This window comes from Acanthochromis polyacanthus, chromosome 1, assembly GCF_021347895.1.
Source record: "Acanthochromis polyacanthus isolate Apoly-LR-REF ecotype Palm Island chromosome 1, KAUST_Apoly_ChrSc, whole genome shotgun sequence".
In the NCBI taxonomy this organism is placed as follows: Eukaryota; Metazoa; Chordata; class Actinopteri; family Pomacentridae; genus Acanthochromis; species Acanthochromis polyacanthus.
Genome location: NC_067113.1, coordinates 23,045,752 through 23,177,632, shown reverse-complemented (window position 1 = coordinate 23,177,632; position 131,881 = coordinate 23,045,752). Strand labels below are relative to the sequence as shown.

Genomic DNA, 131,881 nt, shown 5'->3' with positions numbered 1-131,881 from the left:
TTAGGATCATGAATTTTAGTGTAATTTAACATGGAAAGTTTGGTGGGAAATGGCTGCTGGTCCATTTTTCATAAAATGCTCCAAAAATAATCAGCTGTGTGTGAAGCACTGAACGTCCTACGAGCCTTTTTTTTAAAGTCTCCAATTAAAAGTTTCGTTTCTTACGATGTGGATACTGATTTAAATGCTCTGAGCCCAGCAAAGTTAATGATTTGTATGTTCACTGTGACAAACGTCGAGAATCTGTATTTTATAAATGGTTGCTTGTTCTTTTACAATATTTCAAAATGTTTAAAAAGCAAGATGGTAATACAATGCTCCAAATATAATCCCATATATGCGAATCACTCACTGAAGGTCCTCAGAGCCTCTTTTTAAACTTTCTGAAGCAAAATTCTGTTTATTTTATTGTGGATATTTATTTAAATGTGCTGAGAGCAGTAAAATGAATGATCTGTGTGTTAGCTAACCGAGAGAACGTCAAAGAGCTCTATTTTGTTAATGGTTATTTGTTCTTTTACAATGTTTGACTGTAAAATTAGACTTTTTCTTTAAAAAAAAAAAACTTTTGTAGTGTATATTGAGTGAGAAATTATAAATAATTTCTGTATAATTTGGCATCAAAAGTTTAAACAAAACAATACGGGGACGGGCCGTTTTTCATAAAATGCTCCAAATGTGTATCTTTGGTAACCATGGAGACGATGGAAGCATAAGCAGGAGGGTTATGACGTCAGAACGTGCAGGTGTAAAGGGAGCAGCTTGTCTTAAAAAAACTTAAACCTGGCTCCTCCTAATTGTTTTGTTTCTTTGAGTGTCAATTAATTGTCCACTTTATCTCCCCCTCTTATGTGATGTAAAGTAGTATATCCCTGGCATTTTCCTTTTTGTTTTATTTTTGTGTAAAATTGCAAAAAAAAAAAAAAGAGCTTGTCTTAAAAAACTGTAAATCATGTCGACATCAAAATATTTTTATTTTTACAAACAGTAATTATTATTATCGTTATTTTACAACAACTGACACTAAATGTATGCTATTTTCACTGTATTTAAACCAGCAAAATGTAGTTAATTTACAAATATTTGCTGTTATCTACAAGAAAAAAATACATGCACTGAGATTGAAATCAAATGGTAACTTATTTCAAAATGGTTATTTTACAGATTTCTCCTGTTTTCTTCAATTACAGAAAGCATCTAGTGAAATAATATTCATGTGACTTTAAAAGAAAAGAAAAAAACTAACTGATGCCTAAATCAATAGACTGTATTTTTCTTGTTATTTCAGTATTTGACTGTTTAGTTATTGTTAAAAATTGTGGAATATTGCATTGTTCAAGTAAAAATAACAGCAAATATCTGTTTTTCTATTTTTTAAACTTAATTAGAAATACAGTAATAATAATAATAATAATAATAGTAATAGCTGGAGCCATTATTTATGTTTATTTTGTTTCTTTATTTGTACTATGGACTGGCCATCTATTAAGTTTTGTATTGATCAGTAGGGGGAGCTAGGGTCCTGGGTTTTAAAAGCTCCAGGTAATTAGGCCAGGTGTGTCGGATGGAGAGCAAACAGTTTTTGACCGTGCCAGCGTGATAGATAATTGGTTTGTTTGTTCGTTTTACAAAGTTAAAGGAAATGGTTTACCTAATGGATAATGGTTAAACGAATAAACGGATTGACATCTCCAAAGAAGAATTGTGTAGAGGACATTTTTGTTGGATTTGTTTGTCCAGAGCACGTGTCCAGAAGTAATATCCCATCCGCTCCACAGCGGCCTTTAAACTGGGTTAAAGGCTGCCACAGTAATAATACCAATAACAATTATAATAACAACAACAATTGTTATTTGTTATCTAGTAGTAGTAGTATTACAGAAAATATAAACCATAGTACAGTAATAATTATTATGGCTATATTTTAATATTATTTTAATTTAAATATTTCAGATATGACCTGTTATTTCCACCATTTTTAACCTGTATTCACAGTGATTTACTGTATTATTATTATTGTTAAAAACAGCGGAATACTGTATTGTCCAAGTGAAAAATAACAGCAAATATCTGTATTTATGTTGTAAAAATAATTAGAAATATAATAATAATAATAATAACAATAACAATAATAACAATAATAATTGTTATTTGTGATCTAAGAAGAGTAGTTGTAGTTTTACAGAAAATATAAAACACAGAACAATAACTATTATTGTGGCTGTAATTTTGAAATGTTGTTTTTGTTTCTGTTTCCAGAGGACATCGGACTGCAGCTCCTCGTCGGACTGCATCAGGTACAGCACCTCCACACCTCCACCCTCCAAGCTTCCTCGCTGCTCCTCCCCCCTCTCGCCTCTCTCCTCTCCCACTCCCACTCGCTCTCCCTCCATGCTTTCCCCCCTTGCTGAACCCTTCTTTCCCTCCCTCTCCTCCTCCTTCTCCTCCTCTTCCTCTCCCCCCCTTGCTGAACCCTTCTTTCCCTCCCTCTCCTCCTCCTTCTCCTCCTCTCCTCCTCCTGTTTCTCCTCTTCCTCCATTCTCTCCTATCTCCTTATGCTCCTACTCCCCCTCTCACTCTCCTTTATCTCCCATTCCTCCCTCGCTCTTTCCTCTCTTCTCCCCCTCCTCTTCGCCCTCTCGCTCATCTTTTTCTCCCCTCCCTCCCCCTGTCTCTCCTCCTCCTGTTTCTCCTCTTCCTCCATTCTCTCCTATCTCCTTACGCTCCTACTCCCCCTCTCACTCTCCTTTATCTCCCATTCCTCCCTCGCTCTTTCCTCTTTTCTCCCCCTCCTCTTCGCCCTCTCGCTCATCTTTTTCTCCCCTCCCTCCCCCTGTCTCTCCTCCTCCTGTTTCTCCTCTTCCTCCATTCTCTCCTATCTCCTTACGCTCCTACTCCCCCTCTCACTCTCCTTTATCTCCCATTCCTCCCTCGCTCTTTCCTCTTTTCTCCCCCTCCTCTTCGCCCTCTCGCTCATCTTTTTCTCCCCTCCCTCCCCCTGTCTCTCCTCTTCCTCCTTCTCCTCCCCCCCACTGACAGGCCGCTGGAGTCTCCGGAATTCGGAGGACAACAAACTCGTCTTCATCCTTCGGAGGCTCCCTCCACTCTCTCCCTCCAACACTTTTTCTGTGGAGTGGGCTCCTGACCAACCGGCAGGAGCCGCTCCAGTGAATGTTAATAACCCCTCTGCCCTACCTCCCCAGGCCCAGCAGCCGGCTGCCAAGCCTCGTGCAAAGGTAGTGGGTCCGGTTCCAAAGTGGGTCAGGAACCTTCGGGCTCTCCTAAAGTTGAGGAACGGGCAACGCCGGGCCCCAAGGTAAGAGCCCTGCTGGAGCTTCTGCCAGATAAAACCCAGGTAGCCTCATTAACTTTCATTTTAGTTAAATTTAATACTAGTTTAATTTGAAACATTTTAGCAATGTGTGATTTCCTGGATGTGATCGATCAGATTTTATTGGAATGAGTCTGTTGTGATTATGTCTGATCAGATCTACTCCAGATTTATTTGAATTTAATGTGAAACATTTTAGCAATGTGTGATTTCCTGGATGTGATCGATCAGATTTTATTGGAATGAGTCTGTTGTGATTATGTCTGATCAGATCTACTCCAGATTTATTTGAATTAATTGTCTTAGACTGGGTTTTGTGTGATTCTTTGAGCTCGGTTCTTGTCGGTGGGACTCTGGTCAGGGTGCCTGTAGGAGGTGTGAGTGGATCTGGGGGGATGGTGTGAAACATCCAGCGGTCCCCCCCCTTACAGTGAAGCTCCACTGAAAGGTGAACAGGATGCAGACATCATGTCACGGAGGAGGAACATGTGTCTGTATCCCACCCTGGACCCTCACTGGAGTCCACAGCCACAATGTTAGGGCGGCTGGATGAACCCGAGCAGAGAGCACACAGGAAGACAGGAGTGAAGCTAAATTGAGAGTTTTAATGTGTCAAAGGGAGGAATCTGTTGACAGAGGAAACGGAGGGAAACTGGGAAGGGAGAGACGGAGACTGGAGACCAGCGGCTGAGCAGACAGGTGGAGTGGGGCGGTGAGGCGGCAGAGAGTGGGCAGAAGGGTTAGATCCTTTGGCGGGTGGGTTTGCCAATCGTTCCAGGGGGCCCGTGTACACACGGAGATCTCCACAGCAGAGGGGGTTCCACGAGGACCAAAAAGGAGGCAGAGCAGGAGAGATCTGGGCAGCAACAGCGTCAAACTAGGCACAGGAGAATATTGATTAGAATCAGTCCCAACAAATACAACAGTCACACTGGGATATAAGGGGTGGGGGGTTAAATGTGTTATTTAAAATCATTAAATGTAGCATGAGGGAGAAGGTCTCGCTTCCTGAGGGAAGTCTCCAGAAAAAAAGGTAAGAAGTCAGTCAGGATCCTGTGAATGCTGCTGCATGAGAAGGTGAGTTTGGGATTTGTATTTTTCATCCATGCATTTCATATTTTGATATCTTAACAATGACAACGCCTCGACGAGATTCTGCCGCGTTTTTCTTTTTGGTTTCTTTCAGGCGGACGACCCCGGGACCCAAGACAGTGACGAGGACGACCCCAAGAGACGACAAAAGACGAGACAGCGAAGACCAGTGAAGACGAGCGACCGAACCCCGACAGAGAAGAAGCCAGAGACGACGACCGGCCAGTGAGGAGAAGGAACAACGACTTTACTGAGACTTTACTGGATGCACTGGTAATTTCGATGTGCTTGAGAAAGAGTGACCCTACAGACACTGCATGTTTACACGGGGATTTAGCATGTAGCATGTCACAGTCTGACAAAGTGTAGTTATTTATGTCAGAATCAATTGAAACATGCATCTGTATATGTTGTTTTTTTAAATAGGTGCTTCAGAGATGATGGGAGGCAGATCCAGGACCAGTGCATGGCTCATGAGACCATTCGATTAACACAAGGTAAGCTCATGAAATAAAATGGCTAATTAGATACTTTATGTTAATATGAGCATATGCAGTTATTTAGCTCAAATGTAAATAAAGGTTTTCTCTCTTTTTGCTGTCTTTAGAGCTCTCTCTCCAAGACCACCAGACTAATAAAAGATCGAATCAAGACACAAGACCAGGACCAGCCCATGATGTGGAAGAGGGGATGATTATTATAGTGACACAGAAGGTGAGACAAAGACTAAATCTAATTTTATTGTGTTTTTATTTTTTGTGTAGTGAGTTTGGAATCACTGGTTAACCGTCCCTGTGTTTGGATTGCAGGAGGAAGTCAGAACACCCAGAGAAAAACCATGCAGTCCCAGAGAGATCGTGAACAGAAAGAATGAACTGAGCAGCAGGTTGGTACCGATGTAAATTCAATGTGCCTTGTGGTAGTGAATCGTTCCGTGCTACTGCTGAATGTGAACCTCACACACACGCCTGTGATTCTTTTCTTCCATCACTGTGACTTCAAAAGTGAAGAAGACCAAGAAACAGTTGGAGGAGCCCCAAGATGACGGATCAGCGACAGAAGAACCAGGACGGGAAGATGAAGAAGATAAAGACCAGTCCAAGCAAAGAAGAAGATGAACTCCTCCAGGTATCGCCAAAGGTAAACATCCAAATTCATTGCTTCTACAGATCCAGTCATTGAGGAGACGTTGTGTCATGTTGCAGTGAGGGCTCCAGATAATGTGTGTCAAGCTGCACAGATCTAATTTCAGGCAAACTCTATGATAAAATGACATTTTTCTTATTACTCCAAATGAAAAGGTGACTTTGAACACTAAAACGCACCATTTCTGAGTCTGTTGGTGCAGTTAACCTTTGTAGTGTCTAAGTTCTGTTAGTTGTTTGTCTCCCACCTGCCTCTTTCTCAGAGGTTCTGTCTGAATTTTCAGAGTTCTTCACTGATCTAGTCTCAGTACAGACAGAGTCATTATAACAGGAGACTTAAACATCCATGTAGATGCTGTGAATGACAGCTTCGACTGTATTTAGTTGATAGACCGTTGGAGGATTTCCCAAGATGCTCTGAGCACCTCTCCACACCTTTCTATGTCACTGACTCGGTTTTGTCTTCTGCAGGTTTCTCTGAATCTTGGAGCTCCATGTGTCTGATCTGGTGTTTTTGGCCTCAGCAACCTCCAAAGCCTTCAACTTCTCTCCCTCCTCTTTACCCTCAAACCAACCAGAGTTTTGCTTTTATTTTTCTTCCCAAAGGGAAGTTTTTTTTCCTTACCCCAACTGGAGGTTTTTTTCAACTTCCTGGCAACAGGAAGTTTTTTTCCTCCAGATGGGCTTGATTTGATCATACAAAAAGAGAGAGCCTCAAATAAAAAAAACAAAACAACACAACAGAACTGCATCTGTTTAAAAGTGTAACATGACGGACCCTTCCTTTGATATTTGTTTTTGGAGAACATATTTTATGGCTACAAAACAATGTTAGTCTGAATCAGAAAGCCTTTATTGCCAAGTGAGTACACACAGGGAATTTGAGCCGGTGCCTGGCAACAACAGACAGTAAAAGTCTGAAAAACGTGGTTTCAAGTCACTGGTTTCTCAAAAACGCTTGGACTCCATCTTAAAACTGCACAGCATTTGAACATACTGCTGGTTGTGTGATTACTTGGAGTTAATACACGAGGTAGTAAATTTGCTAAATGCTGCTTACAGTGGTATTAACAGATTGTCCTAATTTAAAACTACACTACAAATTCTGCAGGGTTTCTATTAGAGTACTTTTAAATATTTCTCACAATGTCCTTCACAACTTAAAACAAGTCTGAGGGATATTTATTCAGGTGAATTTTTTTGTCTGAAATAACAATAATTAATGAACAATAATTAGATAACCGTTTATGTGGCTGACATGTTGAAATTTTAATAGACTGGATTGACAGAATTGCTTATCCACCAGTTTGATTCTGTGCCTAATTTAAAGTCAGATTCATGCTTTAATTGATGGAAAACTAAATTTAAATTGAAGTAACTGACTGAAATTTTTTTGCTTCAAAGTTTTATTTAAAAAAAAAATCCCCCAAATTTGGCAAGAAACTTCTTGTAAATATTTTCAAAAGATGATTCAAAATCTGGGCTGCACAGTGACGTAGTGGTTTTCGCCTTGCAGCAAAAAGATCCCCGGTTCAAATCTCGGCCTGAGCCTGGGATCTTTCTGCATGGAGTTTGCATGTTCTCCCTGTGCATGCGTGGGTTTTCTCGGGGTACTCCAGCTTCCTCCCACAGTCCAGGCTCCAGCACCCCCCGCAACCCTAGTGAGGATAAAACGGTGTGTAGAGAATGGATGGATGGATTCAAAATCATGCTAAAAATATCTAAAGTGATTATATCAGTAAAATTTCTAATATTTTCTTCTTAAGAAACATTTTTAACACTTCTTTTTTTCCACCAAAAATGTTAGAAGATTTAACAAAAATGTTGAAAATGTGGACATCTGAAGTTTCACTGTGAAAATATATTTTTTCCCCCACATTTTCAAACTTTAAAACGGGTCAATTTAACCTGCAGGGCGACAGGAGGGTTAAACTGATTTTGAATTTTCTTGTAAAATTTAACTCAAAACAAGCTAATTTCAAGATTGTTTGACTTAACAACACATTTAAGATGCATTGTCTTAAAACAAGTCCCTCCATCTTGCTGAAATGTCACTTGTTCAGTGAATTTATCTTAAATCAAATGGGATGAGACATTTTAACTAAAAATAAGACTTATAAACTTGGTAAGATTTTGAGTTTTTGCAGTGCATGAACAGACACAGCATGTAATTCACTTATCCTCTTTGCTGATGTCAAAGCCAACACCAGAATCAGTTTTAGTGAAAGTGTTTTGTTTTTGTTTTTTTAAAAATCAGAGCAGTCTAAGGTCTCAAAAGAGTGCCTCTAATATGGTGGGCAAATCACACGAGGGAACCTAAGCTTTAAGAAGCAGGGCGGAGCCACTGGGTTCTCTTTATGAACCTCCTAATCAGGGAATGCTGACCAACAGGAGGCCTGACCAAGCCCACATGAGACGCCAAAATGGCCACCAAATACACCTTAATTGGGGAAAATGCTGTACCACGGTCTAGCAGATCCTTCAGGAAGAATATCTCAGAAGAAGCAGAACACTGACAGAAATTATGTTGATAGCGGCACACCATTATTCACATTACTGACCATCATAAAGACAGCGTGGGGTTTACACCCAAGGGCTGTGAATGGTGTCATTGATTGTGAAGGGCAGGGCAGCCTCGTTTAAACAGAGCCCTTCACATGCTAAAACCAGAAAGCTAACCACTTGGGGAGTGGGTGAGAAATCTGCTGGCGCTTCTGTGCAACGGCAGCGTCCAATACTGGAACAGACCTGCTAGCTCCACCATTCATAAGTGACCAGGTATGGACTCCAGAGCCTCGTGGCCTGGGATCCAATGTGGCCCTGAGCAGCATGACAGTCTGCTGTAGGACACGATGTAGGTTGGAAGGAACCACAGCAGCAGTCTCAGGGTAGATGTCCGAGTGACTGTATCTGCTAAAGCTAAAAAGTCATAAAAAAGATGAGACAAGAAACCCACAACTCCCTGTAAACTGGTGGCACTGACATCTCCTTGTGTCTCGGCATTCACTGGAGCATAAGCTTGTATTGCCTCCATGTGGTCTAGTTGGCGAGGTGCACTGCCATGCTGTTCCCATTCCTCATCAGCATAAAGGCTATACGGAGGCCTGAATGTGAGTGTGAATGGGGAGCTCTCTCTTGTGGTGAGCTGAAATGAGCTTCGGATTAAAATAGCATCCTGTGCTTTCATTGTGGATGCTATTTTATTTCCACACTGTTGAAATTCAACATAGGCAAAAATCTTGAGACTCTGGACAAAAAACCCCAGCAAAACAATGAAAAAAAAATGCCTTTAAGATGGTAGAGTAGCAGTTCCATCAAAGACTCAGATTTGTAAAATCTGTGTAACTGTTTATGGCCCCAAGAGGTACATTTTCACCTCAGATTTAAATGCACTATGGCATGTATTTGCTGTTGTTTACATTTCAGTGGGAATCTGTTGATCCTACGAAGTCTATCCACTGAGGGCCTAATATTGGAAATTCACCAAATAAAGCCTTGTTGGAAGTGCTAGAAGTGAGATCCAGTCCAGGGTAAAAAAAAAAAAAGAAGAAGAAAAAGAATAAGGAAAACATCTGCCCCTTTTGATTAATACATCATGCATATTTATTTTAAATGGCCAATTTATGGTAACACTGAAAATATTGCAAGATTTTCATGAGGATGTGCATTGTGTTTCAATAGTTATTCTCTCATAACAGCAAACAGCTTAATATGAAGTGCACAATGATTTATGTCTTACAGACATAAGGGGTAGTGATCGAGCTTTGATCCTTTTGGACCTGACAGCGTTAAGTGAACACTCAACAGATTCAGCATCACACTCCTTTAACATTGTCATCCTCATGATGGACAGTTTATTTAAGCATCAAAATGAATGCAGCAGAATTACACAACACAAGACTACAAAGGTATGGAAAGTTCACTCTTCTGAGTTTTGTTGTTTTTAGTATTTTAATTATGCAAACACTTGACAGTTGACACACATAAGTTGTTTCAGCAACACTGAAATGTGTTCACAAAATAAAAGTAAAGTGGCATGACAATTTATCCTGATCCTCTGACTTTGAATAGTCAGTGCTATGCACAAGCCACAGACTACATAAGCATTCAAATATCTGCACAGTCTCCAGTGTCGTCAATATAAAAAAGTATTTTGAGTTTGCTGGAGTTGCAATGTTGCACACAAAAGTAGGTAACATTACAAGGTTTTAAAATGGGATGACATTTGCTTTTGAACATTACAACCAGGTAACAATAAAGTGATGTCACAATGTATAAATACACAAGACAGAAAAAGAATTTAAAATATATATCTACAGACATGCACATGCATTCAGGCATGAAACATCCCAACACTGACTTGTATCGAGAGTGTAAATGATATTACATAGAGACACAAAGTCTGAGTCCATTTCTTTGGTGCATTACATCCATTACCTTACACTGTGTCCATTACTGCTGTGACGTAAAACGTGTGGTAATCGTATTTGATGTATGTATGATATCTAATGAAAAGAGACGTCATTTCCTTTCAGGATGACCACCCTTCATTTCAACCCATCTGTCAAAGTTTGACACAAAACACCAGTAAAATCTGGCTGTATTCAAACAAACTGTATGTCTCAGTCATCCTTATCTCTGATTTTTGTGTTGTCATTAAGGTTGCTGTTGTCAGGACTATGCTGTTTTATTGTACAAGATCTTGAAAGCATGCACACTGATTCACAAGAACACTATTACTGAAGTATCTTCAGTTTAAAGATGTCTCGAGAGGTTTGTGCTCGGCTGCATGAATAATTCCTTAACTTTTGTCTGGAAGGTTTTCCCTACAATGACATAGAGAATGGGGTTGAGAACACTGTTGGATATGGCTAAACTGTAGAAGATGTGTTGGCAGATATACAGATTATTGACCAGGTGGCATCCATTCAGAACGTTAACTCTGCTGAGCAGGTCTAGTATGCTAACCACATACACTGGCACCCAGCAGATGAGGAACGCCAAGAGGACCACCAGCACCAGAGTGGTGGCCTTCTGCTCCTTTTTCTGAGCATTTAACCTCTTCTTTAAGGTCCCACTCAGAGCATTAACAATTTTGAGGGTGCAGAAGGAAATAATAAAAGCAGGGATGAAGAAGATGAATACACTGAACGCTTCAAATGCCAGAAACATGGAAGGACTTGGAAAATTAAAATCACATGTGGTAAAATTTCCCTCAGGGTCATGTACAACTTCCCTGTAAATGAGCACAGGGACATTCAAGAGAAAGCATACACCCCACACCAGCACACATGCCACTTTGGCATGAAAAGGCGTCCGCGTTCTTCCATCGGTCAGTGGGTGAACCAGTGCCAAATATCTGTCAATGCTCACCAGAGCAAGGATGATGATGCTGCAGTAAACATTCATGCTGACGGAAAAGATGATCAGTTTACACATGATTTTACTATTGTGCAAATCATATTTTGTTCCTGCAATCACAGCAAGGATGAGAAAAGGAGACATCAGAAAGAGGTCAGCAGCAGCCAGGTTGCTCAGGTAGATCTCAGCCACGGTACAGGCCTTCTTATGGAGCCAGAAAACCACCAACACAAACACATTCAAGAGGATTCCCAGCACACTGATGATCAGGATGTACACTGGAATCACGGTGAAGATCCAATCATATGGATCATAGTGGCACCAAGTGTCATCTGTGCTGTTTTGATTTTCATCCACAGTTTCATGGCTGATGTTTCCAGGGATGCTGTAGAGAAATAAAGGAAGGAAAACCAGACAAAACATTATACTTAAAACTATTTGAAGCTTACATCATCAGTCATCTTACTGTTTTGTTCAAATAATGAAGAGGTGATGATGGTACTGAGAAATTCTGAATTCTGAGACACACTGAATACTGTGAAATAGAGAGTCTAGCTGAGTACAAACTGAACGCTGTCTTCTGTAAAATATTTAATTCTGTGAAACAAAGGAGCACATTGCAGAACATGACAGTTGTTTTTCCAGTTGATTCCTGAAGTGTTTCTTGACAACAATAAAAAAAAACTGCAGCAAACTTAACACTCAGTATGACTGAGCTTTACAAATACTTTGTCTTGGTAGCACATTGGTACGCTTTTGCTCCAATTTTCAACATTTTAGTGTATTATTTCACATTCTGATTTTTACATGATCACATACTGAATATTATGTGATTAAATATCGATGTTGGAAGACACTAATAATCACCATATGCCAATAAGTACATTTTGTAATTAAGCTACAAACAAAATAAAGAAATAAATTAAACATGAGTTAACAAAAACAGAGACATCTTCTTTTGCAAATCAACTCTAATCAGTTTTTAATAGCTTGTGCAAACAATAAAAATGTATAATCAAAGAGAGTGATGTTTCCACAAACCCCTTTATGGTGTAATAAAGAAAAGAATTATGTGTATGCAAGGAGCATAAATAAGCATTATTTGTTTGACAATGACTGATAACAGATAAAATTTATTTGGATGTAGTAATTGCCAACCGTTGTCATGCTGCATGTTATGTGAAGTCCCCATAATTAAACAGGCCAAGCAATTTCCAGTAATGACCATAAAATTAATTATAGGATTGTAATAAAGTAATAAATTTGTAAGTAATGTTTGCTGAACTTTTTATTAGTGGAGCAAGCTTGATTTTTTGCTATTTGCTTGATTGTTAACGTGAGTACAATTGCAAGCATTAAAGACTTTGAAAGACTAACTTTGTTAATGATTAATAATGTTTTCTTGCAGCTTTGTCATGTGTTTATATGTAACTTTTAAATCAATAATCTTTTCCTCATCAACATCTAACGCTTAACATGTGAGACAAATACAGTTATGGTCTAGAAGCTGACATGTTGACAACAAAAATACAAAACCTAACCTGAACCTAGCTGTTGTTTTTTGTGTACGCTTTCATAATACGTCTGCTTGTTCTTGTTCACAGCTAATGTAAAATGTAAAACACTTTTTCTGCTGAACACAAGTGAACACTGCTAAGTTGTTAATACTGTAAAGAGAGCAAATGAAGGTAAAATATTGACAATTCATGCATACCTTGACAGAAGTGTCATCCCTTCTAGTGAAAATAGAAAATGTTAAAACTCCCAGCAAAACTTCCAATTCCTTCTGCTGTTGAACTCCATCAGCTTCAGACTCACTGAATCAAAAAAGGAAACTGATAATAAAGTGATGTGGCCAATATCTTTTACTCATTCACTCAATTGCTACCTCCCCCCTTTTTTATGGTCCGAGCACCGACAGTGCCGAGGACAGGCGGTGCAAGGGCATCAACTGTCCAAGGCACCGCGGTGCCTAGGACCCGATTGAAATGCAAGAAATTATTCTTTCTTCTTACTATTATGCTTTCTTTGTTGGCCTGCAAAATTGCATTTTTGGTGGCCTTATCATACCCCAAAATGCATGAAAGTTGGCATGCACATTAGGATTGGGGAAAAATTTCATATTTTATGGGAGTTGCGCATGTGTGTGGCAAAATGCCTCCATGGCGCCCCCTCCAAAGTTGAAAAATGTGGTCATTAGGCTATCTTCAACTACATTTCATCTACAGCTACAATATTTGGTGGGCATGTGCAGCACATCAGGAAACACATAAAAGTCAATCATGACCACACTGTGAACTCAATAGGAAGTCGGCCATCTTGAATTTGCTGTAAATTTTTTGAGATTAATAACTCATCGAGGGTAAGTCCGAGAGACATCAAATTTGGCCAGTACATGCAACAGACATTCCTGATGAAAAGTTATCAAAACACTGCAAAAGTCTGAGGGCGTGGCCATCAAAAGTTTGATACTTTGCAATTAAACAGAAAGTGGTGTCTAACTCTTCTGAAAATGCTCCAATCTGCCTGAAATTTTACATGTATGGTCACAATCCCGCCTTGACGACATCCATGTGGTTAAATACATTCATAGCGCGATGATTTTATATATATATATATATATATATATATATATATATATATATGTATGTATATGTATATATGTATATATATATGTATATATATACATATATATGTATATATATGTATATAAATATATTATATTATATGATGAGAAGCACAGGAGAAACTCATGTATACCAGATGAAAGAGAATCATTTTTATTTTGCAAATGAGACCAAATTGTAATTCTTTTCATGTCATCTTTCAAAGTATATGTTGGATATCAGTCCCAATGTCAAAATCGAATTACAAGCAACTTGAAAAGCACTCAGAAAGTGCAGTACTCTGCCAAGGCTGTCCATTCCTCTTTATGGCATTGTCAGAAGTGCAGCATTTTATTTATTTATTTATTTTTTTAGAAATGCAGCATTTGTTTATTAGTTATTGATGATCAGAAATCACGGCCATTTACCATAGATGTATCCACAAAGACAATGACCTTGTGCTGAACGTGTGCGTGTTTTATACATGTGTATATTGTGTACGGATACTGAATCACATGACCGAAACGTGTAGCGTTTGGTGGGAATCGATGGGACGCGGAAACACCCCCACAATTTATTCAATTGTTCTTTGTATCGAGAGAAGTCTTGATAAGTTCGCACTGGTCTATTTGTAACAGGATCGCAATCATGGGATCTTCAGCAGGCAGCTGATGTAGTGATCACTTATTGTCACAGTTACAGTGACGCCGTGGGGCTGTCTTTCAGAAATCTTAAACAAATCTGAGGATCCAGCCTATGAGCCGCATCACTGGCGAATCTAATGATGTGGTCCTTGTGTCATTTCTGGCCTTCCCTGAAAATGTCATCCCAATCTGTTAGTCCGTTCTTGAGTAATGTTGCACACAGACAGACAGACAAATAGACAAATGTACGGCAATCGTCACATTATTCTGTCGCATTCCTTGGCAGAGTAATGCGACATAAAACTGTACACTGCCAGCATTGTTCATGTGCAAAATGAACATTTCAAAGTGTAACAAGTGCATTCAGTCGCATTAGTTAAAAAGCTATAAACTGTCTTATTGTTCAAATAAAAGCACAGAGCTGAGATGACAAACAAACTTCTAAATTGTAACTTCCTGAGTGGATTTTGTGCAGCAGCATTCAAAGTGTGCAGGACACAAATACAACCACAGTCACAGCACAGACAGAGAGCAAAGAGTACCAACCATCTCTGTCGCTGAAAGTGGGAAAGGAAAAGAGAGACATTGGGCTGTTAGTGATTAAAGAAAGGAAAGAGTTGAAAAGAAGTTCATCAGAGCAACACTGCCTCCTACTGGCAGCACTCTGACAAAGTTCAACAGTTAGTTGTTTTGCAAACACAATCAAAAATGTTGCAGCTGAATTTCAGTTCCATTCTTTTATAATCAAGCTGGAATGCCAAAACCTGGTATTTTATCCCAGTTTACACCACTGACTGCTTTGGACAGGCTGTTAAGTGTACTGCTGATAATGGTCTTGAACTCAGTCTGCAGGTTCTAAAATCTTTCCTTTTTCAACTCTAGCACATTCCTGAAATCGCTATGAAGCTTCTTTATTATTCATCCATTACCAATATTGAAACATTAGCGTACTGTAATAACGTTGTAAGAAATCAGTTGATATTTTTAAATACATTAAATGTGTCTGATTTATACATTTCAAGTATAATCATTTTTAAAGTGTCATTTTTAAAAGTATTTTTACTTTGGACCATTGCAGGACACAAAGTCTTGTGAGCTGAATAAATGTTGCACTGAGATCTAACTTAACTCATTGAGCTTTTAAAGAGATTGGCTCAAACTCTCCACAGATGTTGTATTACTGTGGTTTGACAGAAAATGAGTATTCTATACCCACTGGTCTTAAATAAGGAACTCCATTCTTCCTACGAGGAGTTTCTGCTATACAAATGAATCCTTGCATGACCAGAAGACAGAAAGCTAAACTAAACCTGAGAGCAACACAGGAGGATTTACCAAATTTACTTTATTTTACCTTTGACTGAAGCATATCATGTGTTTTTGCCAGTGTATCTAGGAGAGTAACCATGGAGCCTTGGCCAAAACAGGCTTTCCAGATCAAATGTAATGTAACAATAGAGGTGTGGGTTTGGGAAAACAAGTCTCTCCTACAAGTGGCCTCATAGATCCAGCTCTTGGCAGCAGAAGACAGAGGGGAGGCCAGCAGGCAGCGAGCACAGCCACATTACCAAGGAGCTGTGAGAGAGGAGAGTTGCCTGGGTTGTGGCTGTTCCCATGCTTCAAGGTTTGGTTAAATGTCACTAATGTTGAGGACTATGTGACCTGAAAGTAACCCAGGCTAAATATCATTTACTGGGCAGATTTAATGAAACTGTGGTCTAAACCAACTCTAAACCCTGAATAACAAATCAAGCTGTCAGTGCTTTTGAAAATGATCAAAGAAGCACTTTCTTGAGCATTTTCCTTAAGTTTAGCAATTAAGACTATTTAGGTGAGAGAAGCAGTGTCCTAATTAAAACAGAATCAGTGTTGACTGTTGGTAATATAAGTCTGGAATGCAAAACTTACAAAACACGAAAGACCGAACTGTAGTATGTCCACCATGAGTTGGTTTTATTGGGATGCAACGTTTAAATTACTCTGATCAATATGTTTATATCAAAAGTAGATGAAATTGGTATGTGTAATGAGAAAGGGTTGCTTGCTGCTTTGCAAGCTCTGAAGTAACTCATGATTAGCTATCTGCTAAGCACTGAGTGGCACTAAGTTTAAGTGGAACATTTAGCTGCAGAAAAGAGGTTGTAGTTTAGGAGCGGTTACATAACATGTCAGCCATATCAAATGAATAATGTGATAACATCATTATTGTGTGTACAGCCTGTAGCGAGTCACCACGTGGCAAAGGATCAGTTAGTGCAGGTTTAAAGCAAGGTTAAAGCTGTATTCATTTGATGTTTGTTCAATTGTGTTTTGAAGCAGCAAATAATTGCCTACGAACACATTTAGCAGATATTGATAAACATAAGCATTGACTTGACACTGTGTTTCTGGCCACCTGATAAATCCTAGTCTAATATTCACTGCATGTTGGTCTCCAACACTCCTACATCTTGCTGCTAAGCAGCTAAATGATTGACTACAATAACTAGCTAAGTGTGTGCCCTTGCACCGCCTGTCCTCGGCACTGTCGGTGCTCGGACCCTAATAATAACAATTCCTAGCATTCCAATAGGGTCCTAGGCACCGCAGTGCCTTGGACAGCCAGTGCCATTGCACCGCCTGTCCTCGGCACCGTGAGTGCTTGGACCCTAACAAGGAGAAGCTGGAGTCACAGCTGCAGCAGATTGACACCAGGGGACTATGGCAGGGACGAAGAACTATGATGGACAATAAAGCAACACCGATGACCATGATGAGTGCTGACATATCTCTGGTTGACGAGCTTTACAACTTTTATGAGCGGTTCAAGGCTCCCAGTCTATCCATCCTGCCCAGCAGAGAGGAAGAGACTTTCACTGTGACGGAGCATGATGTGAGACTGATGTTTCAACTTGTGAATACCAAGAAAGCTGCAGGACCAGACTGTATAAAAGGCCGTGTCCTCAAAGCCTGTGCCAACTGGCTTGTACCAGTGTTCACGGAAATATTCAGCCTCTGGCTCGACCAGTGCATCATCTCCAGGTGCTTTAAGTAATCTGTCATTGTTCCTGTCCTCAAGAAAGTAAAGCCCAGCTGTCGTAATGACTACTATTGCCCTCACCTCTCTGGTGATGAAATGTCTGGTCAAAAACTTCAGCACCTCCTCTCTACCTGCCTCCCTGGACATCCTACAGTTTGCATACCAGCCAAACAGATCTACAGATGACATCCATCACCTGCTACACACAGCCCTGGCCCACACGAACACTAGGAAGGGGAATTTTGTGTGAATGCTGTTCATGGATTTCAGTTCAGAATTCAACATCATAATCCCTGCCAGACTGGTCAATAAGCTGCAGGACCTTGGATTCACCCCCTCCATGTGAAGGTGGGTCTCCAGCTTTCTGACCAGCAGACCAAAGATGGTTCGAGTGGGAAAACACCGGTCTCCCTCATGCACCCTGAACATGGGTGCCCCCCAGGGCTTTGTGCTGAGCCCTCTGCTGGACTCACTCTTCATTAATGACTGTTTGTCCACATCAGACTCTAACACAATCAGTAAGTTTTCTGACGACACAGGAGTGGTGGGACTGATGTCCAACAACAACAAGGAAGAGGACTATTTGATGGAGATCTCCCACCTGGAGGACTGGTGCAGAGACAACAGCCGCCTGGTTAACTTCAGCAAGACCAAGGAGCTGTTTGTGGATTACAGGTTCAGTGGGGCAGAGCTGGAGAGATCTGAGAGCTTCCAGTACCTGTGTGTTAACATCACGCAGGACCTGACGTGGTCCTGCCACATCAACACTCTGGTGAAGAAAGCTTGACAGCGTCTCTACCACCTCAGAGGCCTGAGGGACTTTATGCTCCCTCTCAAGGTGCTCAGGAACTTCTACACCTGCACCATTGAGAGTGTTTTGGCTGGGAAGTATCACCACCTGGATGGGCAGCAGCACCCAGCAGGACTTCTTGACACCATCGCAACCACTCTCCCCAACCTGCAGGACATGTACAACAAACAATGCAGGTTAAAGGCCAAGAAGATTGTCAGTGAGCCCGCCCACCCCAGCCAGAATGTTCTGTCTGCAACCGGAAGTAAAATAACAGAGGATGAGGAGGGTCTTCTTCTCACTGGGTGTTTGCCTGCTGAACCTGGAAAAATAGACTGAATCGACAATGAACTTGCTAATTTATTTTCAATTCTTTATTTCTGTTCAGTATCCTGTTTACTTTTTGCCTTGTTCATATACATATACATTTATTGCACTATTTGACATTTTGATTTAATACATCAATTCCACTCTTCAGTGTTGACATGACATAAAAATATTTTAAGTTCACACAAACTGCAATGTCACATAAAAAGTGAATAATATTACAAAGTTTACAAACATGATAGGATTGTTTTGAATATCACAAGCAGGTAACAACAAAGTTATATCACAATAAATTGACACAGAAATGTCATAATACAGAAAAAGAGATTTAAATACATGGACATGCATCCAGGTGTGAAACATTCAAACACTGACTTCTTCGATAGACCAGAACGAGCAGGTTCTAACCGCAATATGTAATCAAATAAACATTTCAGTGTCTTGACTTCACCCTTCTGAGAAACAGCTTGGACATAAATACATCCTGAATGCTAAGATTGCTTAATCATAATGTGGGCAAAACTTTTTCTGACATTATGTCTATGTAAGTGATAATCAGTTTCATTGTACAAGATCTTGAAAACATGCACCCTCATTCAAAACATCATTATGATTGTGATCAGCTTGTAGCATCTTCAGACATCTTGACAGGTTTGTTTTCACCTGCATGAATAATTCCTTAACTTTTTTCTGGAAGGTTTTCCCTACAATGACATAGAGAATGGGGTTGAGAACACTGTTGGATAAGGCTAAACTGGTGAAGATGCGCTGGCAGATATACAAACTTTTGAAAAAGCGGCACCCATTCAGAACGTTAACTCTACTGAGCAGGTCTAGTATGCTAAGCACATGCATTGGTACCCAACAGATGAAGAACGCCAAGAGGATCCCCAGGACCAGAATGGTGGCCTTCTGCTCCCTTTTCTGAGCATTTAACTCCTTCTTCAATGTTCCACTCAGAGCGTTAACAATTTTGAGGGTGCAGAAGGAAACAATAAAAGCGGGAATGAAGAAGAGGAATGTATTGATCCCTTCAAACACCAGAAACATGAAAGGACTTGGGAAATTTAAATCACATGTGGTAAAATTTCTTTCAGGGTCATGTACAACTTCCCTGTAAATGACTGAGGGGACATTCAAGAGAAAGCACACACCCCACACCAGCACACATGCCACTTTGGCATAAAATGGCGTCCGCATTCTTCCGCTGGTCAGTGGATGGACGAGTGCTGAATATCTGTCAATGCTCACCAAGGCAAGGATGGTGATGCTGCAGTGGACATTCATGCTGATGGAGAAGGGGAGCAGCTTACACACAGTTTCACTAAGGTGCCAGTCATATTTTGTCCCTGAAATCACAGCAAGGACGGGAAAAGGAGACATCAGAAAGAGGTCGGCAGTGGCCAGGTTGCTCAGGTAGATCTCAGCCGCGGTACAGGCCTTCTTATGGAGCCAGAAAACCACCAACACAAACACACTTAACATGATTCCCAGCACACTGATGATCAGGAGATACACTGGAATCACGGTGAAGTTCCAATCGATTGGATTATAGTGGCACCAAGTGTCATCTGTGCTGTTTTGATTTTCATCCACAGTTTCATGGCTGATGTTTGCAGGGATGCTGTAGAGAAATAAAGGAAGGAAAACCAGACAAAACATTATACTTAAAACTATTTGAAGCTTACATAATCAATTATCTTACTGGAACATAGCTTAGTGTGATTTATTTGACAATGACTGACAACAGATAAAATTTATTTGGATGTAGTAATTACCAACCGTTGTCATGCTGCATGTTATGTGAAGTCCCCATAATTAAACAGGCCAAGCAATTTCCAGTAATGACCATAAAATTAATTATAGGATTGTAATAAAGTAATAAATTTGTAATTATTGTTTGCTATTTTTTTGTTAGTGGAGCAAGCTTGATTTTTTGCTATTTGCTTGATTGGTAAGATGAGTAGAATTGCAAGCATTAAAGACTTTGAATGACTAACTTTGTTAATGAGCAATGTTTTCTTGCAGCTTTGTCAGTGTTTATATGTAATTTTTAGATCAATAATCTTTTCCAGAATGTTTCTCAGTAGGTAATTTGGTGTGTTTAATCGTCATCAACATGTAACGCTTAACATGTGAGACAAACACAGTTATGGTCTAGAAGCTGACATGTTGACACAACAAAAATACAAAACCTAACCTGAACCTAGCTGTTGTTTTTTGTGTACGCTTTCATAATATATCTGCTTGTTCTTGTTCACAGCTAATGTAAAATGTAAAACTCTTTTTCTGCTGAACACAAGTGAACACTGCTAAGTTGTTAATACTGTAATGAGAGCAAATGAAGGTAAAATATTGACAATTCATGCATACCTTGACAGAAGTGTCATCCCTTCTAGTGAAAATAGAAAATGCTAAAATTCCCAGCAAAACTCTTCCAGTTCCTTCTGCTGTTGTGCTCCGTCAGTTTCAGACTCACTGAATTAAGGAAGTAAACTGATAATAAAGTGATGTGTATCAGTATCTTTTACTCATTCACTCAATTGCCACCTCCTCCCATTTTCAATTTACCCCTCCTGTTTCTTCCTATTTTTTTTTTTTTAGCAGAATTGTGAATCTCAGGTTGCAGTATTCAGAGATTGTGTTCACGCGATTAATGTTTTTTAATGGTATTTTCCTACAGATTGCTTTAAAATAAAGTTGACTCCTGATGAGGACATGTCAGCCCTGAGCAATTTATGACAATGTTCATTATTGTATTCATGTCACTAAATTCAGCAAAGTCACTTGAAAATATGTTGTAAAGTAGAAGATTTGTGGACAGAGTTGAAAAGGTGTACGTGCACAAGCCGGCCTACAAATCTGACTCACTTACACCAGTTCTGTCAAGAGGAATAGGTCAATAGGTTAAAATTCCAGCTGACTATTGTGAGAAACTTGTGGGCGGACACCCAAAACATTTGACCCAAGTACAGTTTAAAGGCAATGCTATCACACTATCAAATACTAAGGAAATGTATGTAAACTTCTGACTTTGAAGAAAATAATAAAAAATTCTAAAAAATTCTAAAAAAAAAAAAAAATCCTCTGCCTGTCATTATTCTTGCATTTCGCAAATAGAAATATTTTTTAAAAATCTGAACTGGCCTAAAATAGGAAAACTTTAGTCTGATTTAATGTTACAGTGAAAAAAAGCTTCGTGCCTGTTTATACGATGAATATAAACTTCTGGTTTCAATTGTATTTTGTTAGCATGATGTACTGGGGGTAACATTCCAGCAGAGTCTTGAAAATATCAAATTTATTTTTCGCAATTTTTATTTTACTGTAGGCATTAAAAGAAATACAATTTCACTTAAACTTTGATGCCACTCAACTCTGTCATACTGGCCACAAAAAGAGCCTTAAAGTAGTTTGAAACAGAGTCCTCTCTCTATGCAAAAAACAATTCTGAAATTTAACAAGCCTCGGCAAATAAACTCTGCTTGTGGAAGCAGAAAGACAGCTGAGAACTAAAACACTCATATACATGTAGACATGTATGAACTGTGGTAAGATTTGAGAAAAATGCACCTATGTCTTTTAATGTGATTTTTTTGTATTAGGTAGCTCTTAAACCCAGCCGGAAATAAACCATTTACACCACAGTCAACCGTTTTATTACAAAACAAACGGAGACAATTTGTCCAATAAACTGTCAGAAATACAAATAGAATGCAGTTTTTCAGAAACTCCCTTACAGTCGATTTCCAAAATTTGTTGAACATAGGACGTAGGACAACTCAATCAATCAATCAAAGTTTATTTATAGAGCACTTTACAACACTCATGGTGACCAAAGTGCTTTCCAGTTAAAACAAACATTAAAATAAGAAATAAAATCAGATCAAAAGAAAGCAACAACAGAGCATATCAGGAAAATAAAATCAGATAAAATCAGATAAAATCAGATAAAATAAGATAAAATATAATAAAATGAAATGTCACCACATTATTTTGTATTAAAAGCCAGTTTGAAAAGATATGTTTTTAGCCGCGATTTAAACAAGCCAAAGTCAGTGATGGTGCGAATGTCAGGGGGCAGTTTGTTCCAGAGTCTTGGCCCAGCAACTGAAAAGGCTCGATCCCCCCAGTGTTTATACCTGGCCCTTGGGACTTCCAGAAACAGCTGGTTAGAGGATCTCAACTCCCTGTTTGGGTTTCGGACAGAGAGAAGCTCCATTAAATAAATAGGCACCAGACCGTTCAGGACTTTAAAAACAAAAAGTAAAATTTTAAAATCAATCCTAAAAGGAACTGGACGCCAGTGGAGGGAGAAGAGAACTGGGGTGATGTGCTGATGCCTTGGAGTGTTTGTGAGGAAACGAGCTGCCGCATTTTGCACCAACTGGATGCGGCTCAGGGCAGACTGGAGACACCGACATAAAGGGCATTGCAATAATCAATACGTGAGCTAATAAAAGCATGAATAGTCCTTTCCAGGTCGGTGCGACTTAAAAAAGGCTTTACTTTAGATAAAAGACGTAGCTGATAAAAACTGTCTCTGACCATGTTGTCATTCTGTTTTGTGAAAGTAAAACTGTTGTCAAAAATGACACTGAGGTTCTTTACAGATTACAGGTTTTAACTTTGAAAACACACAGTCTGAAAAAGCGAGAACATTGTCTCCAAATAAAATGTAGTCAGTCTTGTTCTCATTTAAATGGAGGAAATTTTTTCCCAGCCATGACTTGATGTCATTGATACAGTTCGTGAGGGACTGAAGGGCACCACTTTTGTTTGGGAACACAGGTAAATACAGCTGTAAATCATCGGCATAACAGTGAAATGTTAAATTAGGCATGGCTATAACTGACCCTAGTGGCAACATATAAAGGGAAAAGAGTAAAGGGCCCAAGATGGAGCCCTGGAGAACTCCGCAAAACAAAGAGGCAACAGAGGAGGACAGGTTGCCAATCATAACAGAAAAAGTCCTGTTGGTCAGGTAAGACTCAAACCACTTGAGTGCAGTACCACGGATGCCAACAAAATTATTTAAGCGAGACAAGAGAATAGAATGGTCGACTGTATCAAATGCTGCCGTTAAGTCGAGCAGTACCAGGACAATAGGACGCTTGGCTTTAACAGACACAGCTATATCATTATGTACTTTAAGAAGCGCAGACTCTGTGCTATGCCGTGATCTGAAACCAGACTGAAATTTTTCCAAGATAAAATTGTTTTCTAAAAATGCCTGAAACTGTATAAAAACAATTTTCTCAAGGACTTTAGAGATAAAATGCAAGTTAGAAACAGGTCTAAAATTAGATAAAACATTAGCATCAAGATGTGTTTTTTTTAAGAAGTGGTCTCACAACAGGATGCTTAAAAGAAACCGGAACACATCCTGAGTTAAGACAAATGTTCATTAAAACCAGGAGGACAGGCCCAACAGTAGAAAACACCTCTTTAAGTAATTTAGCTGGGAAAACATCCAAAGGGCAATTTGTTGTTTTCATGTGTTTAACTACATCAGTAAGGGATGAGAGGGAGATGGTGTCATGGTCTCACTCCAGCTCCTGCCCGGTTTTTCCTTCCTGTCTCTCTCTCTCCCGGCCGCTTGCCCTCTTGCTGACAGCTAAGTGCTGCATGGGCTTCAGCTGGGAGTAATTAGCCAACTCTATTCACCTGCTTCCCTCCTCTTCCTTTAAAGCCCTCTGCTCCCCTCAGTTGGTGCTGGAGCATTGGTTTGGACCGACCCACATGCCGTTCCCACACACTTCCTCTGGATACTTCAGTTTTTGGACGCTACTGGTTTTCTCCTTTTGTAGATTCAGCCTTTTGGGACTCAGTTGTTTTTTGGTCTTGCCCGCAGCCTGTTTCTCCCTTTAAGGAGAAGTTTATCCCCGTTGTGCGAGTACATGTCCCTCATGTTATTGTCAGCTGTTTGGTTTTGGCTTCGTTGAATAAACTCCCTTCACCTTCACACCTGCTGTCTGTCTGTTGGTGTCTGCGCCTGGGTTCTCCACCACAAACCGTAACAGATGGGCTCAAAGTGGTCAAACACTGGAGAGAGCGGGGTTGTAGCAGATTGGTCAGGGCTTGTACCGGTGTTCACGGAAATATTCAGCCTCTGGCTTGACCAGTGCATCATCTCCAGGTGCTTTAAAGGGGAACTTCGTTTTTTTTCAACCTGGGGTCTGCTTTCATGTCATTTCATACATGTGAGTGATGGAGAAATTAATTTTCAACATAGCTCCAGTATTTAGCCAGGCAGGCAGCTTAGCAGCTCAGCTAGCTGCTCAGCTAGCGAAAAGTATGGGGCTACTGACCCCCCCCGCGTCAAAGTCCACCCTAACGTGCTTTTTTTCCCACACTGACCGGCTCGGAGAGTCTCAACGAGTGTCCTACAACATACTAGAGATGAGAAGTGAACGAAAACCTCCACATTACTTGGCGATCTCCATTTGTTGTGGTCTGTATCCAAATCTCGGGACGCTAGAAAACAAATCTCGTTCCGAAATCGCGCGATAACTCGCGCCAAAACACCGGTGGGGGAAACAGCTGTTTGCCTCAGGTGAAAAGAGACGAGTGGAGCACGTTAGGGCAGACTTTGATTGGGGGGGCCAGTTGCCCCATACTTTTTGCTAGCTGAGCTGCGAAGCTGCCTGCATGGCTAAATACTGGAGCTATGTCCAAAATTCATTTCTTCATCACTCACATGTATGAAATGACATATGAAAACAGACCCCAGGTTGGAAAAAAAATGAAGTTCCCCTTTAAGTAATCTGTCATTGTTCCTGTCCTCAAGAAAGTAAAGCCCAGCTGTCGTAATGACTACTATTGCCCTCACCTCTCTGGTGATGAAATGTCTGGTCAAAAACTTCAGCACCTCCTCTCGACCTGCCTCCCTGGACGTCCTACAGTTTGCATACCAGCCAAACAGATCTACAGATGACATCCATCACCTGCTACACACAGCCCGGGCCCACACGGACACTAGGAAGGGGAATTTTGTGTGAATGCTGTTCATGGATTTCAGTTCAGAATTCAACATCATAATCCCTGCCAGACTGGTCAATAAGCTCCATGTGAAGGTGGGTCTCCAGCTTTCTGACCAGCAGACCACAGATGATTCGAGTGGGAAAACACCGGTCTCCCTCATGCACCCTGAACATGGGTGCTCCCCAGGGCTTTGTGCTGAGCCCTCTGCTGGACTCACTCTTCATTAATGACTGTTTGTCCACATCAGACTCTAACACAATCAGTAAGTTTTCTGACGACACAGGAGTGGTGGGACTGATGTCCAACAACAACAAGGAAGAGGACTATTCGATGGAGATCTCCCACCTGGAGGACTGGTGCAGAGACAACAGCTGCCTCCTGAACGTCAGCAAGACCAAGGAGCTGTTTGTGGATTACAGGTTCAGTGGGGCAGAGCTGGAGAGATCTGAGAGCTTCCAGTACCTGTGTGTTAACATCACGCAGGACCTGACGTGGTCCTGCCACATCAACACCCTGGTGAAGAAAGCTCAACAGCGTCTCTACCACCTCAGAGGCCTGAGGGACTTTATGCTCCCTCTCAAGGTGCTCAGGAACTTCTACACCTGCACCATTGAGAGTGTTTTGGCTGGGAAGTATCACCACCTGGATGGGCAGCAGCACCCAGCAGGACTTCTTGACACCATCACAACCACTCTCCCCAACCTACAAGACATGTACAACAAACAATGCAGGTTAAAGGCCAAGAAGATTGTCAGTGAGCCCGCCCACCCCAGCCAGAATGTTCTGTCTGCAACCGGAAGTAAAATAACAGAGGATGAGGAGGGTCTTCTTCTCACTGGGTGTTTGCCTGCTGAACCTGGAAAAATAGACTGAATCGACAATGAACTTGCTAATTTATTTTCAATTCTTTATTTCTGTTCAGTATCCTGTTTACTTTTTGCCTTGTTCATATACATATACATTTATTGCACTATTTGACATTTTGATTTAATACATCAATTCCACTCTTCAGTGTTGACATGACATAAAAATATTTTAAGTTCACACAAACTGCAATGTCACATAAAAAGTGAATAATATTACAAAGTTTACAAACATGATAGGATTGTTTTGACTATCACAAGCAGGTAACAACAAAGTTATATCACAATAAATTGACACAGAAATGTCATAATACAGAAAAAGAGATTTAAATACATGGACATGAATCCAGGTGTGAAACATTCAAACACTGACTTCTTCGATAGACCAGAACGAGCAGGTTCTAACCGCAATATGTAATCAAATAAACATTTCAGTGTCTTGACTTCACCCTTCTGAGAAACAGCTTGGACATAAATACATCCTGAATGCTAAGATTGCTTAATCGTAATGTGGGCAAAACTTTTTCTGATATGTCTATGTAAGCAATAGTCAGTTTCATTGTACAAGATTTTGAAAACATGCACCCTCATTCAAAACATCATTATGATTGTGATCAGCTTGTAGCATCTTCAGACATCTTGACAGGTTTGTTTTCACCTGCATGAATAATTCCCTAGCTTTTTTCTGGAAGGTTTTCCCTACAATGACATAGAGAATGGGGTTGAGAACACTGTTGGATAAGGCTAAACTGGTGAAGATGCGCTGGCAGATATACAAACTTTTGAAAAAGAGGCACCCATTCAGAACGTTAACTCTACTGAGCAGGTCTAGTATGCTAAGCACATGCACTGGTACCCAACAGATGAGGAATGCCAAGAGGACCACCAGGACCAGAGTGGTGGCCTTCTGCTCCCTTTTCTGAGCATTTAACTCCTTCTTCAACGTCCCACTCAGAGCGTTAACAATTTTGAGGGTGCAGAAGGAAACAAGGAAAGCAGGGACAATGAAGATGAATAAACTGATCCCTTCAAACACCAGAAACATGGACGGACTTGGGAAATTAAAATCACATGTGGTAAAATTTCTTTCAGGGTCATGTACAACTTCCCTGTAAATGAGTGAGGGGACATTCAAGAGAAAGCATACACCCCACACCAGCACACATGCCACTTTGGCATAAAATGGCGTCCGCATTCTTCCGCTGGTCAGAGGGTGAACCAGAGCCAAATATCTGTCAATGCTCACCAGAGCAAGGATGATGATGCTGCAGTGGACATTCATGCTGATGGAGAAGGGGAGCAGCTTACACACAGTTTCACTAAGCTGCCAGTCATATTTTGTCCCTGAAATCACAGCAAGGACGGGAAAAGGAGACATCAGAAAGAGGTCGGCAGCAGCCAGGTTGCTCAGGTAGATCTCAGCCACGGTACAGGCCTTCTTATGGAGCCAGAAAACCATCAACACAAACACATTCAAGAGGATTCCCAGCACACTGATGATCAGGATGTACACTGGAATCGCAGCGAAGATCCAATCATGTCCATTATAAAGGCACCAAGTGTCATTTGTGCTGTTTTGATTTTCATCCACAGCTTCACGAGTGAAGTTTGCAAGGATGCTGTAGAGAAATAGAGGAAGGAAAACCAGACAAAATATTTGAAGCTTACATCATCAGCCATCTTACTGTTTTGTTCGAATGATGAAGGGATGATACTGAGAAATTCTGAATTCTGAGACACACTAAATACTGTGAAATAGAGAGTCTAGCTGAGTACAAATTAAATGCTGTCTTCTGTAAAATATTTAATTCTGTGAAACAAAGGAGCACATTGCAGAACATGACAGTTGTTTTTCCAGTTGATTCCTGAAGGTTGTCTTGACAACAACAAAAAATCTGCAGCAAACTTAACACTCAGTATGACTGAGCTTTACAAATACTTTGTCTTGGTAGCACGTTGGTATGCTTTTGCTCCAATTTTCAGCATTTTAGCGTGTTATTTCACATTTGGATTATTACATGATCACATACTGAATATTATGTGATTACATATTGATGTTGGAAGACACTAATAATCACCATATGCCAATAAGTACATTTTGTAATTAAGCTACAAACAAAACAAAGAAATAAATTAAACATGAGTTGACAAAAACAGAGACATCTTCTTTTGCAAATCAACTCTAATCAGTTTTTAATAGCTTGTGCAAGCAATAAAAATGTATAATCAAAGAGAGTGATGTTTCCACAAACCCCTTTATGGTGTAATAAAAATAAACAAAAAAAGTGATCCAAGTAACATAAGTAAGTGTGATTTATTTGACAGTGACTGATAACAGATAAAATTCATTTAATGTGTTAGTAATTGCCAACATTGTCATGCTGCATCTAAAGTCCACACAGATTAAACAGACCAACAATTTTCTGCTAATGACCATAAAATAATTTTAGGTTTGTAATAAAGTAATAAATTTGTAATTAATGTTTGCTATTTTGTTTCAGTAGAGCAAGCTTGATTTTTTGCTATTTGCTTGATTGGTAATGTGAGTAAAAGTGCAAGCATTAAAGACTTTGAAAGACGAATTTGTTAACAAGCAGCGTTTTCTTGCAGCTTTGTCAGTGTTTATATGTAATTTCTAAATCAATAATCTTTCCAAAATGTTTCTCAGTAGGTAATTTGGCATATTTAAACCTGTGTATTTAAACATGTGAGACAAATACAGTTACGGTCTAGAAGCTGACATGTTGACACAACAAAAATACAAAACCTAACCTGAACCTAGCTGTTGTTTTTTGTGTACGCTTTCATAATACATCTGCTTGTTCTTGTTCACAGCTAATGTAAAACGTAAAACACTGTTTCTGTTGAAGACGAGTGAACACTGCTAAGTTGTTAATACTGTAATGAGAGCAAATGAAGGTAAAATATTGACAATTCATGCATACCTTGACAGAAGTGTCATCCCTTCTAGTGAAAATAGAAAATGTTAAAATTCCCAGCAAAACTCTTCCAATTCCTTCTGCTGTTGTGCTCCGTCAGTTTCAGACTCACTGAATTAAAAAAGTAAACTGATAATACAGTGATGCGTATCAGTATCTTTTACACATTCACTCTATTGCCACCTCCTCCCCTTTTCAATTTGCCCCTCCTGTTTCTTACTTCTTCTTCTTTCTTTTTTTTGTTTAGCAGAATTATGAATCTAAGGTTGCAGTGTTCAGAGATTGTGTTCACATGATTGATGTTTACATGATATTTTCCCAGAGATTGCTTCAAAATAAAGTTGTCCCCTGATGGGGACATGTCAGCCCTCAGCAGGTAATGAGAAAGTTCAGTATTATATTCATACCACTAAATTCAGCAAAGTCACTTGAATATTTGCTTTAAATCAACAGATTTATACAGTTTGTTACAACATTTTTATCTGCAACGAGGCTGACATTAACTGTACCAGGTTTTGATAATACAGTTAACGGTTTTTTGTTATTTTTTTGGTGGTGTGCTTTTATTAGATTGTCACAATGGAGGAATGACCTGACAGAGTTTTTTCAGGAGTTCAATGAGACAAATTTCCCCAGAGTGAAAATGATTAATTATTGATATTCATTCAAGTTTCATCTTTGTACATATTGAGAAAACAGACTATTTTAAACTGCAAGACCACTGTTAGTTTTAAGTATGTTGTGACTAAAATCATATATTTTTCTATCATGGTGTAAAAGGGTTAACACTCCTGTAGACTCTTGAAAATATCAAAATATATACAAACTTCATTTTAGCGATTTATTTTTTACTAGAGGTATTAGATGTCACTCACCTGTGTCATACTGGCCACAAGAAGTACCTTTAAGTAGACTGAAACAGAGTCCTCTCTCTATGCAAAAATCAATTCTGAAATTTAACAAGCACGGCCTGTTTGAGTCTGTTTGTATCTATGGTTTGTTCGTAATAAAACTCTTTATTCAATTTGATCCGTCTCTGCCTGCTCCTGTGTGTCTGCACCTGTGTTCTCCGATCTAGGCGCATTCTAAGCCTCAGAATTAGTTAATTGATGGTTTTTAATATTGTGACTTAGCTTTCTGTTGTGCGTTTTTGTATTGGTTTTGTTCTGATTTATGTTTGCAATCTGTGCTTTTCAGGGGGCAATTTGTGCTTGGCTGCCCCCTGAAACACTGGGCAGCCAGGAGCCAGTTCAGCTGCAACCAGACCAAGAGACCACATGTTGACTAACTCAGAGAAGCTCAGACCCAGCAACACCTGTGGAGCTCTGACCAAACAAGAAAAGATCCATATCATGCTTTAATGCTACAATTTCACTTCGGTCAAGCTGTTGCATCTAAACATTTGTTTTCTTCTGCCACAGATATATATTTCTCCTGGTAGCCACATGTTTTCTGATCTCCAGTTCCTGTACTTACCTTTACCACAGAGTCCCCACAGACGACTCTGGAACAACTTTGACCAAAGTCAACCATTTTGACCTGAAGTGGCTTCTGGTCCACAACCATGATATTGTTGGGTTTTATCTTAGTGTGGATAAGTTCCAGGGTCTTGGGGTGGCTAAGTGCAGAGGTCGCCTGAAATCACACCAATGTGTTCTCATCAGATCTCAACTATAGTTCCTCTTTTAAACATGGCATATGTTTCAAAGTATGATATCAATACTACTGAGGGTAGTGAATGGGAAAATCCAACATACCTGATGAAGAACTGGAAGGATCTCAGACCAGATTTAGACAGAAAACCCAGAGGTAGAAGAAATATTCACATCGTGTACTTTAGTAAAAGTACCAATAACGCAGAGCAGAAATGCTCATGCACACATCTTTTCAAGTTTGCTCAAGTTGTACAATGTCACACACAAAAGTGAATAATATTACAAGGTTTATAAATATGATAGGATTGTTTCTGAATGTCACAAGCAGGTAACAATAAAGTTACATCACAATAAATCTACACAGACATGGCACAATACAGAGAAACAGATTTAAATACGTGGACATGCATTCAAGTATGAAACATCCAAACACTGACTTGTTGTATCAAGAGTGTAAATGATGTTACATAGACACATAAAGTCTGCCTCAGTTTCTTTGCTACATTACTTCCATTATCTTAGGTTTTGTCCATTACTTCAGTGATGTAAAGCATGTGTGGTAATCCTGTTTAATTATGTAACAGTTTAGCTCTTGTGTTGCATCTGAAAACATGAAAGCTAATGAAACAACTGTTAGGCTATAAGTGGTAGAGTGTCAGATTTTGGTAAATGCACCAGAAGTGGTACAAATCTGTTTATGTTAGACACAGAAGAGGAATAAAATAATGAATCTCCATGTTTCAGTCGCCCTCATCCCTGACTTCATTTTCCAAAATTGTTGTCCAGAGAAAATACGGCGCCAGGACTGTGTTGAGAAAGATTCTCTGAAAAATATGTCAGAGCGAGCAGGTTGTCACTGCAATATGCAATTGAACAAACATGACAGTGTCTTGGCTTCACCCTTCTGAGAAACAGCTTGAACATAAATACATCCTGAATATTAAGATTATTTAATCATAATGAGCAAAGCTTAATTTTCTGACATTATGTCTCATAAACAATAGTGTAATTGTACAGGATCCTTAAAACATACACCCTAATTCAAAAGGTCACTATCACTGCGGATCAGCTTGCAGCATCTTCAGCTTATTGACTTATTGACAGGGTTGTGCTCATCTGTGTGAAGGATTCTTTAACTTTTGTCTGGAAGGTTTTCCCTACAATGACATAGAGAATGGGGTTGAGAACACTGTTGGATAAGACTAAACTGGTGAAGATGAAATAGCAGAGATGCAGATTCTTTAGAAAGTGGCACCCATTTAGAATCTTAAGTAAACTGAGCAGGTCTAGTATCCTAACCACTTGCATTGGCACCCAGCAGATCATGAAAACCAGGAGGACCACCAGGACCAGAGTGGTGGCCTTCTGCTCCTTTTTCTGAGTGTTTAACCTGTTCTTTATCCTGTTTCGCAAAGTATGAATAATATTGACAGTGCAGAAGGAAATAACAGCAATGAGGACGATACAGCAAAATTCATTTACCCCTTTAAACACCAGGTACATAGTAGGAATTGGATCTTTAAGAACACATGTGGTAAAATTTCCCTCTGGGTCACGTGTAGCTTCACTGTATATAAATGTGGGGACATTCAAGAGAAAGCATACACCCCAAACCATGACACATGCTAGTTTGGCATATAATGGCCTCCGCATTCTTCCATCGGTCAGTGGGTGAACTAGTGCCACATATCGGTCAAAGCTCACCAGAGCAAGGATGTAAATGCTGCAGTCGGCATTCATCCGGGGAAAAAACATGAGCACTTTGCATAGTGTGTCAGTAAATTGCCAGTCATCTACTGTTGCTGCAGTCACAGCAAGGACAGAAGGAACAGACATCAGAAAGAGGTCGGCAGCAGCCAGGTTGCTCAGGTAGATCTCAGCCACTGTACATGCCTTCTTGTGGAGCCAGAAAACCACCAACACAAACACATTCAAGATGATTCCCAGCACACTGATGATCAGGATATACACTCCAGTCACAAAGGGGACCCAACTGCTTAGTTCGAAATGACACAAAATGCTATCTGTGTTGTTGTGATATTCATCCACAGCGTCATGGCTGAAGTTTGCAGGGATGCTGTGGAAAAATAGAGGAAGCTTTACAAGGAACTCATGTTGGAAACTTTTCGAATATGACAGCTGAGGTTCAACACATTCATAGTCTTTTGTTGCAATTTTTACTTTATTTTGACACATTATGATAGGTAGTGTCTACAGATATGGACCCGTACAAGTAGCCTGTGGGCTACGAATACGGCACTTTCCATTTGTCAGACAGATACGGACCCGTACGTGAGTCTTGCGAGTCAAGAAGCTGCTAACCACTGCAAACTGTTGAAAGGTAAGCAAAGGTTAAGGTTAGTGTTAGGGTCAGGTTTAGGGTCCGTACCTGTAGTACCGATGCTACGGGTCCGTATCTCTAGCGTCTACCGGGAGTCACGTGACCAGATCTCGCGTATCTGATTGGCAAATGGCAAGTGCCGTATCCATAGTCCACAGGCTACGGGCCCATACCTCAAGCAACAACCATTATATGACATATTGATATTGGAAGACACTAAAACAATTACATGACTGTTTTAACCAAACTTTTAATTTGAAAACAAAAATAGTTCAATAGTTTGCTTTGTATGTTCAGTATAGTCTGTTGACTAATTTTGTGTGTAATGTAAAAGAAAAAATAAATTTGATCTGTGGAAGTTTTTAAAAAAAAATGAGGTATCTGCTTTTTTAGATAAACTCCACTCGTGCAAAAATACAAACCGACATTTCCACAAACGCTTTATGTTGTAAAAAAAGAACAAGCCAGAATGATATATGACTAATATAAGTAGGTGTGGTTTGTTTGATCTGAGACCAATACAAGAGAAACTGCACATATCAAATAAAGCCTATGCATACCTCATTGGTGAAAGAGTCATCCCTTCTGGCGTACACAGAAAATGTTAAAATTCCAAGCAGTGCTCCTCCAGTTCCTCGTGCTGCTGCGCTCCGTCTGTCTCTGACCTGCTCACTCCAAACAGAAAATAAATTGATAGTGATGTCAGCCAATGTCTTTGACTCACTCTATCACCACCTCCTCCCCTCTTCATTCTGTGCCTCCTGTTTCTGCCTTTATCTAGTAGCATTGTGTATTTCTGGTTACAGTATTCAGAGATTGTGCCTACATGATTCACGCTTTATGTTACTGAAAGTTTAAGTTTTCCAAAACATTGTTTATTGAAACTTAGCAATATATTTTCAGAGCAGCTATGGCTGTAATATACAGAAAAAACCCCGAAATTATTCATGAAGAAGACTGAACAAGAAAACACACAAAGAGGCCAAAGAAGCAGATTGAGATGTATACTGTGCATCACGGATGAGCAGGTTGGACCCGAGCAGAGAGCCACACTGCCAGGGATGGCTGGAATGAAAGTGTTTTATTGTAGGATGAGAATAGCGGCTCGGTGAGGAGGGAAACCGGTGACGAATTGGCTGGGAAGAGTAGACGAGGGTTGTGGGGGGCTGGATCCCGGACAGCGTGAACTGACTGAGGTCGTTGTTCACCAATCTGGCAGGGAGTAGAAGAACAAGCCGGTTCTTATTGCTGAGGAGCGGATGGGAGACCGTGGGGCCGGGCCGGGCAGAGGAGCGGATGGGAGACCGTGGGGCCGGGCCGGGCAGAGGAGCGGATGGGAGACCGTGGGGCCGGGCCGGGCAGAGGAGCGGATGGGAGACCGTGGGGCCGGGCCGGGCAGAGGAGCGGATGGGAGACCGTGGGGCCGGGCCGGGCAGAGGAGCGGATGGGAGACCGTGGGGCCGGGCCGGGCAGAGGAGCGGATGGGAGACCGTGGGGCCGGGCCGGGCAGAGGAGCGGATGGGAGACCGTGGGGCCGGGCCGGGCAGAGGAGCGGATGGGAGACCGTGGGGCCGGGCCGGGCAGAGGAGCGGATGGGAGACCGTGGGGCCGGGCCGGGCAGAGGAGCGGATGGGAGACCGTGGGGCCGGGCCGGGCAGAGGAGCGGATGGGAGACCGTGGGGCCGGGCCGGGCAGAGGAGCGGATGGGAGACCGTGGGGCCGGGCCGGGCAGAGGAGCGGATGGGAGACCGTGGGGCCGGGCCGGGCAGAGGAGCGGATGGGAGACCGTGGGGCCGGGCCGGGCAGAGGAGCGGATGGGAGACCGTGGGGCCGGGCCGGGCAGAGGAGCGGATGGGAGACCGTGGGGCCGGGCCGGGCAGAGGAGCGGATGGGAGACCGTGGGGCCGGGCCGGGCAGAGGAGCGGATGGGAGACCGTGGGGCCGGGCCGGGCAGAGGAGCGGATGGGAGACCGTGGGGCCGGGCCGGGCAGAGGAGCGGATGGGAGACCGTGGGCCGGGCCGGGCAGAGGAGCGGATGGGAGACCGTGGGGCCGGGCCGGGCAGAGGAGCGGATGGGAGACCGTGGGGCCGGGCCGGGCAGAGGAGCGGATGGGAGACCGTGGGGCCGGGCCGGGCAGAGGAGCGGATGGGAGACCGTGGGGCCGGGCCGGGCAGAGGAGCGGATGGGAGACCGTGGGGCCGGGCCGGGCAGAGGAGCGGATGGGAGACCGTGGGGCCGGGCCGGGCAGAGGAGCGGATGGGAGACCGTGGGGCCGGGCCGGGCAGAGGAGCGGATGGGAGACCGTGGGGCCGGGCCGGGCAGAGGAGCGGATGGGAGACCGTGGGGCCGGGCCGGGCAGAGGAGCGGATGGGAGACCGTGGGGCCGGGCCGGGCAGAGGAGCGGATGGGAGACCGTGGGGCCGGGCCGGGCAGAGGAGCGGATGGGAGACCGTGGGGCCGGGCCGGGCAGAGGAGCGGATGGGAGACCGTGGGGCCGGGCCGGGCAGAGGAGCGGATGGGAGACCGTGGGGCCGGGCCGGGCAGAGGAGCGGATGGGAGACCGTGGGGCCGGGCCGGGCAGAGGAGCGGATGGGAGACCGTGGGGCCGGGCCGGGCAGAGGAGCGGATGGGAGACCGTGGGGCCGGGCCGGGCAGAGGAGCGGATGGGAGACCGTGGGGCCGGGCCGGGCAGAGGAGCGGATGGGAGACCGTGGGGCCGGGCCGGGCAGAGGAGCGGATGGGAGACCGTGGGGCCGGGCCGGGCAGAGGAGCGGATGGGAGACCGTGGGGCCGGGCCGGGCAGAGGAGCGGATGGGAGACCGTGGGGCCGGGCCGGGCAGAGGAGCGGATGGGAGACCGTGGGGCCGGGCCGGGCAGAGGAGCGGATGGGAGACCGTGGGGCCGGGCCGGGCAGAGGAGCGGATGGGAGACCGTGGGGCCGGGCCGGGCAGAGGAGCGGATGGGAGACCGTGGGGCCGGGCCGGGCAGAGGAGCGGATGGGAGACCGTGGGGCCGGGCCGGGCAGAGGAGCGGATGGGAGACCGTGGGGCCGGGCCGGGCAGAGGAGCGGATGGGAGACCGTGGGGCCGGGCCGGGCAGAGGAGCGGATGGGAGACCGTGGGGCCGGGCCGGGCAGAGGAGCGGATGGGAGACCGTGGGGCCGGGCCGGGCAGAGGAGCGGATGGGAGACCGTGGGGCCGGGCCGGGCAGAGGAGCGGATGGGAGACCGTGGGGCCGGGCCGGGCAGAGGAGCGGATGGGAGACCGTGGGGCCGGGCCGGGCAGAGGAGCGGATGGGAGACCGTGGGGCCGGGCCGGGCAGAGGAGCGGATGGGAGACCGTGGGGCCGGGCCGGGCAGAGGAGCGGATGGGAGACCGTGGGGCCGGGCCGGGCAGAGGAGCGGATGGGAGACCGTGGGGCCGGGCCGGGCAGAGGAGCGGATGGGAGACCGTGGGGCCGGGCCGGGCAGAGGAGCGGATGGGAGACCGTGGGGCCGGGCCGGGCAGAGGAGCGGATGGGAGACCGTGGGGCCGGGCCGGGCAGAGGAGCGGATGGGAGACCGTGGGGCCGGGCCGGGCAGAGGAGCGGATGGGAGACCGTGGGGCCGGGCCGGGCAGAGGAGCGGATGGGAGACCGTGGGGCCGGGCCGGGCAGAGGAGCGGATGGGAGACCGTGGGGCCGGGCCGGGCAGAGGAGCGGATGGGAGACCGTGGGGCCGGGCCGGGCAGAGGAGCGGATGGGAGACCGTGGGGCCGGGCCGGGCAGAGGAGCGGATGGGAGACCGTGGGGCCGGGCCGGGCAGAGGAGCGGATGGGAGACCGTGGGGCCGGGCCGGGCAGAGGAGCGGATGGGAGACCGTGGGGCCGGGCCGGGCAGAGGAGCGGATGGGAGACCGTGGGGCCGGGCCGGGCAGAGGAGCGGATGGGAGACCGTGGGGCCGGGCCGGGCAGAGGAGCGGATGGGAGACCGTGGGGCCGGGCCGGGCAGAGGAGCGGATGGGAGACCGTGGGGCCGGGCCGGGCAGAGGAGCGGATGGGAGACCGTGGGGCCGGGCCGGGCAGAGGAGCGGATGGGAGACCGTGGGGCCGGGCCGGGCAGAGGAGCGGATGGGAGACCGTGGGGCCGGGCCGGGCAGAGGAGCGGATGGGAGACCGTGGGGCCGGGCCGGGCAGAGGAGCGGATGGGAGACCGTGGGCCGGGCCGGGCAGAGGAGCGGATGGGAGACCGTGGGGCCGGGCCGGGCAGAGGAGCGGATGGGAGACCGTGGGGCCGGGCCGGGCAGAGGAGCGGATGGGAGACCGTGGGGCCGGGCCGGGCAGAGGAGCGGATGGGAGACCGTGGGGCCGGGCCGGGCAGAGGAGCGGATGGGAGACCGTGGGGCCGGGCCGGGCAGAGGAGCGGATGGGAGACCGTGGGGCCGGGCCGGGCAGAGGAGCGGATGGGAGACCGTGGGGCCGGGCCGGGCAGAGGAGCGGATGGGAGACCGTGGGGCCGGGCCGGGCAGAGGAGCGGATGGGAGACCGTGGGGCCGGGCCGGGCAGAGGAGCGGATGGGAGACCGTGGGGCCGGGCCGGGCAGAGGAGCGGATGGGAGACCGTGGGGCCGGGCCGGGCAGAGGAGCGGATGGGAGACCGTGGGGCCGGGCCGGGCAGAGGAGCGGATGGGAGACCGTGGGGCCGGGCCGGGCAGAGGAGCGGATGGGAGACCGTGGGGCCGGGCCGGGCAGAGGAGCGGATGGGAGACCGTGGGGCCGGGCCGGGCAGAGGAGCGGATGGGAGACCGTGGGGCCGGGCCGGGCAGAGGAGCGGATGGGAGACCGTGGGGCCGGGCCGGGCAGAGGAGCGGATGGGAGACCGTGGGGCCGGGCCGGGCAGAGGAGCGGATGGGAGACCGTGGGGCCGGGCCGGGCAGAGGAGCGGATGGGAGACCGTGGGGCCGGGCCGGGCAGAGGAGCGGATGGGAGACCGTGGGGCCGGGCCGGGCAGAGGAGCGGATGGGAGACCGTGGGGCCGGGCCGGGCAGAACTTGCTGGGGATGAGTGGGCCAGAGGGTTTGCTCAGGGGGCCAGACTGGTCGAGGCTGGAGGGTCCGCTTCAGATGGCCACCAGGAGACGGGACAGGTCAAGACTGGACAGGGCAGAGGGTCCACCTCCGAGTACAGCGGGGGGGCCAGACAGACAGGCGGGGCCGCTCCGGCGGGGGGCCCAGACAAGGGACTGGGTTTGAGGCCGGTCTGAGGACCAGCAGAGGCTGGCCCCTCCAGGGGCATTGCAGGATCCAGGGGCCCCTCCGGGGGCAGCGCAGGATGGGATGCGCAGAGCCTCCCAAGGGACTCGGGGGAGGCCCTAAGCCTTTCTAAGGCCGCTGAGGTCCTCGAGGCTGGAGGTCGATCACCACGGGAACTAGAGAGGAATGGCTGCCAGGGGAAAGTCTTAGAGGGCCATACAGGATCATCAGGGGGGTCTCCAGGAACTCCTGAATGTCGGGTAGCTAGCCAATTAACCCAGATCGTTGAGCCACCAAACTGAGACCCCGGATCACTGTCTCCTCCTTGGGGTCCTTCCTCCACTCATCATGCAAGTCCCGTAGAGCGATTAAGTACACGCTGTTCGCCATACAAGAAAAAAGAACATCCAGGGAGGAGCCTTGGGTCCAGGTCGGGGCGTCAGCTGAGTCCTCTGTTGGTGGAATCGGGGTCCAGGTCTGGTTCTCTGTCTGGTTCTGGGAAACCGAGGTCTGGGTCTGTGTCTGGTTCTGGAGGACAGGGGTCTGGGGAACAGAGGACAGGAGGATGGCCCCCCATGTGGACTGGAAACGGAGGTTCAGTGTGCGGTCTCGCTGAGGCAGAATCCAGGGAACCATGGTGCCTCCTGGTATTGCGCCCCCGGCGACCAGTTCGCTTGGTGGCTGGTTCCCTAGAAGGCAGGGAGACAATTTCAGGCTGGCTCTCATCTGAGAAGCTGGGGGGAGGCAAACCAAGGGCTCAGTCTAACAAAACATCACACAGTTCTTGGGAGGAAATAGAAAAAGGCGGAAACTGAGTACCTCTCCTCCGGGGTCCATGCTGCCTCTTCAAAAGCAGTTTAATTGCCAGGCGAGTTCCCCAAAAAGGAGAGAAAGTGTCATAACAGGACATGGTGACTGGGGGCTCGGGAAACGAGATGAGAAGCTGAGTAGAGGGATTCCGGTTGTGGGGAGGAGAGGGTTGGTCCGAGCCCTGGTAGTGGGCTCTCTGGGTCCGTTGTTGGCCAGATTGTTCTGTCACAGATGAGCAGGTTGGACTCGAGCAGAGAGCCACACTACCAGGGCTAGCTGGAATGAAAGTGCTTTATTGTAGGGGGTGAATAGTGGCTCGGTGGGGAAAAACCAGGCTGCAGGAGCGGGGAGCGGCAGAAGTAGTGAGGGGTTTGGCCAGGTGGGACTCCGAGTGGTTGGGAGGGAAGCAGGTCGGGGGGTCCAGGCAGGAACGGGGGTCCAGGCAAGAACAGGGGGTCCAGTGAGGGGGGAAACCGGTGACAAATTGGCCGGGGAGAGCAGACGAGGGTTCTGGGCAGCTGGATCCCGGACAGCTGGGTCTGGGTGAAGGCAGGAGAAAACAACGTGAGAAAAAGGCAAACTCAAACAGGAGGCTAGAGTGTGAACTGACTGTGAGGTCTTTGTTCACCAATCTGGCAGGGAGTGGAAGGACGAGCCGGTTCTTATTGCTGAGGTGTGTAATCAGGGTGATTTCTGTCAGCTGTCTGGGAGCCGTAGAGGTGGTTGATTGCCTGAGTGGAGTCAGCTGAGAAGCTGAACTCCACTCAGGCACCGAGCTGTAGAGGGAAGGACAGGGCAGAGGAGCGGATGGGAGACTGAGGAGACAGACAGGGCAGAGGAGCGGATGGGAGACTGGAGCATGAGAGGGAGAGGAACAGGAGAAAGAGAAAGGAGCAGATGGGAAAGGGGGTATTTGGGGATGTCAGGTGGGAAGGACAGGGGTGAGGAAGGAGCCCTGACACTGTGTGTCTACAGTGCAACTTGTAAGTGTCATTAGGGAAACTGTAAACATAACATTTGCTTCCGTTTCTCTTGCGGCTTGCATCAATTATCTGCATTTGTGTCCATTATTTCCTCTGAGCACAGTATTATATATTCTCTGAAAGTGCTGTTTAACCATGTAACAACAGTATAATTGTGTCAAACATCATGAAATACCAGTTCATAACATTTCAATCCTTAGCAAAACTGAATATTTTGTTAATCTGTCAAGGTGTCACTCACCTGTTCCATACTGGCCACAAAGAGAACCTTAAGGTGGTTTGAAATTAAATCCTCTATCAATCCAAAAAATATATACTAAAAAATAAATTCAGAAATGTAGCAAGGCTCAGCAAGTCAACACAATTTGCGGAAGCATTTTTTTCTATGCATTTTTCCCGTGCACATGCAAGTGAGTATTGATGTAAAAGCAGCTGTATGTGAATACAGCCACATTGCAGACACCGTCATACTTCTGCAGGGTTTGTTCAATGTACACGGGCAAAGAACGTGCATGGAGTTGATCAGAAATGGACAGGTTGGTGAGGTACACTGCCATGTTGTTCTCATCCTTCACCAGCATCCAGACTACATCCAGAGACAGGCAAAATAAGGTAAAAAAAAAAAAATGTGTGGATAATTTTACGTGAAGTTAGAGGTTTTAATAACACTAAGGTGGCTCTTGTTGAACCTGGCTAGATCAAGGTGATAACCTCTACTGTGTACATGAGCTGCTGATGAGACTCAACATATCTGTCTGAAATATTCACGTACAGCTCAGGCTTTGGGTGCTTTGTCACCAATATTAGTACATCAGTCTTCATTTGGTGAACTGTTCGAGCAAAATGTTGCAAACATGCACATTTAATTTTACTCTGTTCTCTTCCTGTGAGAGATGAATCACCAAGCACAAGCCTTTTATTTAGGAAACGCAGACAATGCCTCTATGTCATTGATCAACGCTCAACGAGTGATGCAACAGTCATATGCTCATACAATGCAATGAAATTCGAAGCCTCTTAAACACAAGCAGGCAGCTAGAAGACAGGCTTTAATGTTTGGTGGCCAATGTAGGCATCGATCCCACTACTTCTTGCACTGTAAGTGAGTGCTCTCCCATTTGAGTTAATTCCCCTGTTTGACTGAAGAAAACCCTACAAAGTGGATGGAGGACATCAGAAAACACCGATTAGGGGTCATGAAAACTTGCTTTGACAGTTATATCTATGTGGAAGGAGATAAAGATGTGCTGGCAGTTCATTAAAAACAAAGCATCTCCTTCAACTGTAAATAGACTTGTCACTTCTGATGGACACTACAGATATGCACACAGAAATTCATCACTAAACCGCTGATGCATATATTCTTAAATAGTTTTTTTTGTTATAGGTAACACATACCTCAATACCATCTGAGGTCATTTGTTTAAGGAAATTGAACTCTGTATGAGATCAGATGAGAGAGATGAAAAACAACCAAGACATGGGGGGAAAAAAGTGTGTTTGAAAGGGGACAGTGTTTCATAGGCACAGTGTGTAGTGATGTGAGGTCATTTGCAAGCATTAATTGCTTTTTGGCTAACTAGCATTTGAATGGATTGTGACATAACTTGAAAATATGAGATCTGCCTCCACTTGTCTATAACAACCTGTGAGCTGATCTCTCTGACTTTGGATGAATTTTTGTCAGGAAGCCGTCCGGCTCCTGACTGGTTTTTTGTTTCTGCCCCTGTCAGGATGCTGTTTCAGCTCCTGCCTGGTGTTTGTCCCTGTCTCCCTCTCTCTCAGCTGATTACCTACTGAAGGACAGACAATTGCAGCACGAGACTCAGCTGTGGAGTAATCAGCCAACACGATTCACCTGCCTTCCCCTTTCTGTTAAAAGTCCTCTGCTCCCCTCAGTGTGTGTGGGAGCATCACAGTTCAGACCTTCCAACATATGGCTTTTCCCCTCACTCCTTCTGTTTTCCCTGCCTCTGGATTTTTGAGTATTCACCGCTGTTGGATTCTAACGCTTTTGACGTTATTGGTTTTTTGTTTGTGGATTCAACTCCTTTTAAAGACTGTGTTTTTGGACTTGCCGCCTCTGTTTCCTTCCTGTTGTGAGTACGTCTCTTGGAGAGGATTTTCAGTAGTGAGTACGTGTCCCTTGTGTTGTTCCTGTTACAGAGTTTTGGATTTTTGTCAAATAAACCCCTTTCTTCACTACTTGCACCTGTGCCTGCCAGTTGGTTTCTGCGCCTGGGTTCTACCTCCATCACTCGTGACAATTTTCTGTGAACATGGAAAGAATTTGATATTTATTCTCCTTAATGCTTTGGCTCCCAGTGCATTAGAGACTCAAACTGAAACTTGTAAGCACAAAAACTCCCCCAAAAGTTCCAAAATCTAGTCAAGCCAATCCAACCAAACATGAGTGTAAAGACCGTTGAGGGAAAACTATGTTCAAAATTTTACAGTCCTGCTTTGTTTGTATGGGAAAGCCAACCGAGATCAGACAATTTCTTTCCCCTGGAAACATTAAAAAAAAAAAAAATCATCCATACTTTTATTTTCTTCAGATTGGACTTTTGCAATACAATTTATTCTCGTGCCTGCAAGTGAAATATGCAATGACTGTAGTTACAAAATGCTGCAGTCAGGTTTTTAACTCGCACTAAGAAAAGCAACCACATCACACCATTCCTTGCTTCCCTTCACTGGTTAGCTGTAAACTTTGGAATTAAACCTTGGCTTTCAAAGCCTTAAATGGTCAGACTCCTAATGACATCTGTGTCTGGGGAATTTCAAATTCCAAACAGAGACTCACCCATGCTCCCCACTCTCATATGTCTGTCTAGAAAATAGAAAATTAACAGTTTGTTTCAGTAAGAAAATTGCAGGATTTATCTTTTTTATTAAAGACTTCTACTCTTATTTAAAAATTACATATATTTTAGATTTGTTTGCAACAATATTTCATGTGCATCAAAATGTCTGATTTTGTTTTTACTACTCTCAGCTTACCTGACATGTTTTTCTATACAGTGGATGTTTCAATTAATGTGATCTGAAGGACTGATGTTTTATCTCAGAACTCTGTTTCTAGAACGGCACTGCATTCTGCATCAGAGTTAGGTCACATTGTGCCTACAATGTTTGGAATGAGCCCCTCCATTGTTCACTGACATTGAAAAATGATGGTTATTTAAAGGAATGTTAATAGTGTAGATTAGTGTAGAGGCTTACATGCTTAAGGTTGAACCAGACTAAGTAAAGTGGTGCTAGTGATCAAGCTTCAATCATATTGCAGTATCTGATCTGAGACATGTATTATTTAATAAGTTAGTAGAATGGAATCTGTTTTGCCTGTTCTAGTGTCTGATAGGAGTTGTTCATCATATTTGGTACCTGAGTGAAACAAATGTGGCCTAGCAGAACGGAATGTGTTCTCCTGTTGGAGGAATCCTTATAAGGGTTCTTATGTCCAAGACGTTGATTCAGGGGCTCTTCAGGAGCTGTAGAGTTTGGGGGTTGGGTGACGATGCTCCCTACCTCCCTATATGGTGGGTAACAGAGAACCATATGTTGTGACTCCATACATGTTGAAAACCTATAAAAGCTGATCGCTGGCCATTGTTCTGGGAGACTCTTTTTGGCTTTGGAATCCTCCACAGGCAAACCATGGGGCCTGTTCAGATGCTGTCTCTTTATAATAAAATCATATTAAAAGCAACAGTGTCACCGGACGTGTTATTCAACCTCGGCACATCTAAGGGAAACCACGACAACCTGACAGCATGAAGTGAGTACCTTACAGATTTAATGTCACACATATCTTTATCAGTCTGTAGTAGCGAGCGCCCTCATGTACGCAGTAGTGTGCTGGGGAAGCAGCTTGAAAAAGAAGGATGCTCCACGCCTGGACAAACTGGTGAGGAAGGCGGGCTCTGTTGTTGGCACAGAGCTGGACAGTCTAACATCAGTGGCAGAGCGACGGACATTGAACAAGCTCCTGTCCATCATAGACAATCCAAGTCATCCTCTGCACAGCAGCATCTCCAGACAGAGGAGCAGCTTTAGTGACAGACTGCTGTCATTGTCCTGCTCCACAGACAGACTGAAGAGATCGTTCCTCCCCCACACCATCCAGCTCTTCAACACCAACCGGGGAGGGCGATAAAATGGACAAAATAACACAACAAAAAACTCTGGACTCACTGCACACACACACACACACACACACACACACACACACACACACACACACACACACACACACACACGACTTGCTGGACTAAAGTGTGAAAAACAGACTGCTGCAGACAGTAACACACAGTCATTTTGCACTGTTGAACTGCCAGATGTTTATATTCTTATTATAGTTTTATATGTAACTTGCATGCTCTCATGTTCTTTACCTTTCATGCTGCTGGAACTGTGAATTTCTCTTTGGAGATTAATAAAGTATCTATCTATCTATCTTCTGTAACATCATCAGATTCATGACGGACAGCTTATTAAAGCATCAAAACCAATGCAACAGAACAACACTACACAAGCATAGGAAGTTAATAGGTGTAGGTTTATTTGTATACCAGCAAAAGATTAAGATTGGTCTTTTGTGGTCCTGCTGTCCTACAGCAGGTGTTATAATACATTTGCATAACAAATGTGTGCACAGTTGACACACAGAAGTTATTTCAGGAACAGTGAAGTGTGTTCACCAAGTGAAGACAGAGTGGCATGACCAGGGAAATCACTGTCTGTCCCAATCCTCTGACTTTGAATAGTAAATAAACTGCACCAAGCAAGAAACTACAAACTGTACAAGAATGTAGATGTCTGCACAATGTGGAGGCAGCCACTCTCCGCTGTTGGCAGGTTGAAAAAATATTTGAAGTTTGCTCCATTCACAATGTCACACACAAAAGTAAGAAATACTACATGGTTTTAAAACATGACAGGATGGTTTTTGAATAGCACAAGCAGGAAACAATACAGTTCTGTGACAATAAAAAGGAAGAGATTTAAATACATGCACATGCATTCAGGAGTGAAACATACAAACACTGCAGTGCATCATTTACACTCTTGACACAAGAGTGTAAATGATGACATATAAAGACACAAAGTCTGCCACCATTTCTTTGATACAATACTTAAATTCTCTTAGGTTTTGTCCATTACTTCTGTGATGTAAAATGTGTGCAATAACCATATTTAATTGAGCAGCACTGTTGCTGTTGTGTTACATCTGAAAGTATGATAGCAAATGTGGTTGAGTTGCACATTTTGGGAGATGCACTATAAGTGGTATAAAATATCAGCAGGACGTCTTGAGACAGAGACATATTCAATCACTTCCTTTTACAATGACCACAGCTTTGATTTCTATCTATCTGTTGCTGTTAAACAAAAAAAGCAATAAAATGTGGCTTAAAACAATAAATCTTATGTTTCAGTCTTCCTTTCCCCTGACTTTTGAATTATCTTTAAAAAATATGAGTTCTAGACTATATTGAAAAAAGTACATATTTGTGAGTGTGTCTACATCTTCTCATCCATGATTTATACATCAGTGCCTCAAAAAGCATTTAAGTGTGGGCACAGATCCCAGCACATGAAGCAGAATTGCAGAAAAACATACAGATGTCCTACAGTCTTTGAATCATTGAATCAATGCACTTGTAATTTCAAACATATCTTTCTTACATTGTTTCCATGTAAAACATTGCCAGTTCAACGGTGTAAAATCTTGAAAACACAAACCATAAATTAAAAAAAAAAAAAGCAATCCCACAGCTTAGCTTGTGGCATCCTCAGTTTGAACACTTCCTAACAGATTTGTACATGTGGGGACGAGGATGAATGTTGATTTTCTCCTATTACTCATCTGACTGAAGGTCTCCTTAACTTTTTTACGGAAGTTTTTACCTACACAAACATAGAGAATGGGGTTGAGAACACTATTGAAGAAGGGTAAATAGATGGAGATCTGTTGGAACCAACTCAACCGTAACTCACACCCTCCCACAATGTTATATCTACTGAGCAGATCTAGTATCTTAAACACATGGAATGGCACCCAGCAGATCAGGAATGCCAGGAGGACTGCAAGAATCAGGGTGGTGGCCTTCTGCTCCTTTCCCTCAGTGCTATAGCTGTCCCTTAACGTGTTTCTCAGAGCTTGAATAATTTTGAGAGTGCAGAAGGAAATAATAAGAATGGGTATGATAAAGTTTAGAATGACATTGAGGATGTTTATGGCTTTATCTGTCTGATCTGAATAAGAAAGAATGCATCTGCTAACATTCTTCTCAGGGTGATGTTCAACTTCCCTGCAGATGAGTACAGGGACATTCAACAGAAAGCATACACACCACACCACTACACATGCTAGTTTGGCACAAAATGGCCTCCGCATTCTTCCATGGGTCAGTGGGTGCACTAGAGCCAAATATCGGTCAATGCTAACCAGAACCACAATGTAGATGCTGCAGTAGGCATTCATGCTGATGGAGAAGGGGAGCAGTTTGCACATTGTTTCACTAAAGTTCCAGTTAAATCTTTTCTGTACATTCACAGCCAAGAAGGGTAAACTCAACATCAGAATAAGGTCGGCAGCCGCCAGGTTGATCAAGTAGATCTCTACCACGTTACATGCTGTCTTGTGGAGCCAGAATACCATCAACACAAACACATTCAAGATAATCCCCAGCACACTGATGATCAGGATGTACACTGGAATCACAGTGAAGATCCAATCGATTCCATCATAACGGCACCAAGTGTTGTCGGTGTTGTTGTGGTTTTCATCCACAGTTTCATGACTGAAGTTTGCAGGGATGCTGCTCATAGACAAAGAAAGCAATCCAGACAAAACATGACATTATAAACCATTTGAAATGTACATCTAAAATGATCTTGCAGATTTCTTTTAGCGATGACGAGATGACGTGAATACTGAGAACCATGGAATTCTGACACACCCTGGATACTGAGTATTGTTGAGTATGAACTGAATGCTGTCTACTGTGAAATATTTAATAACGACATATTGCGGAACGTCATAATTGTTTTTTCAGTTGGTTCCTGAAGTGTTGTATTGAGAACAGAAATAGAGTAGCAAACATTAGACTCAATACGACTCAGCTTTCCAGAGAACTTGTCTTGGTAACTCTTCAAATATGAAATCAACGGTTCAACACTTTAACATACTTTTGTTCCAGTTTTCAGCATTTTGTCGTATTATTTCTACGACTGGGACTTTAAGGCATTAATTTTGATTAATTAATTGCGGAAAAAATACAATAATCACCCTTTTCTCAGTTCCCTAATTTCTGGCACACCGGAAACACTGATGCACACTCCAGCCTAGTAGGTGGTGAGAGACAGCATTGCTTGACTTGTTCGACAGAAAGTTTTCTTTTAAAGACTTCCTGATGACAGCTTGGATAAAGGCATGGTCGTGTTCAAATTGTATATCCAGTTTTCTTACCACTTTAGCAATTCAAGCTGGCAAAATCACCTCAATGTAAAACATGTTGCCACAAGCATGGATACCAGAGCTAAAGCTGTGAGTACACAGGGCCGTTTTAGCTCGCATGGAAACGCCCCACGAAAAAATACGGCCCTGTTTTCTCCTTTATGATGAAAAATGTTAAGCAAAAAGTATTTCTGAAAGCATTTTGAGGCAAGAAATGAGCTGCTGAATCCGTCCTTGTTTTAGTTCACCGACGGATTGTTTAGACATTTAACAAAAGTTTCTGTTTTTGGAAACTGTGGTTTTGAACATAGTCCTGGTTAATTTTAACCTGGCCACACAGTAAAAATAATGTAAAACTATAACTTTTACTATTACATTACATCATGTTTGTTTTTACTGCTTGCTGAGTAGAACTGTAAGCATCAGATCACGTCCTTCATTGTTTTCTTGTAACATTAAAGTTGTGTTTAATCCAGCAAGCTGCCTGCAAAGTAATAAATGTCTTATTGATGTCAGTTGTTATTGCTAATATAGTGACTACAGAGGATAAAAGTAATAGAAAATGCATAAATCACATCGAGCTTATGCATACCTTGTTGGCAAAAGAGTCATGACTTCTGGTGAAAACAGAAAATGTTAAATTCCCAGCAACACTCTTCCAGTTCCTTCTGCTGCTGCGCTCAGTCTGTCTCTGATCTGCTCGCTCAGCCAGTGTCTTTGACTCATTCCTTCTATTGCCACCTCCTCCCCCTTTTCATTCTGTCCCTCCTCTTTCTTCCTTTTTTGAGCAGAATTGTATATCTTGGGTTGCAGTATTCAGAGACTATGTTTACATGACTCCTTCTATTTATAATATTTTCCCAGAGATTGCTTTATCATCAAGTCGACCACTGATGTGGATGTTTCAGCCCTCAGGAGGTTGTGAGAATGTTTGTATTTTTATTTATTGTCACTTTCATCAGCAACAGTACTTCACTCTCTAGGAATATACTTAAATCAACAGATTTAAACGGTTTGTTGTGACATTATATTGCTGGGCAGTGAGGTGGACATTTGTAGTACCTGGTGTTTATATTATTTTTGAAATAATTTTAGTGATGTTAGGACTTTATTATACTGTGACAACGGATGAATGACAAGACAGAATTTCTTCAGAGTGAAACAAATTTCACCCAGTTGAAAAGGAGTAATTGTTTAAGTTTCTTGAAGTTTAACCTCTGCCCACAACAAGACAAAAGGCTGTTTTAAGTGAAAAATCTTAGTTGATTTTCTTAATCATCTTGTGCTTTCTCAATTAGGTTTCAGGTTAGTACAATTTGACATGTCTTGTTGTTTATTTATTGTAGTATCTGATCTGAGAGATGCAGTACTTAATAAGTTAGTAGAGTGGAATCTGTTTTGCCTGTTCTCGTATCTGATAGTTGTTCATCACATTTGGTACCTGAGTGAAACAAATGTGGCCTAGTAGAATGGAATGTGTTCTACTGTTGGAGGAATCCTTATAAGGGTTCTTATGTCCAAGACGTTGATTTAGGGGCTCTTCAGGAGCTGTAGAGTTTGGGGGTTGGTTGACGATGCTCCCTGCCTCCCTATATGGTGGGTAACAGAGAACCATATGTTGTGACTCCATACATGTTGAAAACCTATAAAATGACCACTAGCCCATCATTCAGGGAGATTCTTTTTGGCTTTGGAATCCTCCACAGGCAAATCAGGGGGCCTGTTTAGATCCTGTCTTTATCATTCTGTGAGATGTTCGTATTGGCTGTGATTTCCACAGGCAATCCATGGAGTCTGTTCAGATGCTGTCTTTTTATAATAAAATAATATTGAAAGCAACAGTGTCACCGGACGTTTTATTCAACCTCGGCACATCTAAGGGAAACCACGATAATATATTTAAAAAAGCTTGCCAACAGAACCTAAAGTATAAGGTTGTTGGGAGTCGTTCATCAGCTTCACCTTTGTCAATCCCAACATTTTTTTTCTAGAAATACAGATGGATGTGCAAACATCTGAAGCTTCTCAGCTTGCCTCACTCAAAATTTGAGGCAGTCACATTACAAGTTTTTTTTTTAAGTTGAACATGCTTTTTCATGTTTACACTGTAGGTTATTATGAGTTCTGACTTGATGCAATTTTGTCATCTCACATGCTGTACTAACATTATTTTCTATGTGTCATAATTTGAGGAAAGGTCAGTGACGAGGGGACCTGGACATTTTATGAAACATAGGAATGTACTAAAAACAGCCACTCATCAGTCTTAATCTGTGGTGGTTTTAGTAGTAATCACTTTCGATGTTGAACAGCCTAATCGTAAATGGAGAAAAGAGATCTACAACCCCACCCACACAGTTTCCTCTCTGATAGTTTAACAGTGAGATTATGTCATGAGAAAAATATTGTCATGTCACACAAGAATGGTGAGGTGGGTTTCTGGGGCACCTTTGACAGTTCAAAAGAAAATAATCTGTGCTGATAACACATGGAAACAAACAGATTCACAGAAAGCAATAATTTCTCCACATGTTTATTAAAATAAAGCACAGATGAGAGGCTCCTTTGGCTGAACACAGATGAAGCACGAAGTTGGAGACCTTTCCATGAAGACCTTAAGGTATTCATTTACAAAAATCTTCCAGGGAGCCAAAGGCATTGCAAGGTAGGGAAATTGGCAGATCACAATGGATTGGCAGAAACTGACAAAAACCCATCAGAACAAAACCTCACTATAATTAACTGTGATTTTTCATGTTATTTGATTGAGATAAAATGAAATTACCACAATACAGTCACTGTAAGTTACTTACTCCTGACTTTGTGTTGTCATGAAAACATATGGGTTCAGGATCATGTTGTGAAACTCCATAAAGCCATAAAACTGCATCATAGATCTGTTTGCAGCATCTTCAGCTTAAGGACGGCTTGACAGGTTTGTTCTCATCTGCATGAATAATTCCTTAACTTTTGTCTGGAAGTTTGTGCCTACAATGACGTAGAGAATGGGGTTGAGAACACTGTTGGATAAGGCTAAACTGGTGAAGGTGACTTGGCACTTTTTAAGATTATTGAAAAAGTGGCACCCATTCACAATGTTAACTCCACTGAGCAGGTATAGTATGCTAACCACATAAGTTGGCACCCAGCATATGAGGAACGCCAAGAGGACCACCAGGACCAGAGTGGTGGCCTTCTGCTCCTTTTTCTGAGCATTTAACTCCTTCTTCAACGTCCCATTCAGAGTGTGAATAATTTTGAGGGTGCAGAAGGAAATAATAAAAGTAGGGATGAAGAAGATGAATACACGGATCCCTTGAAAGACTACATACATAGAAGGACTTGGAAAATTTAAATTACATGTGGTGAAGTTTCTCTCAGGGTCATCCACAGCTTTCCTGTACATGGCTGTGGGAACATTCAAGAGAAAGCATACACCCCACACCAGCACACATGCCACTTTGGCATAAAAAGGCCTCCGCATTCTTCCATCGGTCAGTGGGTGAACCAGTGCCAAATATCTGTCAGTGCTCACCAGAGCAAGGATGATGATGCTGCAGTAAGCATTAATGTTGACGGAGAAGGGGACCATTTTACACACAGTTTCACTAAGGTGCAAGTCATATTTTGTCCCTGCAATCACAGCAAGGACGGGAAAAGGAGACATCAGAAAGAGGTCTGCAGCAGCCAGGTTGCTCAGGTAGATCTCAGCCACGGTACAGGCCTTCTTATGGAGCCAGAAAACCACCAACACAAACACATTCAAGAGGATTCCCAGCACACTGATGATCAGGATGTACACTGGAATCCCAGTGAAGATCCAGTCGACTGGATCGTAAAGGCACCAAGTGTCATCTGTGCTGTTTTCAGTTTCATTCACAGCTTGACGGCTGAAGTTTGCAGTGCTGCTGTTGATACACAAAAGAAGCAAACCCGAAAAAAACAAACATTATAATATAAACTATAATGAACTTAATGATGACAATACTGAGAAATACAGAATTCTGAGTTACACTGGATACTAAGAAACCCTGAGCATAGCTGAGTGTGAATTAAATGGAATCTACTGTGAAATATTTAATAACAACATATTGCAGAATGTCATTTTTCCAGTTGGTTTCTAAAGTGCTTCCTGAGAACAACAACAACAAAAAACCTGTAGCAAATTTTAAACTTTACAAGTAGCTTGTCTTGGTAGCTATTGAAATACAATGACTGGGGTTCAACACACTGGGATTCTGTTTTTGCAGCATTTTACCTGATTATTTAACATTATGATTTTAAATATTGATGTTGGAACATTAACAATCATTTCATTCCACTGACTGTTTTGTGACATTATTCTTTAAAATGAAAACACTAATTTAATAAAGTTTGTTTTTGTATTTTGGGTGGAGTTTGTTAAATTATCTTTTTGTGAGGGAGGTAAAAACTGAAAACTAAACATGATTTGTGCAAGTATAACAAAATGGAGATATCTACTTTGGAAAATAAACTTGACTTAGATTTTTTTTAAATCGCTTTTACAAGCAATAAAAAAAAAAAGTATAATCAAAGAGACTGATGTTTCCATAAAACCCTTTATGGTGTAATAAAAAACAAAAAAAGTGATCCAAGTAACATAACTGAAGTGCTTCCTGGGAACAACAACAAAAAAAAACCTGTAGCAAATTTTAAACTCATATTTGCTTTACAAGTAGCTTGTCTTGGTAGCTGTTTACATACAATGACTGGGGTTCAACACACTGGGATTCTGTTGTTGCAATTTTCAGCATTTTACCTGATTATTTAACATTATGATTTTAAATATTGATGTTGGAACACTAAAAATCATTCCATTCCATTGACTGTTTTGAGAAATTAATCTTCAGAATGAAAACAATAGTCCCCGCGACCCTAGTGAGGATAAAGCGGTGTATAGAGAATGGATGGATGGAAGGAAAACAATAGTTTAATAAAGTTTGTTTTGTCAAAGTTATATCAAAAAGGAGATATCTACTTTGGAAAATAAACTTGACTTAGATTTTTTTTTTTAAATCGCTTTTGCAAGCAATAAAAAATGTGTAATCAAAGAGACTGATGTTTCCATAAAACCCTTTAAGGTGTAATAAAAACAAAAAAGTGATCCAAGTAACATAACTAAGCGTAGTTTGTTTGACAGTGACTGATAACAGATGAAATTCATTTAATGTGTTAGTAATTGCCAACGTTGTCATGCTGCATGTTATATAAAGTTCACACAGATTAAACAGACCAAACAATCTTCCACTAATGGTCATAATATTAATAAAAGCATTAAAGACTTTCAAAGACTAACTTTGTTCAGGAGCAATATTTCCCTGCAGCTTTGTCAGTGTTTGTGTAACTTTGAAATCAATAATCTTTTCAAGAATGTTTCTCAGTAGGTAATTTGGCATATTTAAATTTCATCAACATCTAACGTTTAACATGTGAGACAAATACAGTTAAGGTCTAAAAGCTGACATGTTGACACAACAAAACCTAACGTGAACCGAGCTGTTGCTTTTGGTATAGGCTTTTAGAATACGTCTGCTTATTCTTGTTCACAGCTAATGTAAAATGTGATATATTGTTTCTGCTAAACACTAAATTAATATTGTTATGAGACAGAATGAAGGTAAAACATTGACAATTCATGCATACCTTGACAAGAGAGTCATCCCCTCTGGTGAAAACACGATATTTTAAAATTTCCAGCAAAATTCTTCTGGTTCTTTCTGCTGTTGTGCTCCGTCAGTTTCAGACTCACTGAATCAAGAAAGTAAACTGATAATAAAGTGATGTCAGCCAATATCTTTTACTCATTCACTGTATAGCCACCTCCTCCTCTTTTCATTTTGCCCCTCCTGTTTCTTTGTTTAGCAGAATGGTGAATCTCAGGTTGCAGTATTCAGAGATTGTGTTCACATGATTGATGTTTTTTTTATGGTGTTTTCCCGAAGTTTGCGTTAAAATAAAGTTGACCCCTGATGTGGACATAAGTGACAACGTTCATTTTTGAATTCATGACATGGCAGCCGAGAATCAGTTTCTAACATTTACAAAATGCCCAAAGAACAACAGGAAGGATTTCATGAAATGTCACCACTAGCCGAGCCACGCTAGACCCATGTTTCTGAAGGCACAAGGGTCTTGGCATGCTCGACAGGGAGGGAGGCGGGCTACAAGGTTGTCTATCAAATCACTCTGCAGCAATTGGGTAGGTATACAACCAATCAGCGCAATGAATAGGCTCCTAGAGCGCCAGAAACCAGAGGATGCGGTAGTTTGGTGAAGCCTTATTTATACAGTCAATGGGTGAAGCTGAAGTATATTACAGACTTAACAGAAAGATTATTCAGAATCGGTGGTAATGGAGCTCAACGACTGTTGTCGTTTTTGTTGTGGACCCTGGCAGAGAATTAAATTTTTTGCCGTGTGTTGTCTAGCGCGGCTAGGCTAGTTGTTTCCGGTTGTTTCTGTCAAAATCGTCGCGCCTCTGTCGTCACTTAGTTACGCCCGCCTTCTGACTCTACACTTCATGGTGATTCGTCCGGCCAGTTTTAGGAGCATCCAACCTCGAGCCTTATGGAGGGTAACTAGACCCACGCTGGCAGAGAATTAAATTCGTTGCCGTGGGTTGTCTAGCGCGGCTAGGCTATGTCACCACACTAATGGCAGAACACTGGAGCTAAAGACTGAACGGAGCCCTCTACTGGCCCAGAGGGTAACAGATACTGAACTGAATACACGGAATCTAGCAGAGTAGTTTTCTAACCCAAGCTTTGTATTTGCAAGGCAGGAAAGACAAGATCACAAGACTCAAAGTGCAACACAGCTGCCGACTAGTTTGGCACGGAGCAATTCAACAGGATACAGGTCTAACTATTGTTAACACACAGATACTGAGTGGCTCAGAGCGAAGCTGGGAACTTAACTGCCCTGGGTAGGAAACGATGGCGGGACGGGGTAGGGTTGGCCAGATGGTGAGGCACTGGTGAGCATGAGCACAAAGCAAGGAGCCAGAGCGAACAAGGCTGATACTAACAGTGGAGGTTCACGATCCAGTCATGAGTCTTTTTATTTTGTTTAGTGATGTGCTTTTATTAGAATGTCACAATGGAGAAATGACTGGACAGAGTTGTTTTTCAGGAGTTCAATGAGACAAATTTCAACAGGTTGAAAATGATTAATTATTGATATTCATTTAAGTTTCATTTTGTCCATAATGAGACAATGGACTGCTTTTAACTGCAAGACCATGATTAGTTTTAAGTATGTCATTATCAAAGCATATATTTTGTTGGCATGATGTACATGGGGAAAATTGACTGTATCAAATAATATACAAATTTAATTTTAGTCATTTATTTTTACAAGAGGTATTAAAAGAAATACAATTTTAATTTAACTTAAATGTCCCTCTTTATATCATACTGGCTACAACAAGTATCTTAAAGTAGACTGAAACAAAGTCCTCTCTCTATGCAAAAATCTATTCTGAAATTTAACAAGCCTTAGCAAATAAACACTGCTCGTGGAACCAGAGAGACAGCTAAAAACTAAAGATTTAAGAAAAGTGCACCTATCTTTAAATGTCATTTTTTAATGTTATTTAACTCTTAAACCCAACCAGAAATAAAGCATTTACACAACAGTCAGCTATTTCATTGCAAAACAAATACAGTTTCTCCAATAAACTACCAGAAATACAAAGACAATGCAGAATTTTTCAAAAACTCCCAAATAGTTCTCATAAATATTTATTTATTTTTGATTTTTTATTATCAAAAGATTTGCAATTCTAAGTGAAAATCAAGGCCAACAAGTCATTCAACTGACTGAAGCAGTCTCACTTTCTGGTGGTCTTCTGCCAGGATGTTGGAACAGTTGCAGGATATCTGACAGCAACACCCTGGACAGGTCACCAGTCTATCACAGGACTACACATAGCGACCATCAAGCACACTCTCATTCACACCTGTGAACAATTTAGGATCATCAGTTATCCTCAGCATGTTTTTGGACTGTGTGAGGATACCGAAGTACCTGGAGAAAACCCACTCATGCAGAGAGAGAACATGTAAACTCCATGCTGAAAGATCCCAGGCCCAAGCTGGAACATTAACCAGGGATCTTCTAGCTGCAAGGCAACAGTGCTAACCACCAAGTCACTGTGTAGGTCAGTCAAGGATATAACACCTGTTTTTCTCAAGTAATGGTTGGTACATAAGGACACCAATATTGCTGTGCAGTGGACTTTATACATTTGCCTAAATTCATTACATGCAGCTCAGGGTTTTGGTACTTTGCGACCCAAGATATTATAAGCACCATAGATTTACTTGAGAAAAACTTTGTTTTTAGTGATGTCATTGTAAAATTAGCCTGAAATATCATTGCTCATGACTTGAGACTACCAAATAATGGTCAGAAGTTTGGATGCTAAATGGTGTGGCTTAATACATAAGTCCTGACTTGGTCAACAGTTCAAACCAAGTGTGGTGTTCTGTCCTGCAGCAGATTTTGTGTGCGGCAGTGCCCCCTACTGATTTCTCCGTGGAAAGTGATGCTAAAACAGTGGCTTGTCACATAGTATTTTAGTGTTGGTCGGGCCATGAGCAGAACCAGGTGCTGCTGCTTCTCCTGCTGGTTTTATTTCAATATTTAGGCCTTGGACAGTTCTTGTCTGTAAGTACTTCATTTGTTTGACCTTGTTACTTACCAACAACAAGTACAGTTGCTGTGCTTTTGTTATGAAGCCCCAGAATTAGGTAATTAATGTTTTTAAACATTGTGACTTACCTTTTTCTGTAGTGTGTTTTTGTATTGGTTTTGTTCTGATTTCTGTTTGCAGTTTGTGCTTTTCTTACAATTTTATGGTGATAATAAGGAATCTTCATTGACAAGAAAAACTATGCCTTAGGTTTGAGGAGCCACACTGTTAGCGAGCTGCCAATGAAAATCAGACAACTGATAGGGAGGACAATATATGTGGCAACTATACTCATTTCATTTTATTCTCTTCTCTTCCTGTGAGTTGAATCACAACCAAAGATACCTACTTGTGCGAGATATTGAATTCCACCTGAAGCATTAAAAGTTAGTTGCAGACTATGACAACATTTTCATTTCACAAACAGTGTCTCCTCATCACTGAACTTCACCTGAAGAATGATTCAGCATTCAAGAGATTTTATTCACTACATGCTCATACAGTATGTGCAGTGAAATTTGAAGACATTCAAACATGCAGACAGACAGAGGAGAGGGTTAGATGTTTGGTGGAGAATGCAGACATTGATCCCACTACGTCTCACTTGCTGAGCAAGTCCTCTACCATTTGAACTATATTGTTTTTCTTGTGAAGTGTTAAAACCATTTTTTTTCTGCTTTTTCTTCAGCTCTGCAGAAACAGTTTGTGGAGAAGCTGAAGTGCTTTCCTCATGACTAATTGTGTTGTTTGATTGAACAGTCTCCTGTATGAAAGTGATCAAGCTTCAATCTCATCGGACCTGACAGCACAAAGTGAGTACCCTACAGATTTAACATCACACTTCTCTGACATCATCAGACTCATGATGGACAGCTTATTAAAGCATCAAAACAAATGCAACAGAATTACACAACACATGACTGCAAAAGCATAGGAAGTTAACAGGTGTAAGTTTATTTACAAGCAAGACATTAAAATTGGTCCTTTGTGTTCATGCCGTCCTACAGCAGGTGTTATAATACGTTTGTTATGCAAACACAATTGACACACAGAAGTTATTATTATCAACAGTGAAGTGTGTTCACCAAGTGAAGACAGAGTGGCATGACCAGGTGAGTCACTATTTATCCAGATCCTCTGATTTTGAATCGTAAATAAACTGCACCAAGCAACAAATTACAAACTGTACAAGCATGCAGATGTCTGCACAATGTGGAGGCAGCCACTCTCCACTGTTGGCAGGTTGAAAAAATATTTGAAGTTTGCTCCATTCGCAATGTCACACACAAAAGTAAGAAATACTACATGGTTTTAAAACATGACAGGATGGTTTTTGAATAGCACAAGCATGAAACAATACAGTTTTGTCACAATACAAAGAGAGAGTTTTAATTACATGCACATGCATTCATGAGTGAAACGTCCAAACACTGACTTCTTGTGTCAAGAGTGTAACTGATGACATATAAAGACATGAAGTCTTCCTCCATTTCTTTGGTACAATACTTCCATCATCTTAGGTTTTGTCCATTACTTCTGTGATGTAAAACGTGTGCAGTAACCATATTTAATTTAGCAGTGCTGTTGCTGTTGTGTTACATCTGAAAGCATTATAGCAAATGTGGATGAGTTACAGATTTTGGTAAATAATCATAAGTGGTATAAAATGTAAGCAGGATGTCACGAAAAAGAGACACATTCAAACACTTTCTTTTAAAATGATCACACATTTGTTTTCTATTCATCTGTTGCTGTTAGACAAAAAAGAGCAATAAAATATAGTTTTAAACTATAAATCTTTATGTTCAGTCTTCCTTTCCCCTGACTTTTGTATTGTCCTTAAAAATATGAGTTCAGGACTATGTAGAGAAAAATACACTGAAACTTGAGTACATAGTTGTGAGTGTGTGTCTACATTTTCTCATCCGTTATTTATACATCAGTGCTTCAAGGAACAGTTAAGTGTGGGCACAGACCCCAGCACACAAAGCGTTGCAGAAAAACATACAGATGTCCTACAGTCTTTGAATCATTGAATCAATGCACTTGTAATTTCAAACATATCTTTCATACATTGTATCCGTGTAAAACATCACCAGTTTCCCTGTAAAAAATCTTGAAAACAAAAACACAAAATGAAAAAAAATGCAATCCCACAGCTTAGCTTGTGGCATCCTCAGTTTTAACACTTCTTGACAGGTTTGTACGTGTGGTGATGAGGATGAATGTGGACTTTCTCTGATTCTTGATCTGGCTGAAGACCTCCCTTACTTTTACACGGAAGTTTTCTCCTACACAAACGTAGAGAATGGGGTTGAGAACACTATTGGAGAAGGCTAAGATCATGGAGATCAGCTGGAACAAACCCAAGGGAAACTCACAACTTCCCACAATGTTATATCTACTGAGCAGCTCTAGTATCTTAAACACATGGAATGGCACCCAGCAGATCAGGAATGCCAGGAGGACTGCGAGAATCAGAGTGGTGGCCTTCTGCTCCTTTCTCTGAGTGCTAAAGCTGCTCCTTAACGTGTTTTGAGAGTGCAGAAGGAAATAATAAGAATGGGAATTATTAGGTTTAGAATGATATTGAGGATGCTTAACACTTCGTCTATATGATCTGAATAAGAAGGAATGCATCTGCTAACATTCTTCTCAGGGTCATGCACAACTTCCATGAAGATGAGTACAGGGACATTCAACAGAAAGCATACACACCACACCACTGCACAAGCCAGTTTGGCACAAAATGGCCTCCGCTTTCTTCCATGGGTCAGTGGGTGCACTAGAGCCAAATATCGGTCAATGCTAACCAGAACCAGGATGTAGATGCTGCAGTCTGAATTCATGCTGATGGAGAAGGGGAACAGTTTGCACATCGTTTCACTCAAGTTAGAGTCAAATCTTGTTAGCACATTCACAGCCCAGATGAGTAAACTCAACATCAGAAAGAGGTCGGCAGCAGCCAGGTTGCACAAGTAGATCTCTGCCACGTTACATGCTGTCTTGTGGAGCCAGAATACCATCAACACAAACACATTCAAGATAATCCCCAGCACACTGATGATCAGGATGTACACTGGACTCACATTCCATCATTCCATCATAACGGCACCAAGTGTCGTCTGTGTTGTTGTGGTTTTCATCCACAGTTTCATGGCTGAAGTTTGCAGGGATGCTGCTCATAGACAAAGAATGTAATCCAGACAAAACATGACATTATAAACCATTTGAAGTGTACATCTAAAATGATCTTGCAGATTTTCTTTTAGCGATGACGAGATGACGTGAATACTGAGAACCATGGAATTCTGACACACCCTGGATACTGAGTATTGTTGAGTACGAATTGAATGCTGTCTACTGTGAAATATTTACTAACGACATATTGTAGAACGTCATAATTGTTTTTTCAGTTGGTTCCTGAAGTGTTGTATTGAGAACAGAAGTAGAGTAGCAAACATTAGACTCAATACGACTCAGCTTTCCAGAGAACTTGTCTTGGTAACTCTTCAAATATGAAATCAACGGTTCAACACTTTAACATACTTTTGTTCCAGTTTTCAGCATTTTGTCGTATTATTTCTACGACTGGGACTTTAAAGCATTAATTTTGATTAATTAATTGCGGAAAAAATATAATAATCACCCTTTTCTCCTAATTTCTGGCACACCGGAAACACTGATGCACACTCCAGCCTAGTAGGTGGTAAGAGACAGCATTGCTTGACTTGTTCGACAGAAAGTTTTCTTTTAAAGACTTCCTGATGACAGCTTGGATAAAAGCGTGGTTGTGTTCAAAATGTATGTCCAGTTTTCTTACCACTGCAGCAATTCAAGCTGGCAAAATCACCTCAATGCAAAACATGTTGCCACAAGCATGGATACCAGAGCTAAAGCTGTGAGTACACAGGGCCGTTTTAGCTCGCATGGAAACGCCCCACGAAAAAATACGACCCTGTTTTCTCCTTCATGATGAAAAATGTTCAGCAAAAAGTATTTCTGAAAGCATTTTGAGGCAAGAAATGAGCTGCTGAATCCGTCCTTGTTGTCGTTCACCGACGGATTGTTTAGACATTTAACAAAAGTTTCTGTTTTTGGAAACTGTGGTTTTGAACATAGTCCTGGTTAATTTTAACCTGGCCACACAGTAAAAATAATGTAAAATTAAAGCTGCAAGCAGCGATGGACGGGTCCTCGCATCCACGCTGGTCGGCGAATCCATGCACATTCACCAGGTGGCACTGTGACTGAGAGTGTGTGTCGGCCTCTGAATCACATCTGGACCAGAGTTTAATCACACGTAAAATTTCAGCCAGATTGGAGCATGTTCAGACTAGTTATACAGCATTTCCTGCCCATCCACCACCAGGTGGCGCTGTAACTCAGAGTGTATTTCAAACAGTGGATGTGATGAGGGCTGGACTCTGATCACTCATGAAAAGTTTCAGGCTGATTTGATCATGTAGAGGCCAGTTATACAGCATTTATTGTCCCTCCAACAGGTGGCGCTGCAACTGAGAGTGTCTGTTGGCCTGTAGATGTGATCAGGATTGGATTGTGATCACACATGGAAAGTTTGAGGCAGATTGGATCATGCAGAGGAGAGTTATACAGCAGTTGTTGTTTCATGGCGAAGCATCAAAACTCTAATGGTCGCCATGGCCACGCCATTTGGCTTCTGGTTAAACTTTTGATAACTTTTCATCACCAAGTCCTGCTGTGTGGACTGACAAAATTTCAGGTCTCCTGGAATTATCCCCAAGGAGGTATTAACTCTCAAAAATGAGAAAAATCATCAAAAATCTCACAATTAATCCAAGATGGCCGACTTCCTGTTGGGTTTAGGACATGGCTCCAAGAGGCTTTTTTGTGCGTCCTGATGTGCTCTATAAGCCTCCCAAATTTCATGGATGTAGGTGAAACGTGCTGGGGGGGCTGTTTGTTAAAAATACTGTAGGGGGCGCTATAGCATGTGCAGTGCCGAGATGCATACAGTGTTGTTCCTTGGGTCAATGGTGATGTGTGTGGTAATTTTTGTGAGCATTGGAGTATTCCTAACCTGTCAGAAAGGGCTTTGTTTTTCATGGCGATATTTGGTTGCTACGGCAACAGCGTTGCATGAAATGTCACACCCTTCACAGTGTGTGATTGTCAAGAGGTGAAGACTCGACTGACCAATTTCCAGCATGATATCACCAAGTTTGGGGCCATTGTACCTGAAAATATAAGGCCTTAAACTTACTATTACCAACAGGTGGCGCTATGACTTTTTCAAAATTTATGAGTGTGGATGTGTTCAGACTGGACCTGGTATCCAGCATGTGAAGTCTGAGGCAGATAGGATGTTGTTCAGCTGAGATATGAATCGTTAAATTTTCATGGCGAAACATCGAAATTGGTTTGGCCGCCACAGACACGCCCTTTGATGACAAGTCACCATTTTCACTGGGATGCATCATCAATGTGTTTAGGCTGTTGTCACTGCATTTGAAGTGAATATGATCAACCGGGTAACAATAGGGCATGAAAGTGTAAAAGATGTCTATTTCCTGAAACCACAAGGTGGCGCTATGACTGTCAATGAATATCCCTATGTGGATGACATCAGGACAGGACTGTCATCATACATGTAAAGTTTCAGGCAGATTGGAGCATGTTGAGAAGAATTAGACACCAATTCCTGTTTCATGGCGAAGGATCAGTTGTTTGAGGCTCCGCCATGGCCACACCTTTTGGCTTCTGGTTGAGTTTTTGATAACTTTTCATCAGAAAGGTCTGGTGCATGTACTGGCCAAATTTCAGTTCTCTCAGACTTATCCACTAGGAGCTATAAATTTTGACAAATGTACAGCAAATTCAAGATGGCCGACTTCCTGTTGGGTTTAGGGTGTGGCTGTGATTGACTTTTTGGTGTGTCCTGATGTGGTGCATATGCCCACCAAATATTGTAGCTGTAAATAAAACATTGTGGAAGTTGGCCTAATGACCACTTTTTCAATTTTGCAGGTGGCGCTATAGAGCCATTTTTCCACACATATGCGCAACTCCCATAAAATATCAAATTTTTCGCCAGTCCTGATGTGCACGCCAAATTTCACGCGTTTTGGTTCATGATAAGGCCGCCAAAAAGGCAAGTCATTTCCCGAGGAGCGATTAAGTTTGAAAAATTTACAGCAAATTGAAGGTGGCCGACTTCCTGTTGGGTTTAGGGCGTGGCTGTAATTGACTTTTTGGTGTGTCCAGATGTTCTGCATATGCCCACCAAATATTGTAGCTGTACATGAAACATTGTGGCAATTGGCCTAATGACTACTTTTTCAAGTTTGCAGGTGGCGCTATAGAGCCATTTTGCCACGCACATGCGCAACTCCCATAAAATATCAAATTTTTCGCCAGTCCTGATGTGCATGCCAAATTTCACGCGTTTTGGAGTATGATAAGGCCGCCAAAAAGCCAATTTACTTTACGGGAGAAAAAAAATAAAATAATAATAATAATAATAATAATAATAATAATAATAAACCCTAGGGTTTCAATAGGGTCCTTGGCACCGCTGGTGCCTTGGACAGTCGGTGCCCTGGCACCGCCTGTCCTTCGCACCCTCGGTGCTCGGACCCTAATAATAAACCCTAGGGTTTCAATAGGGTCCTTGGCACCGCTGGTGCCTTGGACAGTCGGTGCCCTGGCACCGCCTGTCCTTCGCACCCTCGGTGCTCGGACCCTAATTAAAGCTGCAAGCAGCGATGGACGGGTCCTCGCATCCACGCTGGTCGTGAATCCACGCACGTCCACCAGGTGGCGCTGTGACTGAGAGTGTATGTCGGCCTCTGAAGCGCATCTGGACCAGAGTCCAATCATACATTTAAAATTTCAGCCAGACTGCAGCATGTTCAGAGCAGTTATAGAGCATTTCCTGTCTATCCACCAGGTGGCGCTGTAACTCAGAGTGTATTTCACACAGTGGATGTGATGAGGGTTGGACTCTGATCACTCATGAAAAGTTTCAGGCTGATTTGATCATGTAGAGGCCAGTTATACAGCATTTACTGTCCCTCCATCAGGTGGCGCTGCGACTGAGAGTGTCTGTTGGCCTGTAGATGTGATCAGGATTGGATTGTGATCACACATGGAAAGTTTGAGGCAGATTGGAGCATGCAGAGGAGAGTTATACAGCAGTTGATGTTTCATGGCGAAGCATCAAAACGCTGATGGTCGCCATGGCCACGCCATTTGGCTTCTGGTTAAACTTTTGATAACTTTTCCAAACCAAGTCCTGCTGTGTGGACTGACAAAATTTCAGGTCTCCTGGAATTATCCCCTAGGAGGTATTAACTCTCAAAAATGAGAAAAATCATCAAAAATCTCACAATTAATCCAAGATGGCCGACTTCCTGTTGGGTTTAGGACATGGCTCCAAGAGGCTTTTTTGTGCGTCCTGATGTGCTCTATAAGCCTCCCAAATTTCATGGATGTAGGTGAAACGTGCTGGGGGGGCTGTTTGTTAAAAATACTGTAGGGGGCGCTATAGCATGTGCAGTGCCGAGATGCATACAGTGTTGTTCCTTGGGTCAATGGTGATGTGTGTGGTAATTTTTGTGAGCATTGGAGTATTCCTAACCTGTCAGAAAGGGCTTTGTTTTTCATGGCGATATTTGGTTGCTACGGCAACAGCGTTACATGAAATGTCACACCCTTCACAGTGTGTGATTGTCAAGAGGTGAAGACTCGACTGACCAATTTCCAGCATGATATCACCAAGTTTGGGGCCATTGTACCTGAAAATATAAGGCCTTAAACTTACTATTACCAACAGGTGGCGCTATGACTTTTTCAAAATTTATGAGTGTGGATGTGTTCAGACTGGACCTGGTATCCAGCATGTGAAGTCTGAGGCAGATAGGATGTTGTTCAGCTGAGATATGAATCGTTAAATTTTCATGGCGAAACATCGAAATTGGTTTGGCCGCCACAGACACGCCCTTTGATGACAAGTCACCATTTTCACTGGGATGCATCATCAATGTGTTTAGGCTGTTGTCACTGCATTTGAAGTGAATATGATCAACCGGGTAACAATAGGGCATGAAAGTGTAAAAGATGTCTATTTCCTGAAACCACAAGGTGGCGCTATGACTGTCAATGAATATCCCTATGTGGATGACATCAGGACAGGACTGTCATCATACATGTAAAGTTTCAGGCAGATTGGAGCATGTTGAGAAGAATTAGACACCACTTCCTGTTTCATGGCGAAGGATCAGTTGTTTGAGGCTCCGCCATGGCCACACCTTTTGGCTTCTGGTTGAGTTTTTGATAACTTTTCATCAGAAAGGTCTGGTGCATGTACTGGCCAAATTTCAGTTCTCTCAGACTTATCCACTAGGAGCTATAAATTTTGACAAATGTACAGCAAATTCAAGATGGCCGACTTCCTGTTGGGTTTAGGGTGTGGCTGTGATTGACTTTTTGGTGTGTCCTGATGTGGTGCATATGCCCACCAAATATTGTAGCTGTAAATAAAACATTGTGGAAGTTGGCCTAATGACCACTGTTTCAATTTTGCAGGTGGCGCTATAGAGCCATTTTTTCACACATATGCGCAACTCCCATAAAATATCAAATTTTTCGCCAGTCCTGATGTGCACGCCAAATTTCACGCGTTTTGGTTCATGATAAGGCCGCCAAAAAGGCAAGTCATTTCCCGAGGAGCGATTAAGTTTGAAAAATTTACAGCAAATTGAAGGTGGCCGACTTCCTGTTGGGTTTAGGGCGTGGCTGTAATTGACTTTTTGGTGTGTCCAGATGTTCTGCATATGCCCACCAAATATTGTAGCTGTACATGAAACATTGTGGCAGTTGGCCTAATGACTACTTTTTCAAGTTTGCAGGTGGCGCTATAGAGCCATTTTGCCACGCACATGCGCAACTCCCATAAAATATCAAATTTTTCGCCAGTCCTGATGTGCATGCCAAATTTCACGCGTTTTGGAGTATGATAAGGCCGCCAAAAAGCCAATTTACTTTACGGGAGAAAAAAAAAAAAAAAAAAATAATAATAATAATAATAATAATAAACCCTAGGGTTTCAATAGGGTCCTTGGCACCGCTGGTGCCTTGGACAGTCGGTGCCCTGGCACCGCCTGTCCTTCGCACCCTCGGTGCTCGGACCCTAATAATTAAAGCTGCAAGCAGCGATGGACGGGTCCTCGCATCCATGCTGGTCGTGAATCCACGCACGTCCACCAGGTGGCGCTGTGACTGAGAGTGTATGTCGGCCTCTGAATCGCATCTGGACCAGAGTCCAATCATACATTTAAAATTTCAGCCAGACTGTAGCATGTTCAGAGCAGTTATAGAGCATTTCCTGTCCATCCACCAGGTGGCGCTGTAACTCAGAGTGTATTTCACACAGTGGATGTGATGAGGGTTGGACTCTGATCACTCATGAAAAGTTTCAGGCTGATTTGATCATGTAGAGGCCAGTTATACAGCATTTACTGTCCCTCCAACAGGTGGCGCTGCGACTGAGAGTGTCTGTTGGCCTGATGTGATCAGGATTGGATTGTGATCACACATGGAAAGTTTGAGGCAGATTGGAGCATGCAGAGGAGAGTTATACAGCAGTTGATGTTTCATGGCGAAGCATCAAAACGCTGATGGTCGCCATGGCCACGCCATTTGGCTTCTGGTTAAACTTTTGATAACTTTTCCAAACCAAGTCCTGCTGTGTGGACTGACAAAATTTCAGGTCTCCTGGAATTATCCCCTAGGAGGTATTAACTCTCAAAAATGAGAAAAATCATCAAAAATCTCACAATTAATCCAAGATGGCCGACTTCCTGTTGGGTTTAGGACATGGCTCCAAGAGGCTTTTTTGTGCGTCCTGATGTGCTCTATAAGCCTCCCAAATTTCATGGATGTAGGTGAAACGTGCTGGGGGGGCTGTTTGTTAAAAATACTGTAGGGGGCGCTATAGCATGTGCAGTGCCGAGATGCATACAGTGTTGTTCCTTGGGTCAATGGTGATGTGTGTGGTAATTTTTGTGAGCATTGGAGTATTCCTAACCTGTCAGAAAGGGCTTTGTTTTTCATGGCGATATTTGGTTGCTACGGCAACAGCGTTGCATGAAATGTCACACCCTTCACAGTGTGTGATTGTCAAGAGGTGAAGACTCGACTGACCAATTTCCAGCATGATATCACCAAGTTTGGGGCCATTGTACCTGAAAATATAAGGCCTTAAACTTACTATTACCAACAGGTGGCGCTATGACTTTTTCAAAATTTATGAGTGTGGATGTGTTCAGACTGGACCTGGTATCCAGCATGTGAAGTCTGAGGCAGATAGGATGTTGTTCAGCTGAGATATGAATCGTTAAATTTTCATGGCGAAACATCGAAATTGGTTTGGCCGCCACAGACACGCCCTTTGATGACAAGTCACCATTTTCACTGGGATGCATCATCAATGTGTTTAGGCTGTTGTCACTGCATTTGAAGTGAATATGATCAACCGGGTAACAATAGGGCATGAAAGTGTAAAAGATGTCTATTTCCTGAAACCACAAGGTGGCGCTATGACTGTCAATGAATATCCCTATGTGGATGACATCAGGACAGGACTGTCATCATACATGTAAAGTTTCAGGCAGATTGGAGCATGTTGAGAAGAATTAGACACCACTTCCTGTTTCATGGCGAAGGATCAGTTGTTTGAGGCTCCGCCATGGCCCACACCTTTTGGCTTCTGGTTGAGTTTTTGATAACTTTTCATCAGAAAGGTCTGGTGCATGTACTGGCCAAATTTCAGTTCTCTCAGACTTATCCACTAGGAGCTATAAATTTTGACAAATGTACAGCAAATTCAAGATGGCCGACTTCCTGTTGGGTTTAGGGTGTGGCTGTGATTGACTTTTTGGTGTGTCCTGATGTGGTGCATATGCCCACCAAATATTGTAGCTGTAAATAAAACATTGTGGAAGTTGGCCTAATGACCACTGTTTCAATTTTGCAGGTGGCGCTATAGAGCCATTTTTTCACACATATGCGCAACTCCCATAAAATATCAAATTTTTCGCCAGTCCTGATGTGCACGCCAAATTTCACGCGTTTTGGTTCATGATAAGGCCGCCAAAAAGGCAAGTCATTTCCCGAGGAGCGATTAAGTTTGAAAAATTTACAGCAAATTGAAGATGGCCGACTTCCTGTTGGGTTTAGGGCGTGGCTGTAATTGACTTTTTGGTGTGTCCAGATGTTCTGCATATGCCCACCAAATATTGTAGCTGTACATGAAACATTGTGGCAGTTGGCCTAATGACTACTTTTTCAACTTTGCAGGTGGCGCTATAGAGCCATTTTGCCACGCACATGCGCAACTCCCATAAAATATCAAATTTTTCGCCAGTCCTGATGTGCATGCCAAATTTCACGCGTTTTGGAGTATGATAAGGCCGCCAAAAAAGCCAATTACTTTACGGGAGAAAAAAAAAAAAAAAAAAAAAAAAAAATTAAAGCTGCACCAGCGATGGGGTCCTCGCACCACGCTGGTCGTGAATCCACGCACGTCCACCAGGTGGCGCTGTGACTGAGAGTGTATGTCGGCCTCTGAATCGCATCTGGACAGAGTCCATCATACATTTAAAATTTCAGCCGGACTGCAGCATGTTCAGAAGCGTTTATAGAGCATTTCCTGTCTATCCACCAGGTGGCGCTGTAACTCAGAGTGTATTTCACACAGTGGATGTGATGAGGGCTGGAACTCTGATCACTCATGAAAAGTTCAGGCTGATTTGATCATGTAGAGGCCAGTTATACAGCATTTACTGTCCCTCCATCAGGTGGCGCTGCGACTGAGAGTGTCTGTTGGCCTGTAATGTGATCAGGATTGGATTGTGATCACACATGGAAAGTTTGAGGCAGATTGGAAGCATGCAGAGGAGAGTTATACAGCAGTTGATGTTTCATGGCGAAGCATCAAAACGCTGATGGTCGCCATGGCCACGCCATTTGGCTTCTGGTTAAACTTTTGATAACTTTTCCAAACCAAGTCCTGCTGTGTGGACTGACAAAATTTCAGGTCTCCTGGAATTATCCCCTAGGAGGTATTTAACTCTCAAAAATGAGAAAAATCATCAAAATCTCACAATTAAATCCAAGAATGGCGACTTCCTGTTGGGTTTAGGACATGGCTCCGATTGACTTTTTGTGTTTCCTGATGTGCTGCATATGCCTCCCAAATTTTGTTGGCTCTCGACCAAATTCCCTCCGAGTTGGCCTGATACCACTTTTTAAAATTTTGTAGGGGCGCTAGGAGCCATTTTTGGCACACACCTCCACATGTCCTAAAAAATATGAAATTTTTCGCCAGTTCTGATGTGTGTGCAAATTTTCATGACTTTTCGAGCATGTCAGGCCCTGAAAATGCAGTTGTTTTGGCAGAACAATAATAATAATAATAAAAAACCCTAAGGTTCCAATAGGGTCCTTCGGCACCGTTGGTGCTCGGACCCTAATAATAACCGTAGGGTTTCAATAGGGTGCTACGGCACCGTTGGTGCCTTGGACAGCCGGTGCCCTTGCACCGCTGTCCTCGGCACCTCGGTGCTCGGACCCTAATTAAAGCTGTGAGCATCTTGAACGGGTCCTCGCATCCTTGCTGGTCGGCGACCCCAAGCATGTCCACCAGGCAATGCTACGACTGAGAGTATATTTAGGCCCACGGATGTCACAAAGGCTGGATTCTGAGCACACAGGTCAAATTTCAGGCAGATTGGATTATGTACAGGCTATTTATGCAGCACTTTCTGTCCATCCACCAGGTGGCGCTATCTGTGTTACTGTATATTGGTCTATGAAACTCATCAGGACTGGACTCTGATCAAACATGTTAAGTTTGAGGCAGATTGCAGCATGTACAGGGGATTTACATAAGACGTCCTGCTTCATGGCGTACATTAAAGTTCAGTTGGCCGCCATGGCCATGCCCTTTGAGTTTTGTGAACTATTTTCACAAATACTCAACCTGAAGGCGTGTAGTATATATTGTCCCAATTTCAGATGTTTTGGAGCTATTGCCTGTGAGAAATGAATTGTTGAAAATGATCAAAAACACCAAAAATCTGACATTTAATTCACAATAGCGGACTCCTGTTGGGTTTAGAGAATGACTCCAAAGACTTTTTGTTTGCAATGACGTTTTACATATGCATGCCAAATTTCATAGTCATAGGTGAAAGTCTGTGTGGAGGCTTTTTTAAAAAATTCTGTAGGGGGCGCTATGACACATACTGTGGATGTATTTTGGCCTATAAATGTGATCAGGACAGGACTGTGTTCAATCATGTGAGGTCTGACGTAGACTGGGAGCATGCAGAGGATAGTTAGGGTAGCACTTGATGTTTCATGGCAAACCATCAAAATTCTGGAGGTCGCCATGTCCACACCCTTTAACTCTGGAAGAATCTTTTATAACTTTTGATCATAACATTGTGTTGTATATCCTGGCAAAATTTCAGGTCTCTAGCAGTTAAACCCTAGGAGGAGTTCGCTCTCAAAAATTAAAAAATAGAGAAATTTGTCCACTTAATTCAAAATGGTGGACTTCCTGTTGGGTTTAGGGGATGGCTCCAAGAGGCTTTTTTGTGCGTTCTGATGTGCTCTATATGTCTCCCAAATTTTGAGGATGTAGGTGAAACGTGCTGCCGGGGCTGTTTATTAAACATACTGTAGGGGGCGCAATAGCACATGCCCTGCAGAGATGTATACATTCTTATTCCTGGAGAAGACAGTGATGTGTGTGTAAATTTTGGTGAGCTGTTGAACATTCTAAGCCTGTCAAAAAGTACTTTGTTTGTCACAAAAACAACGCGTTGCCACGGCAACAGCATTTCATCAAATATCAAAATCTTCACACTGTGGTATTGTCTGAGGGTGAAGAATCAGCTGACCAATTTTCAGAATGATATGACAAAGTTTGGAGCAATGATGTGTGCAAATGTAATTTCTAAACTGCTTGTTACCAAGAGGTGGCGCTATGACTTTTTCTAAATTTTTCAGTGTGGATGTCCTCAAACTGGTTCTGGTGTCCAGCACATGAAGTTTGGGGCAGATAGGATCCTTTGCAGCTGAGATGTGAACACTTCAATTTTATGGTGAAACATCAAACTTTGCCGTCCCGCCACAGACACGCCTTTTCATCACACGTCACCATTTTTTCTGTGCTTAATCATCAATGTGTTCAGGCTTATGTCACAACATCTGAGGTGAATCTGAGCAACAGGCTAAGAATAGTACATGAAAGTCTAAAAAATGTCAAATTCTTGATACCACAAGGTGGAGCTGTGACTGTGAATGAATCTTGCTGTATGGATGTCATCGAGGCAGGTCTGTGATCATACATGTAAAGTTTCATTCAGATCGGAGCATGTTCAGGAGAGTTAGACAGCATTTCCTGTTTCATGGCGAAGGATCAAATTTCGACAGGCCGCCACGACCACACCCTTTAACTATGGAGGAAGATTTTGATAACTTTTTCTCAGGAAGGTCTGCTGTATGTACTGGCAAAATTTCAGATCGCTCAGACTTTTCCCCGAGGAGGAGTTCATCATAGATTTTGTACAGTTAACGCATGATGGCGCACTTCCTGTTGGGTGTAGAGCATGGCTGTGATTGAGTTTTTTGTGTTTCCTGATGTGCTGCATATGCCTCCCAAATTTTTTAGCTCTCGGCCAAATTCCCTCCGAGTTGCCCTAATACCACTTTTTAAAATTTTGCAGGGGGCGCTATGGAGCCATTTTGCCACACACCTCCACATGCCCTAAAAAATATGAAATTTTTCGCCAGTTCTGATGTGTGTGCAAATTTTCATGACTTTTCGAGCATGTTCAGGCCCTGAAAAATGCAGTTGTTTTGGCAGAATAATAATAATAATAATAATAAAAAACCCTAAGGTTCCAATAGGGTCCTTCGGCACCGTTGGTGCTCGGACCCTAATAATTAACCGTAGGGTTTCAATAGGGTCCTACGGCACCGTTGGTGCCTTGGACAGCCGGTGCCCTTGCACCGCCTGTCCTCGGCACCTCGGTGCTCGGACCCTAATTAAAGCTGTGAGCATCTTTGAACGGGTCCTCGCATCCTTGCTGGTCGGCGACCCCAAGCATGTCCACCAGGCAATGCTACGACTGAGAGTATATTTAGGCCCACGGATGTCACAAAGGCTGGATTCTGAGCACACAGGTCAAATTTCAGGCAGATTGGATTATGTACAGGCTATTTATGCAGCACTTTCTGTCCATCCACCAGGTGGCGCTATCTGTGTTACTGTATATTGGTCTATGAAACTCATCAGGACTGGACTCTGATCAAACATGTTAAGTTTGAGGCAGATTGCAGCATGTACAGGGGATTTACATAAGACGTCCTGCTTCATGGCGTAACATTAAAGTTCAGTTGGCCGCCATGGCCATGCCCTTTGAGTTTTGTGAACTATTTTCACAAATACTCAACCTGAAGGCGTGTAGTATATATTGTCCCAATTTCAGATGTTTTGGAGCTATTGCCTGTGAGAAATGAATTGTTGAAAATGATCAAAAACACCAAAAATCTGACATTTAATTCACAATAGCGGACTTCCTGTTGGGTTTAGAGAATGACTCCAAGAGACTTTTTTGTTTGCACTGACGTTTTACATATGCATGCCAAATTTCATAGTCATAGGTGAAAGTCTGTGTGGAGGCTTTTTAAAAAAATTCTGTAGGGGGCGCTATGACACATACTGTGGATGTATTTTGGCCTATAAATGTGATCAGGACAGGACTGTGTTCAATCATGTGGGGTCTGAGGTAGACTGGAGCATGCAGAGGATAGTTAGGTAGCACTTGATGTTTCATGGCAAACCATCAAAATTCTGGAGGTCGCCATGTCCACACCCTTTAACTCTGGAAGAATCTTTTAATAACTTTTGATCATAACATTGTGTTGTATATCCTGGCAAAATTTCAGGTCTCTAGCAGTTAAACCCTAGGAGGAGTTCGCTCTCAAAAATTAAAAAAATAGAGAAAATTTGTCCACTTAATTCAAAATGGTGGACTTCCTGTTGGGTTTAGGGGATGGCTCCAAGAGGCTTTTTTGTGCGTTCTGATGTGCTCTATATGTCTCCCAAATTTTGAGGATGTAGGTGAAACGTGCTGCCGGGGCTGTTTATTAAACATACTGTAGGGGGCGCAATAGCACATGCCCTGCAGAGATGTATACATTCTTATTCCTGGAGAAGACAGTGATGTGTGTGTAAATTTTGGTGAGCTGTTGAACATTCTAAGCCTGTCAAAAAGTACTTTGTTTGTCACAAAAACAACGCGTTGCCACGGCAACAGCATTTCATCAAATATCAAAATCTTCACACTGTGGTATTGTCTGGGGGTGAAGAATCAGCTGACCAATTTTCAGAAGGATATGACAAAGTTTGGAGCAATGATGTGTGCAAATGTAATTTCTAAACTGCTTGTTACCAAGAGGTGGCGCTATGACTTTTTCTAAATTTTTCAGTGTGGATGTCCTCAAACTGGTTCTGGTGTCCAGCACATGAAGTTTGGGGCAGATAGGATCCTTTGCAGCTGAGATGTGAACACTTCAATTTTTATGGTGAAACATCAAACTTTGCCGTCCCGCCACAGACACGCCTTTTCATCACACGTCACCATTTTTTCTGTGCTTAATCATCAATGTGTTCAGGCTTATGTCACAACATCTGAGGTGAATCTGAGCAACAGGCTAAGAATAGTACATGAAAGTCTAAAAAATGTCAAATTCTTGATACCACAAGGTGGAGCTGTGACTGTGAATGAATCTTGCTGTATGGATGTCATCGAGGCAGGTCTGTGATCATACATGTAAAGTTTCATTCAGATCGGAGCATGTTCAGGAGAGTTAGACAGCATTTCCTGTTTCATGGCGAAGGATCAAATTTCGACAGGCCGCCACGACCACACCCTTTAACTATGGAGGAAGATTTTGATAACTTTTTCTCAGGAAGGTCTGCTGTATGTACTGGCAAAATTTCAGATCGCTCAGACTTTTCCCCTAGGAGGAGTTGATCATAGATTTTGTACAGTTAACGCATGATGGCGCACTTCCTGTTGGGTGTAGAGCATGGCTGTGATTGACTTTTTTGTGTTTCCTGATGTGCTGCATATGCCTCCCAAATTTTGTTGCTCTCGACCAAATTCCCTCCGAGTTGGCCTAATACCACTTTTTAAAATTTTGTAGGGGGCGCTAGGGAGCCATTTTTGCACACACCTCCACATGTCCTAAAAAATATGAAATTTTTCGCCAGTTCTGATGTGTGTGCAAATTTTCATGACTTTTCGAGCATGTTCAGGCCCTGAAAAATGCAGTTGTTTTGGCAGAACAATAATAATAATAATTAAAGCTGCGAGCAGCATTGAACGGGTCCTCGCATCCTTGCTGGTCGGCGACCCCAAGCATGTCCACCAGGCAATGCTGCGACAAAGTGTATTTAGGCTCATGGATGTAACGAGGACTGGATTCTGAGCACTCAGGTCAAATTTCAGACAGATTGGAGCATGTACAGACTATTTTTGCAGCACTTTGTGTCCATCCACCAGGTGGCACTATGTCTGTGACTGTATAGTGGTCTATGAAACTCATCAGGACTGGACTCTGATCAAACATGTAAAGTTTGAGGTAGATTACAGCATGTACAGGGGATTTACACAAGACGTCCTGCTTCATGGCGTAACATTAAAGTTCAGTTGGCCGCCATGGCCATGCCCTTTGAGTTTTGTGCACAATTTTCCCAAATATGCAACCTGAAGGCGTTTCTTATATATTGTCCCAATTTCAGATGTTTTGGAGCTATTGCCTGTGAGAAATGAATTGTTGAAAATGATCAAAAACACCAAAAATCTGACATTTAATTCAAAATAGCGGACTTCCTGTTGGGTTTAGAGAATGACTCCAAGAGACTTTTTTGTTTGCACTGACGTGTTACATATGCATGCCAAATTTCATAGTCCTCGGTGAAAGTCTGTGTGGAGGCTATTTTTAAAAATTCTGTAGGGGGCGCTATGACACATACTGTGGATGTATTTTGGCCTGTAAATGTGATCAGGACAGGACTGTGTTTAATCATGTGAGGTCTGAGGTAGATTGGAGCATGCAGAGGATAGTTAGGTAGCACTTGATGTTTCATGGCGAACCATCAAAATTCTGGAGGTCGCCATGTCCACACCCTTTGACTCTGCAAGAAGCCTTTGATAACTTTTGATCATAACATCGTGTTGTATATCCTGGCAAAATTTCAGCTCTCTAGACCTTAACCCCGAGGAGGAGTTCGCTCTCAAAAATGAAAAAAATACAGAAATTTTATCCACTTAATTCAAAATGGCGGACTTCCTGTTGAGTTTAGGGGATGGCTCCAAGAGGCTTTTTTGTGTGTCCTGGTGTGCTCTATAGGCCTCCCAAATTTTGTGGATGCAGGTGAAACATGCTGCCGGGGCTGTTTATTAAACATACTGCAGGGGGCGCTATAGCACATGCCCTGCAGAGATGCATACAGTGTTATTCCTTGAGACGACTGTGATGTGTGTGTAAATTTTGGTGAGCTGTTGAACATTCTAAGCCTGTCAAAAAGTACTTTGTTTGTCACAAAAACAACGCGTTGCCACGGCAACAGCATTTCATCAAAAATCAAAATCTTCACACTGTGGTATTGTCTGGGGGTGAAGAATTAGCTGACCAATTTTCAGAATGATATGACAAAGTTTGGAGCAATGGTGTGTGCAAATGTAATTTCTAAACTGCTTGTTACCAAGAGGTGGCGCTATGACTTTTTCTAAATTTTTCAGTGTGGATGTCCTCAAACTGGTTCTGGTGTCCAGCACATGAAGTTTGGGGCAGATAGGATCCTTTGCAGCTGAGATATGAACACTTCAATTTTCATGGCGAAACATCAAACTTTGCCGTCCCGCCACAGACACGCCTTTTCATCACACGTCACCATTTTTTCTGTGCTTCATCATCAATGTGTTCAGGCTTATGTCACAACATCTGAGGTGAATCTGAGCAACAGGCTAAGAATAGTACATGAAAGTCTAAAAAATGTCAAATTCTTGATACCACAAGGTGGCGCTGTGACTGTGAATGAATCTTGCTGTATGGATGTCATCGAGGCAGGTCTGTGATCATACATGTAAAGTTTCATTCAGATCGGAGCATGTTCAGGAGAGTTAGACAGCATTTCCTGTTTCATGGCGAAGGATCAAATTTCGACAGGCCGCCACGACCACACCCTTTAACTATGGAGGAAGATTTTGATAACTTTTTCTCAGGAAGGTCTGCTGTATGTACTGGCAAAATTTCAGATCGCTCAGACTTTTCCCCTAGGAGGAGTTCATCATAGATTTTGTACAGTTAACGCATGATGGCGCACTTCCTGTTGGGTGTAGAGCATGGCTGTGATTGACTTTTTTGTGTTTCCTGATGTGCTGCATATGTCTCCCAAATTTTTTAGCTCTCGGCCAAATTCCCTCCGAGTTGGCCTAATACCACTTTTTAAAATTTTGTAGGGGGCGCTATGGAGCCATTTTGTCATACACTACCACAATTCCTTTAGAATATAAAATTTTTCACCAGTTCTGGTGTGTGTACAAATTTTCATGAGTTTTTGAGCATGTTTAGGCCCTCAAAAATGCAGTTGTTCTGAGAGACAAATAATAATAATAATAATAATAATAATAATAATAATAATAATAATAAACCGGAGGGTTCCAATAGGGTCCTACGGCACCGTTGGTGCCTTGGACAGCCGGTGCCCTTGCACCGCCTGTCCTCGGCACCTCGGTGCTCGGACCCTAATAATAATAATAATAATAATAAACCGTAGGGTTTCAATAGTGTCCTACGGCACCGTTGGTGCCTTGGACAGCCGGTGCCCTTGCACCGCCTGTCCTCGGCACCTCGGTGCTCGGACCCTAATAAACTGTAGGGTTTCAATAGGGTCATACGGCACCGTTGGTGCCTTGGACAGCCGGTGCCCTTGCACCGCCTGTCCTCGGCACCTCGGTGCTCGGACCCTAATAATAATAATTAAAGCTGCGAGCAGCGTTGAACGGGTCCTCGCATACTTCCTGGTCGGCGACCCCAAGCATCTCCACCAGGCAATGCTACGACTGAGAGTGTATTTAGGCCCATGAATGTCACAAAGGCTGGATTCTGAGCACACAGGTCAAATTTCAGGCAGATTTGAGCATGTACAGGCTATTTATGCAGCACTTTCTGTCCATCCACCAGGTGGCGCTATCTCTGTGACTGTATGTTGGTCTATGAAACTCATCAGGACTGGACTCTGATCAAACATGTAAAGTTTGAGGCGGATTGCAGCGTGTACAGGGGATTTACACAAGACGTCCTGCTTCATGGCGTAACATTAAACTTCAGCTGCCCGCCATGGCCACGCCCTTGGAGTTTTATGAACAATTTTCGCAAATATGCAAGACGTGTCTTATATATTTTCCCAAATTCAGATGTTTTGGAGCTATTGCCTGTGAGAAATGAATTGTTGAAAATGATCAAAAACACCAAAAATCTGACATTTAATTCAAAATAGCAGACTTCCTGTTGGGTTTAGAGAATGACTCCAAGAGACTTTTTTGTTTGCACTGATGTGCTACATATGCATGTCAAATTTCATAGTCATTGGTGAAAGTCTGTGTGGAGGCCATTTTTTAAATGCTGTAGGGGGCGCTATGGTATATGCTGTGGATATATTTTGGCCTATAAATGTGATCAGGACAGGACTGTGTTTAATCATGTGAGGTCTGAGGTAGATTGGAGCATGCAGAGGATAGTTAGGTAGCACTTGATGTTTCATGGCGAACCATCAAAATTCTGAAGGTCGCCATGTCCACACCCTTTGACTCTGCAAGAATCCTTTGATAACTTTTGATCATAACATCGTGTTGTATATCCTGGCAAAATTTCAGCTCTCTAGACCTTAACCCCGAGGAGGAGTTCGCTCTCAAAAATGAAAAAAATACAGAAATTTTATCCACTTAATTCAAAATGGCGGACTTCCTGTTGAGTTTCGGGGATGGCTCCAAGAGGCTTTTTTGTGTGTCCTGGTGTGCTCTATAGGCCTCCCAAATATTGTGGATGTAGGTGAAACATGCTGCCGGGGCTGTTTATTAAACATACTGCAGGGGGCGCTATAGCACATGCCCTGCAGAGATGCATACAGTGTTATTCCTTGAGACGACTGTGATGTGTGTGTAAATTTTGGTGAGCTGTTGAACATTCTAAGCCTGTCAAAAAGTACTTTGTTTGTCACAAAAACAACGCGTTGCCACGGCAACAGCATTTCATCAAATATCAAAATCTTCACACTGTGGTATTGTCTGGGGGTGAAGAATTAGCTGACCAATTTTCAGAATGATATGACAAAGTTTGGAGCAATGATGTGTGCAAATGTAATTTCTAAACTGCTTGTTACCAAGAGGTGGCGCTATGACTTTTTCTAAATTTTTCAGTGTGGATGTCCTCAAACTGGTTCTGGTGTCCAGCACATGAAGTTTGGGGCAGATAGGATCCTTTGCAGCTGAGATATGAACACTTCAATTTTCATGGCGAAACATCAAACTTTGCCGTCCCGCCACAGACACGCCTTTTCATCACACGTCACCATTTTTTCTGTGCTTCATCATCAATGTGTTCAGGCTTATGTCACAACATCTGAGGTGAATCTGAGCAACAGGCTAAGAATAGTACATGAAAGTCTAAAAAATGTCAAATTCTTGATACCACAAGGTGGCGCTGTGACTGTGAATGAATCTTGCTGTATGGATGTCATCGAGGCAGGTCTGTGATCATACATGTAAAGTTTCATTCAGATCGGAGCATGTTCAGGAGAGTTAGACAGCATTTCCTGTTTCATGGCGAAGGATCAAATTTCGACAGGCCGCCACGACCACACCCTTTAACTATGGAGGAAGATTTTGATAACTTTTTCTCAGGAAGGTCTGCTGTATGTACTGGCAAAATTTCAGATCGCTCAGACTTTTCCCCGAGGAGGAGTTCATCATAGATTTTGTACAGTTAACGCATGATGGCGCACTTCCTGTTGGGTGTAGAGCATGGCTGTGATTGACTTTTTTGTGTTTCCTGATGTGCTGCATATGCCTCCCAAATTTTTTAGCTCTCGGCCAAATTCCCTCCGAGTTGGCCTAATACCACTTTTTAAAATTTTGTAGGGGGCGCTATGGAGCCATTTTGTCATACACTACCACAATTCCTTTAGAATATAAAATTTTTCACCAGTTCTGGTGTGTGTACAAATTTTCATGAGTTTTTGAGCATGTTTAGGCCCTCAAAAATGCAGTTGTTCTGAGAGACAAATAATAATAATAATAATAATAATAATAATAAACCGTAGGGTTTCAATAGGGTCCTACGGCACCGTTGGTGCCTTGGACAGCCGGTGCCCTTGCACCGCCTGTCCTCGGCACCTCGGTGCTCGGACCCTAATTAAAGCTGCAAGCAGCGATGGACGGGTCCTCGCATCCACGCTGGTCGTGAATCCACGCACGTCCACCAGGTGGCGCTGTGACTGAGAGTGTATGTCGGCCTCTGAATCGCATCTGGACCAGAGTCCAATCATACATTTAAAATTTCAGCCAGACTGTAGCATGTTCAGAGCAGTTATAGAGCATTTCCTGTCTATCCACCAGGTGGCGCTGTAACTCAGAGTGTATTTCACACAGTGGATGTGATGAGGGTTGGACTCTGATCACTCATGAAAAGTTTCAGGCTGATTTGATCATGTAGAGGCCAGTTATACAGCATTTACTGTCCCTCCATCAGGTGGCGCTGCGACTGAGAGTGTCTGTTGGCCTGTAGATGTGATCAGGATTGGATTGTGATCACACATGGAAAGTTTGAGGCAGATTGGAGCATGCAGAGGAGAGTTATACAGCAGTTGATGTTTCATGGCGAAGCATCAAAACGCTGATGGTCGCCATGGCCACGCCATTTGGCTTCTGGTTAAACTTTTGATAACTTTTCATCACCAAGTCCTGCTGTGTGGACTGACAAAATTTCAGGTCTCCTGGAATTATCCCCGAGGAGGTATTAACTCTCAAAAATGAGAAAAATCATCAAAAATCTCACAATTAATCCAAGATGGCCGACTTCCTGTTGGGTTTAGGACATGGCTCCAAGAGGCTTTTTTGTGCGTCCTGATGTGCTCTATAAGCCTCCCAAATTTCATGGATGTAGGTGAAACGTGCTGGGGGGGCTGTTTGTTAAAAATACTGTAGGGGGCGCTATAGCATGTGCAGTGCCGAGATGCATACAGTGTTGTTCCTTGGGTCAATGGTGATGTGTGTGGTAATTTTTGTGAGCATTGGAGTATTCCTAACCTGTCAGAAAGGGCTTTGTTTTTCATGGCGATATTTGGTTGCTACGGCAACAGCGTTACATGAAATGTCACACCCTTCACAGTGTGTGATTGTCAAGAGGTGAAGACTCGACTGACCAATTTCCAGCATGATATCACCAAGTTTGGGGCCATTGTACCTGAAAATATAAGGCCTTAAACTTACTATTACCAACAGGTGGCGCTATGACTTTTTCAGAATTTATGAGTGTGGATGTGTTCAGACTGGACCTGGTATCCAGCATGTGAAGTCTGAGGCAGATAGGATGTTGTTCAGCTGAGATATGAATCGTTAAATTTTCATGGCGAAACATCGAAATTGGTTTGGCCGCCACAGACACGCCCTTTGATGACAAGTCACCATTTTCACTGGGATGCATCATCAATGTGTTTAGGCTGTTGTCACTGCATTTGAAGTGAATATGATCAACCGGGTAACAATAGGGCATGAAAGTGTAAAAGATGTCTATTTCCTGAAACCACAAGGTGGCGCTATGACTGTCAATGAATATCCCTATGTGGATGACATCAGGACAGGACTGTCATCATACATGTAAAGTTTCAGGCAGATTGGAGCATGTTGAGAAGAATTAGACATCACTTCCTGTTTCATGGCGAAGGATCAGTTGTTTGAGGCTCCGCCATGGCCACACCTTTTGGCTTCTGGTTGAGTTTTTGATAACTTTTCATCAGAAAGGTCTGGTGCATGTACTGGCCAAATTTCAGTTCTCTCAGACTTATCCACTAGGAGCTATAAATTTTGACAAATGTACAGCAAATTCAAGATGGCCGACTTCCTGTTGGGTTTAGGGTGTGGCTGTGATTGACTTTTTGGTGTGTCCTGATGTGGTGCATATGCCCACCAAATATTGTAGCTGTAAATAAAACATTGTGGAAGTTGGCCTAATGACCACTGTTTCAATTTTGCAGGTGGCGCTATAGAGCCATTTTTTCACACATATGCGCAACTCCCATAAAATATCAAATTTTTCGCCAGTCCTGATGTGCACGCCAAATTTCACGCGTTTTGGTTCATGATAAGGCCGCCAAAAAGGCAAGTCATTTCCCGAGGAGCGATTAAGTTTGAAAAATTTACAGCAAATTGAAGGTGGCCGACTTCCTGTTGGGTTTAGGGCGTGGCTGTAATTGACTTTTTGGTGTGTCCAGATGTTCTGCATATGCCCACCAAATATTGTAGCTGTACATGAAACATTGTGGCAGTTGGCCTAATGACTACTTTTTCAAGTTTGCAGGTGGCGCTATAGAGCCATTTTGCCACGCACATGCGCAACTCCCATAAAATATCAAATTTTTCGCCAGTCCTGATGTGCATGCCAAATTTCACGCGTTTTGGAGTATGATAAGGCCGCCAAAAAGCCAATTTACTTTACGGGAGAAAAAAAAAAAAAAAAAAAATAATAATAATAATAATAATAAACCCTAGGGTTTCAATAGGGTCCTTGGCACCGCTGGTGCCTTGGACAGTCGGTGCCCTGGCACCGCCTGTCCTTCGCACCCTCGGTGCTCGGACCCTAATAATAATAATAATAATAAACCCTAGGGTTTCAATAGGGTCCTTGGCACCGCTGGTGCCTTGGACAGTCGGTGCCCTGGCACCGCCTGTCCTTCGCACCCTCGGTGCTCGGACCCTAATAATAAACCCTAGGGTTTCAATAGGGTCCTTGGCACCGCTGGTGCCTTGGACAGTCGGTGCCCTGGCACCGCCTGTCCTTCGCACCCTCGGTGCTCGGACCCTAACTATAACTTTTACTACTGGTAGTGTCTACAGATACGGACCCGTACCCGTCGCCTGTAGGCTACGGATACGGCACTTTCCATTTGCCAGACAGATACGGACCCGTACCCGAGTCAAGAAGCTGCTAACCACTGCAAACTGTTGAAAGGTAAGCAAAACTTCAGTGTACCGCCGGCGGTACACCTACTAATTTGCATAGGAATTTCAAGAATGTCCGACGGCTGCAAACGCGATTATACAAACACTGTACGCTGATGGAAAGCTTAGATTCTCATGAATCCGCCGGTATAAACCACTTTCAGATGCGATTACCACAGCGGGTGAGAAAAACACATTTGTCCGACAAAAACGAATATCCATCCATCCGTTCTCTATACATGGCTTCAACGCACACAGCGCGACTCACATTTCCGGGTTCATTATTACACACAGATGAAAATATTCCACAAAAAACGGCCATAATCCAACCTTTTTGTCACACAATGGGAGTATGAACCCAAGCAGCAGGCATACACAGGCAGGTGAGATTAGATAGGATTTAATAAGAACAAAACAACTACTTAAATAAGGAAGCAGGTGGCAAACAACAAGGAAATTTAACTAACTAAATAATCAACAGAAAGCGGACCTGACGGCTGGGGTTAAACACAAAATAAAACAAGGTTAAATAATAAGGGGAAGGAGGCTTACTGAGTCCAGTCCAGAGTCAAACAGTGGTACAGAGTCCAAGGGGAAAACAGAGTCCGGGGAGTGACGTGCATCAATGGAGATCAGAGTGAAGCGGCTGGCAGGACGCGAGTGTAGCATGGAGGGTGAGACAATGAGCCGGCAATCAGCTGTGAGTGGAGCCGGGCTTTTATCTGATGCTGATCAGTCATTTGTGCCAGCTGTGTAGAGCAGCACAGCTGATTGCCATCTGGCTGATGAGTCAGCTCAGAGGGCTGAAACAGGGGAACTGTGACACTTTTACATCCAGACGACACAAGCCAGTAAACTATTTTGTCCAAAACATGTCCTGAAGTCGGTATATAATCCACGAATAGGTCGTTTTCAAGGAAATGCACCTCGCGATGCGCGTCCAATATTCCCTGTATTTTTCGTCATTTTTTAAATTTAAAAATAGAATATTAGCGATTTTTTTGTACTGAAAATGGCTGGAATTGACTGCAGCTTAAAGGGTTAAGGTTAGGGTTAGTGTTAGGGTACCTGTAGTACCGATGGTACGGGTCCGTACAGCTAGCGTCTACCGGGAGTCACGTGACCAGATCTCGTGTATCTGATTGGCAAATGGAAAGTGCCGTATCCGTAGTCCACAGGCTACGGGTATGGGTCCGTACCTCTAGCAACAACCTTTACTATTACATTACATCATGTTTGTTTTTACTGCTTGCTGAGTAGAACTGTAAGCATCAGATCACGTCCTTCATTGTTTTCTTGTAACATTAAAGTTGTGTTTAATCCAGCAAGCTGCCTGCAAAGTAATAAATGTCTTATTAATGTCAGTTGTTATTGCTAATATAGTGACTACAGAGGATAAAAGTAATAGAAAATGCATAAATCACATCGAGCTTATGCATACCTTGTTGGCAAAAGAGTCATGACTTCTGGTGAAAACAGAAAATGTTAAATTCCCAGCAGCACTCTTCCAGTTCCTTCTGCTGCTGCGCTCAGTCTGTCTCTGATCTGCTCGCTCAGCCAGTGTCTTTGACTCATTCCTTCTATTGCCACCTCCTCCCCCTTTTCATTCTGTCCTTCCTGTTTCTTCCTTTTTTGAGCAGAACTGTGTATCTTGGGTTGCAGTTTTCAGAGATTGACTTCACGAGTCCTTCTTTTTATAATATTTTCCCAGAGATTGCTTTATCATCAAGTCGACCACTGATGTGGATGTTTCAGCCCTCAGGAGGTTGTGAGAATGTTTCTATTTTTATTTATTGTCACTTTCATCAGCAACAGTACTTCACTCTCTAGGAATATACTTAAATCAACAGATTTAAACAGTTTGTTGTGACATTATATTGCTGGGCAGTGAGGTGGACATTTGTAGTACCTGGTGTTTATATTATTTTTGAAATAATTTTAGCGATGGTAGGACTTTATTACACTGTGACAACGGATGAATGACAAGACAGAATTTCTTCGGAGTGAAACAAATTTCACCCAGTTGAAAATGAATAATTATTTAAGTTTACTGAAGTTTAACCTCTGCCCACAACAAGACAAAAGGCTGTTTTAAGTGAAAAATCTTAGTTGATTTTCTTAATCATTTTGTGCTTTCTCAACTAGGTTTCAGGTTAGTACAATTTGACATGTCTTGTTGTTTGTATATTTTTTTAAAAAGCTTGCTAACAGAACCTAAAGTATAAAGTTGTTGGGAGTCGTTCGTCAGCTTCACTTCTGTCAATCCCAACATTTTTTTTTCTAAGAAATACAGATGGATGTGCAAACATTTGAAGCTTCTCAGCTTGCCTCACTCAAGATTTTGAGGCAGTCACATTCCAATTTTTTTTTAAGTTGAACATGCTTCTTCATGTTTACACTGTAGGTTATTATGAGTTCTGACTTGATGCAATTTTGTCATCTCACATGCTGTACTAACATTATTTTCTATGTCATAATTTTAGGAAAGGTCAGTGACGAGGGGACCTGGGCATTTTATGAAACATAGGAATGTACTAAAAACAGCCACTCATCAGTCTTAATCTGTGGTGGTTTTAGTAGTAATCACTTTCGATGTCGAACAGTCTAATGGTAAATGGAGACAAGAGATCTACAACAACTTGCAACCCCACCCACACAATTTCCTCACTGATAGTTCAACAGTGTTACGCCCAGCCTCGGGGACACTGAAGGCAACATGAAGCTGTCATCCTGTTGGGGCCTTAAGCAGCACATACCACAGCTTATTCTCTCGAAATTAATAATTTATTTCCAGTAAACGAATATAAAACAAAGGTTGTGTTAAACAAACTAAAAGTACGGATGAGCTTGAGCCAAAAATCACTTAAACAAAACCACGCTAAAATTCCCGAAAACAAGAGGAGGTACGAATGAAACAAAAAGTAGCAGCTCGATCTCTCTTCTCTCTTAAACAAATAACAAATGACAGGATGGACTGCGCTGCGTGCCGGTTGGGACTGCGCAGGATGACTCATAGATATACATAGAAAGGCTAGATGGCTGATGGGACTTTCGCCGGCGTCGTCACCGGTCGGCCATCTTACCTAAGGAGACTGTTCCGGAGCGCTCTATAGTAATGGATGGAAGGTGAGCGACTACACACACAAAAATACACTGAACTTGCAAACAAGAGGTTGTGAATGAGACGTGAGCCACTTGGACTATTACAACGTAACCTGGACTTAATTCCATACAGGTGGGAAAGGCATAATTACTCCTTCATTTTAACATGATTCCCAAGCTGTTTCATTAGTGAAATATATCCTAGATTTAGATTCATTGTGATACAGTAACTGGCTGGCTTTGTGTTTGCAAAAATACCCCCCTACAGTGCAAGATGCCACACTTTTGTGCAGCATATGGATGCTCAAATGAACGTTCCTTTAAAACAAGAGACCGTGGAATCAGCTTTCACTCGTAAGAAATGACTTGAGGGATGTATTTAGGATAATTGTTTCTAACTTAGTGGATTTGTACTTGTATAATACAAGTTATTTTGACCCTGACGTTTTAGAAATGTTTCTACCATTTGTTTACATAATAATCATTGCATATTTCTTTTTCACATTTCTTTTAACATATTACTGTTATTTAGGTTTTCATAATGGCATTCAAGCATAGGCTACATTAATTACCCCAACAATATAATTTAGCTCAGTATTTTTGTCCTTACCATTAATGTTAAAGGTAAGAAGGGTGTAAAATGTTGTCAGTAATTCATATATCTTGGGTATCTTCTCATGTTTTTAAAGCTGCTGTCCGGAGTTTGAATCGCAGTGTCTCCTAAAACACTGTTGGTCCCTCCCTCCCTCTGATTTCGCCCCTTTATTTGTGCACGCGCGCAGTACATGAGAGAAGTGCCCGGAGTGCTGCAGCATCTCGCCTGTTTTGCTGTTTTCCCCTCTTCTACATTTAGTAAATAATAAAGGAATTACGTTAGAATGCTGTATTGAGTCTAACTTGTCCTAATACCAAAATAACATGAATCTGCTAGGACGAACTAGTAAAGTTTCAATATGTGATTACACTCGTGTATCCCTCTCGATGACGTTGTTTATCAAACTTAGTGCATTTACGCGTGTATATGTGTTACATTGTTTATTTATTTCTATCTAGAGTTCAGAATTGCATGACTCCTCTGACGAAGAGTATGTCCCAGACGCCCCAACATCTTCCTCCAGAGGTCGGGCATCTAAACGAAGCCGTCAGGCGGGCTATGGAGGGCCGTGGTCGGGGAGCGAGGCGAGCACCCCGACCACGGCATCTAAACGAAGGCGTCAGCCGGGCTATGGAGGCTGTGGTCGGGGAGCGACGCGAGCACCCCGAGCCAAAAAACGTCCTGCAGTCTCTTGGCCTGACAAGCCGTGGGATTGGTAACTTTTCTGGAAGTTGCTGAGCCCTGATGCTCTCTCCTCCACAAGCAAAACAAATGTGCGCGCGGTTGCGTAGTGCATAGCTCGCCCACCTCTGCATGGGCTTGCTTGCTGTGCGCGTAACCGTTGATTGACAGCATGACAAAGCTGAAGCTCGAACTTGATTGGTCGGCAGCGACCGGCGCTTTTTGGAATAACATGGGGGTCTATGAGAGGAAGGCGGAGCTCAGGAATAAATTTTCATATCACGTTATACTAACTTTATATTATAGTATCGAACTAGACTAACACATTTAAGCTTTGATAAAAAATGATACATAGATTGAAAACAAACAGATACTCCGGACAGCAGCTTTAAGGTTTCCCCAAAACGCAGAGAAGAGGAGGCAATGTTGCATAGATTAGAGTGACTGTTTATTTGGAGTGAATCTTGAATTGTTTTGTAATTGTGCGCACCTGTTAATAAAAGAAACCTTGATGTCATGTTACTGAATGTGTTAATTTAAAAATGTATAATAAAATAAAAGCCCTGTGACAGACTGGTGACCTGTCCAGGGTGTCCCCTGCCTTCACCCGAGTCAGCTGGGATAGACTCCAGCACCCTCTGTGACCCTAGTGAGGATAAAGCGGTTTATAGAGAATGGATAATAAAATATATGTAGGAGAGAACAAGTAAGATGAACGAACCATCCCCCTGATATTTAAAACTATACACGAGTTGTCACGAGACCCTAAAATAAGAACACAAACATCATTTCCAACTGGCTGTGGAATTCTTTGACTTTTGTGGCATAATTATTTTTATGCTAAAGCAAATGGACCCAGGTCTAAATTTATACATTATGCATGTCAGTGATATTCAATGTATAGAACTATGTGAATCATTTAGCAAAAGGTCATTCTGAATCATTAAATTAATTAGGTTTTATCAAAACGATGGCCATGGGGCAAGATGAACCAAAAGCCTTGGGGTAAATTGAACCAATATGAATCACAATTCATATAATGTACATACATTATTTGTTCAGTTTAAGTTTAAAATATCATGTGGGTCAACTTACCCCTTTATATTTAATATATTTATTAATTAGAAATATAAAATATCAAACTATTAAATGTTTAACATAAACACTGACGATTTAATTTCACTGTGTGTATGTTTGCAGCTATGGCAGGTAATGCTCCATCTACTTTTTTAATTTAATATGAAAGTCCATGGTTATAATTATCCGTAAACATGCAATAACATAACTACATCTCTGGCGTTTATAACAAATCAAACCGTTTAAAAATCGGTTGAAAATTGAGCAAGCTATGTGTGGCGAGATTAGAAGGGATCTTTGTACTTAATCAGACCAACTACGGTTTCGACAGTCACTAGGCCAACACGAGTTCCGTTACACAGAAGGGGCGAGACATGTCCAATTTAACAATGTTTAACAAATCAAAAAAAAAAAATCCACACCAGTTAACATACACCAACTAAAAGGAAGACTGGGCAACAAAGAATTAAAACCTGGGCTGAGGCTTACCCTGCGGCAGGACAACCAAAAGGGGCGAAGAATCCTCAAAGCAATCACCCATGACACTGCAAACCATACACACGCAAAAATCAAACAAAAGAACGGGACCGTGAAGAAAATACCACCACAATTGAATAACTGCCGCAGTAAGCCACAGCACCTGCAACAGAAGACAAAAAAAAAAAACATGCCCAAACTAACCATAACTGGTGTGGAGAAAAGGAAACAGAACAATGAATTAAATCCAAAACATGAAACAAAATGCACTCAAAAGCAAACAGCAAGAAACAAACAATTAACCAACTAATACAAGGAAATAAACCAAACTAGCAAAAGAAATGATTAAACAATGTCTACAGTCAGTAAAAACCCAAATCCGTTGAACGATTTGCAAGAGCCTGTGTCACCAGGCCTCAGCCATCCAAAGTCCAAACAGGTGACACGGCCTCTGCACCAAACAGGCCCAGGCTGCACTCAGTGTTGGGCCAACATTGTACTCGGCTCTAGGTTGGCAGCTGAAAATAAAACAACCAAAACAATACCAAAACCAAAGAAAACCGAAGCAAACCAAAACAGCAGCACGGGTCCACATGGTGATGACTGGACGCTGGACAGCGAAAAAGTAAAGATAAAAATCTATAATTAAATAGATAGACCTAAGAGTCAACCAATTTAAATGGCCAAAATTCACATACCCAGTGAGCCGAGGATATAAACCCTGGAAATACAGCCCATCCACGTCTTGGCCACACACCTGGAGCCGACCAACAATCACACACACACTGCAGGGCTCCAGCTGATCGTCTTCCCCAGGCCAGCAAACAGCCACACTAAAAGGAGCGGTGATTTTAATCACTGCAAGTAAATACATGCAACAAAAAAGGACCAGAGCATTCACATTGAAGACGGCGCACCTTGACAGCAATTACAGCAGCTGGACACAAAGAATGTGGCTACAACCAGAACACCGCCAGGCCAAACCACAGCCACCACGACAGCAACCAGAGTGGAAGACAGTCAACTCCACTGCTGCGCACCTGAATATAAACAGCGCATGGTACCGCCCAGCAATTAAGGTACCCACACTGCTGGCACAGTGCCTCACAGTGGCCAGGAGGAAAACATCCTCCTGTCACATCTGGTTAATTAAATAGTACATGCTCCATAGGCATTAATGTTATCAGTGAGCCAGCAGCCCCTAGGTAAGATGGCCGCCACGTAGCGACGTCAGCCCTCATTGGCTCACAGCGTCTGTAAGCCATCTAGCCTTTCTATGTATATCTATGGGATGACTCGCCCATCTGGTCCTGCTCCTCTCTCTGACCCCCGAAGTCATCTTCCGCTTTTATGGCCGCCCTCCAAGCAGACCGAGCCAATCCGGCGCCGATCCGTCAACGTGCTGACCAATCCTGTCAGTGGTAAGGCACAGTCCTATTTACATAGGTAGTGTCTACGGATACGGGTCCGTATCCGTAGCCCACAGGCTACGGGTACGGCACTTTCCATTTGCCAGACAGATACGGACCCATACGCGAGTCTCGCGAGTCAAGAAGCTGCTAACCACTGCAAACTGTTGAAAGGTAAGCAAAGGTTAAGGTTAGGGTTAGTGTTAGGGTCAGGTTTAGGGTCCGTACCTGTAGTACCGATGCTACGGGTCCGTACAGCTAGCGTCTACCGGGAGTCACGTGACCAGATCTCGCGTATCTGATTGGCAAATGGAAAGTGCCGTATCCGTAGTCCACAGGCTACGGGTACGGGTCTGTACCTCTAGCAACAGCCATTTACATAGTGGATCGGTGAAATACATAGGACACACGGCGCAGAAAAAACACACTCATGAGAATATATCATTAGAAAATTATTGTTATTGTCACACAAGAATGGTGAGGTGGGTTTCTGGGGCACCTTTGACAGTTCAAAAGAAAATAATCTAATAACAGATTCACAGAAAGCAATAATTTCTCCACATGTTTATTAAAATAAAGCACAGATGAGAGGCTCCTTTGGCTGAACACAGATAAAGCACGAAGTTGGAGACCTTTCCATGAATACCTTAAGGTATTTATTTCCAAAAATCTTCCAGGGAGCCAAAGGCATTGCAAGGTAGGGAAATTGGCAGATCACAATGGATTGGCAGAAACTGACAAAAACCCATCAGAACAAAACCTCACTATAATTAACTGTGATCTTTCATGTTATTTGATTGAGATAAAAGGAAATTACCACAATACAGTCGCTGTAAGTTACTTACTCCTGACTTTGTGTTGTCATGAAAACATATGGGTTCAGGATCATGTTGTGAAACTCCATAAAGCCATTAAACTGCATCATAGATCTGTTTGCAGCATCTTCAGCTTAAGGACGGCTTGACAGGTTTGTGCTCATCTGCATGAATAATTCCTTAACTTTTGTCTGGAAGTTTGTGCCTACAATGACGTAGAGAATGGGGTTGAGAACACTGTTGGATAAGGCTAAACTGGTGAAGGTGACTTGGCACTTTTTAAGATTATTGAAAAAGTGGCACCCATTCACAATGTTAACTCCACTGAGCAGGTATAGTATGCTAACCACATAAGTTGGCACCCAGCATATGAGGAACGCCAAGAGGACCACCAGGACCAGAGTGGTGGCCTTCTGCTCCTTTTTCTGAGCATTTAACTCCTTCTTCAACGTCCCATTCCCAACGTCCCAATTGAATAATTTTGAGGGTGCAGAAAGATATAATAAAAGTGGGGATGAAGAAGATGAATACACGGATCCCTTGAAAGACTACATACATAGAAGGACTTGGAAAATTTAAATTACATGTGGTGAAGTTTCTCTCAGGGTCATCCACAGCTTTCCTGTACATGGCTGTGGGAACATTCAAGAGAAAGCATACACCCCACACCAGCACACATGCCACTTTGGCATAAAAAGGCCTCCGCATTCTTCCATCGGTCAGTGGGTGAACCAGTGCCAAATATCTGTCAGTGCTCACCAGAGCAAGGATGATGATGCTGCAGTAGACATTAATGTTGACGGAGAAGGGGACTAGCTTACATACAGTTTCACTAAGGTGCAAGTCATATTTTGTCCCTGCAATCACAGCAAGGACGGGAAAAGGAGACATCAGAAAGAGGTCTGCAGCAGCCAGGTTGCTCAGGTAGATCTCAGCCACGGTACAGGCCTTCTTATGGAGCCAGAAAACCACCAACACAAACACATTCAAGAGGATTCCCAGCACACTGATGATCAGGATGTACACTGGAATCCCAGTGAAGATCCAGTCAGCTGGATCGTAAAGGCACCAAGTGTCATCTGTGTCGTTTTCAGTTTCATCCACAGCTTGACGGCTGAAGTTTGCAGTGCCGCTGTTGATAGACAAAAGAAGCAAACCAGAAAAAAAAACATTATAATATAAACTATAATATAAACTATAATAAACTTAATGATGACAATACAGAAATACAGAATTCTGAGTTACACTGGATACTAAGAAACACTGAGCATAGCTGAGTGTGAATTAAATGGAATCTACTGTGAAATATTTAATAACATATTGCAGAATGTCACTTTTCCAGTTGGTTTCTGAAGTGCTTCCTGAGAACAACAACAACAAAAAACCTGTAGCAAATTTTAAACTCATATTTGCTTTACAAGTAGCTTGTCTTGGTAGCTGTTTAAATACAATGACTGGGGTTCAACACACTGGGATTCTGTTGTTGCAATTTTCAGCATTTTACCTGATTATTTAACATTATGATTTTAAATATTGATGTTGGAACATTAACAATCATTTCATTCCACTGACTGTTTTGTGACATTATTCTTCAAAATGAAAACACTAATTTAATAAAGTTTGTTTTTGTATTTTGGGTGGAGTTTGTTAAATTATCTTTTTGTGAGGGAGGTAAAAACTGAAAACTAAACATGATTTGTGCAAGTATAACAAAATGGAGATATCTACTTTGGAAAATAAACTTGACTTAGATTTTTTTAAATTGCTTTTACAAGCAATAAAAAAAAAGTGTAATCAAAGAGACTGATGTTTCCATAAAACCCTTTATGGTGTAATAAAAAACAAAAAAAGTGATCCAAGTAACATAACTAAGTGTAGTTTGTTTGACAGTGACTGATAACAGATGAAATTCATTTAATGTGTTAGTAATTGCCAACGTTGTCATGCTGCATGTTATATAAAGTTCACACAGATTAAACAGACCAAACAGTCTTCCACTAATGGTCATAATATTAATAAAAGTATTAAGCCACACCATTTTGCATCCAAACTTCTGACCATTATTTGGTAGTCTCAAGTCATGAGCAATGATATTTCAGGTTAATTTTACAATGACAGCACTAAAACAAAGTTTTTCTCAAGTAAATTTATGGTGCTTATAATATCTTGGGTCGCAACAAGATGTCCCAGCAATACTGGGAGGAGCCACGTGTGTAAAGCTAGGCTTAGTTAAGAGAATGCATGATGTTGGAAAGGAAAATGACATTCTAAAAGACTATGATGATCTCTTTGATGGACTAGGATGTTTACCTGGTCAGCACCACATACAGATTGACCACACAGTTACACCCATTGTGCATGCACCCAGAAGAGTCCCAGTAGCACTCAGAGAAAGAGTAGTTGAGGAACTGCAGCGCATGGAAAAGCTAGGAGTGATAGCCAAGCAGACTGAACCGACCGAGTGGGTCAATAGTATGGTAACTGTGGTCACGCCCAAGAAAATCCGTATCTGTATGGACCCGAAGGATTTAAATCAGGCTATAAAACGGGAGCATTATCCGTTGCTGACTGTTGAAGAGGTAGTGTCCCGCATGCCAAATGCGAAATACTTCTCAGTACTAGATGCAAATCAGGGCTTCTGGCAGATAAAACTTGATGAAGATAGCTCAAAGCTATGTACATTTAACACCCCAATAGGAAGATACAGATTCCTACGGTTGCCATTTGGAATTTCATCTGCACCTGAGGTATTCCAAAGGGCTGTTGCACAGATGATTGAAGGACTAGAAGGTGTGGTAAATATTATTGATGACTTGCTAGTGTGGGGAGACTCTGTGGAGGAGCACGACCACAGACTGGAGAAGCTTTTGGAGAGAGCCAGGAAATACAACCTGAAACTCAACAAGTCCAAGTGCGTTATAAGGACAAAGGAAATAAACTACATTGGACACAAACTCAGCAGCAGTGGACTGAGACCAGATGAGGAAAAGGTGAGAGCAGTGACACAGCTACCGTCGCCAGAGAACAAGCAGGAACTGCAGAGGTTCATGGGCATGATCCAGTATCTTGCCAAGTTCATACCAAACTTGTCTGACATCAGTGCTCCTTTAAGAAAGCTGCTTGAAGGTGACATAGAGTGGCACTGGGAGGAAGCACAAAAGGAAAGTTTTGAGCATCTTAAACAGCTGGTCACTAATGCTCCAACGTTGAAGTTTTATGATGTGAACAAACCAATCACGCTGTCAGTAGATGCCAGCTCTGAAGGGATCGGTGCAGTTATTCTGCAGGATGGACAACCTGTAGCTTATGGGTCAAGGGCTCTCACTGACTGTCAGCGCAGGTACGCGCAAATAGAAAAAGAGTTACTTGCTATTGTCTATGGCTGTGAGAAATTCCACCAATATGTTTATGGAAAAAACATTCATGTTGAGAGCGACCACAAACCACTTGAAAGCATATTTAAAAAACCTTTACACCAAGCTCCTGTGAGGCTACAAAGAATGCTGCTTAGACTGCAAAGATACAGCCTCACTGTTACATATCGCCCAGGTAAAGAACTGCATATTGCAGACACCTTAAGCCGTGCATTCCTCAAAGAGCAGAAGGAAGATCTGCTAGAGAAAGAACTAGAGGTAAACATGATTATACCTCAGCTACCCATTTCAGAAGGAAAACTGCAGCAGTTCAAGGAAGCAACAGCAGAGGATCCTGAAATGCAACTCCTGAAAGAAATCACACTCAAGGTGTAGCAAGACTGCAAAGGCCCTGGAATTCCTGAGCTGATCAAAACTCAGATAAGCTGTCCCTCTCTCCAGCACTGACCAACACCCATCTCTATAGGAGGATTGAGACATTTGTATTTCTGTAGGTTTTCATTCACAGAAGGATGGAGCTCCTGTGAACATTTAAACCCCTGGAATAACTTCTTCTTTTTAAAAGACAATGACTTTCAATTATATGCTTTGGATGTTTGTTTAATGAACTTTCATGCTAAAATCCCTTTTCAGCTTTAGGAGACCCTCAGCCGGAGACGTCTCTGCCTTCCACAGATCAGATAAGTCGTAAAACTTTATGGCTGAAGGCTGGAACAGAGAGAGACACACTCTTTAACTGAAGAGACTAATTACTTCAAAGTTCATATTTCTGAGATTTATTTTGTTCTTTCCTGATTACCAAAGTTATAGTGAGATTATGTTGTACATCATATCCAAAAATGATATTTATATCTTTGACAGAAGCCTAGATATCAAAATGCCTGGTTAATTGACCTCTCCCACAGGATTTTGGACTGAATTCCCTTATTAATCTCTGAATTTCCTCTCCATTTAGGTTGAATGATGACCATTGTATTTACCTGTTACCAAATCTCTGACTTGTTGTTATATTCTCACTGTGATACATATTTTTAATGTCATAAACATAAACATATAGTTATGAATGAAATGATTCACATGATATGAACATATGTATTAATCTACACATTTCACTTTCACACAACTGAATATGGTGGGATAGACAGATCGTGTTTTGCGCGTTTAATATCATATTTTAATCCATTCTGGACTCCTCTTTCTTCTCTACTTTGTGAGAACAAAGAGATTCCAAATTCCACCAGACTCGCGCCTAAAAGTTCTCTCTCTCCGCCCAGGTCCTCCCCTTAGCTGGACCCACAGATAAAGTCAGCCGTAGCCCACATTTTACCCTCTCTTACCGACCCTCTCTCTTACCGACTCTCTCTTCTTACCCCTCTCTTCCTGAGAGGCCAACCAAAGTCTCTCTCATTATTTTCTTACCTAAAGCGCGTTTTTCCTATCTTTAAAATTCCCTCACCATCTAAGTTTGTTAACTATTTATCTCTTAACATTTTTGTAACTTAAGGAGACATTTTGCTCGTTATTTGGTTTAATCTGAAGAACCGATTCAGAACCAGCATTTATTTTTCTTAATTTTGACCGTTTTTCATCAACACCCATTTTTCTTGGCTAAAGCCTGAGAACCATCATTTTTAAGCACTCAGCTGAGAACTACGGAGACCTGTTGGACCAGGTCTTTGCATAGAACCGATCAACCTGCGGCAGGACATCAAGGCGTGGCCACAACGACGACGACGCACCGTTCCGAACCTGCCGGTCCAGACCGTGTGCATAATCTGAAGGCCTCGCACGTCCCAGCCCCATGACGGTTCACTTCAACTCCAGCTGAGTTTGCTCTGATTCCATTCTATGGGTGATGTACTAACCGCTTGGTCATTTAATTCACTTCATCAATTTATTATTTTACAAATCATTAGAATTCTTAATCCAAATTACCGGTTACCTCGTCAGGTTAGCTCTGGCTAATCCTCACCATATTTCCTTCTCTCTCACACCTACTTCCACATCTCTCACACATGCACACACCACACACACACTCCCACATTCCACACATGCACGCACACACACACACCATATCTACATTGTACATAGTTCACTTGTCATTATTTTCATAGAATAGTTAATAAATACCTCATTATAGACCAAATTACAGTCTTGTGTTTCTTTGTGTAGAATGTGGTCAATTTAAACGAGGATTCAAGACTTTTTGATATGAGATTGATCAAAATTTTTATGAATATTAATTTTTTTATTAATATTAATTTTTTCCCTAGAAATCTAGGGTGGTGCCCCAATTATTGATAACGAGAGCAATAAATCATAACGTAGTACTGCTACAAAGGGATGGCCGAATGAAAGGAGTGCCGTGCCAAAAGAAATTCAGCCCTACTGGACATTCAGAGATGAGATCACATACACAGCTGGGCTGATCTACAAAGCAACAAAACTAGTTGTTCCAAAGAAGATGAGACAAAACATGCTCAACAAAATCCATGAGTCACACCTAGGAATGGTTAAGTGCAAAGAAAGAGCCAGAGACATTCTTTATTGGTCGCACATGTCATCAAACATTGAGGAAGTGGTTTCTCAGTGTGCCATCTGTAATGAAAACCGTAACAGCAATGCAAGAGAACCATTACTCCCGCATCCACTACCTGACAGACCATGGGAGAAAGTAGGGACCGATCTCTTTCATTACAACGGATCAGAGTTTCTACTATGTGTGGACTATTTTTCAAAGTTTCCTGAGATAATGAAGTTAAAGGACACCACCAGTAGTAGTGTCATAGTTGCACTGAAATCAGTGTTTGCAAGGCATGGCATTCCTGATGTTGTCATCTCAGATAATGGTCCACAGTATGCCAGCACTGAGTTCAGAGATTTTGCAGGAAGCTGGGAGTTCAGACACATTACATCTAGTCCTGGCTATGCCCAATCAAATGGCCAGGCAGAAAGAACAGTACAGACTATTAAAAATCTGCTGAAAAAATCTGAAGGTGAAATGGGTGACCCCTATATTTCACTGTTGGAGTATCGCAACACACCACTGGAAGGTGTAGGTCTGTCACCAGCGCAGTTGCTCATGGGACGACGGCTGAAAGGAAAACTGCCAACATCCACCTCACTGCTTACTCCAGATGGGACTGCTCAGGTGCGACAGCAGTTAAAAGACAAGCAGGAGAAGCAAAAGCTTTATTTTGACAGGCAAACCAGGAGACTGTCTGACTTGCAGGCAGGTGATAATGTCAGAATGCAAAGAGGAGAGACGTGGCAGCCAGCCGTGGTTCTGCAAAGACATGATCAGCCACGATCTTATGTGGTTAGTACACCTGATGGGAGAGTGTACAGGAGAAACAGAAAGCATCTGATTAAAACTGATGAGAAAACCTTTCAACCTACACAGGAACTTGTATCCTTCCAGAACACTGACTCAGCTGGGAAGGACACTGAATCAACAGCAGAACATGCAGACAAAGCAGCTGAGCACTCAGTTGTGGTTGACCAGACAGGGATGTACAATGAACAGTGTGAAACAAGTTCACACCAAACCAGGTCTGGTTGACATGTTAGGTTGCCGTCCAGATACAGAGACTGATCTGAGTATATTCAAGACAATTAAACTGTTTGTTCATGTGTCAAGTTTAAAGATGTCTGATGTATCTATAGAATAAGAGATGGGTATAAATTCGAGGCAGTTGAAATGTTTGGTTGAAAGTGGAAATGGTTTGTTGACTGTTGAAAAAAAAAAAAAAAAAAAAAGGAGATGTAATGTGTTAAGGTTTGTGCCTCGGAGGCACCCATAGTTTGATATACGACAACATGGAAGTATGTATGTAGCAGGTATGTTCGTAAGCCTGTAGCTACATGAACAAGCAAGTAAAGTGATGTTCCACGTAAGATGTACGCCTCCAGACTCGTCAATATTACAGGTTTATGAGTTAAATAACATTAAAAAATGACATTTAAAGATAGGTGCACTTTTCTTAAATCTTTAGTTTTTAGCTGTCTCTCTGGTTCTGCGAGCAGTGTTTATTTGCGGGGAGAACGAGAAAAAGGGGTTTATTAACCAAAATCAAAACTACTACAAACAAAGAACCGGACTGAGGGAGAAGCACAAAAGTCAAACGGTAGAAAACAATGAAGCTAAGGGAAGAAACTCACACGCAATTGGAACTAGAAACTAGAAACTGAGGAAGCAAACAGGCTTAGGTCCATGCAAAAACAACAAAATCCAAAAGGGTTAAATCCACAGGGCGGGCGGGCGGGGGGGGGCAAAGAAGTACATTAAACTGGCGTAGTGAGAGTGAGAGCGTGAGAGTCCAACAATGAGCCAGCAAAGACTGAGGGAAACTGCAGAGCTTAAATAGCAGAGCAGGGGACCAGGTGAATTCAGTTGAGCTGATTACAGCAGCTGAGAGCAATCAGCCAACAGGGGGAGCCAGAGGAACAAGACAGCTGGGGAGGAATAAAGGGAAAAGGGCAGGAACTGGGGCAGGATCATAACATTGTCAACTTCAGCTGCCCAGTAGGGGCAGATCCTCCTCCTTTCTCTCCCTCTCTCCTTGGTGTTGTGCGGTCGGCAGACAGGTGTTGCCAGTTGCAATCAGCAGGACTGGTGGGCACACAGGTGTGAGCATTATCCAATCTACACTCCTCCCCCATAAAAGCCAGACGCTGCCACTACTCATGACTGGATCGTGAACCTCCACTGTTAGTATCAGCCTTGTTTGCTCTGGCTCCTTGCTTTGTGTTCATGCTCACCAGTGCCTCACCATCTGGCCAACCCTACCCCGTCCTGCCATTGTTTCCTACCCAGGGCAGTTAAGTTCCCAGCTTCCCTCTGAGCCACTCAGTATCTGTGTGTTAACAATAGTTAGACCTGTATCCTGTTGAATTGCTCCGTGCCGAACTAGTCGGCAGCTGTGTTGCTCTTTGAGTCTTGTGATCTTGTCTTTCCTGCCTTGCAAATACGAAGCTCGGGTTAGAAAACTACTCTGCTAGATTCCGTGTATTCAGTTCAGTATCTGTTACCCTCTGGGCCAGTAGAGGGCTCCGTTCAGTCTTTAGCTCCAGTGTTCTGCCATTAGTGTGGTGACATTTCATGAAATCCTTCCTGTTGTTCTTTGGGCATTTTGTAAATGTTAGAAACAGATTCTCAGCTGTCATGTCATGAATTCAAAAATGAACGTTGTCACTTATGTCCACATCAGGGGTCAACTTTATTTTAACGCAAACTCTGGGAAAACACCATAAAAAAAACATCAATCATGTGAACACAATCTCTGAATACTGCAACCTGAGATTCACTATTCTGCTAAACAAAGAAACAGGAGGGGCAAAATGAAAAGAGGAGGAGGTGGCTATACAGTGAATGAGTAAAAGATATTGGCTGACATCACTTCATTATCAGTTTACTTTCTTGATTCAGTGAGTCTGAAACTGATGGAGCACAACAGCAGAAAGAACCAGAAGAATTTTGCTGGGAATTTTAAAATATCGTGTTTTCACCAGAGGGGATGACTCTCTTGTCAAGGTATGCATGAATTGTCAATGTTTTACCTTCATTCTGTCTCATAACAATATTAACTTAGTGTTTAGCAGAAACAATATATCACGTTTTACATTAGCTGTGAACAAGAATAAGCAGACGTATTCTAAAAGCCTATACCAAAAGCAACAGCTCGGTTCACGTTAGGTTTTGTTGTGTCAACATGTCAGCTTTTAGACCTTAACTGTATTTGTCTCACATGTTAAATGTTAGATGTTGATGAAATTTAAATATGCCAAATTACCTACTGAGAAACATTCTTGAAAAGATTATTGATTTCAAAGTTACACAAACACTGACAAAGCTGCAGGGAAATATTGCTCCTTAACAAAGTTAGTCTTTGAAAGTCTTTAATGCTTGCAATTTTGCTCACGTTAACAATTAAGCAAATAGCAAAAAAATCAAGCTTGATCCATGAATAAGAATGTCAGCCAACATTAATTCCACATTTATTACTTGATTACAAACCGGTAATTCATATTATGATCATTAGTGGAAGATTGTTTGGTCTGTTTAATCTGTGTGAACTTTATATTACATGCAGCATGACAACGTTGGCAATTACTAACACATTAAATGAATTTCATCTGTTATCAGTCACTGTCAAACAAACTACACTTAGTTATGATACTTGGATCACTTTTTTGTTTTTATTACACCTTAAAGGGTTTTATGGAAACATCAGTCTCTTTGATTACACATTTTTTATTGCTTGCAAAAGCGATTTAAAAAAAAAATCTAAGTCAAGTTTATTTTCCAAAGTAGATATCTCCTTTTTGATATAACTTTGACAAAACAAACTTTATTAAACTATTGTTTTCCTTCCATCCATCCATTCTCTATACACCGCTTTATCCTCACTAGGGTCGCGGGGACTATTGTTTTCATTCTGAAGATTAATTTCTCAAAACAGTCAATGGAATGAAATGATTTTTAGTGTTCCAACATCAATATTTAAAATCATAATGTTAAATAATCAGGTAAAATGCTGAAAATTGCAACAACAGAATCCCAGTGTGTTGAACCCCAGTCATTGTATTTAAACAGCTACCAAGACAAGCTACTTGTAAAGCAAATATGAGTTTAAAATTTGCTACAGGTTTTTTTTTGTTGTTGTTGTTCCCAGGAAGCACTTCAGAAACCAACTGGAAAAGTGACATTCTGTAATATGTTGTTATTAAATATTTCACAGTAGATTCCACTCATTTCACACTCAGCTACGCTCAGTGTTTCTTAGTATCCAGTGTAACTCAGAATTCTGTATTTCTCAGTATTCTTATCATCATTTGGTTTATAATAGTTTATATTATAATGTTTTTTTCTGGTTTGCTTCTTTTGTCTATCAACAGTATCACTGCAAGCTGCCTCAAAATCTTGAGTGAGGCAAGCTGAGAAGTTTCAGATGTTTGCACATCTATCTGTGTTTCTTAGAAAAAAACTGTTGGGATTGACAAAGGTGAAGCTGACGAAAGACTCCCAACAACTTTATACTTTGGGTTTCATTAGCAAGCTTTGTTTTAAATATATACAAACAACAAGACATGTCAAATTGTACTAACCTGAAACCTAGTTGAGAAAGCACAAAATGATTAAGAAAATCAACTAAGATTTTTCACTTAAAACAGCCTTTTGTCTTGTTGTGGGCAGAGGTTAAACTTCAATAATTACTCATTTTCAACTGGGTGAAATTTGTTTCACTCTGAAGAAATTCTGTCTTGTCATTCATCCGTTGTCACAGTGTAATAAAGTCCTAACATCACTAAAATTATTTCAAAAATAATATAAACACCAGGTACTACAAATGTCCACCTCACTGCCCAGTAATATAATGTCACAACAAACCGTTTAAATCTGTTGATTAAAGTATATTCCTAGAGAGTGAAGTACTGTTGCTGATGAAAGTGACAATAAATAAAAATACAAACATTCTCACAACCTCCTGAGGGCTGAAACATCCACATCAGTGGTCGACTTGATGATAAAGCAATCTCTGGGAAAATATTATAAAAAACAGGAATCATGTGAACACAATTTCTGAATACTGCAACCCAAGATATACAATTCTGCTCAAAAAAGGAAGAAAGAGGAGGGACAGAATGAAAAGGGGGAGGAGGTGGCAATAGAAGGAATGAGTCAAAGACACTGGCTGAGCGAGCAGATCAGAGACAGACTGAGCGCAGCAGCAGAAGGAACTGGAAGAGTGTTGCTGGGAATTTAACATTTTTTGTTTTCACCAGAAGTCATGACTCTTTTGCCAACAAGGTATGCATAAGCTTGATGTGATTTATGCATTTTCTATTACTTTTATCCTCTGTAGTCACTATATTAGCAATAACTGACATTAATAAGACATTTATTACTTTGCAGGCAGCTTGCTGGATTAAACACAACTTTAATGTTACAAGAAAACAATGAAGGACGTGATCTGATGCTTACAGTTCTACTCAGCAAGCAGTAAAAACAAACATGATGTAATGTAATAGTAAAAGTTATAGTTTTACATTATTTTTACTGTGTGGCCAGGTTAAAATTAACCAGGACTATGTTCAAAACCACAGTTTCCAAAACAGAAACTTTCGTTAAATGTCTAAACAATCCGTCGGTGAACTAAAACAAGGACGGATTCAGCAGCTCATTTCTTGCCTCAAAATGCTTTCAGAAATACTTTTTGCATAACATTTTTCATCATAAAGGAGAAAACAGGGTCGTATTTTTTCGTGCGGCGTTTCCATGCGAGCTAAAACGGCCCTGTGTACTCACAGCTTTAGCTCTGGTATCCATGCTTGTGGCAACATGTTTTACATTGAGGTGATTTTGCCAGCTTGAATTGCTAAAGTGGTAAGAAAACTGGATATACAATTTGGACACAACCACACCTTTATCCAAGCTGTCATCAGGAAGTCTTTAAAAAAAACTTTCTGTCGAACAAGTCAAGCAATGCTGTCTCTTACCACCTACTAGGCTGGAGTGTGCATCAGTGTTTCCGGTGTGCCAGAAATTAGAAGAAAAGGGTGATTATTGTATTTTTTTCTGCAATTAATTAATCAAAATTAATGCCTTAAAGTCCCAGTCGTAGAAATAATAAGACAAAATGCTGAAAACTGGAACAAAAGTATGTTAAAGTGTTGAACCGTGGATTTCATATTTGAAGAGTTACCAAGACAAGTTCTCTGGAAAGCTGAGTCGTATTGAGTCTAATGTTTGCTACTCTATTTCTGTTCTCAATACAACACTTCAGGAACCAACTGAAAAAACAATTATGACGTTCCGCAATATGTCGTTATTAAATATTTCACAGTAGACAGCATTCAGTTCATACTCAACAATACTCAGTATCCAGGGTGTGTCAGAATTCCATGGTTCTCAGTATTCACGTCATCTCGTCATCGCTAAAAGAAATCTGCAAGATCATTTTAGATGTACACTTCAAATGGTTTATAATGTCATGTTTTGGCTGGATTGCTTTCTTTGTCTATGAGCAGCATCCCTGCAAACGTCAGCCATGAAACTGTGGATGAAAACCACAACAACACCGACAACACTTGGTGCCGTTATGATGGAAAAGATTGGATCGTCATTGTGATTCTAGTGTACATCCTGATCATCAGTGTGCTGGGGATTATCTTGAATGTGTTTGTGTTGATGGTATCCTGGCTCCACAAGACAGCATGTAACGTGGCAGAGATCTACTTGTGCAACCTGGCTGCTACCGACCTCTTTCTGATGTTGAGTTTACTCATCTGGGCTGTGAATGTGCTAACAAGATTTGACTCTGACTCGAGTGAAACGATGTGCAAACTGTTCCTCTTCTCCATCAGCATGAATTCAGACTGCAGCATCTACACCCTGGTTCTGGTTAGCATTGACCGATATTTGGCTCTAGTGCACCCACTGACCCATGGAAGAAAGCGGAGGCCATTTTGTGCCAAACTGGCTTGTGCAGTGGTGTGGGGTGTATGCTTTCTGTTGAATGTCCCTGTACTCATCTACATGGAAGTTAAACAAGACCATGAGAAGAATGTTAGCAGATGCGCTCTTTCTTATTCACATCAGACAGATAAAGCCATAAGCATCCTCAATATCATTCTAAACCTAATAATTCCCATTCTTATTATTTCCTTCTGCTCTCTCAAAATTATTCAAGCTCTGAGAAACACGTTAAGGAGCAGCTTTAGCACTCAGAGAAAGGAGCAGAAGGCCACCACTCTGATTCTCGCAGTCGTCCTGGCATTCCTGATCTGCTGGGTGCCATTACATGTGTTTAATATACTGGAGCTGCTCAGTAGATATAACATTGTGGGAATTTGTGAGTTTTCCTTGGATTTGTTCCAGCTGATCTCCATGATCTTAGCCTTCTCCAATAGTGTTCTCAACCCCATTCTCTATGTTTGTGTAGGAGAAAACTTTTGTAAAAAAGTTAAGGAGGTCTTCAGCCAGATCAGGAATCAGAGAAATTCAACATTCATCCTCATCCCCACATGTACAAACCTGTCAAGAAGTGTTAAAACTGAGGATGCCACAAGCTAAGCTGTGGGATTGCATTTTTTTCATTTTGTGTTTTTGTTTTCAAGATTTTTTACAGGGAAACTGGTGATGTTTTACACAGATACGATGTATGAAAGATATGTTTGAAATTACAAGTGCATTGATTCAATGATTCAAAGTCTGTAGGACATCTGTATGTTTTTCTGCAACGCTTTGTGTGCTGGGGTCCGTGCCCACACTTAACTGTTCCTTGAAGCACTGATGTATAAATAATGGATGAGAAGATGTAGACACACACTCACAACTATGTACTCAAGTTTCAACATAATCCTGAACTCATATTTTTAAGGACAATACAAAAGTCAGGGGAAAGGAAGATTGAAACAAAGATTTATTGTTTACAGCCATATTCCTTTTTTTTTTCCTATCTACCAACAACAGATGGGTGGAAATCAAAAGTGTGATCATTTTAAAAGGAAGTGATTGAATGTGTCTCTTTCTCGTGACATCCTGCTTACATTTTATACCACTTATGATTATTTACCAAAATCTGTAACTCATCCACATTTGCTATAATGCTTTCAGATGTAACACAACAGCAACAGCACTGCTTAATTAAATATGGTTACTGCACACGTTTTACATCACAGAAGTAATGGACGAAACCTAAGATGATGGAAGTATTGTACCAAAGAAATGGAGGAAGACTTCATGTCTTTATATGTCATCAGTTACACTCTTGACACAAGAAGTCAGTGTTTGGACGTTTCACTCATGAATGCATGTGCATGTAATTAAAACTCTCTCTTTGTATTGTGACAAAACTGTATTGTTTCCTGCTTGTGCTATTCTAAAACCATCCTGTCATGTTTTAAAACCATGTAGTATTTCTTACTTTTGTGTGTGACATTGCGAATGGAACAAACTTCAAATATTTTTTCAACCTGCCAACAGTGGAGAGTGGCTGCCTCCACATTGTGCAGACATCTGCATGCTTGTACAGTTTGTAATTTGTTGCTTGGTGCAGTTTATTTACGATTCAAAATCAGAGGATCTGGATAAATAGTGACTCACCTGGTCATGCCACTCTGTCTTCACTTGGTGAACACACTTCACTGTTGATAATAATAACTTCTGTGTGTCAATTGTGTTTGCATAACAAACGTATTATAACACCTGCTGTAGGACGGCATGAACACAAAGGACCAATTTTAATGTCTTGCTTGTAAATAAACTTACACCTGTTAACTTCCTATGCTTTTGCAGTCATGTGTTGTGTAATTCTGTTGCATTTGTTTTGATGCTTTAATAAGCTGTCCATCATGAGTCTGATGATGTCAGAGAAGTGTGATGTTAAATCTGTAGGGTACTCACTTTGTGCTGTCAGGTCTGATGAGACTGAAGCTTGATCACTTTCATACAGGAGACTGTTCAATCAAACAACACAATTAGTCATGAGGAAAGCACTTCAGCTTCTCCACAAACTGTTTCTGCAGAGCTGAAGAAAAAGCAGAAAAAAATGGTTTTAACACTTCACAAGAAAAACAATATAGTTCAAATGGTAGAGGACTTGCTCAGCAAGTGAGACGTAGTGGGATCAATGTCTGCATTCTCCACCAAACATCTAACCCTCTCCTCTGTCTGTCTGCATGTTTGAATGTCTTCAAATTTCACTGCACATACTGTATGAGCATGTAGTGAATAAAATCTCTTGAATGCTGAATCATTCTTCAGGTGAAGTTCAGTGATGAGGAGACACTGTTTGTGAAATGAAAATGTTGTCATAGTCTGCAACTAACTTTTGATGCTTCAGGTGGAATTCAATATCTCGCACAAGTAGGTATCTTTGGTTGTGATTCAACTCATAGGCAGAGAAGAGAATAAAATGAAATGAGTATAGTTGCCAGATATATTGTCCTCCCTATCAGTTGTCTGATTTTCATTGGTAGCTCGCTAACGGTGTGGCTCCTCAACCCTAAGGCATAGTTTTTCTTGTCAATGAAGATTCCTTATTATCACCATAAAATTGTAAGAAAAGCACAAACAACTTTTCACTTAGAATTGCAAATCTTTTGATAATAAAAAAATCAAAAATAAATAAATATTTATGAGAACTATTTGGGAGTTTTTGAAAAATTCTGCATTGTCTTTGTATTTCTGGCAGTTTATTGGACAAACTGTGTATTTGCAATGAAATAGCTGACTGTTGTGTAAATGCTTTATTTCTGGTTGGGTTTATGAGTTAATACATAAGTCCTGTCTTGGTCAACAGTTCAAGCAAAGTGTGGTGTTCTGCCTTGCAGCAGATTTTGTGTGCGGCAGTGCCCCCTACTGATTTCTCCGTGGAAAGTGATGCTAAAACAGTGGCTTGTCACATAGTATTTTAGTGTTGGTCGGGCCATGAGCAGAACCAGGTGCTGCTGCTTCTCCTGCTGGTTTTATTTCAATATTTAGGCCTTGGACAGTTCTTGTCTGTAAGTACTTCATTTGTTTGACCTTGTTACTTACCAACAACAAGTACAGTTGCTGTGCTTTTGTTATGAAGCCCCAGAATTAGGTAATTAATGTTTTTAAACATTGTGACTTACCTTTTTCTGTAGTGTGTTTTTGTATTGGTTTTGTTCTGATTTCTGTTTGCAGTTTGACAAGAAAAACTATGCCTTAGGTTTGAGGAGCCACACCGTTAGCGAGCTACCAATGAAAATCAGACAACTGATAGGGAGGACAATATATGTGGCAACTATACTCATTTCATTTTATTCTCTTCTCTGCCTGTGAGTTGAATCACAACCAAAGCTACCTACTTGTGCGAGATATTGAATTCCACCTGAAGCATCAAAAGTTAGTTGCAGACTATGACAACATTTTCATTTCACAAACAGTGTCTCCTCATCACTGAACTTCACCTGAAGAATGATTCAGCATTCAAGAGATTTTATTCACTACATGCTCATACAGTATGTGCAGTGAAATTTGAAGACATTCAAACATGCAGACAGACAGAGGAGAGGGTTAGATGTTTGGTGGAGAATGCAGACATTGATCCCACTACGTCTCACTTGCTGAGCAAGTCCTCTACCATTTGAACTATATTGTTTTTCTTATGAAGTGTTAAAACCATTTTTTTCTGCTTTTTCTTCAGCTCTGCAGAAACAGTTTGTGGAGAAGCTGAAGTGCTTTCCTCATGACTAATTGTGTTGTTTGATTGAACAGTCTCCTGTATGAAAGTGATCAAGCTTCAGTCTCATCAGACCTGACAGCACAAAGTGAGTACCCTACAGATTTAACATCACACTTCTCTGACATCATCAGACTCATGATGGACAGCTTATTAAAGCATCAAAACAAATGCAACAGAATTACACAACACATGACTGCAAAAGCATAGGAAGTTAACAGGTGTAAGTTTATTTACAAGCAAGACATTAAAATTGGTCCTTTGTGTTCATGCCGTCCTACAGCAGGTGTTATAATACGTTTGTTATGCAAACACAATTGACACACAGAAGTTATTATTATCAACAGTGAAGTGTGTTCACCAAGTGAAGACAGAGTGGCATGACCAGGTGAGTCACTATTTATCCAGATCCTCTGATTTTGAATCGTAAATAAACTGCACCAAGCAACAAATTACAAACTGTACAAGCATGCAGATGTCTGCACAATGTGGAGGCAGCCACTCTCCACTGTTGGCAGGTTGAAAAATATTTGAAGTTTGCTCCATTCGCAATGTCACACACAAAAGTAAGAAATACTACATGGTTTTAAAACATGACAGGATGGTTTTAGAATAGCACAAGCAGGAAACAATACAGTTTTGTCACAATACAAAGAGAGAGATTTAATTACATGCACATGCATTCATGAGTGAAATGTCCGAACACTGACTTCTTGTGTCAAGAGTGTAACTGATGACATATAAAGACATGAAGTCTTCCTCCATTTCTTTGGTACAATACTTCCATCATCTTAGGTTTCGTCCATTACTTCTGTGATGTAAAACGTGTGCAGTAACCATATTTAATTTAGCAGTGCTGTTGCTGTTGTGTTAAATCTGAAAGCATTATAGCAAATGTGGTTGAGTTACAGATTTTGGTAAGTAGTCATAAGTGATAAAATGTAAGCAGGATGTCACGAGAAAGAGACACATTCAATCACTTCCTTTTAAAATGATCACACTTTTGATTTCCACCCATCTGTTGTTGGTAGACAGAAAAAAAAAGGAATATGGCTGTAAACAATAAATCTTTGCTTCAATCTTCCTTTCCCCTGACTTTTGTATTGTCCTTAAAAATATGAGTTCAGGACTATGTAGAGAAAAATACACTGAAACTTGAGTACATAGTTGTGAGTGTGTGTCTACATCTTCTCATCCGTTATTTATACATCGGTGCTTCAAGAAACAGTTAAGTGTGGGCACAGACCCCAGCACACAAAGCGTTGCAGAAAAACATACAGATGTCCTACAGACTTTGAATCATTGAATCAATGCACTTGTAATTTCAAACATATCTTTCGTACATCGTATCCGTGTAAAACATCACCAGTTTCCCTGTAAAAATCTTGAAAACAAAAACACCAAATGGAAAAAAAAAATGCAATCCCACAGCTTAGCTTGTGGCATCCTCAGTTTGAACACTACTTGACAGGGTTGTACGTGTGGGGATGAGGATGAATGTTGAATTTCTCTGATTCCTGATCTGGCTGAAGACCTCCTTAACTTTTTTACGAAAGTTTTCTCCTACACAAACGTAGAGAATGGGGTTGAGAACACTATTGGAGAAGGCTAAGATGATGGAGATCAGCTGGAACAAACCCAAGGAAAACTCACAAATTTCCACAATGTTATATCTACTGAGCAGCTCCAGTATATTAAACACATTTAATGGCACCCAGCTGATCAGGAATGCCAGGAGGACTGCGAGAATCAGAGTGGTGGCCTTCTGCTCCTTTCTCTGAGTGCTAAAGCTGCTCCTTAACGTGTTTCTCAGAGCTTGAATAATTTTGAGAGAGCAGAAGGAAATAATAAGAATGGGAATTATTAGGTTTAGAATGATATTGAGGATGCTTAACACTTCGTCTATATGATCTGAATAAGAAGGAATGCATCTGCTAACATTCTTCTCAGGGTCATGTTCAACTTCCATGAAGATGAGTACAGGGACATTCAACAGAAAGCATACACCCCACACCACTGCACAAGCCAGTTTGGCACAAAATGGCCTCCGCTTTCTTCCATGGGTCAGTGGGTGCACAAGAGCCAAATATCGGTCAATGCTAACCAGAACCAGGATGTAGATGCTGCAGTCTGAATTCATGCTGATGGAGAAGGGGAACAGTTTGCACATCGTTTCACTCAAGTCAGAGTCAAATCTTGTTAGCACATTCACAGCCCAGATGAGTAAACTCAACATCAGAAAGAGGTCGGCAGCAGCCAGGTTGCACAAGTAGATCTCTGCCACGTTACATGCTGTCTTGTGGAGCCAGAATACCATCAACACAAACACATTCAAGATAATCCCCAGCACACTGATGATCAGGATGTACACTGGAATCACAGTGAAGATCCAATCGACTGGATCGTAAAGGCACAAAATGTCATCGGTGGTGTTGTGGTTTTCATCCACAGTTTCATGGCTGACGTTTGCAGGGATGCTGCTCATAGACAAAGAAAGCAATCCAGACAAAACATGACATTATAAACCATTTGAAGTGTACATCTAAAATGATCTTGCAGATTTCTTTTAGCGATGACGAGATGACGTGAATACTGAGAACCATGGAATTCTGACACACCCTGGATACTGAGTATTGTTGAGTACGAACTGAATGCTGTCTACTGTGAAATATTTAATAACGACATATTGTAGAACGTCATAATTGTTTTTTCAGTTGGTTCCTGAAGTGTTGTATTGAGAACAGAAATAGAGTAGCAAACATTAGACTCAATACGACTCAGCTTTCCAGAGAACTTGTCTTGGTAACTCTTCAAATATGAAATCCACGGTTCAACACTTTAACATACTTTTGTTCCAGTTTTCAGCATTTTGTCGTATTATTTCTACGACTGGGACTTTAAGGCATTAATTTTGATTAATTAATTGCAGAAAAAAATACAATAATCACCCTTTTCTTCTAATTTCTGGCACACCGGAAACACTGATGCACACTCCAGCCTAGTAGGTGGTAAGAGACAGCATTGCTTGACTTGTTCGACAGAAAGTTTTTTTTTAAAGACTTCCTGATGACAGCTTGGATAAAGGTGTGGTTGTGTCCAAATTGTATATCCAGTTTTCTTACCACTTTAGCAATTCAAGCTGGCAAAATCACCTCAATGTAAAACATGTTGCCACAAGCATGGATACCAGAGCTAAAGCTGTGAGTACACAGGGCCGTTTTAGCTCGCATGGAAACGCCGCACGAAAAAATACGGCCCTGTTTTCTCCTTTATGACCAAAAATGTTAAGCAAAAAGTATTTCTGAAAGCATTTTGAGGCAAGAAATGAGCTGCTGAATCCGTCCTTGTTTTAGTTCACCGACGGATTGTTTAGACATTTAACGAAAGTTTCTGTTTTTGGAAACTGTGGTTTTGAACATAGTCCTGGTTAATTTTAACCTGGCCACACAGTAAAAATAATGTAAAACTATAACTTTTACTATTACATTACATCATGTTTGTTTTTACTGCTTGCTGAGTAGAACTGTAAGCATCAGATCACGTCCTTCATTGTTTTCTTGTAACATTAAAGTTGTGTTTAATCCAGCAAGCTGCCTGCAAAGTAATAAATGTCTTATTAATGTCAGTTATTGCTAATATAGTGACTACAGAGGATAAAAGTAATAGAAAATGCATAAATCACATCGAGCTTATGCATACCTTGTTGGCAAAAGAGTCATGACTTCTGGTGAAAACAGAAAATGTTAAATTCCCAGCAACACTCTTCCAGTTCCTTCTGCTGCTGCGCTCAGTCTGTCTCTGATCTGCTCGCTCAGCCAGTGTCTTTGACTCATTCCTTCTATTGCCACCTCCTCCCCCTTTTCATTCTGTCCCTCCTCTTTCTTCCTTTTTTGAGCAGAATTGTATATCTTGGGTTGCAGTATTCAGAAATTGTGTTCACATGATTCCTTCTTTTTATAATATTTTCCCAGAGATTGCTTTATCATCAAGTCGACCACTGATGTGGATGTTTCAGCCCTCAGGAGGTTGTGAGAATGTTTGTATTTTTATTTATTGTCACTTTCATCAGCAACAGTACTTCACTCTCTAGGAATATACTTAAATCAACAGATTTAAACGGTTTGTTGTGACATTATATTGCTGGGCAGTGAGGTGGACATTTGTAGTACCTGGTGTTTATATTATTTTTGAAATAATTTTAGCGATGTTAGGACTTTATTACACTGTGACAACGGATGAATGACAAGACAGAATTCCTTCAGAGTGAAACAAATTTCACCCAGTTGAAAATGAGTAATTGTTTAAGTTTATTGAAGTTTAACCTCTGCCCACAACAAGACAAAAGGCTGTTTTAAGTGAAAAATCTTAGTTGATTTTCTTAATCATTTTGTGCTTTCTCAACTAGGTTTCAGGTTAGTACAATTTGACATGTCTTGTTGTTTGTATATATTTAAAACAAAGCTTGCTAATGAAACCCAAAGTATAAAGTTGTTGGGAGTCTTTCGTCAGCTTCACCTTTGTCAATCCCAACAGTTTTTTTCTAAGAAACACAGATAGATGTGCAAACATCTGAAACTTCTCAGCTTGCCTCACTCAAGATTTTGAGGCAGCTTGCAGTGATACTGTTGATAGACAAAAGAAGCAAACCAGAAAAAAACATTATAATATAAACTATTATAAACCAAATGATGATAAGAATACTGAGAAATACAGAATTCTGAGTTACACTGGATACTAAGAAACACTGAGCGTAGCTGAGTGTGAAATGAGTGGAATCTACTGTGAAATATTTAATAACAACATATTACAGAATGTCACTTTTCCAGTTGGTTTCTGAAGTGCTTCCTGGGAACAACAACAAAAAAAAAAACCTGTAGCAAATTTTATACTCATATTTGCTTTACAAGTAGCTTGTCTTGGTAGCTGTTTAAATACAATGACTGGGGTTCAACACACTGGGATTCTGTTGTTGCAATTTTCAGCATTTTACCTGATTATTTAACATTATGATTTTAAATATTGATGTTGGAACACTAAAAATCATTTCATTCCATTGACTGTTTTGAGAAATTAATCTTCAGAATGAAAACAATAGTCCCCGCGACCCTAGTGAGGATAAAGCGGTGTATAGAGAATGGATGGATGGAAGGAAAACAATAGTTTAATAAAGTTTGTTTTGTCAAAGTTATATCAAAAAGGAGATATCTACTTTGGAAAATAAACTTGACTTAGATTTTTTTTTTAAAATCGCTTTTGCAAGCAATAAAAAATGTGTAATCAAAGAGACTGATGTTTCCATAAAACCCTTTAAGGTGTAATAAAAACAAAAAAGTGATCCAAGTATCATAACTAAGCGTAGTTTGTTTGACAGTGACTGATAACAGATGAAATTCATTTAATGTGTTAGTAATTGCCAACGTTGTCATGCTGCATGTAATATAAAGTTCACACAGATTAAACAGACCAAACAATCTTCCACTAATGATCATAATATGAATTACCGGTTTGTAATCAAGTAATAAATGTGGAATTAATGTTGGCTGACATTCTTATTCATGGATCAAGCTTGATTTTTTGCTATTTGCTTAATTGTTAACGTGAGCAAAATTGCAAGCATTAAAGACTTTCAAAGACTAACTTTGTTAAGGAGCAATATTTCCCTGCAGCTTTGTCAGTGTTTGTGTAACTTTGAAATCAATAATCTTTTCAAGAATGTTTCTCAGTAGGTAATTTGGCATATTTAAATTTCATCAACATCTAACGTTTAACATGTGAGACAAATACAGTTAAGGTCTAAAAGCTGACATGTTGACACAACAAAACCTAACGTGAACCGAGCTGTTGCTTTTGGTATAGGCTTTTAGAATACGTCTGCTTATTCTTGTTCACAGCTAATGTAAAATGTGATATATTGTTTCTGCTAAACACTAAGCTAATATTGTTATGAGACAGAATGAAGGTAAAACATTGACAATTCATGCATACCTTGACAAGAGAGTCATCCCCTCTGGTGAAAACACGATATTTTAAAATTCCCAGCAAAATTCTTCTGGTTCTTTCTGCTGTTGTGCTCCGTCAGTTTCAGACTCACTGAATCAAGAAAGAAAACTGATAATAAAGTGATGTGGCCAATATCTTTTACTCATTCACTGTATAGCCACCTCCTCCTCTTTTCATTTTGCCCCTCCTGTTTCTTTGTTTAGCAGAATGGTGAATCTCAGGTTGCAGTATTCAGAGATTGTGTTCACATGATTGATGTTTTTTTATGGTGTTTTCCCAGAGTTTGCGTTAAAATAAAGTTGACCCCTGATGTGGACATAAGTGACAACGTTCATTTTTGAATTCATGACATGACAGCTGAGAATCTGTTTCTAACATTTACAAAATGCCCAAAGAACAACAGGAAGGATTTCATGAAATGTCACCACACTAATGGCAGAACACTGGAGCTAAAGACTGAACGGAGCCCTCTACTGGCCCAGAGGGTAACAGATACTGAACTGAATACACGGAATCTAGCAGAGTAGTTTTCTAACCCGAGCTTCGTATTTGCAAGGCAGGAAAGGCAAGATCACAAAACTCAAAGTGCAACACAGCTGCCGACTAGTTCGGCACGGAGCAATTCAACAGGATACAGGTCTAACTATTGTTAACACACAGATACTGAGTGGCTCAGAGAGAAGCTGGGAACTTAACTGCCCTGGGTAGGAAACGATGGTGGGACGGGGTTAGGTTGGCGAGGTGGTATGTAGCAGATGGAGACCAGCCTGGATGGACAGGTTCTGCAGCACTGGAATCCTGTCTGTGGCTGTGATAGAACTGAGGAGAGCACGAGGTGGTTCTGGATGGTTCATACTTGAAGGATTGAGCAGACAGGACTCTGAAGTGAAAGAGCATAGGCACTGGTGAGCATGAGCACAAAGCAAGGAGCCAGAGCAAACAAGGCTGAAACTAACAGTGGAGGTTCACGATCCAGTCATGAGTAGTGGCAGCGTCTGGCTTTTATGGGGGAGGAGTGTCGATTGGATAATGCTCACACCTGTGTGCCCACCAGTCCTGCTGATTGCAACTGGCAACACCTGTCTGCCGACCGCACACCACCAAGGAGAGAGGGAGAGAAAGGAGGAGGATCTGCCCCTACTGGGCAGCTGAAGTTGACAATTTAGCAAAGCCACTTGAATATGCTTAAAAAAAAAGATTTATAGAGTTTGTTACAACATTTTTAATATGCAATAAGGCTGACATTAGTCGTACCAGGTGTTGATGTTACAAGTAGTATTTTTTTTTAAAATTTTGTTTAGTGATGTGCCTTTATTAGAATGTCACAATGAAGAAATGACTGGACAGAGTTTTTTCAGGAGTTGAATGAGACAAATTTCAACAGGTTGAAAATGATTAATTATTGATATTCATTTAAGTTTCATTTTGTCCATAATGAGACAATGGACTGTTTTTAACTGCAAGACCGTTATTAGTTTTAAGTATGTCGTTTTCAAAGCATATATTTTGTTAGCGTGACGTACACGGGACAAACTGACAGTATCAAATAATATACAAATTCAATTTTAGTCATTTATTTTTACAAGAGGTATTAAAAGAAATACAATTTTAATTTAACACATATACATGTAAGAACTGTGGTACAATTTAAGCAAAGTGCACCTACTGTATCTTTAAATGTGATTTTTTTTAAAGATATTTAACTCTTAAACCCAACCGGAACTGAACCATTTACACAACAGTCAGCTATTTCATTGCAAAACAAATAGAGACAGTTTGTCCAATAAACTGTTAGAAATACAAAGACAATGCAAATTTTTTTCAAACACTCACGAATAGTCCTCATCAATATTTAGTTTAGTTTTTTTTTTTTTTTTTACATAGGATTTGCAATTCTAAGTGAAAAACAAGGCCAACAAGTAATTCAACTGACTGAAGCAGTCTCACTTTCCGGTGGTCTTCTGCCAGGATGTTGGAACAGTTGCAGGATATCTGACAGCAACAAATCATAATGATCAGCTGTTATCTTGAAGCTTGCAGCACCCCCATGTGGTCAAGTAGGATGATGTGCATCACAATCTCCAAAGTGGAGAGGGTAGACCAATGCTTGATGGTGATGCAACACACACAGACTTGAGCCAATGTAAAAGCTGCTGTACATGATTACAGTCACCAAGCTGCAGACACCATCACCTGCATGCCTCTGCAGGGCTTGTTCAGTCCACACAGGCGAAGGTCAGAAATGGAGAGACTGATGAAGGATATTGCAATGTTGTTCTCATTCTTCACCGCTATCCAGGATACATACAGAGACAGATATTTGACTGAAAAATAAAGTAAAATAATGAATGGTTTAATGAGAAGTCAGATGTTTTGATGTCATGAAGATGGCTCATCTTTAGCATCAGGATATTCATTCATTATCTATACACCGCTTCATCCTCATTAAGGAGGGGCTGGAGTCTATTCCAGCTGACTTACAGTGAAGGCTGTCATGCAGAGAGAGAACATAAAAATTCCATGCAGAAACATCCCAGGCCCAAGCTGGAACATTAACCAGGGATCTTCTAGCTGCAAGGCAACAGTGGTAACCACCGATCAACTGTGCAGGCCGGTAAAAAATATAACACCCATTTTTTCAAGCAATTGTTGACACATAAGGACACCAATATTGCTGTGCAGTGGACTTATTACATTTGCCTAAACTGATTACATGCAGCTCAGGGTTTTGGTACTTTGCTGCTCAAAATAAGCACCATAGATTCCTTGAGAAAACCGAACTGGTACCTTTGTTTTTAGTGCTGTCATTGTAAAATTAACCTGAAATATCATTGCTCATAACTTGACACCACCAAATAATGGTCAGAAGTTTGGATGCTAAATGGTTGGCTTAATACATAAGTCCTGACTTGGTCAACAGTTCAAGCCAAGTGTGGTGTTCTGTCCTGCAGCAGATTTTGTGTGCGGCAGTGCCCCCTACTGATTTTTCCATGAGCAATGATGTTAAAATGGTAAATGGTCTGTATTTATATAGCGCTTTACTATACCGGCAAGGTCCCAAAGCGCTTTACATGATACGTCACATTCACTCTACCCACTGAGCCATGCCGCCCCTTAAAAAACAGTGGCTTGTCACATAGAATTTTAGTATTGGTCGGGTCATGAGCAGAACCAGGTGCTTTTCCTGCTGGTTTTATTTCAGACTATGACAACATTTTCATTTCACAAACAGTGTCTCCTCATCGCTGGGCTTCACCTGAAGAATGATTCAGCATTCAAGAGATTTTATTCACTACATGCTCATACAGTATGTGCAGTGAAATTTGAAGACATTCAAACATGCAGACAGACAGAGGAGAGGGTTAGATGTTTGGTGGAGAATGCAGACATTGATCCCACTACGTCTCACTTGCTGAGCAAGAGCAATAAAATATAGTTTTAAACTATAAATCTTTATGTTTTGGTCTTTCTTTCCCCTGACTTTTGTATTGTCTTTAAAAACATCAGTTCAGGATGAGAAAAATACACTGAAGTTGAGTACATATTTGTGAGTGTGTGTGTCTATATCTTCTCATCCATTATTTATACATCAGTGCCTGAAAAAGCATTTAGGTGTGGGGACAAACCCCAGCCAATAAGAGTTGCAGAAAAACGTACAGATGTCCTATAGTCTTTGGGTCACTGAACACAAATATTCTTGCTCCTCTTAGCTAAAGCACTTGTAATGTTTCACCAGGAGCAAACAATCTGAGAGGTGCATCGAATCCCACCAGAGTGAATAATATCTGACGGGCAGCACTCAAACATCATGCTTCTTATCAAATAAACGCAATTTTTGTTGCTTCTGCCTTTTAAGAAATGGTGGATATAATGCTAAATAAACCCTGTGAATACAGATTATCCAAAAACATAGTGCAGAAATAACTATCTCATACTTTGTCTATGTAAAACATTGCCATTTCCCCTGTATACAATCTTGAAAACACACAACCTAAATAAAAATCATTCAATCCCACAGATTAGCTTGTGGCATCCTCAGTTTTAACACTACTTGACAGGTTTGTACATGTGGGGACGAGGATGAATGTTGATTTTCTCTTATTACTCATCTGGCTGAAGATCTCCTTGACTCTTTGATTGTAGTTTTTTCCCACATAAACATAGAGAATGGGGCTGAGAACACTACTGAAGAAGGCCAAGAAGATGGAGATCTGTTGGAACAAACTCAGGTGAGCCTCACACCTTCCCACAATGTTATATCTGCTGAGCAGATCTAGTATCTTAAACACATGGAATGGCACCCAGCAGATCAGGAATGCCAGGAAGAATTCCACTGCAGTACCCCTCACCTTCTTTCCTGGAATGCTAAAGCTGCCCCTAAACCACCTAAGCCTGTTTGTCAGAGCTTGAATAATTTTGAGAGTGCAGAAGGACATAACGAAAATGGGAATGACAAACTTTAGAATGATACTGACGATTCTTACCACTTTGTCTGTTTGATTTGAATGAGAAAGAATGCATATGCTAACATTCATCTCAGGGTAATGTTTAACTTCTCTGTAGATGAGTACAGGGACATTCAACAGAAAGCATACACCCCACACCACTGCACATGCCAGTTTGGAATAAAATGGGCTCCGTTTTCCTCTGTAAGTCAGTGGGTACACCAGTGCCAAATATCGGTCAATGCTAACCAGAACCACAATGTAGATGCTGCGGTCGGCATTCATGCTGATGGAGAAGAGGAACAGTTAGTACATCGTTTCACTCAAGTTCCAGTCAAATCTTGTTAGCACATTCACAGCCCAGAAGGGTAAACTCAACATCAGAATGAGGTCGGCAGCCGCCAGGTTGATCACATAGATCTCTACCATGTTACAGGCCATCTTGTGGAGCCAGAATACCATCAACACAAACACATTCAGGATAATTCCCAACACACTGATGATAAGGAGCTACACTGGAAGCAAAGTGAAGGTCCAATCGATTGGATCGTAACGACACCAAGTGTCATCTGTGATGCTTCGGTTTTCTTCCACTGCTTCTTGGCTGAAGTTTGCAAAGATGCTGTTGATAGACAAAAGAAAGCAAATAAAAAAAGACATAATATAAACCATTATAAACCTAATGATGACAAGATGATGAGATACTGTGAAACACTGAGTATAGACGAGTACGAATTAAATGGTGTCCACTGTGAAATATTTAAAAACATCATATTACAGACAGCTATAACAATCATTCCATCCCATTGACTGTTTTGCAACACAAACTTTAAAATGAAAACAATAGTTTAATGAAGTTTGTTTTTGTGTTTTGGGTGTAGTGTGTTGAGTTATGTGTTTGTAATTAGAGTAAAAATTAAAAACCAAACATGAATTGTGAAAGTTCAATAAAATGGAGATATATACTTTTGGAGAAAAAAAAACTCGACATATTTTTGAATTGATTTTGCAAGCAATAAAAATATGTTATCATATAGACTTATGTTTCCACAAATCCTTTATGGTGTAATGAAAACAAATTAGTCAAGTAAAAGATGAGGAGATGTGAGAGGACAGTCCCGATTACAACATTTAGCCTGTCTGGATTGCAGTTCTACCCATTCTTTATTGCAAAACTGCTCGGATTGTGTCAGGTTACACAGGAATTAAGACTGAACGCTGCTTTTCAACTTCACATCCAGACATGAATTCACTCACTTTGAAAAAATTTTGTTAAAATCATGCTAAAATGTACATGTTGCTGAAAGACTTTTTTTTTTAAATCAAAAAACATTCTCAGACAAGGTCCAAAAAAGTCAGATTTGTGACTTAATAATATGAGTTTTCAAATGATTTAACATTATTCATTCACAGGATTAATATGTTTGATTGAGCTGATTGTGCAAACAAATACAACATACATCCAGGCTTGATTTTGGAAAGAGACACTGCCATAATTAAAGTGTGTGCCATTGTTGTATAAATATTTTTGTTAACATGTTATGATGTACAGAGTGGAATGATGACTGCAAGTGTACACAAAGTCAGTGGGTGGCCAATTTGTCACACTTGACTGTTCTGTGAGAAAGAACTGACAAGAAAAGACACAAGAAGATAAGCATTTTTCGTCTAGGTCCACAGTGCAAGGCACAAGTGTCATTAGGGACACAGTAAACACAACATGTACTTGTGTTTGTCCTGCAGCTTTTATCAGTTATCTCCATTTGTCTCCATTCTGTCCCCCAAGCACAGTATATGTTCCTCTAAGCGCTGTTGAACAATATAACAGCATTATTACATCAAACCTAATGAAAACAATGTTGAGAACATTTACATCCTTTCATTGTTACTAAAACTGAATATTCTGTTAACCTGACAAACGTATAAAGAACATGCTTTGGAGAGAATTTCAAACTGGGGATTGCAAGTACTGCACCCCAGGAGATTGGCAAAATTATTACAGAATAGATAGATTTATTTTTACTAATCAATTTTGACTAGAGGCGTTAAAACAAATGCTACTTTATTGAAACATACATGTTGCTCACTCATGTCATTCTGGTCACAAAGAGAACCTTAAAGTAAAAGTCCTCTCTCGATGAAAAAATAAATTCAGAAATTTAGCAAGGCTCAACAAATAAACACTGCCTATGGAAATAACACCCATATACATGCAGGCATGCGAGTGTTGTATTAAGATTTAAGAAAAGTACACCTATCTTTTAATGTTGTAAGGAACCAGACACCTCTTCAACCCAAACACAGATAAACCATTTAAAAGACTGCTACAGATAGCGGAATTAGTAGAATTAAAAGTAAATAATCAGTTTTATCTAAGATTTGCAATTATAAACAAAAAACAAAACAAAGAAAAAATAGTACTAATTCCACTGACCAAAGCAGTCCCATTTTCTGATGGTCTTCTGCTCCACTGAGCATCCTAGCTGCAGGAGCCAGGGAGCCTGCTGGCCAGGTTCTGGGGATAGTCAGGTGGGATGAGAATGCTTTGAGGACCCCTGAGCCTCAGTAGCTGCTCTTCCTCCTCTCACTCATTGGCGATTATCGCTCTTCTAAAAAACCTCCAGCCAGGTCCTCTTGCCTGTCTAGGATGGCCACCTGAAACCTCCAAAGCACAGTTAGACATGACTTTTTTCCTATTTGAACTCGCCCCTAATCTGAGACAATTTGAGCTACTTGTCCAATATTGGAGATTCTCAAACAATCACATGATGAGAAATAACGGTGAAAATTGATCATTTTTGATATTTTTAGATCGCCTGTCAAATATCAGTTAGTTGTGCCTGAAAAAACATGTATTTGTGATAATAGTTATCAGTGTGACCAAAAATTATTCGATCATTGCCATGGACAGGCCGAGGGCTCTACACTCTCTGATTTACATCTTTAAGGAAAAGCAATTACGCTCCCAGCTCAGATGTATTTGTTGAAATTAACTCTTAAGAAAAAGGCATGATTATATTTTCCATAAAATGTCCAATTCTTTTGTCATAACCACATAAAGTTGAGATTTGTTTGTGACTACAATGACGATTTTACAAATCTCAGTTTACCTGACATGATTCTTGATGGAGCGGAAATTGTTGATGAATAACTCAGAGTAATTATGAATAATGAACATTAACAGAGGCAGAAAAGTGGCTGTGTGTAGTTTCCCTTAATGTGATCTGAAGGACAGATGTTTTCTATCAGGACTCTCTGTGATACCAGAACACCACTGTGCTCCACATCATTGCTGGGTCACATTCTGTCCATGTCTGGAATGAAACTCTCCCCTTGTTCACTTACATGAATAAAATAATGCTTATACAATGTAATGGTGAGAGGCATAACAGTTACATAGTGTATTCTATAAATTCAGTACAACATTTAGGCAGAAAACCTAGAAGTCGTAGAAGTGTTCAGATTTTGCATTGAAGTGACAGTATCAATAACAAAGTGTAGAAATACTAATGCATTTAATTGTATTCTTAATAAAGATTTAAAGGATTTCAAAAAAACAAGTTAGTCTGCACCAACTATATATAGCAGTGGTCGGCAACTGGCGGCCCGTGGGCCAAAACTGGCCCGTCAGGAATAACATCTAGCCCGCCAGATGATTTTGAAAATTTGATTTGGCACGGAGCCAAGCCAGTCCGTCACCGCAACACGAAACTCACGTGGTCGGCTGCTGCTGCGATGGGAAATCCGGCTCGTTTTAGCGAGCCGGCTCTTTTGGCTCGGCTCAGTAAAGAGAGCTGGCTCTTTCGGCTCCCAAACGGCTCTTCGGGTTGTTTTGTTGCTTTAATTAATTTATTATCAACAACAATATAAAATTATGCACAAAATAAATTACTAATGTAAAAGATTGTGTTTTTTTATATATGTTTATTATATATATATATATATATATATATATATATATATATATATATATATATATATATATATATATATGCTTTTTTTATTCACTCCACAAAAATCCATCCATTCTCTATACACCGCTTTATCCTCACTAGGGTTGCGGGGGGTGCTGGAACCTATCCCAGCTGACTTGGGCTGGGGACACCCTGGACAGGTCGCCAGTCTGTCACAGGGCTACATATACAGACACACAATCACACTCACATTCACACCTATGGGCAATTTAGAGTAACCAATTAACCTCAGCATATTTTTGGGCTGTGGGAGGAAGCCGGAGTACCCGGAGAAAACCTACGTGTGCACAGGGAGAACATGCAAACTCCATGCAGAAAGATCCCAGGCCCACCCCGGGATTCAAACTGGGATCTTCTTGCTGCAAGGCGAAAGTGCTAACCACTACAGTACTGTGCAGCCGACTCCACAAAAATGTAAAACAAATAAATTATAAAATACAAAGAACAACTATTTACAACTCAATTTTCAACTATTTAAATATTCAGCTTTTTCCTTTTCAACAAATTTAAAGTGAAACAACACAAAACACAGCAAACCACTTTGTTTTCCACATCCCACTCTTTTGCCACTTTGAGCAGCTCTTCTGCTAAGTTCTCAGCAGTGTGTCTGTCGCTGAACTCAAAACAATCCAGAAGACGGGACACCATTTTAAATTTTTCAATAAAGTGACATGTAACTGACAAGAAGGATGTATTGGTTTGGGATGTCCAGCTGTCAGTTATTAGACAGACTGCTGTGGCTTTTTTAACCCTCTCTTGCAGTAATGTATGTTCTGTGTCATACAGACCTGGGATGATTTTTTGGGAAAGTATTTTCCTGCTTTGAATTGCATACATTGGATTTAGTGCATGAACAAACTTCCTGAATCCTTTATCATCCACAACTGAAAATGGCTGAAAATCAAGGGTAATCATTTTTGCCAGTTCTTCATCAATTGAGTTCTGTCTTGCTGTGGTCACAGACTTCTGCAAAAACTGTGTCATAGAGCTCTGGGTGGAGGTTTTGGTGGCATAGTACATGATGCTGTAGATACTGCAGCAGCAGCAGCAACAGTAGCAGTAGACACACTGGCACCTTCATTAATACCACATTCAACCCATTGCACTGATGGGTGGACAGTTCTCAGATGCCTGTGGATGTTGTTTGTGGAGCCGGCTCTGTAGGATATTCTTTTCTTGCAGACTCTACACTCTGCCTTTGTATTATCAACTTGATATCAAATTGAAATGGTTCCAGATTTTACTTGTTTTCCTGGTGTCACTCATTTTCTTTACCTTTCTATCGATGTCTGGTTTTGTTGCCCCTGGCTCTCTTTCTCTCTCTCCCTCCTGCTCTGTTCCTGATCTACCTGCTGCATCTGTGAGTGTAACTGCCGCCCCTCCCCCGTTCTGCTCAGCGCAAACACATATTGACCAATAACGTCTGGCTTGAAGAGAAAAAAAAGTGAGAGAGCGTGGGTGAGAGAGAGAGGGTGCGAGAGAGAGAGAAAAAAACAACACGGCTCCCGGCACGGCTCCCAATAAGGAGCCGGCTCCCGTCGGTCACTTGAAAGATCCGGCTCTAAGAGCCGTTTCGTTCGCGAACGACACATCAGCTGGGCATTTCTGCGTTTGGGCTACTGGTCGGACACGGTTGTACCAGCCAGATTTCACTGAGCAACAGTGTGTGCAAAACATGTGTGTGTCTCGGGAGTCATTTTTAATACATCTGTGATCAGAATTGAGACATGTGTCCCAAGCAGCAGCGATCAGCTGTAGAAGCTCCGCTGCTCGCGGTATCCCCCCCCGCTCGCGGAATCGGAGCGCACCCCCTCGCAGGTTGGCCCGCTGTTCGATTGTTTACAAACATTTTGTCCCGAAGCCACATTTACTTGCTGACCCCTGATATATAGGAACAGCCTGTATTTGCACGTCTTATCTTCTCATCTATCAGTATTAACATGTTATCCTGAAGAATTGATCGTACGGTTGTTTAATCAAGTTAGACCACAAGAATTTTTCTCCTAAAACAAACCAGGCACATGCAGCCCAAACACTGCCAAAAGTGCTCAAGTGAACTGGTCGTTGTTTACATTTGAACCAGACTCGGTCAAGGGGACTGGGAGGACTGGAATTCTTCTTGAATCCTCGTTAGTTCAATACTTAGAGCAGCTCACCAAATAAAGGCTTGTAGGAAGTGCTGGAGGCCAGATTCAGGATAAAAAATACAAAAACATCAATACGTTGTGCCTATTTAGGGTATTGCTGAAGGTTGATGCTAGAGGTACGGACCCGTACCCGTAGCATCTGTACTAGAGGTACGGACGTGTTAAGGTCACTGAAGAGCTGGCGCCGGTTAACTACTATTTGCTGCACATTACAGGCAGTTTATATGAATGACTTTGACGGTGAACATTGTATAATTTAACTAAAAATACACCGTCTCTTCTCACACTTTACGTAGACAAAGTAGTTTTTACGCTTTTAGACGCCGTGTATAAATTGTTTGAAGTCCAGCTCCTATTCATTAGTTTACCGCGTTCAGTGGTGGAAGCGGCTGACGAACTCCATTGCAAATGTTCCCATTTAATTTCGGACGCTAATTTACAAGATAAAATTAAGGATGTCGAATATGAAACAAACACTCGTGAATGGTGAGGAGCAGCTCTTTAATTCGGCATGAATTAAAAAAAAACACAAACTCGATTTACTGTGATATTGTGAGATTTGTTTGTGGTTATGTAACTTAGCCATTCAACAGAGTCCGCTAACATTAAAGTGACTGTGACAGGGTCTGTGTTGACAGACGCAGAAAATACGTCAGGGTTTTGTTTAGGTTGTTAATATGTAATAGTCTGTCGCTACTTTTGAAGGTAAAAAAAATACTTATAGTTTGCTGGCTGTTAGTTCCGCCATTCATTCCGCAGATTCACCTCGAATCACGGAAGCGCCTTCATCAGCGTCGCCGGCTCATTAATATTTATGTACGGCTCATTAATATTTATGTTAAGGGAAAGTGCCGTATCCGTAGGCCACAGGCTACGGGTACGGTCCGTATCTGTAGACACTACCATTGGGGAAATATTGCACAACTTTCATTAGTAAGTACAGCTATTTACTTATAGTTTGTAACAGCTAAGAGTTCAACAAATGCAGTTTAGTCTATTACAGGCATAAGATAGTGACTGAGCTTCGATCATATTGGACCTGACAACATGAAGTGAGTACCCTAAAGATTTAGCATCACACTCCTCTAACATTGTCACACTCATGATTGACAGCTTGTTAAAGCATCAAATGATTGCAGCAGAATTACACTGCACATGACTGCAAAAGCATGTAAAGTTCATGGGGGTATGTTTATTTGTATACCAGCAAAAGATTAAAATTGCTCCTTTGCATTTCTGCCATCCTACAGCAAGTGTTACAATACATTTGTTATGCAAACACAATAGATACACAGAAGTTATTTCAGCAACAGTGAAGTGTGTTCACCAAGTGAAGACAGAGTGGCATGACCAGGTGAGTCACTATTTATCCAGATCCTCTGACTTGAATAGTAAATAAACTGCACCAAGCAACAAATTACAAACTGTACAAGCATGCAGATGTCTGCACAATGTGGAGGCAGCCACTCTCCGCTGTTGGCAGGTTGAAAAATATTTGAAGTTTGCTCCATTCGCAATGTCACACACAAAAGTAAGAAATACTACATGGTTTTAAAACATGACAGGATGGTTTTTGAATAGCACAAGCATGAAACAATACAGTTTTGTCACAATAATGTGTCACAATACTGAGAAAGAGATTTAACTACATACACATGCATTCAGGAGTGAAACATCCAGACACTGACTTCTTGTGTCAAGAGTGTAACTGATGACATATAAAGACATAAAGTCTGTTTCCATTTGTTTGGTACAATATTTCCATTATCTTAGATTTTGCCATTACTTCTGTAATGCAAAACATGTGCGGTAATCATATTTAATTATGCAGCACTGTTGCTGTTGTGTTAAATTTGAAAGCATTATAGCTAATGTGGTTTAGTTGCAGATTTTGGTAAATACACCATAAGTGGTATAAAATGTCAACAGGATGTCTTGAGATAGAGACATATTCAGTAACTTCCTTTTAAAATGACCACACTTTTGATTTCTACACATCTGTTGATGGTGTAGACAGAAAGGAGCAACAAAATGTAGCTTGAAAATCTTGAAAACACACAACCTAAATAAAAAATAAAAATGTAATGTTACAGATTAGCTTGTGGCATCCTCAGTTTTAACACTTCTTGACAGGTTTGTACGTGTGGAGGCGAGACTGAATGTTGATTTTCTCCTATTACTCATCTGACTGAAGACCTCCTTAACTTTTTTACGGAAGTTTTTGCCTACACAAACATAGAGAATGGGGTTGAGAACACTATTGAAGAAGGGTAAGAAGATGGCGATCTGTTGGAACCAACTCAACCGAAACTCACACCCTCCCACAATGTTATTTCTACTGAGCAGATCTAGTATCTTAAACACATGGAATGGCACCCAGCAGATCAGGAATGCCAGGAGGACTGCGAGAATCAGAGTGGTGGCCTTCTGCTCCTTTCCCTCAGTGCTATAGCTGTCCCTTAACCTGTTTGTCAGAGCTTGAATAATTTTGAGAGTGCAGAAGGAAATAATAAGAATGGGTATGATAAAGTTTAGAATGACATTGAGGATGTTTATGGCTTTATCTGTCTGATCTGAATAAGAAAGAGCGCATCTGCTAACATTCTTCTCAGGGCGATGTACAACTTCCCTGTAGATGAGTACAGGGACATTCAACAGAAAGCATACACCCCACACCACTGCACATGCCAGTTTGGCACAAAATGGCGTCCGCATTCTTTCATGGGTCAGCGGGTGCACCAGTGCCAAGTATCGGTCAATGCTAACCAGAACCAGGGTGTAGATGCTGCAGTAGGCATTCATGCTGATGGAGAAGGGGACCAGTTTGCACGGAGGTTCCCCAAAGGGCCAGTTATATCTTTCTAATAGATACACAGCCCAGAAGGGTAACAGCGACACCAGAATGAGGTCGGCAGCAGCCAGGTTGCTCAAGTAGATCTCAGCCACGGTACAGGCCTTCTTGTGGAGCCAGAAAACCATCAACACAAACACATTCAAGATGATCCCCAGCACACTGATGATCAGGATGTACACTGGAATCACAGTGAAGAGCCAATCGTTTCCATCATAACGGCACACAGTGTTGTTTTGGTTTTCATGGCTGGAGTTTGCAGGAATGCTGTTGATGAGCAAAAGAAAGCAAACCAGACAAAATATTGTACTTAAAAGTATGTAAAGCTAACATCAAAAATGACGTTGCAATTTTGTCATAATAGCATAGAATGATTAGAAAAGAAGAATTCTGAGTCACTCTGGATACTATGAAATACTAATTTTAAGGAGTCTGCTGTGAAATAGTTAATACCAAGAAGCAAAATCAAACATCACGGAATGCCTTTTTCTTTTTGCAAGTCTCTTGAGAACAAAAAAATGAAGCAACCTTTACGCTCAATATGATTCAGTTTTACCATGAACTTGTCTCACAACTTTAAAAATTGTCATGAAACAGTTCAGCTCATTGATATGACTGTTTGTCATTTGACCAGAAATTTCCAAAGAATACTATGCGGACGATGACCAATAATACCAATGAAATGGCTGCCTTTTAAGATAACTCTCAGTACTTTATCGTTTTACATTAAAGAGTCCTGAACATGCGAACATGCCAATGGTGTTTGACTGCATGCCATTCCCCTGCTCTTTTTCTCCACATTGTCTCCCTGTCTTTACTGCTATTATCAACATAAAGGCAACATGCCAACAAAAAGAATAGCAAAGCATGTTATTGACTTCTGAAGACACTCAGGTTGTTATACATGTTTTGATTCCCTGCAAAAGCATATTTTAAAATAAAAAGCAAATCCACTAAAATAATATAGAAATGGTTTTAAATCTGTTTGGTATGCTGTTCGTGTTCTGTGTGATCTGTAGACAATAAAAGAGAACAATGATTGATAAAAGATAACATTCACAAGGATGCCCTGCTTGCATCAAGAGGTCCCAGGTCAAAGTTCCTGTTTTAATTAGTAATCTACTGTTGCATATGTTATACATTTACTTATGCATTGTTAAACATGACATTTAATGTCGTTTTTGACAGTTATTGTATCCATACTGTTTTCCATTTTGCCTGAAAACTTAGAAGTATCCACTTAACAAGTACTCACGCATTTAATATGTGCATGTTTACATTTATGCATCTGCAAAACACAGAAGGATTTCTAATTCTATCTGTGAAGAACCTGATTAGTTTTCAGATTTTATTGGTTATCGCGCCAGTGGAACATTTTAAAAGCAGCTGCTGGAAATACTGATCGTTGCTCTGGAACAATCCAAGAATTTTTTTTTTCACGTTTGGAGGCAAATTCTGCCCCATAACTTGTGCACCACAACTTTTTCCTTGTGTGTTTGCACTTAAATCTACTTAGAGTTCGCTGTTTGCTTCACATATATGTTCATATGTGAGCATATCCTCACCTAGGTTTGTAGCCACCTTAGGGCAGGAGTGCCAGCAGCAGTTCTGATTAGTAATCACCATGTTCTTACTGCATGTTCAAACTTTAGGACTGAAGCTTGGCAACAACAAATGCTAAACACGTTGAGACAAATACATTTACAGTTGAGATGTTCATGTGCTGGAAAAATAAAAGTGTTTTTCACAACTTCTTATCGGGCATTTGACTTTTTATGTTTGGGTTTGCTATTGCTTTTCATGTGGCATTTAAAAAAATCTGCATCTTGCCATTCACAAGCATTAAAACATTGTTAATGCTGAACAATGGTGAACACTGTTGCATTGCTGGTGTTATAACTACAGTGAGTATGAAGGTACAACATGCCCAACGTGAAAATGCACAAATCAGAGTAAGCCTCTGCTTACCTTGTTGGAGTCATCCTTCCTAGTGAAGACAGGAAATGTAAAACTTCACAGCTCCACTCTTCCAGTTCGCTCAGCTGCTGCGCTCCGTCTGTGTCTGCCCTGTTGATAAAGCGATGTCAGCCAAGGTATTTGACTCGCTCACTCTATTGCCCTCCCCTCCCTTCCTCCTTCTGTCCCGCCTGTTTCTTCCCTTTTCTGGGAGCATTGTGTGACTCTGCTTGGAGTGCTCTGTTTCAATTTGACATGTTTCCTATGGTATTTTCCCAGAAGTTGTTATAAAAAACTCTTTATACGTAACGTGGTAGTTTCTAAACAAAATTGTCTGCCTGTAAACATCTTTTAATAATGTCAGAGGATATCACCCACAATTCAGTATACATTTCCAGGGAAAATTGCACTCCACAGTCACATGGTCAAAATTTCTCTCGAGCTCTTAAGTTACTAAAGATACACTCAGCCAACACTGAAAAATATGTTTGTTGATGCTTATTGGTATACCTTGGAATTGACAGGAACAACCACTTTTTACTGCCCTCTCTTTGTTTTGTTCAATTAGCAGCCTTATCCTTTCAAACATCAGCATCAACAACATAAAATTAACCACCTAGGCTACCACAGCAAACAACGACGCAGCAACCAGTTGGGCTCCTTCCATTGCTCTAGTTTGTCTGCACTCATGGGACTAAAGTTACAACAAGTAATTATTTTGGTCTATTTGAAATAGTGTCATGGTTACAGCTGTCACAAAATGATTGTTCACCACATGGGCAAACGAGGGTCAATAGGATATAAAGAATAGCCAGACCTGTCTCTGTATGTCATTTCAGTGCTGTGCCAGCTCTTGAGAGTCAAATATAGTCCACTATCTCAAATCTAACAGTCTCACTCCCTTAATGTAAACTTTGCCTGTAGACCTGCCATTTACATTACACATTTATAAGGCTTTCTTCTCCCTTGCCACTATCTGTAACCTTTATCTTTTTAACAACATTTTCAGTGCAGAAAAACAACATCATCTATGTCCAAACAGCAACCTACATATACGCTGAAAATGACCGGTTATGCTGAAGATTTGGATACAATAATGAGGTTAGCCTGCTTGATTTTAATGTTAGGGCTAACTTCCTTGCATGCAAATTTCCACGGAAACAATTACCTCGATACAATTTTGGAGGGGCACCGTTGCTGCATTCCGGGCTTAAACACCACCCGGGACTGGTTTCAGGAAAAACATGTTAAACATTTTGCCAATAGGACAAAATGACACTAAGGTGCAGCCAGACTGGTTCCCAGTGTCATGACAACATCTGACTCTGTGAGACAAAACTATGATAACAGTGTAGCTTCAGTCACTTTGTCTAGTAACATAATACTAGTCAAACTTGTTCAGTCTTCAGTCTGCTCTGAACAGGTCTTATCACTGTGTTCCTGGCTGATATCCAGGATGTTTTCTGGCACCTGCTTATAGAGTGCAAGTACACAAGTGTCAACAAGACAATGGCGACTATAGTTCATTTTGTTGCCACTGGTATCACTATTAACACACATGTACATTGCAGGTGTTCGTTTTGTTTCTTGGAATCAGAAGCAACAAGAAATATTTAAAGAAGAGAGATAAAATAATTTCAGTAGGGAATGGCTGATTCAGGCAAATGTTTCGAGACACACCTAGAAGGTCATGAAGCGATAACTATAAATGTATTTCAATATGGTATATAAGAATATATGTAGAAAAACAACTATTTCTATATTAATGACTCTTGTTGCTAATAGGCCACCAGATAAGGAAATCATTTTTGACTTGTTCCATTTTCATATAAAAGCTGGACTTCTGACCAAAGTGATAGACATGTGGGAAGTAAAGCTGCTGTTCATACAGAAAAATAATCAATTTAAATAAAATGACATCTCACCAGATGGGATTTAAAAACTCCCTTCGGTGGAAATGATTATCTTCTTACCCTGTGAATATGTCACAACACCCTTGGAATGCACTAATTACAGTCTTCAGAACACAGAGTCAAATAGCTCGAGTTTCCAACATAGCAAACCTAAGAAACCAGTCCGGTCAAAAGCACAATATGCGAGTCAAACATGCCCAGCAGAATTACTCCCTTTAACTTTCCAGGCTTTTAAAGGGAAGTACAGCTCATTGTCAGGCTGTCCAGTCTGGAACCTTTTTTGGGCTCTGGAGAATCACTATTTGACTCACATTCACAAAGCAGCTAAAATCCCAAAATCCATCTGGAACAGGTGCTGACTATTAGCCTTCACAGAAAGGAAATGGACTATTGTGACACAGTGCATTGCGCAAACTGAAACAGAAACATTCACTGCAGCGTAATTTTCGATGCATCACATAACCAAAACTTACAAGTTTCCATTTGAGTTATTCAGAAAAGGCTTGTAGTAACTGATCTGAGAATGAGAGCACTTGTGCCTCTATCTCTTTGTCTGGTGTGTGCGTCGTCCAGCCCTCACTGTGGTGTGTGTGTGTGTGTGTGTGTGTGTGTGTGTGTGTGTGTGTGTGTGTGTGTGTGTGTGTGTGTGTGTGTGTGTGTGTGTGTGTGTGTGTGTGTGTGAGACCTTGACATAGGGCTGGTCCCGGTGGTGTTTGTACTTTACAAGTCGACCAGCCTGACTTTGGACATGTTTTGATTTTTTTTTTTTGTGATTCCCAAATGTGTTTGATTCCATTTATTTCACATATTTGTTCGAACCCCCTTCTCAATTGGCTTGGAGTACCATAAGTGGTTGTCTGGTGCAGAGGGGGCCGTGAGAGAGTTTTCCTGTCTTGTTTGTTTGTTTTTTCTCCTATAGCTTTTGCAAGGCAGCTGCTGTCCTTCCTGGGGTCTTCATAATTTAATTTGTGACAACACCAACAAGCAACATGTACACAGAATGCATACAAATCAGAATTACAGAATACGTAAACAATACATGCAAGAATACACATATACAATACAAATTATGCACATGTACACAACTCATGCTGAACCCAAAAGCATGCAACACACAATACTCCCACAGTGAATTATCATAAAAACAGATTTGACCCAACAATAATAGTGACAAAGAATAATCTACCTCAGAAACTAACCATGATATGAGTCTCCTGAAGAATGAAACACCAAACCTTGCATCCTTAATATTAATTACATTCACAATATATAAAGTGGAATTGGAATCTGTCTTACTGTTGTAACACTGCAGCCACTACATTTAAGTTTGAGATTTAATTTTATTCAATCGTATTTTACCAGCTTCTGCTCCCCTGAGCAGCTCACGGATATTAATAACTGAAACTGAAATTTTGTGCTAAGTAATAATCTATTAGTTTTATTTTAAAGTTTGCTATGTTCCTCTGTTGAGTTCCGTAACTGGTCAGTGAATTCCATCCTTTCATTGGTCTGAACATTACTGTACTCTGAGTAAATGACTTAGATTTACATAAAAACGACTTCCAGCAGCAATTCACAGGAAAGAGCAACACATGCTGCTTTATTCTGTACCAGTTGCAGTTTTCTGATGTTACTTAGTGAAGCATTGGACCAAACAATTGTACTATAATTCATGTGCCACAAAACCAAAGCTTGAATTACTTGTATAGTGGTTTGTGGTGTCAGATATTTGGCACATCTCCTAATTATTGACAACATATTTGCAATTTTAGTTACAGTTCTCTGTATTTGTTTGTCCCAAGATAATATATGATCAATAGTAACTCCCAACAGTTTAATTTCTCTCACTTGTTTGATGGATTCATTATTAATGGTTCGGTCAAGCTTTGGATTAGATCACAATGTATGTTTTGTTCCAATAACCATACTATTGGTCTTCGACACATTCGAAATAAGTCTATTGCTATTCATTCACTCAAAGACTGACTTCATTTCCTCTCTTAAATTTTTATTTAAGTCCCTGATAGTTTGATGGATAATTTTGGAAAGATAGCTGTCTGGCAGGTATTTCACTCTCACACTCCACAAGTTTACTATATTGATAAGCTTATGCTGTGATTAGCACGGACAAGAGAGGCTGTTCTGTGTGGGTTTCTTTTGTAACCAATATTATGGTAGTTAGCGAAGCAGATGTTTCAAAGGGGGGAATAATG

At 41.6% G+C, this 131,881-nt stretch overlaps 11 protein-coding genes and 1 long non-coding RNA gene across 12 annotated transcripts; 2 read left to right on the top strand and 10 right to left on the bottom strand.

Moving 5' to 3' along the window:
• Positions 1–10,323: 10,323 nt before the first annotated feature.
• On the bottom strand, positions 10,324–13,502 carry LOC110972272 (B2 bradykinin receptor-like). Its single transcript, XM_051945716.1, has 2 exons — positions 13,480–13,502; positions 10,324–11,314 (listed from the first exon to the last, which is right to left on the bottom strand). Exons 1-2 carry the CDS (start codon positions 13,500–13,502, stop codon positions 10,324–10,326), a joined length of 1,014 nt encoding a protein of 337 aa, XP_051801676.1.
• Positions 13,503–18,050: 4,548 nt separating this feature from the next.
• Positions 18,051–19,941, bottom strand: LOC127533213 (B2 bradykinin receptor-like). Its single transcript, XM_051945709.1, has 2 exons — positions 18,979–19,941; positions 18,051–18,056 (listed from the first exon to the last, which is right to left on the bottom strand). The coding sequence occupies exons 1-2, from the start codon at positions 19,798–19,800 to the stop codon at positions 18,051–18,053; spliced, it is 828 nt and encodes a 275-aa protein (XP_051801669.1). The 5' UTR covers positions 19,801–19,941.
• A 6,545-nt stretch (positions 19,942–26,486) lies between these two features.
• Positions 26,487–29,985, bottom strand: LOC127533165 (B2 bradykinin receptor-like). The gene is made up of 2 exons (XM_051945634.1): positions 29,977–29,985; positions 26,487–27,825 (listed from the first exon to the last, which is right to left on the bottom strand). The coding sequence occupies exons 1-2, from the start codon at positions 29,983–29,985 to the stop codon at positions 26,719–26,721; spliced, it is 1,116 nt and encodes a 371-aa protein (XP_051801594.1). The 3' UTR covers positions 26,487–26,718.
• Positions 29,986–30,911: 926 nt separating this feature from the next.
• Positions 30,912–33,866, bottom strand: LOC110971444 (B2 bradykinin receptor-like). Its single transcript, XM_051938097.1, has 2 exons — positions 33,658–33,866; positions 30,912–32,833 (listed from the first exon to the last, which is right to left on the bottom strand). The coding sequence occupies exons 1-2, from the start codon at positions 33,675–33,677 to the stop codon at positions 31,843–31,845; spliced, it is 1,011 nt and encodes a 336-aa protein (XP_051794057.1). The 5' UTR covers positions 33,678–33,866; the 3' UTR covers positions 30,912–31,842.
• A 10,793-nt stretch (positions 33,867–44,659) lies between these two features.
• On the bottom strand, positions 44,660–48,294 carry LOC110971446 (B2 bradykinin receptor-like). Its single transcript, XM_051937779.1, has 2 exons — positions 48,175–48,294; positions 44,660–46,944 (listed from the first exon to the last, which is right to left on the bottom strand). Exons 1-2 carry the CDS (start codon positions 48,192–48,194, stop codon positions 45,900–45,902), a joined length of 1,065 nt encoding a protein of 354 aa, XP_051793739.1. The 5' UTR covers positions 48,195–48,294; the 3' UTR covers positions 44,660–45,899.
• Positions 48,295–50,499: 2,205 nt separating this feature from the next.
• Positions 50,500–53,263, bottom strand: LOC110972174 (B2 bradykinin receptor-like). The gene is made up of 2 exons (XM_051945631.1): positions 53,247–53,263; positions 50,500–51,490 (listed from the first exon to the last, which is right to left on the bottom strand). The coding sequence occupies exons 1-2, from the start codon at positions 53,261–53,263 to the stop codon at positions 50,500–50,502; spliced, it is 1,008 nt and encodes a 335-aa protein (XP_051801591.1).
• A 2,262-nt stretch (positions 53,264–55,525) lies between these two features.
• On the bottom strand, positions 55,526–59,603 carry LOC127533164 (B2 bradykinin receptor-like). Its single transcript, XM_051945622.1, is given in 4 exon segments — positions 55,526–55,563; positions 58,506–58,833; positions 58,836–59,377; positions 59,540–59,603. Coding segments are annotated over 4 exon segments (972 nt in total).
• Positions 59,604–62,804: 3,201 nt separating this feature from the next.
• Positions 62,805–81,110, top strand: LOC127530781 (uncharacterized). The gene is made up of 3 exons (XR_007937430.1): positions 62,805–63,096; positions 65,548–65,813; positions 79,174–81,110. It is a non-coding gene; the product is annotated as an uncharacterized LOC127530781 (long non-coding RNA).
• Positions 81,111–89,931: 8,821 nt separating this feature from the next.
• Positions 89,932–92,894, bottom strand: LOC127533162 (B2 bradykinin receptor-like). Its single transcript, XM_051945610.1, is given in 3 exon segments — positions 89,932–90,252; positions 90,254–90,849; positions 92,879–92,894. Coding segments are annotated over 3 exon segments (933 nt in total).
• A 7,978-nt stretch (positions 92,895–100,872) lies between these two features.
• On the top strand, positions 100,873–104,459 carry LOC127530630 (B2 bradykinin receptor-like). The gene is made up of 2 exons (XM_051937905.1): positions 100,873–100,981; positions 102,202–104,459. The coding sequence occupies exons 1-2, from the start codon at positions 100,962–100,964 to the stop codon at positions 103,244–103,246; spliced, it is 1,065 nt and encodes a 354-aa protein (XP_051793865.1). The 5' UTR covers positions 100,873–100,961; the 3' UTR covers positions 103,247–104,459.
• Positions 104,460–106,589: 2,130 nt separating this feature from the next.
• On the bottom strand, positions 106,590–110,201 carry LOC127530615 (B2 bradykinin receptor-like). Its single transcript, XM_051937862.1, has 2 exons — positions 110,082–110,201; positions 106,590–108,859 (listed from the first exon to the last, which is right to left on the bottom strand). The coding sequence occupies exons 1-2, from the start codon at positions 110,099–110,101 to the stop codon at positions 107,815–107,817; spliced, it is 1,065 nt and encodes a 354-aa protein (XP_051793822.1). The 5' UTR covers positions 110,102–110,201; the 3' UTR covers positions 106,590–107,814.
• Positions 110,202–124,120: 13,919 nt separating this feature from the next.
• On the bottom strand, positions 124,121–127,895 carry LOC110954449 (B2 bradykinin receptor-like). The gene is made up of 2 exons (XM_022198985.2): positions 127,768–127,895; positions 124,121–126,066 (listed from the first exon to the last, which is right to left on the bottom strand). The coding sequence occupies exons 1-2, from the start codon at positions 127,779–127,781 to the stop codon at positions 125,043–125,045; spliced, it is 1,038 nt and encodes a 345-aa protein (XP_022054677.1). The 5' UTR covers positions 127,782–127,895; the 3' UTR covers positions 124,121–125,042.
• Between the last annotated feature and the right edge of the window lie 3,986 nt (positions 127,896–131,881).

Coding starts and splice junctions, on each gene's coding strand:
- LOC110972272 (XM_051945716.1), bottom strand. CDS start 13,502: ATGGATGTCGTCAAGGCGGGATT. Junction 11,315..13,479: donor GATGTCGTCAAGGCGGGATT/GTGACCATACAT, acceptor ATTTCTCTACAG/CATCCCTGGAAACATCAGCC.
- LOC127533213 (XM_051945709.1), bottom strand. CDS start 19,800: ATGTTAAGTGTGTTTGTGTTGGTGGTTTTCTGGCTCCATAAGAAGGCC.
- LOC110971444 (XM_051938097.1), bottom strand. CDS start 33,677: ATGACTCTTTCACCAATGAG. Junction 32,834..33,657: donor ATGACTCTTTCACCAATGAG/GTATGCATAGGC, acceptor ATTTTTCCACAG/CATCCCTGCAAACTTCAGCC.
- LOC110971446 (XM_051937779.1), bottom strand. CDS start 48,194: ATGACTCTTTTGCCAACAAG. Junction 46,945..48,174: donor ATGACTCTTTTGCCAACAAG/GTATGCATAAGC, acceptor GTCTATGAGCAG/CATCCCTGCAAACTTCAGTC.
- LOC127530630 (XM_051937905.1), top strand. CDS start 100,962: ATGACTCTTTTGCCAACAAG. Junction 100,982..102,201: donor ATGACTCTTTTGCCAACAAG/GTATGCATAAGC, acceptor GTCTATGAGCAG/CATCCCTGCAAACGTCAGCC.
- LOC127530615 (XM_051937862.1), bottom strand. CDS start 110,101: ATGACTCTTTTGCCAACAAG. Junction 108,860..110,081: donor ATGACTCTTTTGCCAACAAG/GTATGCATAAGC, acceptor GTCTATGAGCAG/CATCCCTGCAAACGTCAGCC.